General features: G+C 42.0%; 10 protein-coding genes and 1 long non-coding RNA gene across 18 annotated transcripts; 4 read left to right on the forward strand and 7 right to left on the reverse strand.

The window, feature by feature from the left end:
• Window positions 1–2,362: 2,362 nt before the first annotated feature.
• Window positions 2,363–26,492, reverse strand: fam49al (family with sequence similarity 49 member A, like). 5 transcript variants are annotated; one of them, XM_028395883.1, is made up of 12 exons: window positions 26,154–26,492; window positions 16,718–16,806; window positions 11,736–11,815; window positions 8,905–9,026; window positions 8,168–8,273; window positions 6,111–6,247; window positions 5,919–5,996; window positions 5,538–5,654; window positions 4,953–5,032; window positions 4,540–4,666; window positions 3,837–3,907; window positions 2,363–3,742 (listed from the first exon to the last, which is right to left on the reverse strand). In XM_028395883.1, exons 3-12 carry the CDS (start codon window positions 11,806–11,808, stop codon window positions 3,679–3,681), a joined length of 975 nt encoding a protein of 324 aa, XP_028251684.1. In that variant the 5' UTR covers window positions 11,809–11,815; window positions 16,718–16,806; window positions 26,154–26,492; the 3' UTR covers window positions 2,363–3,678. The 5 variants fall into 5 exon arrangements, with proteins under 5 accessions (XP_028251684.1, XP_028251701.1, XP_028251692.1 ...); XM_028395900.1 differs by lacking the exon at window positions 11,736–11,815 and adding an exon at window positions 13,022–13,101; XM_028395891.1 differs by lacking the exons at window positions 16,718–16,806; window positions 26,154–26,492 and adding exons at window positions 13,022–13,101; window positions 15,350–15,765.
• LOC114427713 (uncharacterized) lies at window positions 8,165–29,279 on the forward strand. Its single transcript, XR_003669476.1, has 4 exons — window positions 8,165–8,279; window positions 22,968–23,086; window positions 27,084–27,151; window positions 29,151–29,279. It is a non-coding gene; the product is annotated as an uncharacterized LOC114427713 (long non-coding RNA).
• A 6,096-nt stretch (window positions 29,280–35,375) lies between these two features.
• txnl4a (thioredoxin-like 4A) lies at window positions 35,376–36,897 on the reverse strand. Its single transcript, XM_028399315.1, has 4 exons — window positions 36,761–36,897; window positions 36,376–36,557; window positions 35,907–36,010; window positions 35,376–35,765 (listed from the first exon to the last, which is right to left on the reverse strand). Exons 2-4 carry the CDS (start codon window positions 36,526–36,528, stop codon window positions 35,594–35,596), a joined length of 429 nt encoding a protein of 142 aa, XP_028255116.1. The 5' UTR covers window positions 36,529–36,557; window positions 36,761–36,897; the 3' UTR covers window positions 35,376–35,593.
• Window positions 36,898–37,549: 652 nt separating this feature from the next.
• Window positions 37,550–41,603, reverse strand: LOC114432638 (E3 ubiquitin-protein ligase ZNRF2-like). The gene is made up of 4 exons (XM_028400783.1): window positions 40,842–41,603; window positions 39,571–39,666; window positions 38,589–38,694; window positions 37,550–38,411 (listed from the first exon to the last, which is right to left on the reverse strand). Exons 1-4 carry the CDS (start codon window positions 41,167–41,169, stop codon window positions 38,354–38,356), a joined length of 588 nt encoding a protein of 195 aa, XP_028256584.1. The 5' UTR covers window positions 41,170–41,603; the 3' UTR covers window positions 37,550–38,353.
• Window positions 41,604–42,275: 672 nt separating this feature from the next.
• mturn (maturin, neural progenitor differentiation regulator homolog (Xenopus)) lies at window positions 42,276–46,864 on the reverse strand. The gene is made up of 3 exons (XM_028398273.1): window positions 46,416–46,864; window positions 44,125–44,247; window positions 42,276–43,654 (listed from the first exon to the last, which is right to left on the reverse strand). Exons 1-3 carry the CDS (start codon window positions 46,572–46,574, stop codon window positions 43,547–43,549), a joined length of 390 nt encoding a protein of 129 aa, XP_028254074.1. The 5' UTR covers window positions 46,575–46,864; the 3' UTR covers window positions 42,276–43,546.
• Window positions 46,865–47,948: 1,084 nt separating this feature from the next.
• sh3bp5a (SH3-domain binding protein 5a (BTK-associated)) lies at window positions 47,949–57,311 on the forward strand. The gene is made up of 9 exons (XM_028397922.1): window positions 47,949–48,260; window positions 48,622–48,684; window positions 50,757–50,885; window positions 54,476–54,640; window positions 54,722–54,852; window positions 55,109–55,151; window positions 55,242–55,458; window positions 55,591–55,974; window positions 56,234–57,311. The coding sequence occupies exons 1-9, from the start codon at window positions 48,177–48,179 to the stop codon at window positions 56,401–56,403; spliced, it is 1,386 nt and encodes a 461-aa protein (XP_028253723.1). The 5' UTR covers window positions 47,949–48,176; the 3' UTR covers window positions 56,404–57,311.
• A 1,365-nt stretch (window positions 57,312–58,676) lies between these two features.
• Window positions 58,677–64,005, forward strand: LOC114451084 (digestive cysteine proteinase 1). The gene is made up of 11 exons (XM_028429626.1): window positions 58,677–58,861; window positions 59,314–59,373; window positions 59,463–59,555; window positions 59,945–60,117; window positions 60,267–60,528; window positions 60,623–60,818; window positions 60,930–61,123; window positions 61,204–61,295; window positions 62,761–62,922; window positions 63,219–63,408; window positions 63,487–64,005. Exons 1-11 carry the CDS (start codon window positions 58,816–58,818, stop codon window positions 63,672–63,674), a joined length of 1,656 nt encoding a protein of 551 aa, XP_028285427.1. The 5' UTR covers window positions 58,677–58,815; the 3' UTR covers window positions 63,675–64,005.
• Window positions 64,006–64,083: 78 nt separating this feature from the next.
• On the reverse strand, window positions 64,084–69,993 carry LOC114451090 (solute carrier family 22 member 13). Of its 2 annotated transcripts, XM_028429645.1 has the most exons (11): window positions 69,706–69,993; window positions 69,196–69,450; window positions 68,138–68,241; window positions 67,390–67,544; window positions 66,702–66,870; window positions 66,439–66,553; window positions 66,232–66,338; window positions 65,929–66,140; window positions 65,711–65,819; window positions 65,423–65,635; window positions 64,084–65,257 (listed from the first exon to the last, which is right to left on the reverse strand). In XM_028429645.1, exons 2-11 carry the CDS (start codon window positions 69,430–69,432, stop codon window positions 65,155–65,157), a joined length of 1,524 nt encoding a protein of 507 aa, XP_028285446.1. In that variant the 5' UTR covers window positions 69,433–69,450; window positions 69,706–69,993; the 3' UTR covers window positions 64,084–65,154. The 2 variants fall into 2 exon arrangements, with proteins under 2 accessions (XP_028285446.1, XP_028285439.1); XM_028429638.1 differs by having other exon boundaries at window positions 69,196–69,993.
• Window positions 69,994–72,508: 2,515 nt separating this feature from the next.
• On the forward strand, window positions 72,509–81,206 carry trak1b (trafficking protein, kinesin binding 1b). Of its 3 annotated transcripts, XM_028429617.1 has the most exons (18): window positions 72,509–72,667; window positions 72,794–72,988; window positions 75,031–75,107; window positions 75,236–75,352; window positions 75,447–75,547; window positions 75,640–75,745; window positions 75,813–75,891; window positions 75,979–76,109; window positions 76,201–76,275; window positions 76,361–76,498; window positions 76,577–76,653; window positions 76,736–76,984; window positions 77,078–77,355; window positions 78,522–78,640; window positions 78,763–78,970; window positions 79,055–79,160; window positions 79,358–79,483; window positions 79,574–81,206. In XM_028429617.1, the coding sequence occupies exons 3-18, from the start codon at window positions 75,057–75,059 to the stop codon at window positions 80,166–80,168; spliced, it is 2,556 nt and encodes an 851-aa protein (XP_028285418.1). In that variant the 5' UTR covers window positions 72,509–72,667; window positions 72,794–72,988; window positions 75,031–75,056; the 3' UTR covers window positions 80,169–81,206. The 3 variants fall into 3 exon arrangements, with proteins under 3 accessions (XP_028285418.1, XP_028285406.1, XP_028285413.1); XM_028429605.1 differs by lacking the exons at window positions 72,509–72,667; window positions 72,794–72,988 and having other exon boundaries at window positions 74,926–75,107; XM_028429612.1 differs by lacking the exons at window positions 72,509–72,667; window positions 72,794–72,988 and having other exon boundaries at window positions 74,926–75,107; window positions 75,646–75,745.
• A 3,903-nt stretch (window positions 81,207–85,109) lies between these two features.
• LOC114431593 (cholecystokinin) lies at window positions 85,110–88,230 on the reverse strand. The gene is made up of 4 exons (XM_028399150.1): window positions 88,168–88,230; window positions 87,524–87,644; window positions 87,280–87,435; window positions 85,110–85,554 (listed from the first exon to the last, which is right to left on the reverse strand). The coding sequence occupies exons 2-4, from the start codon at window positions 87,642–87,644 to the stop codon at window positions 85,418–85,420; spliced, it is 414 nt and encodes a 137-aa protein (XP_028254951.1). The 5' UTR covers window positions 88,168–88,230; the 3' UTR covers window positions 85,110–85,417.
• A 19,165-nt stretch (window positions 88,231–107,395) lies between these two features.
• On the reverse strand, window positions 107,396–130,637 carry trim71 (tripartite motif containing 71, E3 ubiquitin protein ligase). Its single transcript, XM_028399386.1, has 7 exons — window positions 128,900–130,637; window positions 118,892–119,059; window positions 115,626–115,760; window positions 114,147–114,389; window positions 113,570–114,067; window positions 113,135–113,275; window positions 107,396–112,904 (listed from the first exon to the last, which is right to left on the reverse strand). The coding sequence occupies exons 1-7, from the start codon at window positions 129,632–129,634 to the stop codon at window positions 112,332–112,334; spliced, it is 2,493 nt and encodes an 830-aa protein (XP_028255187.1). The 5' UTR covers window positions 129,635–130,637; the 3' UTR covers window positions 107,396–112,331.
• Window positions 130,638–141,541: the final 10,904 nt, after the last annotated feature.

Genomic DNA, 141,541 nt, shown 5'->3' on the forward strand with positions numbered 1-141,541 from the left:
TAAAATAATCCTTTGCTGCACCCTTGTGGTAGTAGAGGAAGATATCCTGCAGTTCTTCAGGATATATAATCAGGAATAGGACAATATCAACTCAATCCAACACTTTAATGTGCAAAGTGTGTTCATTAATGTGTCCTGTGGTTCCTTTTAGCCACATGTTCTTGCAGTGCACACTTTCTAGAGCTTTTTGAGTCTAGAAATGCAGTTTCAGTTGGTGTTTTCTGCCTGTAATGGATGTGGTGCAGTATTATTGATTAATCTATTGAAGAGCAAATCATCAGCCCACAAGTTATCTTAAGAGAACTCAAGCAGCAGGGAACCCTGAGCTTGTGCTTAGCTTGTTTAAATGGAAATGGAAATCTAAATACAACACAAAACAAATCTTGTCTTGTTTTTACTTTTAGATTACATTTTAAATGTTTTATGACTTGAGAATATCTTTGTGCAGAAGACTACAGACTGGTCCAAATCACCCATGATCAATACAAGATGTAGAAATTAATGCAACTCTTTAACAAAATAATTGTTATGACATTTTTACCTTGGGCAAGACATTTTACCCGCACTGCCTCCAGTGCACTCACTGGTGTGGCGCGACTTGCTGGTCATTGTATGACACTGCTTGGCAGCAGCCTTAAAAACAATTTCCCAATTAAATTCCAATTAAAGTATCTAAAATAAATGAATAAAAATAAATTGCAGAAGCTTGTAAAATGCTGTAATCGAGGGTAATTGAAATATTAGTTAACTTTTTCTCTCACTTCGTCTACCTCACAATCAGACATAGCGAGGAAGACCACACCTTGATCCTCGTCATTGAACATGTGAAAGTGGTCAATGAAGCAAGTAGCAAAACAGAAATACAGATCAGAATTCATACATCATCCAGCAAGAATATCAATGTTATCAATGTTCCTTTACAGACAAAATTCAGCTGGTACCAAAAATGTCTTAGAGGTGTCGAAGACAACAATGGTAATCAGAAATCTGAACATAAAAGCCTTACCAGGAATTCCAAAACAGACTAACAAAGGTTCAGACACTGTCTGCAGCAAGGACATCAACAAAAATGCAGCCCCTTTAGAGCAAGACAAAAGCAGTGGTTGCAAACACAGACAAGAAACCACAATTAGGCAGAACAAGTTCAAGAACAACAACTGCCCCAAGGACATCAACAAATTGCCCATCTACTTTGCAAATTCAACAAGTAGCAGAGCCCTCTCAGAGGAGGCAAACGCCAAAACATCATCAGAAATGCAGACGTGAAACCCTCAGCTCCAGTAACACAAAGGTACAAATGAGTAACACCTGTAACAGACACCTTCTGCCCCTTGGAAGTCAACAAAGTGCCCTCTTCGTCAAAATGTCACTTCCTTAAAGTGCTCTGGGTTTCTGTACAGCACCTAGAGACTCATGACTGTAAAAGACATTATACAAAGAATATTGCATTGAATGGGAGTCGGCAAAGTGCCCACTCCAGCGCAGTGTCCCGTCTTTGGAAATTCAACACATGGTAACATCCACTCAGTGGTATCAACACAAACATTTCTCAGGAATACAGATGGGAAGCCTTCTGCAATGATTACACAACAGCTGCAGCAACAGAAACACCTCAATGTAAATGAGCACCTGTTTGAGAAGTTTGACTTCATCTCTCAGACTCACTGTTATCTACTTTATACTGTCTGTCAGTGAATTCATAAAGAAACACTAGCAACGCTGATGGAAAAGAAAATCTTTTCAGTTTTTTATGGGCAAAAACACTCTTCTCTTCATAAATACAAAGCAATTATTTGCAAATTATTTAAATCGTTTGCTCGTTGATACGTTTCTTTGACTTCTGAAGCCACATTCATAATAAATGATAATAATATCATTGAATGTTTTTGCATCAATAATAATTGAGTCAAACACAGACACAGGAGGTCAGCAGTTGAATGTAATAAATGACAAGTTTATTGTTGCACAAAATATACAAAATAACAAGCAAATGGACAGCCCCTGCCCCTCCCTGTCCCCCCTCAGCGTTCCCTCCCCTCCCTCCTGTTTCATTCACCATAATGAAGCTGAATTTTCTGAAACCTATGACTACGGCAAGTCCGATGGTCCAAGCCAAATGCATGGTAATTCTTGAGAGACAACACATACCCAATTTCAGCGTCACTGAACAATTAAAAATGAATAAAAACACCTTATTTACACATTTCTGTCAGAACTTTTACAACATGCCATCTATGTATTTATACAGAATATGCTTGTGCACATACCCCTGTATAGAAAATATATTATAAGATCAAATTAAATTAGACTAAGGGCTATAGACATCCAAAGTACAGCACTTCTTTTGATCTCCTTTTTTTTTAACTGCTTTTATTTTTTCCCCACTTATCGAATGACTTTATCAACCTCATACTAAAAGAACTCTATGCAGGTGTTTCCTCCTTAAGGACCCAAGCTGACCATGTAAATGCCTGTTGAGAAAAGCCTAGCATATTTACACTTTAACTCTCCGATCTCTGTGTGTGTGTTGTCTTCTAATCTTCATAAAGGTGATCACAATGAGTCTCCCTACCCACAAACCCTTGCAGCCTGGCTTATTGATGATGTAAACCCATCAGCTTTGGCACTGGGTGAAGAAGTCAAAGTGTGCTGTGGTCTCCTGCAGTGTCTTTCTCTGAGCTCTTGTGTGACACTGAAATTCATCCTTGTTTTTTTTTTTTGCACTAATGTGAAAGAATTAACATATTAGCGCAAAAATGTAGAGTTTGGACCTTGTGTGTCACAGCTGTATGATATTTAACAAGCTAATACTGTGATATCTAAACCACATTAGCACCATGGAGAGGAAAAACAGACAGAGAAAGAGAGTGGAGTGGTGTTGTTCAAGTAGAGCCAGACGGCTAACAAAATGTTTTTTGTGCTGGAACATATACAGCATCAGGGCACACTACATGGGTAGATCTTTATTTTTTTATTGTGCCATGGGGGGATGGGGGGGGGGGTAAATACTCATCCAGTGGATGGATGGATAATGAGGAGAAAATTAGGTCTCATCTCATGCAGCTGCTCCGATGTAGAAAAGAAGTGAAACAGGTGGAGGCAAATCTCCGGAGTGTATCCATCACATTGCTTCATAAGTCACCTGTAGGTGGAGATCGGTGCAGCTGTAAGAGACGAGACGGGCTGCAACCTCAAGAGCTCACTTCTGTGTGTGTGTGTGTGTGTGCAGGGAACCGGTTTAGGATCGGATTTCAGGGGAAAGGAGATGTTTTGAAAGTGTGTGCAAAAATACTTGTCAGACTACTGCTGGAACATGAACCCCCTTTTTTCAGTTCTGACCTTAAATTTTTCCCAATATAGCTTTTAATCCTACCTACTCTTCATCTGCTGTTTGTGTTTCACTTCTTCTTTTAATATATATCTATATCTTCTTTTCTGGCTTTTTTTTCTTTTTGTTACTTTACAAAATGAGAGACAGAATGATGGACAGCTGACAATATATATAATTATTTTCCTCTTCATATTCTTATCATCAAGTTGTTCATAACCTGGAGATGAATTACTTTGTTCGTTGTAAACAAACAGCTTTATCAGCCACTGGCGTTTGTTTGCCTCCTCCTTCAAGTGCGCTCCTTCTTTCTCCCCTCTTCCTTCTCCCTGCTGCTCTCCTTCTCTCTTTCATTGCAGGAGGGCCCTGATTTGTTTGGAGGTGCTGTCATCGTTTAGATGTCGTGTTGTATACCTGGATAAGAAGAAGAAGGAGGAGGAGGAGGAGGTGTGTTAAAATCTGTCACTGAACCTTTTTGTGTCCTTTCTCTGAATGTGTTCATACACACCTCAGTGCATTCAGGAGTCCCTCCACACTGTTGGATGGTTGCTCTTTCAGCACCTTGATGCAGCCCTTCATCTGCAGCCACAAAGACACACACAGAGCGTTACAGAAAGGTCAGCAGCCTCAGATCAGTCTCATCCCCTGCTGCTGCTACTGCTACCGCAGCCAAGCACACACCCATATACACACTACATGTAATTTACTCCCATCTTAAATGTGGATCATGCATTAGCAGAAACCATTGTTTATACAAGTGAATGATACTGTGTGTTTGGTGAGCTGTTCTAATAAGAGCTATGGAAAAGCTCTTCAGGACTTCCTATATTATTTTCATTAGGGTTAGGGTTAGGTATCCTACAATCCCTTGACACATATGAATACACTTAAACTTTTATGCACAGTCTTAAAGTTTATTGAACTCCTTGCATGATTGGCTGAGCTCCAGATCCATAAATATAGATTTCTCTTCTTTCAAATCTGTCCATTTACTGTAAGATTAATCCTCAAGGACAAACATATCAATATCTGAGTTTATAAATCCATACCTTTTATCATTCTTTCCACTATTAATATGTATGTTAATTGGAAAAACATGTCTATATATAATCTGCACATGACTCTGTTGCCACCCATTTTGACTGTGAGGCAGAGTTATTGATCACAATACACTGTGACCAAATACAAATTATTTTGGCTTGTGTACTTACATCAATTTTGGATGTCTTGGCGAAGGCCCCAACAGGGTGAACGTGGTCATACAGGATGATGACACCCACCATCACCCTCATACAGAACAGCATGGTGTCTGTGTTGGTGAACCGACAGCGGTACTCCCTGCAGCCCAGAAATTAGACAATTAGATACTGACCAGAGCAGAGGATGATAGGAAAAGAACAACTTGCAGATGACTTCCTACACACATGGAAACCAATCTAATGAAAAGGATTTTCAGTTCAGCATGAACTGACTGAATCAATCAGTTAAATAAAAAAGTAAATTGGAGTTTTTTTGTGTTCAATTTGAAAGGGCCAGTTTATTAGAATTTAAACTTCTGACCTTCAGAAAAAATAAGAGGGAGAGAGAAAGATTGACGAGCAAAGAATATGTCAAAAGCACTCACGGGGTCTCGAGCATGACACGGCACACGCAGGCCATGGTGCTCAAACAGTCTGTGGTGTCCTCTATGGGCAGGGTCTTATTCTGAGGAGAGAGAGAAGTCAGACCAGAGTTACTCCCATGATCACCACATCCTCTGCAGTGTGGGTGCTGACTGGACAAAATGTTCTACCACTGGGGGGAGACAAAGTGCACCACGATCAGAGATAAAAGTCTGCTTTGCTTTAAAGCCAATCATCACCTATACATTTTATATGACTCAGGTTGCACTGAGGTGTGATGTTAGCAAAAGCACAAAACTAAAATTGTGCTTCGACAGCAAGGGGGTCTCTGAGTAAATAAAAATGCACAGTGATTTTTATTTGCTCAGTTTGTCTATATGTTTCAGTTCTGTACTCAGACTGTTGACTCTAGTCTTCATGTACCTTCTGGTAAGTTAGCACAAGATGTCTCAACACTGATGACAGCTTCAGAGTGGTGAAGGATCATCAGAGGGAAAGGCTGATGTTCCTCTACCACTGACTCATCATACACAAGGGAAACTGATTTATTTTTGTTAAATTCAACGTCAGAGCTGACAAAAATGTACCTCTGAAACAAACTTAGTGGTGGCGTTACTCAGAGTCTTCAGCATGGGTGTTGCCTCAGCGTAGAACAGAGACATCCGATTGGCCATCTCATTGTTCACCTCGTTCTCTGCTTCCAGCTGTGTGCCAAAACACAACACCACCAATTCAACAGTCAGGTCATGCAGCTGAGAGCATAATAATAAGCTAGTCCTGGTTCCAATTTGTAAAGCTCAAACGCTAAATGAAATATTGATTGTACATGTGTTTGTGTTGTTCAGAGGAAAGAAACGGCTCCACTTAAGTCATTAATGATTAAAGACAGAAAGTGATGCTGCTCCATTGGCTCCACATTTGATCATGTATGCAACATAAACAGCCTGATCACATATGTAAGGTCTCACCTGCTGGTTGTTCAGCCTGTTCCTACTGATGGTCCTCCTGTAGTAGCTGAAGTCATTTTGAATGGCTGGATTTGTCATCTGTGTGGTGAGAGAGGCGATGTATGCTTTTACAAGGCTGCTCAATGAACGTATTGATCTTTCAGTACAATAAAGGTCAGTGTCTGAGGGCTGTAATTAGAACATTCGTCTCACCTTTAGTTCATCAAAGCTGAGTGTAAAATGAAGGATCTCAGCAAATTGCTTGGCCAGGGCCTGCTCTCTCTCCAGATGCTGCATGGGAGCATAAGGCGGGCTTGTCAGCGCCTCCAGCAGGCTGCGCAAGGCATTCTCTGAAAGTAAACATACATATATCGATGTCAGAAATTCAGCTGCTGAAGCTAAAATCTTCCTGTCACACTGTTCAGGCTTTTATCTCTGTTTGGTCAGACTCTGTTATTCTCTCTTATCTAGTATGGATCTGAGGGCTCTTTCATGTCACCAGCTTAAAAACAAAATGCAGCACCAGGAGGATTCTAACTCATTTCATTCAAGGTTTGTCATCTCTTTGTAGGATATCATTGGACACAATTTTTGCACTGTGGCATGTGAGATCAAGCAGACCTTTGAATCCCTGCTGAGCACACAACATCTGGCTAAGATTAAAATGTGATTTAGAATTAAGAAGGATGTTTAATTGTTTCTGTATTTTTATATGGAAGGTATCTCTGCAGTTTAGCATCCTTACTCATACAAGAAACAATGGGCTGTTGCATGCAGACACTTGGAAGCAGCTATGTTGTTAAACCCAGGGGCTCCTTAGTTATGGATTTATTCAGTCATTCGCTTACTTCCAGCCAAACCAGTAACTTTAAATACAGTGGAATTTACCTTCATCTAAAAGATAGCAACCACGCTGCTTATTATGTCTGCTTAGCATTTATGGCTTTTAGTCTTGTTATTTTGACCTCTACTAAGGACATCCGGTCTGACATGACTACTGGCATTTACAATAAATTCCCCTCTACATACACACACACTCTTAAGTGGTGTTCCACAGAGATCACACTGCGGCTGATGGTACAGCCTGTGGCTGCTGTAGCAGTGACCATACCCCTGTGTGTCACTTTGGCTATTGAACTAAACCTTTTTGCTGCTTTGCTGTCTGTAACAAATCAGACACCAGAGCTGGACCTCGGAGGCTGCATGTACTAGTGATGCCTTAGAAGCAAAGTCCCCCTGAGGCCCCATTCCCTCCTCAGCATTAAAAATGCATAAGGGCCTTCTATAAATACAGCACTGAGTGTTTCATCTAAAGGGCCTGGGCAGATACCCCAGTCTCCCTCCTGCTGTTAGCAAAGAGCACATGTTCCCTTTGCTTTGCACTGACTCCTCATGGTTTATAGAGACAGATTGGATAGAGACATGCTGCAGCTGTTTGTTTACTGTCCATGGGACCTCTTAATTTCTTAATGCTCCCTTTGAACAAATAAAGATATCAAACAAAGGCTCAGATAATACTCTCATAATAACTCTCATCGCGGCAAAGCAGTCCGTTGTGTGTATCTTACAGATACATTAGTGCTGATACATTATCATCAATTATTAGTTAGCCCTCATTGTATGGTAAGCTGAGAACACAATATCCCTGAGATCGAAGTGTTATTGGAAGGAAGCGCAGAGGCGGCAGCGAGATCTCCATTTCTCTGCTCATACATCTCCCTCTCTTTTTCTCTCTGCCTCTTTCAGTGGATGAACATATACCTCTGTTTCCGTAGCAACGGCTGCCTGGCTGCTGGGTCAGGATGCTGCAGAGATGGCTGAGAGGACATCATAGTGCATGACTGAGTGAGTGAGTGTGTGTGAAGGAATGCTGTCAGACTGAAATGGCAGCAGCGCTTGTCTAATTTTTATCAACTTTACATTAATCTTCCTCTTGTTAATGAGGCGTATGAATGCATCCGCTGTGTTGTGATTATATTTATATGCACTACACGTCTTGTAACCTTTATACCAATAGTTACATCTGTAATCCGGCACACTTTTATGCACTGCAAATGCTAAAAAACTTCCTGTGCACCCTTCACCTCATTTTCTGCTGCATTCTTCTACACTTCCTGCCTTCCCTCTCACTGTCACAGTGTCACTCATGTTAAAAATATGTACTGAAACATTACTACAGCAGTCTGTTGTGTTATAGGTGCATTTTCTCCAAGATGAGCACAACAGCATTTTAAAACTTCATCAGAGGCTTTATATGTGACAATTCTCACCCAATCGGAGAGAGAACTCATAGAACCTCTTCAGCTTGGCCACCAGGGGGCAGACCGCATTCCAAGCCTTCTCCTGAAGAGCAAGGTCGCTTGGGTTCTGGATGGCCTGCAGGTGAGTAACACAGGCAGATGTTACTTTCTGAAAATGATTTTACTTCCAATCGCTCATAGCCTCTTTACAAATGTCTTAAGATTTCATTTCCTAAAACATCTGGGCCCTGTAGTTAAATATGAGCATTTTCAGTGGTGAAACAGTACATGTGATACTCCAGTGATGCTCAATCATCATCCTTTTAAACCACATTCTGTGTCCTTGGTGGGATAATAAAACATTAAACATCAGCAGCAGTAATGGACCCCTCCAACAGCTCAGCTTTGAAAACTGAAAACTGAAAGTTATTATGTGTGTAGGTTAAGTGTCTGTCCTTACAGCTATGGAGCAGGGAGAGGAAATGATTTGTTGTGCTATCAGCAGCAGTCATCCACACTGCAGAGGGGACTGTCTTGCAGTGATGTGTTGTTGTGGGAAAAGCTGAATCAGAACACAGTGTACTGATGTATGCAACATATTGCATGAAGGGTTTGTTTGAAAATTGCCTTCACACATTTCTTTTTCTGCACTCTTCATTGTGTCATTCATGGCACACTACATGTGAATCACCATGAGGGTGTTATTTTTTCCACACTGCACTGTGTTTACTGATATGCTCAGCACTTATCGACTGCTGTGCGCTTACTTCTCGTATCTCCTGGCCCGCGCCGTTGTAGGACTGCAGCTCAGCTAGGATCCCATGAGCCTCCTCCAGCACGGCACTGACCTGGTTCCACACGGCTGTCTCTGCCTCTGTGGGCTGGGCATCTGTGAGGGGGAGGAATGCAGGAATGAAAAGAGGAAGAGAGGGAATGGGAAGTGAAAGTGTGATGCAAGGTGCAGAGAAGGGAGGAGAACAATTTGAGGAGAAAAGGAGGTTATTAAGGAAGAGAGAGTTGATGATATCCTTGAAGACCAGATAACAATCCTGATTATTCACTACATGATTGCAATAAAGAGACTTTATAAGTGTAAGTGTATATTCATACTTTTCATCCAAATTAGTGGACTTGAATAATCACTGCTGTCTCTTAAGGTGAAAATCTGGCCAGCAAATAAATGATCCAATGTACCATTAGAATTGTAAGAGCACACTCTGTCACACAGCCAGGTTTGATTACAGTCAACCAATAAAGAGCTGAAGATGACGAGTCAGTTTCACTTCAGGGAACAATTTGAAATCTAACATTGTGATGGTTTTCAGGAGCTGGATTGCAGCACACAGCTAACATGTCTGACTCCTGGACTGTATAATAGTCTCCATTGTCCATTCAGCAGAGATTTATACTGGCCTGGATAGGTGTAATTGTCCCATCAGATTGATATAATAGTCTTATCTATCTTTTTCTCACTTTCTTTTCTCACATGCACTTCTATGAATGGGTAGCACCTTTTTTTCGCCCTTTAGGTTTAATTATGATAAATGTTAAAGCAAACTATCAGCAGCAGGGAGGACAACCTCTGGGCATGCTCAGTCTTTCTCACACGTACACACACACAAAGCAGTACTGTAAACTTAAGTGTTTTTGCTGCAGGGTGTCTCCCAGCCACAGTTCTGCTGAATGTTCTCATGCGATATGTTACTTGTATTCAAGTAAGGATTAAATGTTTGAGGGACACAATTTGTCCTCTTGAGTCATCATTGTGTTTGTTTTGTGTGACTCAGGTATGAAGTGAGAGTGAGTGCCCAGGCAGCTCTCTGCATGCGGTGGCACTGATGATTATTTTTGCACCCTGAGGCACTGCCTACCTGCAGAGAAATAGTAATCATGGAGTATCTATGTGCACACCGGCTGCTGCAACACACACAGCAAGATTTGCTATTTTAGCACGCTAATGCGCTTGACCATTCATCATGTGAACAGCATATTATGTTCACCAGGCATCAGATAGGGTACCATAGCATAATCCTTTAGTATTAAATAGGGAAATGGTTGCTTCGATGTAGCAAAACAGCAGGAAACTGTAGCAAGTAGCCCATTGTCCAGTCTTATCAGAGACATAACTGTTAGATGTAACTGTCAAATAAAATTGAGTGTTGCATTAAAAGAGCCAACAAGTAGCCCTTTGTCAGTGCAAACCCACACATTACCAATTTCCCTTTTTATTATCTGAAGATGTGAGATAAGATTTTTTTTTTGCACAGAGCCAGGCTTTCTTTTGGCTTTTAAACCATGCAATGATAACTAACTAATTTTTAGCTCCTGTCTTAATTTTACTCTAAATATGTGAATGGTATCAAGGTGTAAAACTAAGGGTTAAAAAAACAGCATTGCTTCAATTCAGTTTGAAGATCTCTTAAGAATGTGAACCAAACATGCAGCTGTGTGACTGAGGTGTGTGTGTGTGTCTCCGGGTGAAGAAGGAGAGCTCACAGATGGCACAGGAGGTGGGTGGGTGAGAAGGGGGGAGGGACCTCTCTAAAGCTGCCATGCCTGACTCTGAGTCATTCCACTTCCTTTTGAAGTAAAGTGAATCACAGGCATAATAAATGAAGGAGGAAATTCAGTCTATTTGACAGGCTGACGTATCTCGCCAGCAGTGAGCTCTCCCACTCGCTCTGTAACACACAGCCAGTAAAAGGAAGAGGAGGAGGAAGTCAGCTGTTGAAGGGGAGAAAGTAGTTGACGAAGGGGAAGATTGTGTCAGGATGCAGTGCAAAATATCAGCATCCTAACAACTCATTTAGTTAGTCTTAAAATCTTCAGGTAAAATCCAAATATCCCAAATTTAGAGCCTTTAAAGAGCTTCGCCAAACTTTTTACAGCATGACTTCTGTTTAATTGTGACTACCACATGTTAGCAAACATGTTAGCACACCAAATTAAAGTGTCTACAAGCCTGTAAAAAGATTTTAACACTGATTACTAATAAGACTTGTTAGGATGGATGCTTTCACACTGCCAAGTTAAGACTTCACTGACTGGGAGAAATGAGTCAAGAAGGGAAAGAGGTGATTTTATTTTCTGGTCTTTTCACAGTCATACACTCTTTTTAATCACACACACACAGGTCAGACACAGATAGGGAATGAATAGATGACGAGGTGGAGAGATGACGATAGACTTTTTGTTAGCCGTCATCATCCCCGAGCAACAGAAACCCACACAGGACTGGCATTCACCGTTTTTTTCTCCTCTATTTTTGTAGCTTAGGAAATCAAAGCATTGTTGTTGTGACTTTGTTGCAGTGTCACTATGCTATTGTGCATCTGTCTGAGTCTAATAAGATGTGGCGCATGTGAATAAGACCCTTTAGAAAGAAGCCAAATGACTTTCAAATACCAGTCCCTGGAGCAGAAATCAAAAGATAAAGAGAACGGGGTGAGACGGAGAAGAAGAGCTGAAGGAGGGGGAAAAGGTTAAATAAGGACATAAAGATGACACAATGGTCTGCTAAGATGGATGGAATGACAAAAAAGGAAAGGCAACAAAGAGAAAGGGATAACTTAAAAAAATAAGAAGCGGATGATCTCACGTTCAAAGTCAAGGAAAACTATTGGGCCATGCTCAAGTTCGGTGCAAGCCAGCACTTTCAGGAGGTTTCCCATGAGCCCCCTGGAACAGAGAGAGGGGAGAAGTCTGTGGGTGATGAGGGGATGGGTGTTCGGGGTTGTGCGCACGTAGGTGTATGTGTGAGAGCTGTGTGTGTGTATGTGGTGCGTGAGAGGTGAAGTGTGGAGGTGGGGGACTGGATGAGAGGACGTTGTTGGAATGGCATGGTGGGAGTATATCCTGGGTGAAGTATGGCAACATGGATGCAGAGCTTCTTTAATCCCACTCTCATGGCATTAGTAAGGCATTTCTTTAACTAAACGCTATTTGACCTATTACAAAGTGATGCTTATAGGATTTTTAACTAAACAAACAAGCAATAATCATATCATATCTCATCTGGCATACATCTTAAGCATACGTGAGGTGATATTTGTTTCAGTGGGAACTGAGCATCTCCCACAATAATTAAAACAAAGCTGATAAAGAGAAAGATAAGATATAATACATAAGATTTAATATGAAAAAAAGATGATGAAGATGCAATTGAAGCAAAAGATAAAGAACGCAAAGAAGTAGAGGAATAAGACAAAGATATACAATATGAAAATGAAACAAATAAAAAAGATAACAATAAAGAGAAATGTAAAAAACACAAAAAGTTGCCGAAGAAGAAGGAAAAGAGAAAAACATAAATAAATCATAAGATATATTCCCAGTTTTGGTGAAAAGAAAAACTCCAATCAAATACAAATACATGTAAAAATCAACTGAAAGAGATTAACAGTTATTTGAAGCCATGGCCTCAAAAACAAACCTGATAATAAAAGTACACAACAGTGTCCCCATTTAAATAAAGGGCCCCATTTGCAGGCAGGTGTTCGTGAGAGTGAAACTGAATAAAGAGGTGAGTTTCCATGACACGCACACGAACAATGCTGTTAACACTGTGGGAACTCTTGTGTATTTTTATTTGAGTTGTCACCTTCCTTTTCAGAAACTAAAAAAACTAATCTGACTCTGATCTACTGGCTTTAACTGATGCTTGTTGGCCTGTGAGAGTGGGACTAAAGAGTGTCTGATAATGACAAACCACACCCTCAACAACACTCCACCACTCCATCAACAACTCAGAGGCCCACATCCACACGTGCCTCCCCTGACCCCCACCCGCTGGCCTCCCACAGCACACCTCTGCATCTCCACACACTCACAGTTCAAACACACAAACACATGCACACACACACACACACCCCGGCGCTCACTTACTTTCAAAGTCCAGGAAAAAATGTGGACAGTTCTCTAAATCCTTGCCAAGGACCTTAATGAGGTTCCCCATGGCTGGCGACCTGGACGGGGAGGAAACAACAAAATGCATACAGTACGCAGAACCTGGCAACCCGCAAGAAAATACACAACAGGCACATGGAGTACACAGCATGCTGTGGCTGTTCTAGTTTTTTTACCCATCTGCACTCCTCTAATTAGCCCTTCTTCCTTTGCTCTGCCATCCTTCTGTCTAAGCAATGTGTCCAGACATCCAGGACTTAAATGACACTCATCACAGTTTGCATCCAATACGCAGTGTACCAGTATGCTATATTCAATTACAGGACGGCCTAAATCCAGTAGTGTATCATTTAGCCCACTCACTGGGAGGCACTAGACCTGAGCGGTGGCTTTAATCCATTTACATTACTATAGTAACTTAATAACAGCCTGCCATGTACAGACTGCTGTCCTCTAATGCTCCTTATGTACAGCAGTCTATAGATACTTTGTGACGAGCTCTATACCTCATAGCGAAGCTTTATGAAACCCAGCTTCATTAGATAATACTGTAGGCAGGATACACACACACACATATATATGGTACATGTTAGAGTTTAAAGAGAGGGCAGTGGCCCCTGTTTCAAAATGAACTAATGATATGAGTGCTATGCTTCACATGCAGTAAAGACTGCTGAGAAGATGGATCTACTTTTTGCCTTACAAACAGAAAACAGAACTTAGTAGTATCAGTACATAGTGTTTTAATAGATACAAGTGGTGAAGGATGAGACTGGTGAGTCAAACATTACTGCTGTATGTCTCACTTAGTCTCCAATCTTATCACCCAGGGAGGACACAAGGACATCATGACAACGCCAAGAAAGAGCGTTCCTTCTTACAGCATAGTGAAGAAGTCAGCTACTGAATTCCAACATGGCAGAAAGAGTCTGGAAGATGGCCGTTCTCCCTGGCACAGGGAACTATCAAAAATATCTAGGTATGATCCACTAACACAACAATACTCGTCTGTGACTGATCGAGATGTCAGCAGCTTGGTGACACTCTGAGCCTGATGAATGTATGATTCAGCACAACATGTCAAGGGACTTTCTGACATATCTGAGGTGAGATTTCTAACGCATTCTGCAGCCCTGGATGAAACATTCATAGTGTCCAGCTGCCAAAAAGTCCACCTCAGTCAAGTCTAAAGGTGAATGTGATTGTCCTCATAGTCTGGGGTTTCAAATGGACTGTTGCTGGTTGACTGGCTGGAATAGGGTCACACTGTTTGAGAAACCCACAGTGCTAATCTGTGAGACACCTATGGCACAATAACACACACCAAAATGGAATCCAATATTCTGAAATGACTGAGTGTGAGTATGAAATTCTTCCTTATTAATCATCTCCTCCCTTCTTGATCATAGAGATTTTGGTAGCAGAAGGTAAGCAGCTTCCAAGTTTCACTTCCCCTGCCTATCCTCTGTATTTATGTGCTATGTTAGCACACAGTGGAGGCCTATCAGTTTCCTCCCCCTGTGAGAAGGATTTATGGCCAGCATTAGCATGTTTACGAGATGCCACCATCCTGTGAAAAAGACAATGAAGCCTGGTGTTTTTGCTGTTACTCAGCAAGTATGGGTGTTGCAGTGCAGCAGCACAGACAGAGGAGGGATGGAGTTACACCGTTCAGCTGCTGAGACAGCTCTCTGACATTCTCCAAAGTTACAATGCACCTCCTATATTATATGTCTATCTACCGCTAAATCTGTTGTGAGGCAGCGCTGTGTGCTGAGTCATTGCTGTAACCTACGAGCATCAGTCCAAATGTGTAAAATGCACCCTGTCTCCGCCTGACTTTAAGACCACCTGCTCCAAGATGCACACTGAACCCACGCTATGAATATATGAATAACCGATTCTCATTCTTGGCCTGACAAGGTGATTGCAAAGGCGAAGTCAAGCAGAGCTCCTTGTGCACAGCAAATGAAAGCTTTCTGACACTGTGCTGGTGTGTGTTGGAGGTATCCTTGCACATATTAACGTGCATACACTGAGTCTGGAGCAGCATGCGGTCCATCCTGAGAGCAGAGCACGGCTGATGGTTGCCAGGATACAGTTGGCCTGGCAATGTTGTCTGCTCATCTCAGCTGAAGATGAAGGAGACTGGGGGGGGGGGCATCCAGCTTGCTCACACACACACTCCGGGTCAGTTGCTTATAACAGTGATGTGATGCATCATATCTGACCGCTTGTCTTCAAATTAATTGCACAACACAAATACACAATTTAACAAGCTTTAGATCAGGAAATGAACACACTTACGCCTCTTTCTTCTTTTTTGCCCCTGTTTCCTCTGTGCTCTTACTTAATCCTTCAGCTTCTTCTCTCTTTAACCTCTCTGCTTTTTGAAACCGTCGCTGTGTGTAAATCCCAGGTTAGCCTAGGTCGGAGAGTCCCACAGTGGCACAGGTTGCCACTCTGCTTTTCTTAAAGACTGGTGTAAACTTCTGCTCTCTCTCTCTCTCTCTCTCTCTCTCTCTCTCTGTATGTCTGTCCACTTCACACTTCTCTTTTTCAGCCATCTATTTAAAGGCATGTGGTTTTCTCTATTTGTGCTGCATTTCAGGCTGTTTATAGATGACGATACTGCTGGGTTAGGCTGTTGGTATACAGAAAGGAAGATGTGTTAGTGTTGTTTATATCTCTGTGTTTTCCCCCACTTAACTGTGTCGTCCTCATTTGCATTTGTATCATTTCAGTTAGTGTAACTACAGAGAAAACTCCTTCTCTCTTTTTTTTTCTGTATCTGACGTCAGAATGGGTTCCTCAAAAATATCCCCTTCAGCTCTCCTTTCTGCCTCACTTCTCTATTTCAGCACTCACAGCACTCTTCCCGGCTCCTCCGGCCTTGTCTTGTCACAGTACATCTCTTGTCACGGTGCCATTCAGTCTCACTGGTGGCCTTTAGGTGCAAACAAATCTAAGTGGTGGATCGGGGTAGTGCAAACACACGTTTCCTATTAAAACCTGTAGATGCCAAATTACCACTGGATGCAGCAGAGTCAGCCTGCAAAGGGAGGAAGTGTGTTTGGTGGCTGCTGGTTGCAGTTTCTCTCACACGCAAACACACATTATGTTCCAGCATGAAAGTGGAGCAAAGTGCCTCTCTTATGCAACTGCACATCGCACACAGCTCTCATCTGTAGTCCGGCAAGAGAAAGCAAACGGAGGGGCTCCTCAAGCCTTAATAAAGACACGGCTCTGCTCCCACATGGGCCTGAAAAGCAAACCTGGTCTAGACTGGAAGCCAAGCAGCAGGGCTGAGCCTCCCAGCCTGCCTTTCAGTCCTCACTGAAAGATTCCTCCTGTTACAGCCCGGCAGCTTCATCAATGTGGATTTACTAAGCACAGAAACAGTGGCGCTCATCTTTGCCAAGTCTAACCTCTATTAACTCACCAATAACACCATTCTCACTGCTTCTAACCACAATCTCTCTGTCACCGGCTGAGTATTCAGTGGCCTGTGAATCAAAACCATTCAGCAGCTGTACTGTATGCTCATCTTCCTTCTCTACCAGTCCTCACTCCCACCACTTCTCTCCTCTTGCTGACTACCATATGGCCTTCCCCTGCCATATCTTCCCTTTTTAGATGTGATTTTTTTTTCTACTCCTCATTTTTCATCCCTACCTTCGCTTGTGTTTATCCCACTGGAACACTTCACTGCATCAACCAGGGCTTGTCAGCTCCACACTGGTTACAGCATCAGCACCCACCACCTGACAAACAGACAGAAAGGGAGGAGAGATGTTAGTATACAATTTAACATTATAAACAGTGATGTAAAAACAAGAATGTAGAGCAGTTTTCATTTTAAATTGAAGATGAGAAGAGGCTGCTGGGGTAACTAGGATTTTCTTTAGAGTGTGTTGCAGCGAAGCATTTCATCTGTTTTAGTCTATTAAATAACTAAACTGAATAACCTAGGATAGCAGCCCTCTGGGAAGTGAGTAGGCACCAGGCAAGATGATAAAGCAAACATGAAGCATTCAGTCTCCAAATATTCATCTCTTAAGCTGCTAAATGCTATACTCAAAGCCACTGACTTGTGTTTGCCATTTAGTGCTGGTGAGGTAATTTAGCGTTGTTGTTTTCCAGCAGAACTGTCACAAAATAATGATATAAGAGGGAACAAAGCAGTAAAAACCAAACCAAAACAACAGTTTGGCCTTTTTGTTGACTAAAATCTGAAACCAGCTAAAAGGCTCTGCAGCAAGAAGTGAAAACATGGAACTGGGTAATAACCCTTTGTTTGATTTGCTTTAGAAATGGATTGTGTCCATCTATTCACATGTTAGATGCAGGGTTGGCATTGCATATGACAGCAAAGGTCACCAGTAGCACTTGTTCCTGTAACAGGACACCTTACCATTGTTTGTTTGTTGGTTACCTCACATTGATGACAACGTTTATAGATTAAGCTTTTAGGCTCTGGACAGTGACAGTTTCAGATTGTGTGAACTTAGTTGACAAAGGCTCATTTATATGCACAAAGAAATCCACAATGGAGATGCTTTAATGGAGATATATTATGGTACAGGACAGCAGAGGCACTGTGAAAGCTTCCATTCAAACTCATCAGTGTTAGAAACAATCAACAACCGTCCAACCTGGCAACCCAAATGGCTGTTTATTTCTTTCTTCCATTCCGATTTAAGCTTGTTAAATTCCTCTTATTCATTTGCTGTGCATCTCACGCAGCTCGAGCAGTGTCTTTCCCGCTGACTGGTGTAACTATTAACACTGCTGCTGCTGCCCTTGCATCATCGTATCTCATCAAGGGAGAGTGCAGACAGGAGGAAGGCAGGATATTTGCAGAATAGTTGCCAGGGAAACACAGCTTCTTATTCTCATGGTAACCCACAGCCCGGTATGGTTCGGTGTTATTACTCAGGTGGATTGGATGGACTGATTGATGGACTATACACTGCTCAATCTCTTTGGGACAGCATTTTCTTATGCGTGTGGGCCGTAAACTACCGTCCACTCTGGGAATTACCTGTCCCCTCGTTACGCAGGGAGTTTTTTTCTTTTGACTGGTTAATTGCCTAATGCTTATTGATCTCTCCTGTCAGTGAAAGGGCAGAGTTCAAGCCCTTTCATGGGTGTAGTGAGGTTAAGGGAGGTAAATGCTCCACCTGTTGACATTCAGTCATCAGTCATCTTTTGGACAAATCTTTTAGCACGGATACACATTTCACATGTTTCACTCCCTTTTGTCTCCAATTTAAACAATTCAAATTGAGAGCAGATATCTATTTTAGCCCCAGCTTCAGGGCCATACCACACATTTTGATAGATTACTATTTTCAATTCAGCTAATTAGTCCAGTGCTTTAGTAGGTTTGCTTCGTCAGCACAGACTTCCATCTCTGTCATCTTTACTGTTTGTAATTTTGATATTTTTCACTTTAATCTAATGAATAATGGATGATTGTAGTAGGAGGTTAAGAGTGGGCATCTGAGAGCATCGTCTGGTACCTTCGAACGTCATCATAAACCTTTCGATCTGCGTACTCATGCTTGAAGCATCTTTCTCTACAAATGTAATCAGCTTTTTTCTTTGAATTGGCAGTGTGAATGTCTTGAAGTAGTCAAAGCTAATCAATCAGATTGCAGGAAGACTTTGATATTAGCGCCGCCACTTGATGAGCCCCCTCATGAATCAGTGTCACGTTAATCAAATATTAGACTACTCTGCAGTCTCTAGAGAGCAGACACTGTCATAGGAGTCTGGCCAGCTGGATGGGGAGTTCAAGATGGGGAGACAAGGATAATAATAATACAAAGTCACTGCATGGAGACAGCTCCTCATATTACTCAGTTTTGCTCACTTTTAAAAAAAAAAAATCTGTGATAATTATTCCTTTCCTCACTTCATCTTCTCTCCAACCCCCCTGTTTTCACCCCGAGCTCCTCTTTTATGTTGCCGCACATTCACTCTTCTCACCATGCACCCTTTTGACCTGTTCCTCTTCTTGTGTGTCTTTTATATACTCCGTCTATCTTTTGCGTCTTTGTTCTCAGTGTATTCTCCATAAAGATAGAGATGAGTGCAGGTGGCTGGTTTAGGAAAGGACAGGGGAAAACAAGATGAACCAAAGTCAACTAGAAGGTTCTAGCCATCTTATGATTTTCAGAAGGTTTGAATACCTTTTTTAGCCTTATGCACCCTGATCATAGTGTTGGGTAAAGTAAGATGAGGGAAGGGAAGGAGAGAAGATGTGACTAAGAGCTGGTTTGAGGAGTAAAATGGGAGGTGGCAGTGTCAGACTAGACCATCGCTAAAGATTGACCGCTGATGGAATGTTACAGCCAATTTGCCTCAGGCACACACACACACACACACACTCACACGCACACACTCCTATGTTATAAAAGCTCATGTTGTCTCTCGTTGAGGTGAGGTGGGACAGAAAATAAAAGGAGAAAAATGCTGAGCATGAGAGCTAAAGATGGAGCAGCAAGGAGTGATGGAAATCGAAGGAGAAGGTTACGATTCTCCTCCATCACCCCTCCCCCCTTCTCACTCTCTCTCTCACACACACACACACAAACGTATATACCAGTCCAGACCAGAGCTGTGCATGGTGCCTCATGAAAGGGCGATTGCAAATGAGCATTGTGAGTCTGTGCGTCTGCGCTGTGAAGCTGACAAAGAAAAGACGAGGATAGAGAGACAGCAGAGGGAGAGAGAGAGAGAGAGAGATGGTGGTATGGTGAGCTGAATCCATTTCAATTGATGCTCAGTGTGATCATATTTCATGTGATATAAGGAAGTGGGGCAACAACGGGGGGGGGGGGGGGGGGGGGGGGGGGTTATGGCTTATAATAACCATGTCTTTGCATTAAGTGCCTAAATGTTACAGCATCTTATTTGTCAATGTGTCCATCAAAAGAGATTCTTGGTAACATAATTCACAATTCTCATCTTTCTCCACCACAGAGATTAATATATGCCTCGGCCATTAATATTTGAACACCACAGTTTGGCCTAGGGGCATTCTAAACCTTGGAAAAACAGAGTTTTATATCTCAGATTTAATAGCAGTTTTGTGTCTGAGCTTCAGTTATCAGGGGAGACATGGATGTACAGTAAGCTCTTGTTATCTTTATTTGTGATGCCAATTAGCTGCTATCAAAGAGAAGCCAAATGGTTTTTTAGTGGTCTACAGTAGAGTGGAGTCATGTTGTGTGTGTGTGGATATCAACTCACCCCAGCACCCTGTAAACAAAGACAGACGCAGTGTGTGTGTGTGCAGCTGCTCTTTGTCCTTTATGAACTGCTGACACGTTGGTTTATCTGGTTTGTCTGTTTAACTTGAGTTCATGAATTTGAACTGATGTGTTGGTTATATTGATTGTAATTGCATGTGTGCATGCACTGTGTGTGTGATTGTGTCTAAAAGACAGAGTGTAATGCAAAGTGAATGACATGAAGACAAGGACTAGTACTATAAAACAGTAACGGTACATAAAGAGGCAGTTTGAAGTCAAGTCCCAGTCGTTGTTGTCTGGTCATACTCCTCTCTCCGGGTGCCTGTCTGTTTGTCCATCCACTTCCCTGCTTTCTTGTTAGTACTTAATATTACTTATTAATACTTGTTATTACTTATTCACCTCCTGCTGCTGCTCTCTTGTTTTGCCCAAATTTGCTTGTATAGCAATTTCTCAGTGGTGCTAAACAGTTAAGTGTCTTTATACTTGAGTATTTTTGCATTGTGTGTTGTGTTGATGCACAGCCAACTACTCCTGTCCTTAGCCCTAACCCTGACCATTTACGGTTGTAATATTACACACAAAATGGTTCAAATGTATGGCCATGATATGCAAAATATGCAAAATGTTCATCCGTATTATACTGTTACATTAGTCTGTTGTTCACTGATTGTTTTAATGGCAATATGAGGCGATCTTCCTGTGCCAAAAGAGTGCTGCCACATTCGGCATAATGCATGAGAGAGCAGAAAAACAACAGCTAAACTGAAAAAAGCTTTGAAAAAAGCAAATGATGTAGTAAAAGGATATGTCTACACAACGTCTACATCGGCATGGAATCGGGACACATCCTGTGTTTCACAGAGAATAGGTGAATGAGGTGACCCCCCGACCCAAGTGTGACCTTTAATCTATATTGAGCTCTCTGAGTCGAAGTCTACCAGGAAGAACCAGCATGTCCTTGATGGAGGCGGTGCTCCATCACACTGTGCTGCAGTGTGTCTCATATGGCAGAGGATGCAGTGTTACACTATTCCACTATTCCCTGTCCCTCTGGGAGGGGCAGGAGAAGAGCAAACATAGGAAACGGGTGTTGATGTAAGATGTGTGCACGAGCTGACACAGAGAGGAAAAAAGTAATTGAAGGATCTAAAAAAGAGAGTGGATTTTGGGAAGTGATGGTGGATCCCTGATGGGAGAGTTTGAGACCTTGGCAGGTTTTACGGGTTATTTTTATCCGATTGTTTATTTTTGAGTCACATGCCTGTCCTTCCTTTGTTGTTGGATGCAAAAAGAATGATATACGGTAGATAAATCCTTACTGACTCAAGCTGAACCAATTAATGAGCATGTCTGTGTGTCTCACAAGCCTGATCAAACACAGAAAAAAAGCATAGTTGCCAGCATCCTAGTGAGCTCATGGCAGATCTGGCATGCACACACATGAGAAACAGAGAAACAGATAGAAACATACAAGGCAGAAAGGAGAGTTTACAACAGCCTCATCTGCCTTAGCTGCTGTTGCTACGCCTGTCAAACATAGAAACCAACGCGCAAGTGACAAAACTTGCAGTTTCTCAACTCCCCACTAGGGGCTGGCTCAGTCAATAGAGAAATAGACCTGTAACATTTCAGGATGGTGTTAATAAAATAGTTTTGTCTTTGGAATTCATTTTCTTTTTTATGTGATGCACGTGCTGCACACTCACCTCAAGCATCAATAATCAAACACTTGGTTAGATTATCCAGCAGAACTTATTACGAGCGCTGGTGCTAAGTAGATAATTTGTCTCTTCATTTATTACACGCTAATTGCAACACAGTGTGCCTTCCTCTGCTCTGCTGTCTTTGGACTGGCTTTACCTTCCCTCAGATTTGGAATATTGATCTTAAATACAACCAAAGGGGTGAACGTTTGGGATGTTTATCGATGACAGTGGAAAGACATTGATCTCATCGATGCACAACAGGCCAGAGTATTGTCGGAAGTCCTCAGAGAGTGGATCTGAGGTAATCTGATTACATGCAGAAATTCACCCTCTCCCCTTCTGTTGCCATAAAAAGACAGTGCTCGACAAGCCTAGTCGTGCCTGCTTAAAAGCAGGGGAGGATTGTCTGACTGCATGTAATATCACACATTTCACAGCAGGACACCCATGACAAGGATGATAACAGACTTTAATAAGACTTTTCAGTAGTTTCCATAAGTGCCATCCAACATTGGGAGTTAGGCGATATTATTTGAAGAGATATTAGATCCTGGCTCCCTTGTCACAGAGAATTAAATCTCACCGTCTCCTCGATCTACTTTCTCACTGATGCGTTGCTTCAAAGATAGGTGTATAATTAGAGAATTGATTTTGTGTTGAATCACATTTCTCTTTTAACTTGAGAAAATTTGGACTAAATCAACTTGTGCTGCTGATTGTGTTGTAACTTTTAAAGCGATATTAGGCTCCCTTACCAAGAAATATATAGTTGTAGTCCCTAAACTGAAAACCTGTCTATTATAATAGAATCTCTGTATTTCCACCTTTTTTTGGTATGTTTTGACAGACAAGCTAGTTATTTGACCAATGATTCTAGCCTTTATGCTAAGCTAAGATAATTAGCTGCTGATATCTCTGTAAAGTTTGAGAAAGATTTTCTCTTTTTGTCCACAGTGAATCCTCTGTCTGCAGACAAACCCTTTCAGCCTCGTATATCAGGACCCACTCTCACCCTGCACCCGCTGTCTCTCCACCCTGTCCCATTTTAACAGGATCATCTCTGCTCTAAAAAGGTAATCCCTCATTCCTGACAATACTGGATTATAAAGCATAAGATTACCAGGTGGAGATGGATCACATGTCAAATTCCTAAATTAATACTTCAGCTCATATTGTGAAGCCAACTACAGGAACCTCGACAGCAAGCAGGAAAGTTCAAGTGACAGATGTTTGAGTGACAGATATTGCTGTAGCACAGATGGATCAGTGAGTTAACAAGATTAGAAGTGTTTACATTAAACAAGGATTGTCTTGCGTTTTGTGGAAACCACTTGGACCACATGGACAAACATATGGATGATGTTGTATTTTAATAAAAGACTGAACACAGCACGGCTGTCCACTTCTTAATGTCACTTTTTAATGTGTGTATTCAAAACACACAGATGCAAAATATGCATATAGGGCAAATTCACAACATCTGAGGTGCCGAATGTTAACATAGCATGGGTCTCTGTTGTGCTATCTAATGACAAAAGGACAAATTAGGACTATAGATGTGAATTCACCCAAGATGCATTTTGATCTGATTGCTCAGATATACTTGGAGCTGTCCACTTGTGATCAGATCATCAGATGCACACTGATGTAAGCTGTAAATGTGTCGGAACTTACTGTACACCATGACTCTGCCTAGCTTTACATGTTCTTTTAGTCTGTCCTATTAACCTCCATTCTGTCAAAACATTTTGACAGTTTGGAGTGGCTGCACATATTTTCATGTCATTTTAAGAGTCACTCATCTGACTTTGAGGTGATGCTACGACCTCAGCCATGTCTCAGTTCAGCAAATGCTGGGGATCATTACACATCATTACACCCGATGGGCTGTGTGTGATTTCTGCAAAAGTGACACAAGCAGAAAGCAAAAGTCACCCATCGCTGCCTCCTTTCTCTCTTTTTCCCTTCTGCTAACCTTGCGTGTCCCCTTTTTTTTCCACATGCCACTCCCTTAGCATGTGTTAACCAATATGCAAGAGGTGTAAGGTTGCATACAACCATGGTGTAAATAAAATACATGTCTTTACAGGAAGAAATGTGTAGCTGTGAACTTCAGGTAATTACAGTTATAACATGAATGCATACCGCAAATAACTATCATCGAGGCAATTAGGCGATGTACATTAATAGAAAGAAGGCCTTCTTCGCAGGCAGTGACACTACAGCCCCCATTCCTGTCTTCCGCCCTGTCAAACCTGATAATCCTGACACATGGTAAGGCAGCCCTAATAAGATGCCTCACCTCACATGGACAGAGGAAATGGGACTTTATGAGACACACAGAGTAGCAACTAATCCTCGGCAAGACAGCAGGAGACACTGACTGTACAGCCCTGGAAAGACAACGCCACATGCTGTCAACACCATTTTGTGATGAGCATTTTTGACCAGATGAGGCAGAAGGATGTGACAGAGAGTGCAGCACTGATGAAGACTGAGGGGAGCAGAGAATTACTGAGAGCAAGGATTAATTAATGAAAAAAATGAGAGAGAGAGAGAGAGAGAGAATGGACAAGTGACAAAGAGAAAGATAAGGAAAGGCGTGTGTGATACGAAGAGTACCAGAGAAGGAGCGAGGAGAGTGGAGGAAATGCAGACGGGCATGTTTCTATGGGCGCTCAGGAAAGATTTGGGGTGAGGGAATCTTGCATCATCGCGGCAGGCCAATGAAATGGCTCAGTTAAAATGTTCAAAGGGAGTGTCCTAGCAACAGCGGAGTAAATACCGTAGCAGCCACCATCTCAGACCGGAAAAAATTCTATACACACACACGTACACATTCTGACACACTCATAGGCTGTACATACATGTAGGCATGTAGTGTGTGTTACATTCAGTATCATCTCATACATGTGTCTATGTACAATATTATTAGGGTGTTATATTCTGTGGGCATATGTGCTGAGAAGATTAGACTGCATATTAAGTGCGATATGTAATCTATGTTACATGTGTGTGTGAGTCAACATGGCAGTAAATCACCCGCTAATCTACTAACATGGATTATAACTGGTCAGTAGATTATAGAAGGCACAGACAGAGAGCTGAACTTTAAATTACACTGCTCTGCTGTCAATTCCTATCTCCACACACACACACACACTTTCCACCTTGCTTTTTATCCATCTCTCCATCCACTGCATTCCCCTCTTCCCTCTCTGCACACACAAAGAAAACCTGCAGTCACATGGTTGCACTGTAGGTAGCTTTACCCTTTCTCACAACCTTTCCTTCACACACATCTTTTTAAGGGAATGACTCCTGAAAAGCCTTAGCTTTCATTCATCCCTCCATTCAGTTTTTCCCTTGCTCTCTCCCTCCCTCCTTCCTTCCTTCCCTCCTCCCTGTTTTCCACTCTAGTCGCATGCACCCACCGCTTTCTGATCAGCATTGCAATCTGGGGCTATTGTTTTTAGCTGTTCAGCTCACACCAACAGCGCTGTATGAAACTGAGAGCCTTCTGTACTGACATATCCGGATAGTACATGTGCGATAATAGATGTGAAACAGCGAGGAAGCTCTGCTTGACATCTAATTCATCCACATTGTTCACACGCCATTCCGTTGCATCATTGTGATATATGATGCATGTGCTGTGATGGTTCTAGGTCACATATGTCCTGTGACCAGACAACCATTCATCACTGATAATATACACACGATAACACACATGAACTGCATGTTCTCTTGATTGAAATAATCCACACACATCTTTCCTGTGTTTCTGTGTGTCTGTGTGTGACTGTGGCAGTGACCATGCCGCTCCGGCTAAGCACTGCAGAGAAAGAGGACAAGCCCCAGCTGACCAGCCCCACAGGGTTTAATTCAACACTCCCTCCCTATTGCTAAGATCCTGATCCACAGTGGACCCACAGGCACATCATCCCTCAGCCAAACACCTTGCTAACACTAAGCCACCAGCCTCCGTCCAGTCTCTGACCCACATCCATCCTCCTGCCTCTCTCTGTTAGGTGCAGGGTGGGACTCTCCGGCCCCCTTCCTGCTATCAGTGCAGAGTGCGTGAAACGATGGTGAGAGATAAAAAAAAAAAAATAAAAGAGCATTGGTGGCTCAGCTTACCGACTGGGCGTGCAGGAGGAGAGGATGATGATGATGCCTCTGACTCTGTTCTTCCTTCCTTTCCTCTCTGAACTGAGGTGAAACAGAGATAGATGCAGGGAACAAAAGAGAAGGACAAAACAAGTAGCAAAATGCAGACACTGGCAGCTGGTGGCTTGTGTGTGAGAGAGACAAGGTGAAAGAGCTGAGAAAAAAAATCAGAAACAGTCCCTGTGTAGCTTTTCTATGTTTCTTCTACTTCTTCTGTAAGGATCCTTTATCCGTGTGAGCCAGAGGGCTGTAGATTCACCTAAACACTGAGCACACGCACTGCCTCACGCCACTCAGCCCTCCCTCTTCCTCTCTCTCTCTCTGCACTAAAGACAGCAGCTGTTGGTCTATGAGAAATAGAACGCTATGTCCCCCCCCCCCTACCCTTCTCCTCCTACCTCTCTCGCTCACAAAGACCCCCACCACACACACACACACATTTGCCATGTCCTCACAATACCCCCTCCCCCTTTGACTAACATCTCCCACTAGCCTGCTGGCAATAAGAGGAGGGGGCATCACTGTGTGTGTGTATGTGTGTGCACAGTTGTATTGTATTTGACATTGTTTCAACAACAGTGACTTTTTCTGTCCACACAGTGTGAAAATGAATCATGGTGAGTAGGGATGTGCATCAGGGTATTTTTGCAAACTGTGTGGGTGCTGAGCATCATTGTGCTACTGTGCTGCATAAGGGAAGGAAATTCACATTATTTGTGGTTATAGTAAGTGTGAGGCTGTTTATAATTACTGTTAACCCCAAACCGTACAGACCAACTCTGAGCACAAATGAGCTTACATTGATGACGTGTGAATCTGTCCATTATTTCCTAGTATAGTGGGTAACTATTGACTATTTGTGTGTGTGCTGCCTCTTAGCTGTCTGTTCTTGTCTTTCAGTAAGAATTTGAGCTGGTGAAAACTCCCACTGGGGACCCTTACTTCAGGGTCGCAGCCTGGACGAAAGGGTAAGGTTAAATGAGCCATGGCTAAACTGTCACTCTCTCTCTCTCTCTCTCTGTATGTGTGTATATGAGGGAACAGAATGCCTATTGTCTGGTGGTCTTGTACTCAAAACTATGCTGGTGGCTGCCCACAAAAGTACTAGAAGAGAGAGCAAATGCTGATGCCCAACCTCGGTTTATTTTGGTGCTACATGTAGGGCAGAAGGAGGTTAAAAAAGACCAGGTGCCCTTTTATAATCAGGTTGTGTGAGCATATTTGGGGACTAGGAAATAAGTCCAGTTGATGAACTCTCAAATAAGCACAAGAGGACACTTGCAGTCAATGCTATGATTTATATTAGGCTTTTTAGGCCTATTAATTCCCACTGAACATGATTTAAAGAATATCTGAAGGGAAACATCACCTATTTCAAGCTGTGGAGGTAAACCAGGGAAAGTAAATACTGATGTTGGTGGCATCTTTATCTTAAGAGGATTACAGACATAATTTTCTAATTATGTATTTTATTTTATTTTATTTTATTTTCATAATGTTGTGCAAAATAAACCACTAACAATAAAACAGACTCCGCTATCAGAGCAAATAGAACTTATTTTTCATTCAACACAAATATATTTTCAAAGCACTGCACTTGCAAAAGTGAGAGACGGCAGTCAGAAACACACCTACATAACAACAATAGTGTTAATGTAAGACAGAGAAAGAGGTCTTCCTGTTTTTGTGCTTGGTTGTATCTGAGAAGTGGATCTTCTGACTGCTACTTTCACATCACCAAATGCTGTCCAACATTACTAAACTGACCTCACAGGGGCTGTTTGTAATCACATGCAATCTTTAAGCATAGTTTCATTTTCACATCAGCTTCCCTGTGATAAAACACCATTGGCACACAGATATAAAAATGTTATACTACATACGAAAGTAGGCAGAAATACAAATATAGCCCGAAACATTTTGAGAAAATACCTAAACAAATGTGCATTGAAGTCTCCAGAGAGATATTCAAAGAAAGTAGAACACCATATGAGCCATTTCACTCACAGAGGAAGACATGCAGAGGCATTTTGAGACACACTTTGTGAGTGAGTCCTTTAGCTCAATTTAATCTGTTTACAGAGACATGCTGGGACGATAATTTGCCTCCTGACGGAGGTTGATGGTAGAGATGGAAGAGGAACGTCAGAGTTTCTTATGAGTCACTCAAGCTTATTGAGTGGGAAGTTTTTGTAAGCGCTGTGTGCTCCCCATTATAATGACGCATCTCAGGCTCCTATGATGTTTTATTTAGTTATCTGGCTCTTTGTAAAGTGAATGAGCTGTCCACCTTACACAGGTAAAAACATCCCCTCTGACCACTAATCAGTTACACTGTGTTTTCCTCTTTTACAGTGTTTTCAGTTCTTTCAGGTGACTATGGCTTTATTGTCCCATGCTTTTATAGGAGCATGCATTATCATTAGCCATCTTGCATGGTGCTATCCTTAGTCGCCGACTCAAAGACAGTCAAAAAGTAGGTTAAGTGTCACTGGAGCAGCGATGAGCAAGTGACTCCTGGACAGGCAGCCAGTATCCTGTCACGACTCCTACCTGTCACTTACAGCAGTATTTGAATGACAACATGAGTGTGTTGGCTGTAAGTTTGGAGATTGAATATCCATGGAGATGTTCTTTTTTTGCACATTTCCTGTCTTGCCAATCAGATCAGTTTAATTTCTTCTTATCTCAGAAAAGATCCTTAATTCAGGTATTATGTACGATGATGCCCCTCCTACTCACATGGAGGAAGTCCAGATGCTCTCTTTGAAACAAGCAAAGAAGGGGGAGAGTTTTCCCTGATGTCTGTTAAAAACCAGTCTTTGACTAACTGGTCTCTGGCTGACTGATAAATTGTTCACATCTCACCACACTGTGAAATTCAGTTCTGTATGCTGTTAAGTGTGGACTCACACCAGTGTAATTCTTGTCTCTGTGTGTATGTGTGTGTCTATTTGTGTTTGCCAGATTGAACAGCAGATACTGCAGACCCCGGCTGAGACACATGATCATCACCTGATCTGGGTGCATTGCTCTAAAAGACAGCGGCTCTGCAGTGAAGAAGCCCAAGATGAATAAAAAACATGTATCCAAGGATACTGAGGGAGGATGATGAGTAAGTCAATTTGCATATTGCTTCTAGGGAAAGTTTGCCTCTGAAGATACTTACTGTACACATCAAGTAATGGTTGTTAAGCTTGCTTAATTACACAGAGTTCTGCACTGCATCTGATCACACTGTTTAACTCACCATTAAAATCACATCGGCAGTGGAATTGAAAGCATTTGATGTTTGTTTTAGTCCATGAATTTTAAGACAAAAAAATGAACACGCTGCCTGTTCAAGCCTCCAATGTGTTGAAATACAAGAAGGATATGAAGGTCTATTTAAATAAAATATTAATATCTGAGCATTATTGCCGAGGTAGAGCACCTTGGATTATTTATACAGTGTCTATTACTTTTTGGGTCAATTGTCCCACCCTGCTTGCCATCAGCAGACACTGTCTGAACCTTTCCTCAGATCAGTTGAGTCTCTGTAAAGGCATGCTTTATGAATAATGAGCAGTGAAGTGCACTGCTGCCAGTGAGATGAAGCATTGAGAAAAAGAAAATTAAACCCGCTTTTTAATTCAGAAAAAATACGCTATACAGCCAGAAATACATGGCTGTAGTGTGAAAGATTTCTAAACCTTTTTTCCATTTTTTGGCTTGAGTGCAACACCATTCCAAGCTATTGGCATTGAATGTTTGATAGTCCTATTGATACAGTTATATAACTTCATACAATTTACTCAGGATGCTGCAGCCCATCCTCTTCAGGGAAATTTAGGGCAATGTTAGGATTTTTAAGTGAATTGACAAGTGACTTGCATCCTATATGTAGTGCATGTAAGAATATCAAATTGGAGCCGTCATAGCCAACAAAGTAGTTTGTTTCAGGCTTTAGGTATGCCAGACACAGCACTACTTCTTCCTTATTATTAGTCCCAAGTGGTGTAATATTTATTTACATAGGGGTAAATAAAAAATGTCCTGCTGACCTTTGACATGCATAGTCAAGATCCAAACGAAAGCTGCAGTAGTGTTTGGTGTATGATGTAAAATCTCAATGAGACTGAAAAAGCACTCAGTCAAAGGTTGACATTCATCAACCAAGGAAACATCTGAGGCTGGGTCTGGTCATGTTGAACCACAGACGTCTGTACTGAAGCCCACACTTTCCCTCCATAACTCTCCTCAGCTAAATGTTAGACTTCTATATTGATGAATATGTGGGCTGCTGGTGAGCTGGCATTATTCAGAGACCGCCTGGAGTGTCAGAATGGCAAAAAGTGACAGCTCTGTAAATGTATATAATCAGTAGGGACTGACTTTTGACATGAAAGGTAAACATATCTCTTTGTCTCTTTATACCTCATGCACCTGCACCGCCTCACACCTCGCCATCCTCTCTCTCTCTCTCTCTCTCTCTCTCCCTCTCTTCAGTCTTCAGGCCTATTCTCTCTCATCCCACCTCCTCCTCCGTTGTGTCTATTTTTGTCATCTTACTTGGAAGTCATTGACAGAAGTGTGTTAGCTCAACACCACCACCACCAACTACCCCCTCCTCATCACCCCCACTCACCCATTCTGCTCCATCCTCCTCCCATCTCACCCTGCCGTTACAGTCGCCATGGTCTCCCTGCCCCTGCAACACCCCCGCTGAGCTCACACGGTTAGTACAGTCTGCCTGTGCTCTTTCCTTATAAGGGCAAAATACATTGACAGAGCCAGAGAGAGGGGGCTGTACCAGCGCAGGAAAGCAGGTAGGGGGACAGTGGCTCAAAAAGGAGGAAAAGGGAGATGATGGAGAGGCAGAGAAGCTATAGTGAATAAGAAAAAAAGAGTGATGAAGATACGGAAGAGAGGATTATGATGAGAACTTTCTTCTTGTACAGGTCACACTAAAATAATTGGATCTTATTTTAAAAAATATGTATGAAAATACATGAAAAAATGTATAAAAAATATAGAATATTTCAGCAAATGCAGACTACTAACACACATCTATTGAATTCATTGACCACACACACACACACGTTTGCATCCGAACTTCTTTAAGCTACAGAATAAAATCCTCTTTATGAAAGCTATTTATTATCCCCATAGAGGATAAGCAAGTTATCAGCGTCATCATTAAATCATCAGCCTCCTCTTCCTCCCCATCATGATCATCACAGTGATTGTGTCTACACATTGTAGGCAGTAGAATAAAGTAAAACCCTTCACAGTCAATTCAGGTGGCCTAAAAAGAAAAAAAAATAGAAACCTCTAAAAGTGTCCAAGTGCATTTTAAATGTGTAAAATTGACTTTATTGGTTTAGACAGGTGGTGTGTGAATAAGCTGGAAGAGCCTGTGTTACCCACAATTCCATTCTTGAGTCAGGGAATAGATAAAACTGTGTGCTGTGAGTGCTCTGTTGATTCAGCTGGAGCATTTCTCAGCGTCACACCTCCCATGTAGCAGCAGGCCTGGCCTGCCTGTGAGGACTGGGCAGGTGCTAATTGGGCCTGAAGCTTCTGAATGGAGTTGCCTGCTGTGAACGGTGGTGAACGGCCTCATGTGATTTACGTATTTGTTCAGCACCTGTACCGTGCATCAGAGTGAGAGCCTGAATAAACACTTCTCCTGTCTGTGTACTGATATCTGTTTCAGCAAACAGACCCTTGCTTTTGTTGCAGATGGAGGGATGACACCCTTTTGAAAATGATGCAGGAAGAGAGATGCAAATCCAGTTAGTCACAGGTCCCCAAGTGGAGTAAAAGGGAGATGCAAAGGGGGAAAGAGAAGGGAGTTAAACCAAATAAAACCCGACTGCTAAGTGTGTCAGCATCTAGGAACCGAAACAGGCTGGGAGTTGTTTGATGGTGTAGGCTTTGTGTGTGTGTTTGTTTCAGCGTATTATCAGTATGAAACATCCCCGCTTGCTAATCTCTAGCTACCTGTAGGCATTTACTCTGAGTAATTCCCCATGGGGCCAAAACCTCAAACCCACCCTTAAGCCCACGCAACTGAGTAGATCTAGAAGAACAGATGAATTAATAGGATCCTGATTCAGATAGAGTTTGGAGATAAACCTGTGTGCGTTCACCGTCTCTCCACTCAGAATATGAAACATTGAACAATCTGCTCCCTATCTCTCACACCATGTCTCTGAATCAACATATCCCTTGAAGGAAGACACAGATGAGCCTTGATAACTCCCCTTGGTGTGTCAGTTATGTAAAGAGGCTATGATATAACCCATGAGGAGTTGTTGATATGAGCAAGTTGAAGGACATGGAAGAACGAGGCCACAGATTTACACTCATAGAGACAGAATACATATGAACACAGAATGGGCAGCAGTTTACAGGACAACATTTTATGCTCACCTCTTCCTTTGATTGGTTGTAGTCGTGAATGATTATTGGACATATGTGTATGCTAAATAAAAACAACAGGGCATATTGGTATGTTTACAAGTTGGAGATCTCTACATTTTGTAAAGCAACAGTATAATACCCAGAATGCAATACTTTTTTAACGTGATTAGCACTTCGGAGCATTTGAGTGCTACTCTTACATACCTAACATGAAATATATTATATCATATATAATTGGCTAATAATGTGTATGTCTGTCCTGATTTTTAGGATTCTTGGTTGAAAAAAGTGTTATGAACCATATGCATTCTGATGAGGGGTTTATCTGTAGGAACACAAGTGATGACTCCAGGCTGACTTTGTGATGCACATTTGTACATTTAGGACCAAACAGTTACTGGGTAAAGCAAAGGAGTTAACACATTATTTGTGTATGTGTGTGTGTCAACGCCAACAGAATAACTTGCAGCGGAGGGGGAGGGGGGGGGGTTGTCCCAGAAATTGGCTATTGCCCTTCACCCTTCCCCCACGTTGGGCATCCACATGGATAGTGACAGACAAGGAAAGAAAGAGGGAGGGAAGATGTGGAGGGATGCCAGCATGTCTCCCCCCCTCCTAACCACACCACTGACTCTCAGATGATCCTCGTGGTCTGCCTGCTGTACCCTCTTTGTGCCGATCCATTTAAACGCTATCAGTTGAAAACAGATCCTGGATTAATGCAGCTTGAGGGGCGAGTGTGCATATTCTCTATATAGTCTATAGGAAAAATAACTCCACCCCCTGCTGCCTCATTCAGAAACACACTCTGCACTGCACATCCTGCTATGTGTCTATAAACCACTAGACTGGAGTTTCCCAGTGACTTTTAGTTGTCCAGACTTCTCCTTTCCCCCCCAAGGCTGAGCTGATTAACACTAATAGGGAACAACAATGCATGATAATGTGAATTATAATGGGCCAATGGATGCGGCCTTTTGGCCCCGTGCTCCATATGAGTACAGTGGCACAGTAATGGTGTACATTGGCCCTGCGGGGACACGCCAGACAGACAAAGCCACGCCAGACTCTAGGTTAATATAAGTGGAAAGGACATGTGAGCCCTCGAGGGGGTGCGTATAGGTTTTCAACACGGTACATTCAACATTTAAATATGTAAATATGCTCATGCACAGAAAAACAAGAAAAAAAGAATGGCACGAGCTAAAGCGCAGCATTTTTCTGCTTTCTAAAAACATTTTTTTCTAGAGATTATGTGGTTTTTACTGTAGAACAGCCAAGTGTTCAGAGAGTGTTTGGTTTTTGCAGCAGCCACAGAAGTTATTTGCCTGTTCGGCCTTCACTCAGATTTTTTCAGTGGCCAGCTGTTGTTCAGCCACTCTGTGGGCAGTGTGGTGCTGGCAAATCCATCGTCAGAGATACACATCACAATGAATTGTCTGAGAAAAGACACATATACTGAGTTTGGAAGTCTTATCCCAAGTGACTCCCCACTTGTCTCACTCAGGAGAGGTGGTGAGGTCAGGCTATTTTCTCTGGAGGAGGATTCTCCATCTGTCTGTGGTCCAAACACACACACACACATATAAAGGCAGGCAGACAGTGAGGAACAGAATTTGTCTCCTTTCACCTCTGTCATCTATCATTCAGCAAATTGGGCTCTGTCTTCTGTGCAGTGTGTTGTCTGATTATGAGGAGCTGTAAGCGATGGGGCAGACAGTTAAAGATACTAATGAGGCTCATCGTCTTGCTCTTTCTAACTCTCCACCCTTATTTCCTTTATTTTTATTTTTGTTGGTATACGTCAGTATTCCTACCACTTTCTTAGTGACTAAAGGATGTGACTGATGATGAAGACAATAAGAAAGGAAAAATACTGGAAGATTCAGGGTCTGTGTTGTTTAGATGGATTGTAGGAAGTTGTCATAGTGTGCAAATGGATTAAAATCCAGTGATTCTAATTGCTATATTCAGGTAAATCTTAAATTTATGGGAATAACAAATGGAAATATTGGTTCTTATATGCAGTAGTTCTGTGTCTGGAAAAAAAAAAAGAGACCACCCCCACTCGATGTCCGCTGTTCATCACAGACACTTCGCACCCCGTCCAAAACTTATGCGTATTTCTCCCAACTGGCAGGCGTTAAAAAGCACTGGGCGCCAAAACAAACAGACACGAAAACTGTTTCTTCCCACAGGACATCACACTCATGTACAGTCAGCTCAGTTATGTGATTCTCTCCCTGCAGTCTTTGTACAATACATGGTAGCTATTGCCATGCAAGCACTATTGTTACAGCTCCATGCACAACAGGGCACTTTGGCACTTAACTTTCCCTTCAACAATGATACTATCACTCATAACACTCTTGTACAGCTGCATGTATCGTCATCTCTCTAATTAATCTACCACATAAAGTAGGTACTTCAATGTTCTTTATATCATTTTACCCTCTTTACATCTGATATTATTTGGTAAATAAGATGATCTGAATCTTTACATCATTGCAACCACAGCAGACAGGGGTGCTGAAACCACCAAATCTCTTTGGCTCCATCTAATGGAGATTGTTGGGAACTACAACCTTTTGGTTTCGGGTTTCCAAATAAATGAATAATTAAATACATTTTCAATAAAACTGCAATAACTGTGCAGTTATTCTGTTCACCAAACTCACACCAATATCCTTGCCTAGTGACAGTATATTCCCAAAATGAACTGGTATTGTTAATGCTTTTATATGCATCTTTAAATAGGTCTAACTGGAGGCAATCAACAAAATATTTCTGTGTAAAAATACATGTTTATTTTAACATTTAAATTTGAGGTATTGTACAATGTACAACACTTCACAGAAATAAATCTTAAAAACAAGACATGACAATGTTGAAGAAACTAAAACTGTGGTTTACAGACAAAAAGCACAAATGATCATGATGGCACGATGTAACAAACTCAAGACTCTCAATGCCAATATTGTCCTCTTGTACTGGAAAACAAATCAATATCTGTATTTTGTAGAATAATCCTTAGGAGAGACCACCAGACCTCTTCCTTTTCTTGCTCCTCGATACACGGTTTCAACAATGTCTATCATCTCCTGCTTGTCCTCCATTGTCCAGTTGATCTTGTTGTTGTTACCAGTGCCCAAATCAATCATGATGTGTTTGTTCCTGGAAACCACAGACAGAAATGAAATAAGTTTATGCTTGAAGAGCAGTATTTATATTAAAAGCCCCTCACTTTAATACCACTTAAACAACTATCATGCTAATGACACTGATAGTATACGGTGTAGACATTGAAAGTCTTACCTAAAAAAGAACATGACAGTGCAGGGGTCATACAACTCATACATCTTGTTGAAATCAGGAACTTCTGTGATGTCCACCAGGTAAATGACGGCAAAATTCTTTACCTGTCAAGATTAAGATGGGCACAGTCTTATTACTGTTATAATATCACCAAGAGCAATTTCCAAGAGCAGAGAGCACAGTGACAAATTTCCACATCCCATTAGCAAACTTTGTGTAGCAAGTACTAGAGAAAATAATTGATACTCAGTCTAGGTCTGTAGCAGGTTAAATTTCAGAAACAGTTACAAACACAACACAAGAGGGGCTCAATAAAGAGCTCTTTGAGACACATGTATAAGATTTGCGTGCATATGTGACAAAGACACACCAAATGGTAACCCTTATTCTAAAGACAGGATAACAGACCAGCAGGAAATGACACTAAGCAGGGTTAGGGGTTACAACAACGATCACAAACTACTCCAACCTTTTCAGCGATGCTGTATAGAACTTCGTCCATTTTCATACATGTGGGGTCCCAGTCATGTCCGAAGCGGATTACAATGACTCGGTCCTCCTCAGACAGAATGGCTTGGTCAACCTGCCAGCCATTATGGAGATGTGGTAGCATGTATGACATCTTGATCCAAAGCTGTCGAACCCCCTACGCTGTAAATGAAAAAGTTTGGTTTTAAGAGTGGGTGTATTAACATTTAGATAAAATAACATCCATTAAATCCAACATTTCGTTGCGTAAATGGGAACAAAACAATCCCGATGCTAGCTAGCGACCAGCTAACGTTAGACATGGAAACGTCTGGAATGGGAAATAGTGAAACATTACATAAAAGGAAGTGAGAAATGACACTTACCTCAAAATCAAAATATGTATTATAAGTCGAAATAAATGTTTTGAATGATCTCAAAACAAGGTAAAATTTGTTAAATGCTTTCGAGCAGTGTATCCTGTCGCAAATGCACCGTTTGGTTTACGTGCATACAACGTCATCATATCAGCGACAGCGTGGACGCAACTTTGTTACGTCACGCACCTACATAAACATTGGTATTGTTTGTGGTTTAAGAATGTTTAATAGGATTTAGTTTTGTGGTGTAGTCTCGAGAATAACTATTATTGCAACGACGGATTTTATGCTTTTTATGCTTTTTTATGCATTTCAGAAGAATCAGGTTGAAAAGCAATTTTCTTACTTACAGCTAAGTTGTAAACAACCATCACATGCAAGTTATATTTTACATTAGCACGTAGACAGCGTTGTGTTTGAACAGGTTTATGTAAAGTAGATGTTTTTATAGCCTATGTATAGTGATTGTATATGATTATATATGATTTTAACAATTATATGATTCATTACTTTAGTGATACTCACCATAAAAAAACTTCTTTAAAGACCTAAACACTTATTTTACCAAATGTAGTCAAAGGAACTACAGTGTTACATTTCCTCATAACGCTCATTTTGCAACACAACGCTTGACTCTCCTTGTCCCAGCATGCCCACTTCTAACACACATGTCTACTTCACTGCTATCACTCAGCTGATGGAACTTTAGGAATCTTCTTTCTTGTTTTTGTTTTGAGTAGCGTCCATTAATGGGCAAAATTCAATGGCAAAAGATGAAAAAGTACAGAAAGGTACTTATGCAGGAAAAACACACAAAGACAAAACATTTATTGTTGTGCAATTCATTACAGTACAAATAGAAAGACCAAAGGTTCAAAGGTTACAAGAAAAAGTTCCAGTCTAGGACATAGCAGCATATTATGGCACTCTTTACGGAGAGAATGAATTATCATTAGATATGTCTGAACCTATCTTTATGTTCACCACTAAACTACGCAATCACATTACTGTGGTTCTAAATGGCCAAGTGATTAACAGAGTTCCACTATTTCACATTAGACTATTTGGTCTATGACACATGATTGTTTTCACAAACAATATTGATAGCCAATTTTGCAATAAAATTAAGATCTAGTACTTACAAACAGCCATCTACACTGCAATCATCCCTTAAAGCTGATATAGGCATTTTTTATTCTGTATGGCTGTTTCATATTGCACAACATCAGCTCTTTAATCCAGTCTCTGAACAGTCTCCCAGCCAAAATCCCCTCTGAAAAGAGACACCAGTCATCCACTATGTTGGGCATACAGGTCTGCTATAAAACCACACCCAGTTCAGATTCCAGGTTTCACAAACCTCATTTAGGCCAACAGGTGGTATAAAGACCATTCACATTTTTTTTCTAATGACAAAGGACTCCACTAGTGGTTCTTTGAACATCCCACAACATCTACAAAAACATCCAAAGTTTGTCGCTGTTCCATGAGGCAATATGAAAAACTCAGCACATGATATTGTCTCACAATCCCTGAGGAGCCCTGATTCTTGGCTGGAACAGACAGTGTTGGGATGAGGTCAGGGTGTGCTTGCAGCTCCTAGTCAGCAGGGTGCTCCGGACATGAGCGATTCACCTGAAACCACTCGTCTATACACCTGAAACAGGAAGCAGTTAAGGGACACTGACGTGTGTGACTGAGCAGTAATGTAGAAATGTCATGCTGGTAAGGGCTCATTTCAGTTTGTTGAATAGTTTATTTAATTGTACATATTTGATATATTTTCAATTTACATATTTTATTCTGATGTAATGTGTTTGTGTCTTATAGTTACCCTTTATGGTAGATGCAGAGGCAGGGCAGCCTAGCAATGGTGTCTCCCTGCTCCAGCTCGTCTAAACAGATGGCACATTCCCCAGAGTCTTTGGACAGGATGTCCTCTGAGAAACACAATAAGGGCAGAGACAAACTGAGCAAAGTGCTGCCCTGCACACCAAAACTGGTATCAGATGTGCAGTTCACTGAATCCTGCACAACTCTCTGCTTTAACTTCTGATACCAGAATACCTGTCGTCATCTGTGCCCAGATAAGGACAGCGAACATGTGCAGTCTCAACTGGGAATGAGCTGTGAGTGTTGGATGTTTTGTTTTCCATACCCTCTGATGTGACAGACGTCTAGCGACAGTTTGTAGCTTTTCATGCAAAAGCCTCAGATTGAAAGCATCTGTAGGATTTCGTGAAGGATAATTTACACATCTGTAAGCAGATGATAAGCTAGGAGACTCTGCAGCAAATGAGCTGCATATCAGTATCATGCATGGTGCTGTGGGTGTGTGTCATCTCAAAACTGTGTATGCATGCATCCAACTGCAAAGATGCGGAAGAATCTACTGTTGTTGGAATACATACGATGCAAAGCAGTGAAAGTCTCTAGTACACAGTGTGCACAGTGTTTGCCTTTCCTGTGTGTGCACATGTTAATGTGTGTGTGCACTACACAGGTGTTCATGCACTCTGCATGCATAAGGGCGGTGCATGGGTGTCCTGCTGTAACACTCGTGTTTTTATATGTTATGTGTTTTTTATCTGTCTGTGATATTGTAAAGCCTTTATCACCATAGTGATTTTTACAAATATAATGCATTGTTAAGAAAGTTAAAAGATATGTAGAATTTAAGCCCTACATATACACTGTTATGTGATAACATGGTTCATTTAAGTCATTTGACTGTCATGTTATTTTAGGAGGGCATTTCAAATAGTCTGGCAGCAATAATGATATTAAAAAAATTCAGAATCTTTTCTCAGTCTTACTGTTATAAGAGAGGCGTGTTTTGCTGAAACACATGAGCAGGTGCTTCTCGATTTCATCTGACGCCATAAACTTGGAGCAAACAGGGCAGGGAAAGCCTGTAAGGGAAACACAAAGACACAAAGAGTATGATGTGGCAATGTTGGTCTCATAACATTTTATTGATATGTACACAGCAGAGAGCGTAGCTTGTGCAACACCTGCATGCACTTCCTCTGCTCACCTAATAAAGCCTAGTGCATACTAACTGCAACCATCGTGTGTTACCTATTGTGCTGCATCTACAAACATGTATATATGGATTAATAATTTGAGACATTAACAAAAGGCCCTCTGAACAATTTAAGGGCCAAGGGCTGTGTGACCTGAGTGGACCACCTATTCAACATTGCAACACCTCAGAAGGACAGAAGGACAATAAATGCATCATGTATTATGCATACAGCAATTATCAGCGGGTCTGCTGTGAGCCTCATGTTGTTTGTGTCATGTGTTTGTAAGGGAGGGGACGAAAGGTCTAGAGACACATGTAAGGCCTGAAGATTATGTGACTATTATGAGCAAAGGTGATGAGGCTATTAATGATTAGACTTCCGTATCTGGGAAATACTCAATGCCAGTAAAAAGATGAGGAAACTGAATGCCAGCTGGAAAAAATAAGAGGAAAAATGTTAATCCGTTTGTGTTTGCAGTCAAACGGGTGTTAAAGTGTTGTAACAGACCTGTTATGTCAGTTCGACTCCTGTTTTGTTGTGGTTTTGCCTGGAGACAACCCACCAGATCAGAAATGGCTAGACTTGCCGAATCAGGAAGTTTGTGCGTGTGTCTGTGTGTGCTTCAGTGAGGCAATGTGCAACCGGCAGGAAGCTCTTATCTGCTGACCTACATAATGCACTCTTCCCTCTCAGGCTGAGAGAAAAACAGGCCCGTTTAGCAAAACAGAAGAGAAGCAGAAGAAGAAGAAGAAAAAGTTGCCGTGTTGTACAGCAGAGCCACCTGTGGCCACTACAGTAAATGTGCACAAGTGCTAAACAAAGGGTGCAGTCATCAGACGGCTATTACACTATACCAGGTATCACATATCAAATGGAAAAATACAAAGCTGGACTGTAACTGTAAAGCTTGATGCCTCACATTGTCTTATAATACTAATTGTAAAGTAACATGTTGAATATAAACTGTAAAGCAAACAATTACAAATATATCTCAGTGACACAAAGTTGCAGTTTTGTGGGACTGGGTTTACAATTGTGCAGCAACCCAGTGCCCTTACCTCCAAGCAGACGTGGAGACAGATGAGCCGGTAGGGACCCAATAATCAACCTGTTGCCCTCAGGGGGCAGTGTCCCCTCATCCTCACCATCTGTGCCATCGAGACTCTGATTGAGTACGTGTGACCCTGACCTGCCGCCTGCAGGTATACTGAGCCCGGAGCTCGTCGGCCCTCCACCCGTATACCTGATCCGTGGGCCATCGGGTCCATTAGTATACCTGAACCCCGCAATCCTTTCCCCTCCGCCGGAGTTTCCAGATGGGAGATCAGAGCTTGAATAAGCCCGAGTTCTGCCATCAAACACAGGGCTGCTCGCTTTGGCCCCCATGCTGTCTCACGTCCTCACCTCCTCAGGTTTTCTGTGCGCTTCAAAGTTTTTTTAGCCACGACACATGATCACAGCGAGTGTAGAAGTGCTGATACCAACAAAGGAAACAAAGACTAACACATGTACAGCAGCACAGCCGAGCTGATCCAACATCTCAAAGTTTCATGGTGCACCACTGTGCGTAAAGTGCGCACTCACTGACGCATAACTTAATGTCCAAATGCTCCTGTTTTCTTGGCAGAGCCCTTCCCTTTTTTCAACAATGTAAAAATATAAAAGAGTAAATCTCTTTCGTTTGACGCCTTCACTTCTTCTGCTTCAGACGAGGATTAAAGCGCAAGGTTGACCCAAAGCTCGTCTGGTTCAAGTTTGTTTTTGTGCTCAACAGCAGCCGTCTGGAAAAGAAAAATAAAAGCAGGGATTGCCCTCCTCCTCCAGTGGGGCAGGTCTGTAAAACTAGCCAGTGTATACCAGGATAAGATCACTTCCCCTTCAAAATAAGAGTATTTAATTACAAAACTATGTAGTAAAACATGGCTTCCCATATTATTATTATTATTATTATTATTATTATTATTATTATTATTATTATTATTATTATTATTATTATTATTATTATGCCGTGTCTACTGAAGAAGCCTATATTTATCCATTACAGCAGCTTAATAGATGCAAAAGTTGTGAGCAAAACAAACTTCTTAAAGTACTATTAAAGTAAAAGTCGTCAGAGTTCTGGAAATTTGTCTCAGTGAGCATTTTTGGATTAATTTTACTGATGTATTATTCATTCCCGTGACCCTGTTATGCTTTTAGTTTGAAAGCCAAATCCTCGCTTCCTGTCGCAGACCCTTCCCTCTTCACGCTTCACGCAGCTCTGAGAGGGCGCGTCAGGTGGCACGTGACGTCAACCCCAGTAACACCAGCGGGCTGTTATTGGCACAGCAGCAGGTCACCAGTCCACTCTGTGTGATATGAAAAGCCCTCCATGTTTGGCGCTTTGTCTTCCATTAACTTCAAGCCATCGAGGAAGAAAAGAAAAATGACTTATGAAACTACTGGAACACTTTGTTCACACGGTTTATTGACCAATTTCACACACACTGGGGGGACAAACAGAAATATATACACTGCATGAGAAACATTCAAATAGGCAATAAAAAGACAAACATTTACAAGCCAAAGTAAAGGACCAAAGATTCTAAAAGAGTTTTTCATCTGGATCTTGGGGGAGGGGGGGGGGAGGGGGGGCTGAAGCATTGCAGTGCACCTGGATGTGACACAACAACACACGCAGGGGGGAAACAAACATTTTATTCCTCCCTGTGATATCACGCAGGGGTTTGGGTGTGCCTTTGTTAAATTTATGATAAATTTATGATAATAAATTCCAAACAACACATGTGAGAGAGAAAAAGAGAGGGAGGGAGGAAGGGAGAGAGAAAGAGTTTGGCAAGCTATAAGAAGGTGTCTCCTCAGATCGTGCTGAGAAAAGAGGGCAAACAACCAGGAAGACTACAGAATACAAGAATTAGGGTGTCATGTGACAATAAGACACCCAAACCAAGCGTCAGCATGGGCCTTTGTTGTGATAGTCATATGATAACACTTAAAACATCTTTGTAAAGTGACTTTTTGAGGTGTACTGCTTCGAAACATTGACAAAAAATACTTTGAGATAAACAATCCATGCTACTGTAACGCTGCACACTTTTAGGAGCAATTGGGTAAAATGTGATAATTTTGTGTGTGTAAAAATTGTTAGTTGCCCTATACCTGGCACAGATTATACACCCTCACTCCGTTCCCTCACTTTCCCTCCATTAAGTGGAAAATTATCCTCCTTACATCACTCAGGTTGCCTTACATAGCCACAAACTGTCAGTTTTCTGCTTTCATCATGCCCTGTGTCAACAGACAGTCAGAGAAAGTAGGCTATCTGCCACATGCATCTCCACGAAGGGGAAGTGTGTGTATTGCGGGTACAACTGACTGTATTTCTGCATAACAAAGACAGCTGAGGCCGATGTAATATTGCTGTGCCGTGGAACTTTAACTAACCAGATGGTGAATGATTATGACTTGCATTGTACATGGCTACTGCTCACGTAGCCCCAAAGTGTATGTATGTGTGTGTGTGTGTGTGTGTGTGTATGCGTGTTTATGTGTGTGTGTTTAATAGGAAGGAGGGGGTCAACAAAGTGCAACAAAGTGCACTCTTTGGGAAGCAAAGCCACTGAAACATTCAAGAATAAGGTGGTGCATTTTTTTTTTTTAGCAAGTTGACTGTAAATACCGTATGTATGATTGTGTGTTGTTAATGTGTCAGGAGGAGCTGTGGAGCTGCTCTGCCCCAGCTCAGGCCTCCTTTTGGGGATTATCACTGCTGGCTGACCCCCATCTGCTGGTGGTCTGGCCCAGGTTCCCCCTCCATATCAGCGTGGTAATGCTCAAAGCTGTCGTCATCTATATCTGGAAGACCCAGCAGCTAACAGGGGGAGAGAAGAAGTCTGTTAGAGCCATTAGTGTGTGTTTATCTTCATTATGAAGGCAGGTCAATGATGCTTTGTTTATCGGTAAACACTCAGTTTACTCAGTTTCAGATTTAGTACCAGATAAAACACAATGTGAGTAACTAAACACAATGTTCTCCTAAAATACTTGAAATGAATCCTTGATTTACTACTGCAAACACTAAGTATTTTGCCATTTGTCTGTACAAAAATAATCTACAAATTCACAAAAGACCTTGAATCAATCCATGCTTTTTATCATTTGTTATCTGATAAGCAACTCTGTCAGGTCTCTGACATGATGTTTTGTCCGCAACAGAGAGTACAGAACGCATCAGGGCTGCATAGACACAGCAGGCAGAGGTCACTAACGGCTGCTGCAGTGTGTTAACAAGCAAACTGTGTGAACCCTAAACACATGTTGTCTTTTTGTTTGTTTCCTTACAGGCCTGAAGGACGTGAAGACCTTCTCCAAGACCTCCAACAGGGTCTTCTTCCCACAGGAAGAGATGTAGTCCTGGGCCAACTGGAGGAAGGGAAGGCAGTCCTCGCTCTCGCTCCACACATGCTGCACACACACACAGATCAATGCCATATTTCTCATCAAAAAAACTATTCATAAATCTGCAATGCAGGAAATCAATAATTATTATGCTATTTAAACACAGATGATGTAGTGTCACACACCTTAATAATAGAGAAAGAGACAGAAGTAAATGATGACGCAGCCCAGAAAATGAGAAAGCTGATAAACAGAAGAAGCTGTCACATTCACACAGTGCATCACACCTACTCCATAAATAGAAATGATCCAGTTTATGATCAATAAAATGTCATTAAATCGGCATAAGTTCTATCCCTTCATATCAGATTAAAAATCAACTTCCTTATTAGCACAAGTCACATCTTTTACAGGAACTGATAAATATTACTGCTTGGATAGGCCAATGGAGCGTTAGTCTGAAGACTGTACTGTTAGGTTATGTATTAGGTAAAGCTATTACGAGTGTCTTGTCAAGTGTGCAGGATAACCTACAGAGAATACGCTGCAGGTGCAGGTTCATATTAAAAGTGTCTCTTGAAAATTAACCTGTAGTATCAGATCTAAAAACGATAGATTATAGATTATTATTATTATTCTACACCAAACAATGGTCTTAAGAAATGTTTTGTTTGTTTGTTTTTTAAGGGTGCCTTGTGAAACCCTTGACATTTTAATTTAAGCCCCTTTGATTTTATCCCTGAAAACTGTATGTATTTGATAGAAGGTGTGAAATAGCCTGGTGTAAATATGTTACTACATTTTTGCATAATGGCAGCCTTCCTTGCTCTGGCTCTTCTTCTGTGGATCCTTTTTCAAGCCTGTTGTTAAGGCCGCATAACAAATACAATTGTTCTAGTTTATTATTTAAATCCTACATCACGCAAGGAGTAACTGTTGTTATTGTAGAGTTGATATCGCAGTGCCCTCTAGTGGACAGGCTGATAAACCTGGGTGTTCTTAGGTTTAAAAACAACAAGATAAACTGACCGGTACTGTGAGTGCATGAGACTCCTTGCTGATCACAGTATTGATCGAGTGAGAGTAACTAAATCTTAAGCGTCCTGTAGAGACACGGTTACTCCATCTGATTTGATTTGAGAGTGCATAGCAGACAGAGAACTGACTCTGTGTTTGTGTGTGTGAGAGAGAGACAGATAGACTGAGTAATTAAACTCTGCAGCTATTCTCACTAAGCAGGTTTGATCATGCTCCAAGCTATAGTTTACTTTTTGCTGTGTTTCATCAGAGCTAAGCAAAACCCCTACTGTAGCAGTACTGCTCTGCTGATGTGGGACAGCCCAGACAGGACCTGCAAAAACAACACAGGGCACGGTCTTTGTGACATAATGTGTTATTGACTGAACAGATGCCCTGGCTCCTGGATCCATTTGCTCCATTGCCCCTGTCACTTAGGAGGAGGGTGGGTCTGGTGTGTGTTTTTAGGACTCAGAACACCACCGCTGCACCCTGCTGGTGTTGGATATAGCTTTAGTAAAGTGTTGGCTGATGATCAGAACAGGCCACTTGGCTCAGGGTTATCGCATACAGCAAGTCGAATGCTCTTTTGTGGTTTGTGGATGTCCAGTGATGCTGTTTGGGTCTTTCCATTTCCATTTCCATTTTTTTTGCAAGAAAATAATGTGATTTAAAGAGTAAATAATTATACTGCATGCAAGTCTTTAGGCTTTTATTGCAGCAAGCACTGGCCGTAGTTACTGTTCTGCTAAAAATTGTAATAAAATGGCATCCAGTGGCAACATATATTATATCTAAATATTCGCAAATATATCTAATTGTATTTGTATAATATATACATTTATTTTTATGATTATCTCATGTTTATGCTCTAATTTTAACCTGAGGGTCAGTGCAGGGCTTTTATTTTGAAAGGTACAGGCCTTGTGTTTCTAACCTGACTATCTTGGTGGTGTTGCGGTTCACAGGGTTATCGCAGTTGATTGTGTTGGAGGAAAAAAACACCATCGACACGTCGAGGGAGGGAGGGGAGACCCAAACTGAAATGACATCATCCCCTCCGCTCTGCACCCATAAACCCCCCTTCTTCCTCCCATGTCCATCAGCGAGAAAACGGGGACCAACCGGGACAACCCCACCTCCAGCCCACCCTCGACACACCTACAAGAACACACACACACATTCACTCAGCTAGAGGCCCTGCAGAGCTCACTTACAAAACTGTCGGTGCCACCGGGACACAGCACGTAGAAGGAGACACCGGGCTCTGCGTAAAAGTCCAGCCGCCTTTCGTCGTCCTCCTCGGCGAAGATGAGGTCGAACGGGTTACCGGAGCACCACTTCTCCGCCGCCTCCACCAGATGCTTGAACTCCATCCTCCGTTAGGCTATCCGGTCTGCGGTGTCCCTTGCTCGATCTCTATCTCTCTGGCCGTCACGGCGATGATGCTCAAGACACAAATAACAGCTGATCGGACAGCAGCATCAGCAGCCTCCTCTACCGCATCTCCTCTAGCGCACCTTCTGCATGGCCCGGGGATAAAGATAACGTTGTTGTGGAACCGAGCCTACCGGGGTCTGGCGTTCATCCGCTCTCAAAGCCCCATTCCTCTCTTCCTCCCCACGTTATGAAATCAGCCCGTCGGTCGCATACATGCATACGCAGGAGGACGCTGGAAAAAACGCGATGACGAACAGTGAAACCGGGCAGCCGTCCATATCTGAGGCTCTCTCTCACTGTCGGCTGAATTACTGTAATATTATAACCTGCTCGCGCCGGTGGCCGAACAACTGACATACACACTATAACTGTACAATAAGTTGTCATAAACCCTATAGGAAAGTCATCGAAGCATCTGTACACCAACCATTCAGGTGGACCTTATAAAAATGTGCTAAACACTGATAAAATTTCACAGATGTGACCAGGTTTATGAAAATGTACAGCATGTAAGCACATTAGACTTCTGTCTGTTAACAGAAATGGTGAATATCTTATCATTAGAATTTTATGTTTGTGAAATATCTTTATAATAGGCCAGGCACTTCCAAAAATAATTACAATCCAAACTAATTTTCAATATTTCCATAAATTGGAGAGTAATTCTGAACAACTGTCTGAGAGAAACTGTCTTTTAGTATCTCAGGAGTTTTTAGTGCCATCTATAATCCTGGGAACCTTTTTTATACATAAACACTGTCCACACTGTTTACAGGAATGCAGCCAGCTGCCAGGATCATGCCTTGAGCCTGACCCTCCCTGCTCCCTGGAGTCCTCACCACCAGAGGGCGAGTGAAACCAGAAAACCTCACATCCTGGAGCTCTGTCAAGTTGAATAAAATAACACGTCCGGAAACCTTTCAAAACTGAGGAGTAACCTGGGAAAATTCTTATTTGGCAACACAGTCAAACATGATCCAAATACAGGCTCAGCAAAGTCACTGGAAAACAGCACAGTACTGGCACATGCTGTCTGCTGCTAGTTAGTTTTAAAATGATGATTTAAACAGGCTATTAGGCCATCTATATATCGAAATTAGAATATCTAGAGGCATCCTTATTAACATGGCCATCAGGTTTTTCAATGGGAGCAACCTAATTGTTCACAACATCAGATTTTGTGTAAGTTCAGGTAAATATTTCACATTCAGCAGCCGGCCTTTATTTTGAAAGTAATTCCTGGATGTTGTGGTATTGCTCGCTATAGTAAATCTGATGCCTTTTTTCCTCCACAGTTGTTTTCACTTCGATCCCTGAGGTGGTGTCCACTCCACAGAGTGTGTTGGATCGGCAGTATACGCGCGTCTCCGCGCACACCTCACTCCTCTGCGTCTTTACGCACCGAGCGGTTTTAAAATCCAAAGCATGTGCACCCTGCGCAAAGGTTAGACAGAGGGCGGATCAGTGGTGGACAACCCTGCCGTTCAGCACCCCGGGGTCGCGCTTTGTTTGCAGTGCTCATTTCAGATAGACCGAAAATGGAACGAAATGGGGATAATAACTGTGAGGATGACCTGCAGTGTGCCGAGGAGGAGGAAGAAGAAGTGGACCCCAGAATCCAGGTGAGACAGGGTCAAAAAATGGTCTCAGTGAAGTGACACTGTATGGGTGAAACATTGTCATATCGGATTTATTGAATAAATTCAGTTAAGACAAGTACAATGTTTAAAATCTGTAATTACATTGCTGTTTTAAAGGACTGTGGATGTAAGTGTATAAGCTGAACGTTGTAAAATGTTATTATGAGAAAGACTGAAGAGTGTTTTACCTTTAACACTTTTTCAACCCACCCACCCACCCACACAGTAATTTGGTAAACAGAAGTCACACTAACTCTTGAAGATACACAATTTGATTTAATCACCCTCCCTCTTTCTGTGTGTCTCTCTGTCTTTCCATGCATGCCATGTTGTCTGTAAACAGGGAGAGCTGGAGAAGTTAAACCAGTCCACAGATGACATTAACCGGTGGGAGAGTGAGTTGGAGGTAAGACAAGAAACAAAAACCACTTACACTATTATCTTTAGTGCCTCTCTGCAGGGGTAAAAGCACAGTATTGTTTGAGCTGTGTTGCAATCATCTTGAGGAGACATGAAATTTCAATTTTAAGACTCAAAATGAAATGTTTTACTCTACACAAGTGATAAATCCTGTCAGCTCTGCAGGATAATTCCTCTTATTTCTCCAGTGTGGTTTTGATGTGTTTCGAGAATTCGCCTAGCAACAAGCTTGTGGCTTTCACATGGAATGTCTTGAAAGATGAAAATTTTCCTAAATGCATGAGCTGCATGATGAGGAAAAACTGAAGCATAACTACCGAATAACGACTCCACAGTATAAACACTAGCTGCGATGTGAATTTTAAATATAATATTTAAATGGCACATTTGGAGCAGTGGAAATCCCAAGTGCTTACATCGTTTGCACTGCATCTTCCTTTAAAAACACACATGTAAAGAGGATAAAGGCAGTAGAGGAGCTGCAGAAAGGTGGATGGTGCAGGGGAAGTGTTTTTTTATGTCACTTGTTCCCGTTTAGATGTGTGTTAGGTTACTGTTCAGCAAAACTAAAACATTCCAGAGTCTGGCCACAGTTTTTCTTTTCCTGAAAGTAGGCCTCTTCTGTTTCTCATTAGACCTACTCTCCACAAACATAACTACAGGCAGACAGACCACAGGACGAGGTTTGTTACATTTATTTTTAAGTCATGAGTTCAGGTTTAATACTGCAGAACTATTATAGATCCTGCTGCTGGGTGTTTCTTTGAAAATGCACCTTTGACAGAGATTTGGTGATGTTTTCAAGAGACAGCTGTGGAGACGGTAGAAGCTGTTATAAATAACCGCACAGACACATGCAAACACGAAAAGAAAGAAGGCAATTCATCAGGAGGCGAAATGTAAGTAAGGAGCTGAAGAATGTGAAGAGTTTCCCTGCAGGCTGTTTTCCTGTAGAGTCTGGAGTTGATTAAAAATGATGTACAGTGGATTCAGAGGACTCAGTCAGTGAGGTTAAATCCATGATGAGGCTCTGTTTTGGCTCAAAATCTTGTGTGTCCTGGCAGAGACATAAAGCCGAATGTGTTAGCAATGAATAAAGACAGGAACACCCAAGCCAGACGTGCGTGACATCATTAATGCAAAAATTTGTAGTAAGTCATGGATTCTGTGCCGACGTCACTATCTCCTTGCAGGAAGTCAGGAAACACGATGATGTCACAGGAAGTGCGTTTCCTGTTGCACCCTCTCCCTTCTCCCTTCTCCCTCTTTAATCTCTTCTTCTCCTGTCAGCTCTATGGACAGGATGCAGGTGCTGCTGCCTTTCACACCCCTGCTCTGCAAATTTTATAGACACATAGAGGCAGCTGTGCACACACACGCTCACTAACACACACACACACACACAAATAGATGGCCTCCTTCAGTAAACCTGCCTTAAAGATTGTAGTTGACATCTGTGAAAATCATGACACACACATTTGACATGGCCCTGCCTGGCCCAAAAGTTGCACTTTGAATAGCCAGCAAATGAGAATAATCTCTTTCATCCACAGATTTAACATGCTCAAACAGCCGAAAAGCTGCCAGCAGCAGCCCAGGATATTACCAGCATTCTATGGCAGACAGCGAAAACCAGAACTAAAAACACTCACAGACAACCATCAACCTCACAAACTCTATTCTCCTAATAACCATCCTAATTAAGTGACTCAAACAGGCTTTTGAAGTCCTCACTTTGATGGTCAAAAACCCAAACTGGTCCTGTTAAACATAGTCTTGCTATGATGCATTATCATTACTCAAATTCACCACTTCACCAACAAAATATGCACCAAGGATTGCTCAACAGCACTAAAGGCTAAGAGTAATACTTTCATGAAGACTTTAATGGGAGGAGCTGCGTTTGAGGCCTAAATTCAGCACAATGAGGACCAAATTAAAATACAGCTACACTAACAGCGGTGCTTTGAGCTAAAATAGTAACATGCTTACAACACCTTGCAGTTATCTGACATGATCAGTAAATATGTTTATTTCTGTTCATTTGTATGTGTGCAGGACTGCCGTCAGAGGTTCCGTGCTGTCCTGGTCGAAGCGACTGTGAAGCTAGATGAGCAGGTGAAGAAGATCGGACGGGCTGTGGATGACTCCAAACCATACTGGGAAGCCCGCAAAGTGGCAAGACAGGTATACACACACACAAAGAAAAGACTCTGAGGCAACCAGACAGTGTGTGAGGCCAGGCTTACTGAGGATTAGAAATGAGAAGTTTAAAGGGCTCTGCAGATATCTACTTAAAGGGAGCTCAGTCACGTGATGCCTATTTTTAAACCCACTCACACCTCTGTATCCTAAGCTGGTGTCACACACACATTCATACACATTGTATTGAGAAGAAACTGAGAGTCTTGCAACAATTTTCAGTTTTTGGAGATTTTGCCATCATTGTTTGGGGTACCATTGCAGATGTAAAGTAGGACAGCTTCCCTGATTGTTAGTGGGGTCGTGTACTTTACTTTTTAATTACTTTTTAGTTGAGGCCTTGTCTGATTGGACAGCACCAGAAGTTTAATGTCCGGCACACACCCCTTCCTTTCTGCCCAATGAAGAAGAAGCATATGAGTCATGCATCAGAAGGCTGACATTTGTGTGTCAGAGCTGAGCCGTCAAACTGAAATAGATTATATGTGTGTAAGTGTGTGTGTGTTTGTCCTTGCCTATATCTGTTGCAATATGACAAACTACCTGCCAGTGGCATCAGCAACACGTGAGCGCCGGGGATTACTGGGAGGTTTTGAATTTTGATGGGACCTGCATTCATGTGAAAAAACCTTCTATAGCCTTGTGTGTGTACAGCGCTGTAGGTGTGCGTGTATTTGTATGCACAGGGGGTTTAAATAGAGCTAAGCCGATAAAGGCCTCAGGTTAAACTGGCATGGTTGGTCTGGTCATTATTTATAGATGAATATTTAATATTTAATACATGACCCATTTTAACAGGATTCAAATACTTACCCTTGACGACCCCCCCCCCCCCCCCCCCCCCCCCACCAGCACAAACACACACATCCACATTATTTTACCTACCCCCACCCATAAGCCAGTCTCATCCCCCTGCCCCCAATGTTTTCCCCCTTACATTCCAACAGTGTATAGGAATTTGCCTGTACTGTCCTCTCTTTTGTCTTTCTTTTACCCAGCATTCTCTTCTGCACCACTGCCTGTCTGTGTCTGTCTCTCTCACACTCTGTCTACCCCTTTGCCCCTCCCTCTCTCACCTCTAGAAACTGTAAATACACCAATGACAAAGGCGACAGACAGGACGACAGTGTCAGACAGTGTTAGGAATAAGTCACGAGCATAGTGACACACAGGCACATCAAAAACATCCTTTAGTAGGATAATACAGAGGGTCATATCACGAGGTGACAGCGTGTCATGGTGAGTCAGACAAAAGCCATCGATGACAAAAGCCATTGTATTGTCGGCTCTGTGCATCGAGTTAATTAACTGATAACACAGCTCATCAGTGGTGTGCCGTCTGAAGCTCAGCAGGGTTTTGTGTCATAAAGATAAAGAAGCAAATTTTGTCCTGCGGCTTTGATACGTAAGTGTGAATTTAACAGGGGACCACAGATTTCTCTTCTGGTCAACTGTTTATTTTATCTGGAAAAAAAGGAAAGGCAGAAAGTTTATAACAATTTTATACTGAAATTAGTGCAATACTGCCACATATAATACAATAGGAAAAGATCATAGGGTTTAACCACATTAACATCCCTTGAATATGCATTGATCTCAGTGTAAAAAGGGTGTAGTCCTGCACTGCCCTGTGACTATCTTCAACTTAACGCTTCCACAAAACAAACAACAATGATGGATGTAGCTTTTCTGTTCCTGTTCTCGTCATCAAATATCCATCATCCTCCTTCTGTTTTGCCTGCCACCACTTTCATCTCTGAGCCTGGGAAATGGGTCACAATGGGGGACAAAGAGAATGGATTCATCTTTGCCAGTTTATCAAGCTAACTGATTGCATGCAATGAGCAACTGTTATCTTCCCACTGCTCTCCTCTATCTATTCATCTTCCCAAGAAGGCTTTGACAACCTTTGATGGCATATCTATGGTAAATCTCTGCAACACCTAGATTTCATAACAATACCGGCACAGAAGATTTATTTTCTACAACTTGTGAGAGACGATGCAGACCTCTTCTTGCGTCACTGTGGGAGGCTTTATCTTAAACATGGCTGACACTGACAGGGGTCACATTACAGGGGTTAAAATAACAGAGAGCAAGGAAGTCCTGAGAAAAATGTGAGGAAAAAAAACAGTTCAAAAGACTGACACTGACCTGTTGGTATAGTCAGTTTAATGTGGATACACTGAAAATCAATATTCAGTCTGCATTTTCTGTAAATTGAAGGTTTTAGTTTCTTTCTAAAACATAGGTGGTGGTGTTATGGCCCATAATTGTATAAACGTTTGAGCTAGACCTCCTATGACACATGTTACATGTCGGCTATAATACATCATTAAGACAACAATTAAGCTTTTTTTAAAAAAATAAAAAAAAAACATATGTGTTACATGTTAACCAGTTGATGTGGCCTTTCCATTTCACATTTAGTCTGACAAAACACCTCTTGAAATGATCAAAATATGATTGTATTTGTGCCAGTCAATTCATAGAGATTGGATTCTGTTATTGTACAGGAAACAGATTCAAAGAGTAGGCGTCTGAATCTGTTAAGTATTAACATGAATGGGCGGCTTTATTTCACAGCTTGCTCACAACAATAATCTATTGAAAACACTCATGGATAAAAACACAAACTGGACCAGCCAGTGTGTAACCATTGTAGTATACAGTCAATACACATGGGCGGTCCTGGTAAAACAGCACAGACAGCTGTATTGATAAAAACGTGAGAAGGTTTCAGACCTCATAAAAGAACTAACTTCCCTCCTCAGTGTTGGCAAATAAGTCCCATTATCCTGATGCCTTAAACGATACGTACTCAATAACAATTGGAAAACAGAGTTGTTAAAAGTTGATCATGTTTTGTGTAAATAATATGCCAGATTATTTGTCTACTGATGAAGTGTTTTATATTTGAACCTTTACCTTAAATCCATATTTACACTGCAAAAAAGTTAGATATAAATCTTAACATTTAAATTAGCACTGATCCCTTCAGATTTATCTTTTTTTCCGAGACAAAGGTCTTCATTATATTCAAAACAAAAACACAGCTAACCATGTTTTCCCGATGATTTTATCCTCTGGTTGGAGTTACTGTAATCTTGGTCTTCATCCAGTATTCTGACCTTTAAGTCAAGCCTGTCAGAGCAGAGAGTGGGGTCCAAATATGTCCAGCGCAATGAGAATAATCCTCCCATTGACTCTGACTGTGGGCAATCAGAGCCCACTGACAGTGTGTCAGATTTCCTTAGTGACAAAGCATCTGTTTGTCTATTGAATTAAGGCATGGTGTGTGTATGTGTGTGCAATGCCGGATCTCTTCAATCCCTCATTTGGCTGTCATAAGGAATCAACCATAGTTCCCTCAAAAGGCAAAGTAGGTCATAAAACACACAATGCAAGCAGCGCAAGAAGGACTGCTACATTCATATCATGTATGCACAGACACGAGTCCAACTTGCTGGTTTGAATTATTAACCAGAAAGGGGATTTTTAAGCTGCCATGATGCTGTGATATAAGCTTTTAGGTCATCAGGTTCAGACTGCTATCTTCTCTCCTTAATTCCCAGGCCCAGGTTGAGGCCCAGAAAGCCACTCAGGAATTCCAGCGTGCAGTGGAGATACTGCGGGCAGCCAAGGAGACCATCGCCCTGGCTGAGGAGAGACTGTTGGAGGAGGACAGTCGCCAATTTGACTCCGCCTGGCAGGAAATGCTTAACCATGCCACACAGAGAGTATGTACCCAATGCAAAAGGTGCAGACTGCTACTGTTATAGACACATATAGAGATTAACCTTTATCCTTGATTGTTCCAGGTGATGGAAGCGGAGCAGGCAAGGACACGTAGTGAAGCTGAACACAGAAAAACAGCAGCCAACTACAACGCCTGCATCAGCCATATGAGGCAGTTAGAGAAGAAACTTAAACGATCCATCAACAAATCAAGGTTTGTTAAAGCTCTGCTTGTTATCTCTCCCCCTTGCACGGGCCTCTTTATATGAGAGTATATGAGAAGTAGGTTTACGTCATCTGATGCAGTCCAGATGTTTCTTGTGTTGGTTGCACTGTCATGGGGTGTGCTCCCTTTGTAAGAGCCAAGGAATGTGAGTGCTCACAGAGGAGTGTTATTCTTCTAGCAGTTTCTCCAGGGGTAAAAGTTCCTCCCTCCCCCTCTCTCGGTAATTCTTTTTCTCCCCCTGCAGACCGTATTTTGAACTGAAAGCAAAGTATTATCTACAGCTGGAGGTATGTATATCATCGGATTACTAAAGTTTATACATTTTTAGCCTCACACGTTGGTATGTAACAATTTTTATTTTAACTGATTTCCTATAGCAACTGAAGCGCCAAGTGGACGAGCGTCAGGGCAAACTTGTGGTTGCTAAGGCTGAGTATCGCACAGCGCTTCGCAACCTGGAGAGCATCTCAGAGGAGATCCATGCCCAGCGACGATCCATCGCCATGGGGGCCAGGGGCCAAGGTGTTGGCGCAGAAGGAGACATGGGAAACGAGGACATCACCAACTTCAAAATGGAGTCAGACGGTCTGTCAAGTAAGTACGACCAAAGTCTGGACATCAATAATCATCCCCCTCATCAATCCATTTTTACTATGTTTTTCTTTTTGGTGCATGTATGTCTGCATGTTCAAAGTTCACATCTGTGCGTCTGAATGTGTGTTTCAGTGGTGTCAGTGTCAATTGACGAAGAGGGCAGTCACAGTAGCAGCTCAGAGGAAGACACCGACACTCACTCCACCCCCTCACCCCAAGCAGCGCCCTCCACACCTTCCTCTTCCTGCTCCCATCCTTCCACCGTCACGTCTGTTCCCCTGGAAATGCCCTGCCCTTTCCCCTCCTCCTCCTCGCTCCACACTTCCTGCTCCTACCTCTCCTCCTCTTCCTCTTCCTCCATCCTCTCCTCCTCTTGCCCCAGTGGCCTGGAGTTGGTGAGTCCCTGTAGCTCACATGGCACAGACTCAGTGTGTGGTTCTGGGCATGCCTCACCTCTTCTCGGCCCACGGAGCCAGTGCAGTGGAGCTTCATCTCCAGACTGCGAGCAGGAGAGAGGTGTGTGTCAGACTGCCTTCTAATGTGTATGATCAGTTAATTATCAGGATTCCATTACTACTCAATAATAATTGATATTTATGTTTATTCAGTGGTCAGAAATAACAGGAAAATGCAGATATCTACCAAATAAGGCAAAACAGACTTATTTGTTCATCTTGCTTAGTGTCATACAAGGTCACTCAGCAAAGGCCATTCTTAGTGCAAACCTGCACATATTTTAACAAGTGTGTGTCCTTTCCTCCTTCGTGTCTTTCAGGTGACAGAGCAGAGGGAGCAGAGGCGACATTAGAAGCCGGTTTGAACAAACTAACTTTAACCGTAACACACAAACAAGAAGGGGACTCTGGAGATGAAGAAGACCACCATTACATTAACTCTGACATCTCATCTCCCAGCACTGCCATTCTGCTATTCAACAGTGTCTAACGAATGTCTGTCTCGCTTTAAGCCTCAAATTGGACTCACTGGCAGAGATGAGTGCTGAAAGACCATTGAAGGTGCTACACATAGTGTATTTAACATTAGTTTAGCATCAAATTGTGAAACTGGATATTATTGTAAGCCAATGAAGCCAGAGATGACTGGTGGTCTCCATTTCACACCTGTGGTAATCGTTTCAAAGCACTGCATTTCTCCTAAATCTCCTATCTTAAAGAAGCGTTTGCCACTCGCTCTATATATGCGAGAAGACATCATTCTTCTCCTTTTGTGCCATAAAACCTCCTTGTGTTGTGTTCAGCGGCGTGACAAATATCTTGTCATAATTGTAGAAGCTGACAATCATTTAAACAGCTTGTGTGCAGCTATGCAGTGTCCTAGTTAATGTAGTAACCTTTACTTGATGTTACTCCACTAAGAGACATTTTGTATTAATGTGAAGAGTGAGCCTCCTTACTGACTCTGTAAGAGGATCAAAACAGGACAAATAGTCTCATTTAGGATTATGTCTTCTTCTGCCTTTATTTTTGAAATAATTCCTTTATATTCCTGTCAGATTGAGGGCTATGAAGGAAAAACTGGAGTACAATCTGCACTCCGAGCACTAAGCTAAAGAGACTTCAAAGAGGACTTTTGTGACATATATGGTCTTCCATTTTGGATTTATGAATGAGTTAATGTATTGTTGAGTGCAATGTGCAGACCCCATTTTGAGTTGGTGGTTTGTGTCTGTGTGTGTGTGTGTGTGTGTCGTGTTTTTGACAAATGTTCAAATACTTCCCTGTAGTACAGATATTCTATATTTATACTCTTGTATTCTTGTATATGAACAGTGTTTTGTTGTAAATGTTGTAACTGTTAACACAAAATAAGCAATAAACACATGCTTGATGTAATGTGCTGTTATTTATTATAAGAAGATCTGTCTGTAGTTATGAGGTAATGTGTCCATGTTTGTCTTTGGGTTTGGCATGTTGGGGGAACTCTTGCATAATAGCCTGAAACTTGAGTCATCTGACATACCAACAGCTGCACACTTTTTGCACTAAAAAGTAGCTAAAGTCACAGATTTGCACGACCACCTCTTAAGCAATGGTAATAGGATGGCAGTCAGTTTTGCAAAATATGATTTTCCTCCTATTTCTCTTTAACTTTTTTTCCCCCCACAAAGTGGCCATTAAATCAAAATGGCCTTCTTCACTTTTCTTGCTGACTACTCCTGTTTTTCATTCAGCTGTTCTTTTGCCCTGAACACTGTTTCTGTGTCCTGCTGGCAGCTGTCACAGCATTATCTTATGACTTCAGTTAGTGGTCCCACCTGACAACACTCAGAACATGTCTTCCAGTCCCGTATGTTTTTTTCTGTCTGTCTGCACATGCTCCCGAGGAAACCTTACCATTCAATTATGTTGCATCCTGTGATTTCAACATGTGTGCCACATTAGCTCTAGTCTCACTTTAGACAGAACAAATTTGCAATGCAGGGCAATAGTAGGACTAGTTTTTGTTGCATATTACTGACATCTAGTGTTAACTTTAGGTTTTGTTTTAATTTTCCAGGCTTTTAGTTTACAAGTTCCAAACACGTTTTACAGTGTCTTTTTCATGTTTTTCATGCATGCATATTTATTTTCAGTGAAGAAATAATTATCATAGACATATAGCAGACTAGGGTCTTTCTCCCCTTTTTTCATCTGAGGTGAGGTTCACTCCCTTGTTGTCATCTGTTCTCTGTTACTAAGAACTGAAGCCCAGTTTTTGGACTTTGTGACTGTTTTTTATAGGGTTTGCTACCTTTACAGATTAAGTTTAGGCTGTAGCCTTCATGTTTTGGACAGCACATGATCACTTTGATGTAATTCCTTTTCACCATGTCACATGTTGTGTGTAGTTTGTTGCATGCATAGCAGCAGTTTACACAAAAACATATGGTTTGTTCTGTTGTCAGAAATCTGTCTTAACTAATAAAAATACTTATCTGAACAGTCAAACTCCAATTTCAGTCCAATCATACAACAGACTTTTGTGTTATGCACTGTCAGCTGGGGGCTTTATTACTGAATTCTTTCTCTAAAACAAATAAATTCCCCATTTAATCTTATCAATTTAGCCACAAACAGCTAACGCTTTCTTGCTAGATATATGCATTTCCCTTTAATCATTGGTTACTTCAGTCATATGACACAAATCACATGATAGTTGTACAATATAGACCCGCCTCTTGTCTCTGATTGGACTAAATTCGTCCTTACACCGATGTGATTGGTTTAAGAAGGGGTCGGTAATTTTGTAATAGCTGCTTTTTATTTATTCAGTGCTTTGGGGGTTACGCAGCAGATAACATGTGTCTTAATGTAGTAAGTTTTTAGTCTGACTGGTTTTATTTCTGTTTAATAAACGATGAGGCGTTGGTGCATTGCAGCTGTTCTTCTGTGGGCGATCATTGGTAAGGAAAAAGCTGGCTAATTTACCACATCACGTTTCCTGTTAGCTACATGCTATGTAAACAGCTAGCATTTTGTGCTGTTGTTACAAAGTTTTTTTAATGGTTGTGCTACTGGTTGAGTATTTTCGATACAAGGACATGTGCCTTAAAATATGGCGTTTAATCCTATTGGAACTATATAGGTCTACCTTTATTGTAGCACTTCTTAAATGTACCTTGAACCTCTTTATATGTCTGTTTTTCTTTCTTTCTTTCCTTTTTACGGAAGACATTTTGACTAGTCACCATGGGGGGAGCACAGGTGGTGACTGCATTCCACCTATAACAAACCTATAACATTGTAAATAAAACAACATTATTTGTTCAGCTCTTCTTGTAAGCAATAGTAAAAAGTGTTTAACCAGATGAAAGATTAACTCAACGCTTAACATCTTGTTTTTCCTGATCTTCAGCTACAGAAGGAAAAGCAGTTCCGTCCCTTCCTGATTTTGGGAAAGCATACCATGTCAAAGGTAAGCAGTAAAACACCAGCAGCTTACAGTGTATTTTGGTGCCTCTGATTTGGACTGTACTAAAAGAATGTTTCCTGTTTGCATTTCAGGAGTGATCTCACTGCCCTATGCGGAGATTGAGGAGCCGTTTGAGGCCTGGTTTGACTCGGCAGCAAAGTCCAGCCGAATTGACTACTACCATGGTAATACACCTCCTGGCTTATAGATGTTTCTCTTAAACCTGAGTCAGTATTTATTAGATTAATGATTTGAAACATATCCTGTTATGTTTTAGAGAAGACCAGATCATAAGATCCTCACATAGAAAGGAAGTGGAAAAAGAAAGACTAAGCACTTTTGGAGAGTTCAGCCTGGTTCCTCGTGACACATTTATGACTTTCATTATTTTGTTATACAGGATTTTATATAAACTAAACTTTAATCTCTGTCATAATAAAGTCTTTATGATTATAACTGACAAAAGAAGACAACGTTATTTTGTTGTGACAGAATAGGTGTTCTTAAATCTAAGCAAGAAAAACCCAGCTGACAGGAGAAGTATGTCTGTTTCTAATATTGTAATTGTCAACAGGCCAGGTTTTGACGTACCAGTTGGGGTCAGAGCATGAGTTTGGCATAGCCTATAAAATCACTCCAGAGACTACAGAGGAGGAGCAAAATGTGATGAAGTGCTTCCAAGTTAACGGAACCAAGGATGAAGCAGTCACACCGCAGGCATCACTGCCCGATGTTGCAGGCTTCCAGGTGGGTGAACTTTAGCCTTGATCCCATAAATTTAGTTTTTCAATTGTTGAAAAACTTGCCCCAAGTTATGTTCATGGAATGATTACGTGTACCACTATCCACCTTTAAAAGATACACTTTTAAACTGCTGCATTCATGTCTTCTCCTAGTTCCTGAGAATGGAGTACTATGGAGGTTCCCTGTGTGAAGTCTGGCAGAATGTGACCTCTGTGGGTTTCAAGAAGAACACATACACACTGTGGGTGACACATTCAGAGGGAGGTGCAGATGGCAAAGAAGCGTCTGCCACTCCCCGTCATTATGAGATGATGGGGTACAACACACTGCTGGGGTCACATTATGACAAGTACTTAGTAGATTATAAAGAGTTCAGCAGTCATGTGGACCCAAATGTCTTCTCGCTGCCTGAAGGTTTGTGTATGTTCTGTAAAGTAAGGACTACTACATCTATGGCAAGACTGAAAAGAGAAGAGCTTATTATGTTCTGTTGTTGTCATTTTCATAGAGATGAGCTGTGGGGAATTTCCTGGTCCAGGAGTGGAGCACCATATGTTGGCCAATCCAATGAAAGATCTCATCCACACCACAGCATCAGGCCACTCACAGAAAATGTTCACACATTTCAAGGAGAAGTTTCAGCGTCAGTACAGTGATGAACGAGAGCATGAAATGAGGGAGCATACGTTTGTTCATAATATCCGGTGAGAGGATCATCTAATATTCAATTAGGACTCAGCATTCTGTTCTTTTCCATTATTATTTAATAGAAGTCTCCCTTGTGACCTGCTGACTGTTTTGATTTGTTACTGAAGGTATATCCACTCTAAGAACAGAGCTGGGCTCTCCTACAGCCTAGCACTAAACTCCCTGTCGGATCGCACCATGTCAGAGCTGGCAACCATGAGGGGCAGGAAGCAAGGAAAAACCCCAAACAGAGGGCTCGCCTTCCCCATCAAAATGTATGAAGGGGTGAAGGTACCAGACTCACTTGACTGGAGACTTTATGGTGTGTATGAACCTAAAATATGTACGAAAGTTTCATCAGTTTGGCAGGACCTCAAGTTTTTATCCTAACCGCCTTTCCAGGTGCTGTGACTCCAGTGAAGGACCAGGCCATCTGTGGCTCCTGCTGGAGCTTTGCCACCACCGGAGCAGTAGAGGGCGCTCTCTTCTTAAAGGTAAAAACAAAATACTACTTGCTGTAAAGTCACTGGTCACTGGGTTCTGCTTCCATATGCTCTTTGAAGGCACAGATGTCAGCATGGTGCCTAATGTGTTTATAGTTTTGTTATGTTGTTAGTTTTTGTATGAATGTATCATTGGCACGGGCTATTAAACAAGTAAGCATTCACTATATATTAACAAAGACAAGTCCACCCCCTCAGAGCAGGGGCAGGTCCATCACAGCGGCTCTCACTCATGTTAAACAGCCCTGCAAGTGAATATCAGCTCTGCCCTGCCTCCAACTTGTAGTAAGGGCTCAAAGGCATTCCTTCTTCTGTGTTGCTTTGCAACATGAGCCAGACATAGGCCTGGTTTATTATGGGATTTGAAGGCACCCCATTGATGTGACTAAATTCTTTGACCCTCCCTCTCTCACACACCAGTCTTGACTGTGTGTCTTGCCCTTGGTCAGAGCCTTTGTTATTAATGGTGTGAGATTAAGTGGTGAAGTTCTCAGATGTTTTTCTTAAATAAAGAAAACAATACTATAGGGTAATGAAAACATTTCAATATTTTAGTAAAGATCATTTACTTATATCCATTTGCAACTTAATTATTATAATAATGGGTTGTAATGAATGGTGTGTACATCATTATAAAGTTGCAGCTGGTAAAGTTTAATAATAACTGTAAGGATCTATCTCTACCTTAATAATACATAATTTACTGATATTTTAATTTGTTAAATATGATGTATTTGAAAAGTAACGAGCTCAAAACTATACTCTAATTAATTACTCGTCCCATAACAGGTAATTAAAACAATTATATTTTAGTTCATTGCTGTCATCATTTAAAGCTTTAGAGTTTTTTCCTCCCAAAAAAACAAAAGAAAAGGATTAAAATGTTCAAATCCTATAGTGATTTGTCAGTCATCAAAATAATGAGACCACAGCAGTAGACCTGAGTCTTTTCAGCAGGCGAGCACTCCTAATTACTTTGCAGTGATTACAACAATGGTTTGATTTGGCTTGAAGAGAGCACTGTTGTGAGGCCTCAGCAGTTCTTCTCTGTACCTTTGCCAGTGCACAGTGCAGCAGCAGGAAGTGATGCAGTAACCCTGTCCCCACAGGCAGGTTCACAAACAGAACCACTCTCCAGGGGCCACTTTAAAATGAACCTTTTCCAGATCTCACAGCATCTGCCTAGCAACATGTAGATAACAGCTGGTGTCAAATGTTTTTTTGTAAACTTCAATGTTTTCCCATTATCTCACATGTTTAGCAGTCTGTGACCTTTAGCCTAATTTTATCCTGCTAAACCCTCAAGAATTGTCTGTATGTTCTGTTTGAGGGATTAATTGGGCCCTTAGATTGAGTTTTGTGCAATTCTGTATATAAATCAAGTGAAACCTATATTTCAGCGTTTGATTCAGGACAGGTTTCTGATTGTGATCATGTTTTTGCTCTGGTCTTTCAGACAGGCTTCCTGCAGGTTCTGTCCCAGCAGATGTTGGTGGACTGTTCCTGGGGTTTTGGCAACAACGGCTGTGATGGAGGGGAGGAGTGGCGAGCCTATGAGTGGATCATGAAACATGGAGGCATCTCCACGACAGAAACCTATGGCTCCTACATGGGAATGGTGAGATTGTGTTATGGTGATGGAGCAAAACATAAACCATATTTTAAAACAGCAAATCACAATATGATCAAGTTACATTGAGGGGATTGTGAAAGTTTAGTGGGAAGACTCAGCTGGACATGTTTAAACAACTACAGCTAGGGTTACAGGTTCTCATGGAATCTGATTCCACATGTCTGTTTTTTAGGTATTTTTGGAAAGACCTTGATGCAGAAAAAGGCATTTTATTGTTGTGATAGTAGCTCTGTAAGCCTCTATGATTTCCGCTTGTAAATGACCTGTTTTCTCCCTAACAGAATGGATTTTGCCATCTGAACTCATCCCAGCTTACTGCCCGCATCCAGAGCTACACTAATGTCACGTCAGGGGATGCAGAGGCCCTGAAGCTGGCCCTTTTCAAAAATGGGCCAGCGGCTGTCAGTATTGATGCCTCCCATCGATCATTTGTTTTCTATAGCCATGGTGTCTACTATGAACCTGCTTGTGGTACGTTAACATTTCATTGCTAATTTATAAACACACTGCCTGTATCTCTCGAACGTCACACATTTGTTGTGTTTTCAGGTAACACCACACAAGATTTGGACCATGCTGTGCTTGCAGTGGGATACGGCACCCTGAAAGGCGAACCGTACTGGTTAATAAAGAACTCCTGGTCCACCTATTGGGGCAATGATGGCTACATCCTCATGTCTATGTTGGATAACAACTGTGGTGTCACCACTGATGCTACATACGTCACACTGGCATAGAGGGTGTGCTTTCTGTGTTATGATGGATGTAAATGCTATTGAGTTCCTATGGATGCCACTTTCTGAGTGCCTGAGGCTAAGCAACACTTGATTATGAATGTGCCATGATGGTGTTAATAATGTGTTACATCTTGTTGTTTAAATGTGGTTGAGCTAACAGAACAAGTCCACTTCTTCAAACCAGTTTATTGCTGGAGGCACATAGGCACACTGCCTTTAGTTGGACAAAGTGACATGTTACCACTTGCTTTATACAATTGTTGCATTCAAATTGACTAGACAAAGAATCATTTGATTAAATGATTAAAATGTTTTTCATTTGCTGGTTTAAGTGACATCTCTGGTTAATTTTAACATGCTGCAACCAGCAATAAGGCATGCTTTCTCAGTTCATGCAGATAACAGGTTACCCCTCCACATTTATACTACAGGAACAATAGCTTTCAGACAATCTAAATCACTTCGTCTGAGTAAAATGGCATAAGCTTAAAGTTGCATATCACGACCTGTGCTTCAGCTACGTATATGCTTGCAGGTTTTTTTTTTTATACCACTACTTATATACTACTTATATATGCAAAAACAGCCCTTAAGAACAATATAAACTCTACTAGAGGATCTAATCATCACAGTCAAAAACAAACTTTTATAATCAAAGCTAAAATCAAATCTTCACATGCTGTCATCAGTCACATCCCATGATGTCCATACAAATCTATAAATCTACAAATCTATTCTACAGAAGGCTACATTAGGAAGAAGGTAACTGCTGCATGCAATCACACTCCTCGCCTAGTTCTATTTATCTTGGCATGAGACCACAAATCAAAGATGAGGCAGTCACTTGTAATGCAGCATTAAGACACAACAGTTCAGAGACAAACAAATATACAACTTTTATACAAAAATATTAAATTGTTTTGTTGAAATGGACAAAATGGTATAAATGCTTCAATCCTGAAAAAGTTCCAAAAATAGCTGCTCCATTAGACTTCATCAGAGAGGGGAAGTGGCTGCTGGTCTTTTTGTCCAGTCTTATTCAAATCTGCACATAGTTAGAAAGTTGTGTGGTGAAATACAGAAGTATAAATATAGACAAATATGCAGTGTGCGTTTAGAAAGTCCTATAGAGAACTATTATTTCTGTCTTCCAACATTTATAAAATATAACAAACCACTTTTCAAAATTGGTGGAATTTCTGAGTAGTCACACAACATAACTACTCCTGTCTGCTGGCTTTTACCTGCTGAAACAGTGGGCTGTGAACTGGCCCTGGCAGGAGAATGGAATGCTTGCGTTGTGTGTGTCTGCACTCACACACACGTTGATGTGTGAAACACATTTGGCTTACTTTGCATAGAGCTTGTAATCAGATCCAGACATAGTTGCATAGAGGACATTATGGTGAGTAGTGTGTCTGATATTTGAGCTGAGACTGTATAATATGATAATAATCATGTTTCCTTCTTTAACACACTGTTAGGTCTGGCTTGTTAGATGTCGTAGCTCCTGCCTCTCTTCATTGCCTGCTGATTGGGTAACATCTTCGTGCATCTCAGGGTTCTCCTTGATGGGAGGTGACCTGCAAGAGACAAAACACAATGTAGACAAAGCTATTTGTAGAGAGTGTTAACATGGGAACAAGCAAGACCATGACATTGTGGGTTCTGTTTAAAAAATACATAAAACAAACGCTTTTCCTGCTTCACTTTGTTTTCACGTTTTATTTTGATGGTGAATTTGTCACCTAATGTCCCAGTTCTCTACATCCTCCACTGTGTCTGGAAGAGGTCTGTCTGCAGTTTCTGGCAGTGCCAGGGCCAGGACGGCACCGAGTAACGGGGAGGTGCCGAAGATGACAAGAGGTGTGGTAGGGCTGTGATTGTGCAGCATGTTGATGATGGGTGCTAACACACCACCCATTCTTGCAAACATGCATGATACACCTATTCCTGTTTGCCTGTAGGAGCACAGAAATATCTTGTAGAAACATGTATTTGAGAGAAATGTTTAATTAATTAAGAAATCGCCTTACCTCAGCACAGTGGGGAATATCTCAGCAGTGTAAACATAGATTACAGCAAAGGAAGCTGTTATACCAAACTTCCCTACCATGGCAAGAGCAGTCAGGACACCGGGCTGATCTAAGCAAAAGAGGAAGAGGAAGGAACATCTTTAAGCCATACAATACATTTTGTGTATTATGTATATGTTCATGTTTTTTCCAAATGAACCCAAACTGTCCCTCTTAACCTGCAGGAACAGCAAGCATGAGGAGACAGGCGAGCCCTCCAACAGCCAGGAAGCCACTCTGGGAGAGTCGGCGGCTGTAGGGCAGCACGAGCAGGACCAGAGAACGAGCTGGGATCTCAATCAACCCGAACACAAACTGGGTCAAGTAAAGATCTGTCCCTAACCTCGACACGCCCAACGAAAGGCCATAGTACACCAGAACATTCACAAACCTGAGGTTGCAAAAAAAAGGGGGAAGAGACAGAAATAGGTCAGTGAAAGGAGGATCCAACTGATCTGAAACTATAAACACACCAGACCTACCAGATGTAGAACAAGATGACCGCTCTCTTTCTCATCTGAGGTGTCCGCACAAGATCCAGTGCTGAATGATTTCGCTTTGGTCCACCAAAAATCTCACACTTCTCAACCTAAGGAACACAAGGAGAAAACAAATGTGCTTGAGGAAGATAAAAAAGATATATAAACTAATGTGTTTTGTTCTTGTTATAGGTTTTGGTAAAGACACACCTGAACAGTGGGAGGTAATACCCGGCCATTGACAAGGGCTGCTTTGCGGAGGAGTGCGATGGCCTCCTCTTTCCTGTCGTTGGCCAGCAACCATCTGGCAGACTGGGGGAGTACCCTGACAGAAAGATAGAGGGAGTATACAGGAGAAAGAAGGACAGAAAAAAAGGAGACAGAGGCAATGGAGGAAATGGGCATCACAAAGAGGGTATTCATGTATAACTGCTCAGAGGATTTAAAGTTCAGATGCCAGTTAAATTTCCCACCATATATAGAAGATAAGTAGGAAGCCCGGTGCTGATATAGCTAGTTGCAGTTTTCTCCAGTCTCGTATCAGATAGGCCACCCCTGCCAGCAGCATATAACCCAGGCCAAAGGCATAATCTGTGGTTATGCCAGCCAGCATACGTCTCTTGGTGCACGTCCACTCAGTACCTTGGAGAGGAGAGGAGAGGGGAGGAATGGAGGAGAGGAGAGGAGTAGTAGTCATGCGTACCAAGTTTTACTGGGGAGTTGATTTGGAACTTTAAGGTAAAGGAGAAGGTGGCAGGAATTTGCAAACAAATACATAAACAAAGAAAGAAAACAAAATGAAATGAGAGGACTGCAGCTGTGCCTGCTACTAACATATTTTCCTTATCCAGTATATACATGACTGACTCACAGATTGATACCACTCTGATGTGCCCTGCTATACAGGAAGCTACAGGTAGCCCATTAGCTTGGGTTTTCAAGACTGGAAACTTAAGGAAACAGCAAGCTAAGTTCTGTCTACTCCAGATAATATAATACACTCACGCCTATATTAAACAATGTGCCATTTATTTAATGTGAATAAAAAGTGTATACTAGGAAATCGGGGAAAAATAGGTGTGTTAGGTGCCAGTAGGCAGATGTTTCTAAAAGAGCTGTAGTGTTTATATATGTGTGTAGGTGGGTGTGTGTGGTTAGTACCAAGCACAAAAGCATTGATGATGACTCCAGATATTGTGGTGCCAACTACAAAGCGAAGGGTCACATAGACTGGGAAGTTGGGCGCAAAAGCTACAGCGACTCCAAAGACAGTCTGGAGAGCGATGGACAGCAGCAGGACAAAACGCCGGCCGTACCTTACAACACAGGGGAAGAAGATGGACATAAGTCGACCCTCTGCTGGAAAACGGGATAGCACCAGTGATACATCTCAATGAGGCAGAAGTACAATGGAAGTGTTATTAACAGTTAAAGAACAAAGATAATGTAGCCTGATACAGCAAACTCTGACACCACAAGGACAACAACAGCTAGTCTCTGGTGACAAAAAAAGAATTTAGGAAGTGCCATGCTTGAAAGTTAAAGTGAGAACCTGCCAACAGAGGAAACGGTGTGAGGGTTTTCCACCTCTGCCCATGAGAAATGTGGAGACATTTTTATACAATTAAACCAGTAAGGCATAAACACTATCACCTAAGAAAGGTCAGTCCAATTAAGGCAAGGCAGATTCAGTCAAACCTTCTGCCCTTGAACTAAATCAGCATGGTGTGTCAACTGCCCTACTTACACACACACACACACACACACACACACACACACGTGCGCCAAGGACTCCAGCTGTGTGCGCCCCTGCAGGCATGCTTTGATGCTGAAGGATCTGGCTATGTGTTGTATCAGTGTAAAGTCAGAGATTCAGGGCCGCAGGATGAAAGGGACCTGAAAAGCCTACCTGTCAGCCATGGCCCCAAACACCACAGATCCCACCAACAGGCCAGACATGTAGATAGACGAACCAAGGCTGTTCAGAGTGGCTCTGTCACACACCAGGTCCCACTAGAAGACCGTGAAAACAAGTTAGTACATACAATACCATAGAAATCTGTTTTTGTAATCTGGATTACTTTGTGTTTATCACCCATCAGAATAGGTGGCCAGAAAAGGGGCTCTACAGACATAATGATGGTGATGATAACAACTGAATACAGAATGAGTTGTGGTTAGTCTCTTCAGCTTTGCATTTTAAGGTGTTGTTTAAGCTAAGTTGTCATGGTGATGACCATCCAGCACCTACCCCTTTCCTGGTTATTTGATAGGCAAAGTCATGGCAGAGCCAGGGATTCAGGTCAGAAGCACTGAGTCACAAAACTTTCCCAATTTCTGTTCCCAATGTCAATAAATATCACAATGATAAAGATTTTTTTAAACCCTAATTGTGTAGTGACAAGATGATGTAGGGACTGACAGCCAATTTCACCATGTGGACATATGGGAGATTATTATGGCCATGTATGGAACATAGGATTATTTGTTTATCTCATTATTGTAGAGACTATGCGTTCAGACCTATTTTCAAATCTGGCTAGCACACAGTTGTGTCCGCACTCAATCCGGCTTCATCCAGCGTGTTTGCTGTTCTCCAAACCACTAGGTGGCGCCTCGTAATATGGCTAATAATGTGGCTAGCCGGATTCACTAGCCACATTTGAGCTTGAAATCAAACTGGATTCAGCCGGATTGGAGGTGTTCACACTCGGAAAAAAAACACATCTGGATTGATCTGGATGCGGCCAAATCCTGCTTAAGCCACATTTTTTCCCCAGTGTGAACGGGGCCTTAGCGCCCTGCAGTAATGGTAATTTTGTATACTGTAGTATTTTGCTTTAGTTTGGTGCTCCCAGGCTTGGATGGAACACCTGTTTCCATGCAGAACAATATTATTTATTGTCTGCCAAACTTCTTAATTATAGTGTTAGTGTATAGTGTATCCTGTTATATTGTGAGGTATACCTCGGTGACTGTGGTGCTCTGAAAAGTCTCCCTACTATAGACCCATCCGTGGCCACACGGGACGCGCTCAGTCCGGTTGCTTTGCATCAGAACACCCGAGGAGGAGAAGCAGGAGTCGGACAGGCTGAAGTTCGCGGCGCCCCTGCCGGGGAGGAAAGACTGATTTCCCATCACAGAGCTCGACCTCTCCCGGCACTGATGGGGTGGCGTGGCTCCGGTAAAGATGCTCACCATCATGTGAAAGGCGAGGAGAATCTGAGGTAAACAAATCCATATGTACAGAATTTTCTGGTACTTTCCAAAGCCTCCGATAGCAGCGAGGATCTGGTCGAAATTCATTTTGTGGAGAGATTAGTTCTCTTAAACAGTGGGAAGGAGACGGAAGGATGGCAGTAAAACAACAAAAACAAAACTGCAGACAATAAGTCAGTGCGGGGGTGGGGGAGCTGTGGTGTGATGTTAAAGAGGTAAACAAGGTAAATCAACCCCCATGGGGCACCGTGAGCCTACCAACAACCCGTAGTCCTGAAATGACCCGGAGAAATCGGCCAAACTGAAACAATCCTCCCGAGTGCACTGAAAACATCTCACAGAGGTCGGTTAAATCTTCCAAAATCAAAGATTTTCTGTCCAAAGAGTCCCCGCATCATATTGTAAACAAACCAGTAAACACGCTCGTGCTGACAACTGAATTCAAAAACGTGCCCAATAATCCACAAGTCTGGATATTAAAAGTGAAGAGATTCATGCATCCAACACAGCAGCAAATTCCTACACGGTGCCAGGTTTGGAGAAACGCACAATGACAGCTGAGTGCGCGTATACCGTGATACCCGTTACTTATAGGGCAGGGCCATAGCATCAGTGCAAATAAGTCCCATGGAAGTCCAATGTGAGGATCATACATCAGCACTGACGCGCGCTGATCCAATAGGCCGCTGGATTTAATTCATCAGGGTTATTTTTTAAACATCTGTTGAGCGTGCTGCCATTTAGCACACTGCTGCAGGTACAAGCCAATTGTTACAAGACGACCACTCCTGATCATTTTGAAACAAACACAGCGCCTGTGTTTGACTGAGGCCCTATGCTACCCTCTAGTGGTTGAGCAGCGCAACTGACATATGCTTATGAAAGAAATCAGTTTCCGGACTGATAATGTACAGAAGCTTATTGCATTCAGAAAGGACAGAAAATCAATCAACGACTATATTCCGATAAAACCTATGATGTGATGTTAGTTAGGCGGTCCAGTCAGAAAAAAACATTTTTTTTCATTTATCTAAGAAAATAGGCTAATATATCGATTAACAAAAAAATTTTAATACATATATTATAAGAGTCATGATCGTTGCTTTTCTCCTTCCTGTTACGGGTGCGTGTGACGTCACTGATGCCTGGTCCAGATCCGATTGGGCTGGGTCCTGGTGTGGGTGTCTGGATGGCAGCAGGGAGAAAAATAAGACTGTCAAGTCCTCGGTAATTACCGAGGAAGCAGTGGTCCCATAAAAATAAAAGCATAAAACCGCACAGGTTATTAGCAACAAGCAATAAATATACATATTAATTAACCTTATGGAATCATGAGATTGTGCGGACTGTGAAGAATAGGGAAAATATTGTTTGTCTTAAAAAAGTTTGCCGAATCCACGTTCGCTTAATTTTGAGGCTTTTATTTTGAAGGTGGTGACCAGAAGTCTTGTTATTCTCCTCCTGGCTGGTTTGACACTGGTGAGGGAGGCTCCATCAGGGAAAGTGAGAGACGAGAAAGGAGAGACGGAGGGAGATGGCTGAAGGGAAGCAGGAGTGGACCGGGTCAGGAGTGAGTTTGGAAACCAGTCTAAGGTGACCATCCCGAGCTGTCAGCGTTGTACAGAGTCCACGCCGCACAGACATCACAGCGCTCCGCCCGGCCTGCTCATAGAGCCGCTGCCTGTCCTGCTCATCCTGGGAGCATTTCACCTATTTCCTTCCTTCCTTCCTGCCGGACTGTACATCTGCACCTGAGCCCTTTATTTGGAATATTGACAGACGAGGATCATTGACTGTGACTGTGAGTAGAGCTCAGATGCTACATGATGTTCATGGCGATGTCATTCATCATAAGGTCGGCTGATCATATTCTACCATTTACTGTGTCACAGTAAGGACACGATTTATAAAAAAACAAAAAAACATGCGTGACGCGATCTGGTGAGGCAGACGAAGCCCCGCCCTCGGGCAGCATTCAAATAACATTGTTTATGCCACATGCATGAATGAACCCTGACCCATTTATTGTCTGCAGCATCAGTGATCAGTGCAACTGTCATATTTGATATCTCTGATTTTTACTTAATCTCTCCACAGTGTGACTTTATGAAGGTAATATAAATGACTGTAATGTGCTAGGATGCATGACCTGCACATGCACAGTGGAGTTTCAATGATCTGATTGTGTTGTGGATGGAGAGTCTGTGTTCAGCACTCATTGGTGCAATGGGAAAGACATCCCAAGGTTGTAGTGCTGCTCTACCAAACCTGCATCTGTGCACATTCATACATCAGTCTGGTCATGCAGGTGCTTTTCTGATCTGTCTTTTCTGATACAACTAAAAAGGAGGCCACTTATTCATGCCCACACAAACACTCATGCATATACAAAGAGCCGCCTTTTCTCTGCCTCTGTTTGTATTCAGCTCACCAAAGTGCAGCCTCAGCTGTTTGATCTGTCAGCTTGCGACGTGTGTTAATGCTATTTTTTTTTTGCTGTGTGTCTGCAGTGACACACTAATCCCTGCAGAATACAGACAGAGCTGCTCGCCATGCATGAGTACCGCTGTTTTTACTGTACCTCTTACATCACAGGTAAAGGAGGTCTCCCTGGGTGACTGAGAGGTCAGGTGATGTAGGTGCAGTTTAATTCTTTGTCCTTGTAATTTCCTGTACCTGGATCAATTAACTAGAACCCTCTATAGTGCTGTTATCAAGAGTTGCTCTTAACCTCCATCTGCCTACACACTTCCCGACTGATGTAAAGTGGTGTCTGCAGTGGATAGGCAGTGATTTATGTGGCGTGCTGGCAGGCAGCACACTGCAGAGTCAGCAGCAGCACTTGAAATTAAAGACTCTGTAGGGAAAGCAAGAGACGCATTGATCAGTGTGGACTTTGGGTTACAGCAACACAAGTAAGCACAGTTCTTTAAATGTTCCTCTTTCTTTCCCTCCAGGTGTCTGTCTGCTGTCGTGCTAACCCAGTGGAGCAGCAGCTCCAGTGGCTCATGGCCCCTGTCTCTCTCCATCATTGAGAGGTGAGCCAAGCTGGCCTCCCCGGCCCCCTCCTCGCCCCCGGCCCCAGACTTAGACCCAGACCCAGACCCTGGGCCTGATCAGCAACACCTCAACGAGGAGCAGTATGTGAGCGAGGGCGAGCCCAGCCAACTCGAAGCACAGCAGGTGCTGCCCGACTGCAGGGACGCTGAGACCATCACAGGTAAACATGTGTGTGCATTTTTGTTTGTAGAAATTAAGAGAATAAAGAGTTTTAACTAAACAATTCAAAGAAGAGTTCTGGTACCACTAATTCCACTCCTTCTCCTCCCTTTTTTGTGATGTTCAGATGTGTGCAACAGTACAGACCTGCCAGAGTTTGAGATCATCAGCCTCCTCGAGGAGCAGTTGCCAGTTTACCGGCTGCGGGCTGACACCGTCTACGGCTATGACCATGATGACTGGCTCCACACTCCCCTTGTCGCACCGGAAGCCAGCCTCGATCTGACCACTGAGCAGATTGAAGAGACTCTTAAATACTTCTGTAAGTCAGGCTAAACACAGGCTGCGTTTTTTATTTAAATTCAGTGAGCGTGGAGGAAAAATGTGGGGTACAGGACAGGACTTTTCCACAGGGGATTTAAATACCTGCAGAGGGCACATATTAGGTTTAACCCTACAAAAGACTCTCAGAAAGCTAATCTGCTGGCATAAGTGTATGAAAGAGCAATATTATATGAACACTTGTGAATTTATTCACATCTGACAAAGACATTTACTTGGTTTTAGAGATAAACTGATTATATTTTGGTGGTTAAAGGTCATATATTCAAAGGGTCAAAGTTCACCCTCACTATAATGTAATAGTTTTTGCAAAGGTCAGATCTCAGGAAAACAAAACATCCCACATATTACCAAGGCCCCGCCAAATACATCTGAAAAAAAGAAAAAAGCTTTACTGCATTTGCATAGTTTGATAGCTATGATTTATCTGTTTCTATAAGTTTATCTATTTTCTGCTGCGATAACATGAATTCTAGCCTTCTTCCACAAGGAGGCGCCATTTCTCTTGTTGTTAGTATGTTGTTGGTGCTGTTGTATCTGAATGTTTTGCAGGACTTTGGTGTGGTTGCTAAATATAACCTACTTCTTCTCTATTAGGTAGTTTAAGAGGATTTAAGTGCTGTGCATGTTTTGGTTAATGATTGCGGTAAGTAGTTCTCCTTATAGTAGTCAAGCTTGTTATTTTGGGATTTCTAAAAATCTTCAGCACGTTGGCTAAGCGTGTGTTTCATTTGGTGATTTCCACTTATAAAATTAAACAGTATTTTTTCAGGGTGTGTTGTTAAATAACTCAGGAAGTCACTGTGTGAAGCCAGGAGGAAGTTGGATTATTGGTTCCTACTCTAAGTGTCTAACAGCATTTATCATAGTAAAGAGGGAGTGTGTATGTGTCAGGGGTTTGTTTGTGGATGGTGGTGTTCATGGCTACAGTTGCTAGGTGCCGATCTATGTTCAGCAGCCTTTTACAGAGCAGAAAAGTGCATTAATGAAAGAAAGGTGAAAGGGAGAGAGATGTGGGAGTTTTACTGTTACTTATAAACTAAAGAGTCCTCCTCTGGTGATTGGTTCCATCTTCCACCCTGCTTCCTCCTTCTGTCCAATCATAGTATGACTTCTTCTCACCTCAGCAGCTGTAGAGCGCTTCCAAAAATGCTCTCTGTCATCTCTCCGCCTCCCTCGCACTCACTCAGTGGGGCGTCCATGTGGGCGGAGGGTTATTCAGTCTGAGGCTGTTATACAGTAGTTGTGCAGCAGAAAGTGAATTGACCAGTGTTTGGACTCTGCTCGTCGATCACTGTGAAGGCAAATGAGGATATGGACAGCAAGGATAGAAGATTAGTGAGGGATAATTATGACATGGAGGACTGGTACTGTAAAGAAGACATCACAGGTAAACAGAAAAGATGAATGATCAGTTTGACTGCAGCATTGTTTTAATGTAATCTGACTGGTTTGAGTCTAAAGTAGACGCTGGCTTGTAAATCTTTTCTAAATGTGCAGTGGAGCTTGTCTCTGATTGTGGTCTCCTCACTGTGAGTGAATGTCCTGAAACTTACTGACCATGAATTTGCTGTGACCTCCCCATGCTTCACTGATGTGCCTGTGTAAACTATAGTGGATCACACTGCTACCTGTCTTTAGTGAAACCAAAATGTGGTCCTCCCAATGTGGTTTAATGAAATAATGGCTGTAATACTTACAGGATTACAGAAGCTTACCATAATGCATTCAATAACTTTGTACAGCATGTTATCGATTAGAGTCTGCCAAGTCAATAAGAGCTGCACCTCAGGGCAGTCAGGCCAACTGCTGTGCGCCATGGAAAACAACACTTTCACCTTTAACTCCTCCCTACTCTCCCATACACGAACAATGGTGATGTATCCGCAACACGACTGCATCTGAGCGGATGACGTTTAAAACATGTACATTACATAATGTGTGCGTGCCACCATGCATGGTTGTATACCACTGAGGTTTCTTTCCCAGTGTGCACCTCCTCAGAGTTTGATGTTTCCACAGTGCTATGTGCAGACAGAGTGGGCCAGATGACCAAGACCTACAATGATATTGATGCTGTCACACGTTTGTTGGAGGAGGTGAGCTGTTCTATTTTTGGCCGTCCTGTCAGTGTATTTCCAAGCTGCGCTGTAAGGCTTTTTAAAATCAAATTAAACCAGAGAGGATGCTTAATAACCAATCTCTTCTTCTGCATTCCAACCAATAGAAAGAAAGAGACCTGGAGCTGGCTGCAAAAATCGGCCAGTCGCTTCTTAAAAAGAACCGAATCCTGACAGAACAGAATGACTATTTGGAGGAACAAGTGGGACAAATCACAGAGGAGGTCCGCACACACACACACACACACAGCCACATCATTGACTTAAGTGGTTTGACTCCACATGAACAGGTATTGAACAGTATCTGTCCTCTCCCAGGTGGCCCAGCTGCACCATGAGCTGAACCTGAAGGATGAGCTGCTGCAGTTTTACACCAATGCAGCTGAGGAGAGTGAGGGAGAGTCCAGCAGCTCCCCAACGTGAGCCTCCTTTCTATCTTACTTACTATTTTAGATTTATTACTTGTACAGTGAGATGACCCTCTGGCTCATTGTGTTTGTATCTCTCTAAGAGGCAGGAAGAATAAGCTAGAGGCAGCTTCGGGAAGCTTTGTGAGTGACACACTACAGAGGAAACTCAAAGAGCTGGAAGAGGAGAACCTGTCACTCCGCTCCGAGGTATCACACACTCACAGCAGCACATGAAGTTAGACTATTTTGTGTAACCATGGTTTTATATGTGCAGGCTAACCATCTAAAGTCAGAGACTGAAACATACGAAGAAAAGGAGCAACAACTTGTCAATGATTGTGTGAATGAACTCAGTAAGTTTTTTTCTTGTTGTGCACTTCCATCTTTGTGTGTTTACACATCTCATATAATTGAAATACTCACTCCACCTGCACTTTCAGGGCTGTCCAGTCTGCAGATCTCTGCCATTGCAGAGGAACTGGCTCGTAAGACTGAGGATGCCTCCCGACAGCAAGAGGAGATCACACACCTTCTCTCTCAGATAGTAGATCTGCAAAAGAAAGCCAAATCTGTGAGTACATGTGTTAGCACACATTCTAACTTTGTGATATCCTATTCCTGATAAGCAGTTTGTTACGATGTTGCTTGCTGTGTGTGCTTAGTACGCAGTGGAGAATGAGGAGCTGTCTCAGCACCTGATAGCAGCTAAAGATGCCCAAAGGCAGCTTACAGCAGAGGTAACATCCCATCTTGGCCAATCACTGCTCGCTCACAGTGTGTAGCTGCTTAAAAAAACTAACTACAGTGTCCACAATCCAACAGCTCCAGGAGTTGCAGGAGAAGTACTCAGAGTGCATTGAGATGCTGCATGAAGCTCAGGAGGAGCTAAAGAACCTAAGGAACAGAAACTACCCTGCAGGAACTCCCCGCCGCTACCACCCACTGGGACTGTACCCAATGGTGAGACAGTGTGTATGCATGGCCCTTACTGTGTGTACTTTATAATCTTCCTCTCCTTTAAGAGTGTTTGTGTTGCAGGATTCTCTGGCAGCTGAGATTGAGGGAACAATGAGGAAGGAGTTAAGTCTGGACAACCCAGAGTGTGAAGAACAGAAGTATGTATTGTTTAAATGCTTACTGTCACTCTATGCTGCAGACAGTGAAGGCTAATATGCTAGTTTTGTTGCTTGTGGGCAGGATCCACCGGAAGCGCGTGTTTGAGACGGTGAAGAACGTTAACCAGACCGTCCGCCAGCGTTCTCTTACCCCGACCAGTGCAAACATCCCAGGCTCCAACCAGTCTCTGTCAGCTCGAACATCGCCCCAGTCCAGCGGCCTTTCCACACCACAATCCAGTATGTATGGGGGAGATCTCAGCGGAGACAACATTGCCCTTGACAACCGAACACAGAGCATCCTGATGGAAACAGCATCCAATCAGGAGAGGTGAGGAGGAGCAATTGGATAATTACAATTAGAGAAGAAGTGAGATTTTTCTCAAGAATTATTTTTTAAAAAATGTTTTTTTTCTGGCAACAGCTCAGAGGGTCGAGAGAAGAAGGCGAGCGGGGCTGAGGATCTCCGGCTGGCCTTGCGCCGCCTATCTTTGCGTCGACAAAACAACTTAAGTGAAAGACGCTTTTTTGAAGAGGAGAGAGAGCGTAGGCGGGGAGGACACACTGGACTGCATGACACACTGGGCCAGGAGAGTTTGTTGACTCCATCAGAAAGCATCATGTCCCTTGGGAACCTCCACCTGTGGGCCTCACGGGGGCCCTACCTCCCTGACAAACTCCAGATCGTCAAACCACTTGAAGGTGAGGAAGAAGGGGAGCGCGGGAGGAGCTGCAAGGCGGGGAGGAGTCGAGAAGGCGAGAGGCACAAGGGGGTTGGGACAAAGAAAGGGAGCAAACGGGCACGGGGGACCGAAGTTGAGAGGAGGCGGGAGAGCCGGCATGGGCGGCCATTCGACGGAGAAAGGGAGAGAGGATGGGAATGGGTGAAGAAGACTGTAGCTGGGATAGAGAGGGAGAGAGGAAGGAGGTGGGCCAGAGAAAGAGTTGGGAGCAAGACGATAAGGAGAGAGAGGAAAGAGAGGCCTCTGACGCTGATGCTTTTTAACTCTTTCTGGTCTCTGATGCATCATCACAAGTCAGGCAGCCCACTAAGCTGTTACAAAGACACACAGCCCAGAGGGTGGCTCTAGACAGACACACACACAGCTAAACATCCATTGTCATTATAAATGTAGGAGCTACATAAAGCTATAGTTTCCAGTAAATGTGTATCTTAACATAGGCCAGTAGCGTCCCCCATCATTCCATCGTGTTTGTTAAACTTTTTAGCCTGTAGCTTTTGGCCTGTGCTGCCCTCTGTTGGTGATAATTCATACTACATTTTTAAACCCAGTTACCCTTGCTCACCCATTTCCCACAAAATTCCTGCTCTTACTTCTGTACATACATATATTTGCTTATGTGCATTCGTCATATATATGCATTGCTCCCCCTTGAATTGATTCATTATTATTATCATTATTATTATTATTTTCATGTATATCTTCCTCATTTTTTATGTTTTTGTTTTGTCATGTTTCGGCCGCTCTGTCACTTCATGCTTTCTCTGTTCATTATCTGTTATTAATACATGTGTCTGACTAATAAAACATTTTCTCATTCTACTTTGCTCTTCCATTTCGTTTCCTTTTCTTGTTATTTTTCTGCGCTCCATCATTTCCTAATTACTGACTCTTATGCTATTATCCTCTTCTTAACTTGTTTTGTTTTAGGAATGCACTCTGTTACAGTGCTATTATGTCACATACCCTACAGTCTACTATATTACATATATAGAAGGATGAGTAGGGCTTTTTTATATATCTGAAACCTTGGGACACTGCAACATTTTGTCTCAAAATATTGTTTGTTGTTGTTTGTTTGTGTGTGAAGGTCAACATTGCAGTGATTCATCTCTCTCCCCGCAGGTTCTGCCACCCTGCAGCACTGGCAGCAGTTAGCTCAGCCTCACCTCGGTGTGATTCTGGACGCCAGGCCAGGAGTTGTGCCAAAGGGATACAGACCCCTCGAACTAGAGCTGGAGCAGGTCTGTTTGTGTGAGATCTTCTAGTTCAACTTTTATTTAGACTGAAAATACAATCAATCACAAAGTACGCCTCCTGACAGCTGTTGTGATCTGGGTTTGGATTCTCCTTTGTGTATCTGCAGGTGTACCCATGGGGCGGTTTTGAAGAGGATGAACCAGGAGAGCAATACTTCCAAAATCTTCCCACCTCCTCGTCCTCTGCCTCACCTGCTGTGCCTGTCACCACCAGCACAGGTGACACCAACTTCGGGCAGCCTCCAACCAGCCTCGCTGCACCCTCTCCGCCTTCTCCATCCCCCTCACCACATCTTAGTAACACTGACGCTCTGGGTGAGAACATACAGCACTTGTGTCACATTGTTGATGCTATTTGAAACACCTGTAATGCTTACAAATGTTTGTGTGATTTTTTAGCTGCATACTACCCAGGTAAATGCATGGCGCACACCAGCTCCACCTACACCTTCACAACCTGTAGGATCCTCCACCCCACTGATGAGCTGACACGGGTCACACCAAGGTAATGCTGCAGTCTCTGTTGCTGCTCAAGTCAGCTTTTGTTGCATTGTAACATTGGTGTTTTCTCCTAAAGATGCTCTTGATTGGTGCATGCTTTTATAAAGCTGCTAATATGGTGACATTTATAAAAACATAAAAAATTAGGAAACAAACATACCTACAGTTTACCAGCAGTTTTCATTTTGATCTTCTTTCCAGTCTGAATCCAGTCCCTGCGTCCTCCTCCTGTGTGATGACCAGCTCTCTGTTGGGTACTCCTGCTGCTACTCCTTGCACTCCCCGCAGGCTCAGCCTCAGACCCTCTGAGTCTTCAACTAACCTCAGGCAAGTCGCCGCAGATATTCATGTCTTGTGGCAGTGTTTTGACTCACATTGTCTGATTACAGTAAATGTTTTTGACTCACGTCTGTGCAGAGATGCAACACGCACCACCAGCACCTCCCTTGGGTTAGTGCGCCTTCTCCAGGAGAGAGGTATCTCAGCAGCCATGTATCACCAGAGCCAGGGTTTGGAGAACAGCCAGGGGAGCGGAGGAGTCCTATTCAGCACCTCCATTGCCCCTAACCGAGTATCCAATCGTGACCCTCTGCGCCCAACCACCCCTCCAAATTCCCCCACAAGGCAGGGAGCTTCAGCTGTGCCAACACCTGTGGGCTTTGACTTCAAGAGTCCTTCTTATGATAATTTCTTGGCCTCTAAACCAGCCCGTTCCATTCTGAAGGAGGTGACAGGTGGGATGAGAGGCAGACAAAAAGGGAGGGACTGTGAAAGCCAAACGGACGTTAGCGTGACTGTCCACAACCTGAACCTGCTGGATAAAGTGAAGCGCCTGGGTGTGTCTGGAGCTCCAGGGGGCAGATCAGTGAGTCCCGCTCCCATCCTGGGGCCTTTGGGTGGGCTGCGCAGATCCGGCTCCCCTTTTGGGCCCGATGGAATAAGGCGGAACCGGAGTTATCCAGCCATGGTTGGAGCCAGCATGGCCATGAAAGCCCCAGGGCCCCAGGAGTAGTCTGGACTGCTGCTGGCAGGTCATGGTAGCCAAGTAGGATCCCGGCAGGGTCAGGAACTGACTGCTGAGCGGTCACCTGGAGCCCAAACACAAACTGACAATGTTTATACTGTATGACAACAATGGGGTGGCATTACTGACTTGTTTCTGATCACTACTGCTGTTCTACAGAAAAGCTAAACAACTTGAAGGATTAGTCCACCAAAAATACAAAAAGACATGTTTTCTGTCCTGGTTTGTAACAATATACTGTATCTCTGTATATCTCTGAAAGGCTTCACAGAGTTACATTTTACCACAGCTGGCTTGATTTGGCACAGATATAATGCATTTAAATAATGTTGCTTTTGTCTAATGATCTTCTGCCCAACCTCACTTGTGCTGTGGTTATAGTGACAATTAGCAAATTTTATTATTCTACTACCTAATTTAAGATGGTTTGTCAGGAAATTCAGTTCCCTGTGTCTGAGCATGTTAGCACACTGGCTTAATATTCAGCTCAAAGCACTGCTTACAGACTTTGGGACTTTGACATAATTCATTCAAAACAGAATATCTTGAAACTACTGAGATATCTACTCAGATCCCTGCTTTGGAGACTGACTCTGCTGGCTAGATGTAGTACTCCCACTCTCGCCTTTTCTTAAAACGCACAGATCCCACACACAATCCCACACATGTCCAGGCACAGACAGAGGTGTTCAATCCTCATCACACTTCTGGCTGTTAGTAGTCGCTGTAGCACTAAATCATTTCTTCTTCAGTACTAAGGGATTAAATTTTTATAATTGCTGAAAGTTTTACACCAAATATATCAAATATGTAACCCTCACTCTCTCTGCTGTCTATCTACATTTATCTTGAAGTGATTAGGTGTGAGTCTGAAAAGTCACTTTCCACCAGTCATTGAATAGATTTTGTGTCAGTATTAAAGATGCTTCAGTTTAGTTTCCTAATTGACCATTAGACATGAAGGTTGATGGTGCTTCCTCTGAAGTGGACAGATCAATACGCTGTAGCCGCAGTTCACAATGAGGACATGGGAAGTGATTGTGGCTAATCAGCTGAGGCGGTTGGAAGCTTTCTGACATTTTTCCTGAAGGTTTCGTCTGAGAATTGAAGCAATACAGTGCCTCAGCCTGTTGTGTTTAATGATTTATGTTCCTCATGCAGGTGTGACGTTGCTCACACAGCCGTAGTTGCACTTGTGTTTATTTATTTTAATTTAGAATTTAAAGTATTTTTTCATGGAAATCCTGTTGTCTCACGCCTTGTATATATTCGTCTATCATCGCAGAAATGTCAGTAATGTGTAGTGCATTACCAAGAACCACACATCACTGTAAGTATTGGGGTGAGCATGTAATCAGGGCTTTTCCAAATAAAAAGTCATCAAACTAAAAATAATAATACCTACAAAAAATGATTGATTATTTCACTTCTTCCAGCAGGTGGTGCTCAAAAATAATTCAACACAGTGTGGAGCACATTGTGTCAATCCCTCTGTCTGCATTGGTGCATGCCAGTCATGATCATGAACCATCTGTATCTTCTGTGAAAGAGGGATATGACCAAGAGCCACTTATTAAACCTCCTCTGGCTGCAGGGTGAACCAGAGGTGAGCAATAACTAAAAAATGTCAACATGACAAGCGATGAGTCTAATCAGAAGAAATGAAACTTTCAAATGTCGCTTACGTCTGTCAATGGATATTTTTTCATTTTAGATAAACATTTTGATAATCTCAAACACCCCTGAGAACTGAAAGGGGAAAGAGATCTTACTATCCAACCCCCCTTTTAATCCTCATCTGTCTTTACATTTTAATTGCCCATCATAAAACAACTAATGTATATTACAGTTTATATGAAAAATTCCGTTTTTCAATACAGTGACATTTTTTTCTATCCTCTTTTTCCACAGTAGGTGGCAGTAATGCTTCCTAATGCTGGTAGCAACTGCCATAAAACAAATCAAAGAAGATGCAGCAGGTAGCTGATAGCACAGGGTGTGTGGCCCCAACTGCATAACAAAATCAGGAACAAGACACCTTCACCTGGGCTAAGTGTGGGAGTGTTTTGGATTAAACAGACAGCATGTTCACCCATCAACGTGTTCACCCACCTCCACCATCCTGCACATTTCACCACAGCTGAAGTAAGTTACAGTTCCAGATTTTTACACAAGTTAGAAAAAGAAAACCTGATCCAACAATACATGGACCTGTAAGATTAGCACATTAGCATCATTAAGTGCCCTGTTTTAATTAAACAACAGTGAACTGCTGTCTTCTTGATTGTGGAAGCATGAACAAAAGAGATTTTTGGGGACTTCAGAAAGTAATTCCTATGCAGCCAAGGGCCTCATACATTGTCTAATATTCAAGATAGTGAATCCAACACTGAACAACCATAGTTCATTCCAATCAGAGAAATGTATTATTGGATCATTTTACTGAATAAATGATAAAAGTATTTAATTTGTTTGATTGGCTGTCATGTAATGTTTAGGGTCATATTGTGCAGAAGATGTAGACAGCTTCACAAACGTTTGAGCATTTATGTAGTCAGTCTTATGTGTGAGCCCTAAAGCATGAAATGTTACATAGTTGTGTTGTTTCAAGTTACCATAGTGTTAGAAGTGAGTTGACAGGCTGCAGTTATGTGTTGGAAAAATGAAATGACAACATCCCTGACACAAACAGCCTCTTCTGAATGTTTGTTATATGCTTAGATTGGTAATATTTACCTGCGACTTATCTGCATCACATCAGTTTTGTGTTCATCTGTTTCCAGTCACTGTGGCAGGCCGCTCACAGTCCAGCTAAGAGGCTGCTGCCGTACACATGTGTGAATGGTGTATTCAGCAATAAATCTAACAAATGGTCTTTTAAAGTTTAAATTGGGTAGCTTGCTTCCCTGTTGTGCAGTGTTGTTTTGATTAAATCTATGTTCTGTTAACTTGGCATCATTAAGTTCCAAACATCTAAATGATTCCTGCCCCTCTGTGTTAGGTGCCAGTGAGTTTGAATTGACTCATGTGAAGTCTAGGAAAGAGGACATTTTTGGAGACAGACAGCATAGAATGAAGGACGGCGTGTTCAGCCAGTTTCAGGAACCATCTGCTTGTCACCGTTGCTGGATCTTCATTACAGCCACACGCTTGGAGCTCATGTTCCTTTCATGAGTGTGTGGTTGTTGCCCATTAGCACACAAAACCAGAGCTCTTAGGCATGTATGAGTGCTTGAGTTACTCCATGTAAGAAGTAGTAGGCTGTTCACATGTTTGCCTATTGACTTTTTTTTTGCAGTTCCACACTGTCTCACAAACACACACAGTGGACACATTTACCAGCCTTTAAACAACCTTGAGCCTTTTACTCTGAAATCTTTCGACCTCAGCACTTTAATCTTAAAGGTTGAGTCAATTCCCATTGATCACTAAGTCTCTTTAAATTTTGGATCCAAGTGGGACCTCAGACCAAGCCAGTGGCTGTAATGCCCAGTGCATATACACACACACACAAACATATAAACACATGGCAAACCCTCTCTTTCCCCCCGAGGGCATCCAAAACCACTTGTTTGAATAATTCACCGAGCCAGCTTTGTTCATCGATCCCTCTCTCCACCTCTCACTCACACAGACACATCTTTCACTTAACACACGGGGCCAGGAGCAGCATAATGGGCATCATTCATTACAATTCACCACCGCAGTGGATTTTTCCTCCTCCTCTTACTAATACCTTCTGGAGGCTGAACTTTGTAGCATTTTGTAATCGCTGGTTTTGCTCTGTGGTGTCTGTTTACAGGACAATTGTGACAAATAGAAGCAGGATGTCAAGTAAAGTGTCAATCATGTCATCAAGCCTGTTCTTCCTTTGCTTTGCTTTCAATTAGGCTGTACTGTAGCCAAAAAAAGAAGTATTAGGTCCAGCTTTAATAATTCAAACAATATAAGTTTCTCTTGCCGTTTCAATATTTAGCACAGGCGTTGTAGCTCATAATGATCTTGCCATTCTTTTGAAGATATTTTTGAACATTCCCTCGGTGAGGCATTCGCTGACTTTCATCTCCTTTGTGCGGCTGCATGCTGACCCTTTTTCTCAGCATCAGACATTTCTCTCTTTATATTCATCAACCAGCATCATTACCCATAATCCACCAGTCATCTCTTTTTTTTTCTTTTATCATTGCAACCTTTGACACAGAAAGAGGGGTCTCTCTAGAAATCATTTTGCCATTACCTGTTTGTGTGAACATGGGATTGCGCAGTGTTGGTAATCCACCTCTCTTCATTTCCATTTAAATTGCAGTGGGTTCATGTTTATTTCAATACATTTTATTTATTACCTGCAACCAAACAGAGGATAAGTGAATGGCAGCGTCGCTGGGAGGCTCTGAGAACATAGAAATATGTTGAGACACTAGATTTTCCAAACACAACAACAACAGAACAACAACAGAACAACAGAATCAGACCATCTACCTTCTGTAATGCAGCAGCTGTAACTAATGCATCTTGCTAATCTTATGTGAACACACACACAGCAATAAAACAATGCATTTCTCAGCATTTCTGCACAGGTCAGGATATTTAAGTTTTATAGGTGATCGCGGTTGGCTTGTTTTTTTGTCTTATTCTGGTCCACCATAAGGGGAGCAAATTTATGCCACATCTGTCTTTATCAGACTTTATCAAGATATTATCTACAATTGGTTATTATAAAGTAATCACAACCTAACATGTTGTGGAGGAAGACTATAGCAAACATTTAAGTGTCTATATCAGACAAGTTAGAGGACTCTGATTGTGTTTGTGACATCCTCATGTTGTCGTATTTGTTTTATATGTGAATGCTCGTCAGTACTATGGCCCTGATAATCTGTATGGACGCACATGGTTGTGTGACTCCATTGTAAGAATTGATCTGCAGAGTGATATTTTTCATCTTTATTCAGTCCTGTAAGTCTCAACAGACCCTCGACATCCATCCACATCCTTTCCACCCAAAATGATAAAGAAACCAGAGAAAACAACCAAAAAAAGGACAGTGAGAGCTTCTCTGCAAAATTTGGCATACAGTATGTATATTGCGTTATTACAGTTTTACAAACAAATGTACAACAAATACATCATAAATAGACTCTTATTGTGAGACAGTGATGAGCCAGCTTGCGTGGGTTGTTTTTTTTTTTCTTCTTCTTCTTCTTCTTCTTCTTTAACTCATGTGCCTGTACTCTTTCTTACGAAGAGTACTCGTACTCCTCTGCGCTGCGACGGCCAAAATCCATCCAGCCCATGTAATCCCTGTCTGCTATCCGGTGGTTGGCGCTCAGTCCGCCACCTCTGCTGTTTGCCGTGGAGTTTCTGCGCACAGAACCTGAGAGGAGGAGGGGAGGGGAGGCAGGGGGAGGTGTTTAAATTAGTATTCCTCTTTAGTAGAACAAGAGTGAGGCTGAGAACTGGGTTGTGGTCTTTACTGTTTCTTCTTGCTGTGATTTAGGATGTGAGGGAGAGTATAAAGTCAGAGTTTAAATTCTGTGAACAGTTTTTTAGTAAGAAAACATATTAAAATGTGTCATTTTCTGAATGAGGCAGAACGATTATTAAACTTTGTGCACAGCAGTGTATTTTCAAAGATTGATGCTTTTAATACCAAAAAACTGCATCACTTTGGTCAAATTTTCAGTTCATTACCAAAAAACAGCCTTTGTAATTCAATGTTTATTGCTTTCTGTTGAAATACTGCTTAAATTATTTACAACTTGAGTCTCTACAGCTTATGTTTGGTTTCTGAGACAGTTTACGCTTTTAAATTTCTCCTAAATCTGATTTTGTGATTGCTCTGTTATGAAGCCGGTTAGCTTTCAGGCATTTTCTAATTGCCCAGCGGTGTTCTTTGCTTGCTTTCTCATTATTTCTATCTCTCTCTCTCTCTCTCTCTCTCTCACACACACCACACTCACCATATGAGGCCAAAAGAAAAGGGATGTACCACAAACAGCTGGACATTAGCCTGACAACGTACTATTAGCCTTTCTTCCTTTACAGCAGTGTGTGTGTGTGCGCATCACTGTATTTGTGTGTCCATCCCCCAGAAATGATCACAGCACACACACACACACACACACACACCAAACACATCTCTGCTTCTGGTCTGTGAATCTCCATATTTTTTTCTATCTTATTCCAAGTAAAGCAAAGCAGGACGGCTGCTATCTGTTTGGTAATCAACTGCATGCTCACAGAGGCAGTTTTCACCCCGCCCACGTCCTCCTACACAACACACACACACACACACACACACACTAGCATGCACATACACCCAAACACAGCGTTTCACATTCTCGGTGTGCCGAGAAAGATTGGCCACAGAAGGCTTGACAATGACACCTCCTACACCGAAACATGCAAGTGAACAACGTGCACATGGGCACAGACACCCACCAACACACACACACACTCCAACAGAAACATTCACAAAGGTATTACAAGTTATTTTCACTGCACCCTTTGACATTTTATTGATTCTACTGTCTGATTTCTTCTTCTACTTTACCATTTTGTTGTGAGGGTGTGAAAACAGACACTGGACACTGTGTGGAGTCTGTTTCAATATCTGGCAGCCGAGTGGAAAATTCAGATGCTGACACTTTGTGTGTGTTTGTGTGTGTGCGGTGTTGCGTACTGTGGAAGCCCAGTTATTGTCCATCCTGTCACACTGTCAGAGAGATCAGAGTTCTTCCATAAGAAGCTATGATAGGGTTTGAAGGTTTGTTTACTTATTAAAATAAATTGAAAAAAAAAATCAAGACATTAGACATCAGATGGGGGGGAAAAGTGAACAAAGATGTTTGGAGCGAATGTCCGGAAGGAACACTAATACACGCTCTTCCAAACCACAAAAGCTTTTCAGAGCCACTAATTCATTTTACAAAGCTGGCTGTGCACTAATTCTAGTAATTAGTAAGGCTGAGGGGAGGAGAATGTCAGGAAAAAACCTCTTCTCTCTGAAAATGAACCTATGTTACAAATATTGGTTTTCTTTTCCTTATGTTCACATCTACCGCTACATCCTTTAAATGATCTTTCGATGCACACACACCTTTCCTAGAGGAGATGAGTCTTGCAAGCAGCTCGCTGAGGTTGGCCCGGGAGTCTGCATCCTCCTCAGGCAGAGGAAGAGCTTTCAGCTGAGGGGCAGAGCGGCTGTGTCGAAGGTGGGGTTCTCCCAAGGTGTGGGTGTCAGCCTCAAGGCGAGCTACTCAGCACAGACAAACAAGAGCAGATGTTAGAATATCAAACTTATTGTTGCTTCGTTCTGGGGGTTCTGCATAGCTGACCTGTACCTTCAGAAGGGGTGGCAATGGAGCGCTGGCCCTCATCTAAGGGCTGGGAGGACAAGGGGAGCCCCAAACAGCTCGTACACAGCACTGCCAGCACGACACACACACACAGCCCTGCAGTCATCTGAAACACACAGAGGGAAGGTTAACAAAAGGGATTTTCAATCAGCAATCTTCCACTCTGAGAAACTACAACTGCCATCTGCCAGAGTACTGCGCTTTCACAGTTAATGATCACTCTGAGTCCACAGAAAGGTGTGTGAATCACAGCAGCATATTCACACTGTCATCCAGGGGCACGGCGTGACAGCTGTGGTCAGCTGGGGCTCGATATCCTGAGCGCAGCTTCAGCAGGTCAGACTGACTCGACCGTCAATGCAGAAGGATTTTTTTTTAATTTCCTATCTGCATTCAGAAATCTCCAGAAATATTTTTTTGGAAATTAGATGAATATGTTTAGTTACTGCAGAAACCCTATTGTAATTTTCTTTTGACTGTATAAAAAGAAGAAAAGGAGTGTAGCATTTCCATTTTTTTACACTGGCACAGTATAAAAATAATTAATTTTGCAACCAAGAAATGAAAAAAAATAATTTAAATATAAACAAAATAAAATAAACAGTATCTCAGTAAAATCTGTTCCTTACCTTCAAAAAAGAGGTTGAGCGTGCTAGAGGAGTGTGTGAGAGTGAGGACAGCACTTCTCTGTTGAGTGGGAAGGATGCCCCTTTTATACTCCCCGCGCAGCATCTGATTGCGTCTGTGTGTGTGTGTGTGTGTGTGTGTGTTTCTCGGTGTGTATTTGTAGTGTGAGTGCTACATTTGTTACAGCCTCAACAACACAACAGTGTGCTTGAGTTTTATTGTGTTTGCTTATGGTAAATTTGATGTGCATTACCAATGTTACGATTGTGTGTGTGTTTATGTGTCTGAGTGCACAGTGAGAATACAACACTGATCATCTTGATCAAAACTGCTGATGAAATATTGATAAGTTCTTTGTTTCTCCGATGGAATAGAGTATTTTTATTCAGGATCTTTGTATGAAAATGGATGAGTGTGTGTGTGTGTGTGATGAGCAGGGTGGGGGTGGCTGCGTGGGTGTGAGTTTCTGTACACACCCACATATGTATTAGATGTCAGTGGATGCTTAAAAAGTGGGCGGATGCACAAATGAGATTCTTCAGTTTTGTACATTTAACAGGTGACTGAGCTCAAAGTGAGACATCTTCACCATCCACCTACCGTCTCTCACTCCCCTCTCTTCTCCACCTCCTCCTCTAACCACGCAGGATTAACCCAGGCTCATCGATCATGCAGGTGTAGCACATCGGCCAGCCTGACTCAATAGCTATTGATCGGCCGTTGTTAGTTAAAGTTGTTATTAATGAGGTTGGCAGTCTGCTGATGCGTGACAGCAGTCTTACCTGCTGAGATAACAAGGCGAAGAAAATGTACTGTAGTGAGTCAGTGAGACTGTTAAGTAAGATTAAAGTGCAACAAGGGGGTTGTGCAAGAAATGCTTTTATAGGCATAGCCTTATTAGGAGAGATATATGAGTGACAGATGTGATATGGAGAAGAGTTCACACATACTTAAAATAATCTATATTATTCTGTGTGAAATATGAAAAGCACATCTGAACGCAAAGGGAGAGTGGCTGTTCTGTCCAGACATGTTTGGAGCCCCTGTATTATCCCCATTATAACCAAGTGATGTTATTTACTGACATAATATCAAATTTATTGGAAACACACAAACACAAACTCAAAATTCCCTATACCTCCAGCTGCTAGTTGCAATGCCAGACTCCAAGCTGTCACTGTGGATGTTCGAGTCTCTCCCCATGCGCTCTGGTGCATCACTCCCCATTCACTTCACTCTGACATTTTTCACTTTCACATTCATGCTTTTTACAGGAGTCTGCTCGTCTTTCTCGCTCAGTGTAACATTTTCTCCAGGCACCGTCAAAAGGCATGAGTGTAGGAGGTGAGGCCATGGCCGTTCAAATTAGAATTAATTAACCATGTGGTGTGGGAGGCATGCATGTATGTGAAATCTGTGTTGTTGTTTTTGTTTGTTTTTGTTTGTTTTTGTTTTTGTGTGTCTGAGATACAGAGTTTTAGGTATCCCTTCTTACTGTATATGTATCCAAGTTTGAGATGTGGATTGGCTGCAGCCTTCAGGAAACCTGTTGATCATTCTCTCACCTTTCAGAGTGGGCGGACACTCATGACTCCTGTGAGCTGAGTGTGTGTTTGTGCAACACATCTGGCCCCTAGCTAAGTGGAGACAATTGATTTGATTTTGCAAGTACAAACTAAAGGATGCATAGAGGGCGACAGCATGAGACCCCTTGCTGAGGGCTTTTGCTACAGCTTTGGTATACAGTTAGTAAACACACTAAATAATGCATAGATCTATTAATGCATCTGTCTCTGTGGCAATGTTTTGTGCTGGAACATGTGTCTTAGACCAGTTTCAGAGGAACGTTTTACCCACACTGTAGAATTTGGAGCTCTCCGCCTCTGATTTTCTGCTTCTGTGTACATTGCTGTTCCATTTTCAAGCTCAACTGGAGTCTTATATCATTCTCAACACCCATCTGTTAGCTATAAGAATATCAGAGTGCGCAGATAACGAGTGCGAGCACTTTTAGAACATGCATCAGATATTTGTGAAAAATCCTTAAAAATGTTGCACCTTGTTCACGATTTGGCTTGTGTCGTGATTTTTTTTTTCCATTCCTTTAATGTGATTCCTACAGTTTCACAGCCCTCTCAGGCACTTAGTTTAGCATTAAAAGTGGAAACAAGGGAGGAAACAGCCTGAAGAGAAAGCTTTCAGGTGCTGGCTGGATCATCTTCATGTTTGACACTAATTTTAAAATGTGTGTATTTTTCCAAAATGAAATCCAGCTTTTAACATAAAACAAGCCTTGATCTTGTATGCCGAGCAGCTGCCCTGCTTGAAGAAGAAGGACATGATGTCACATATATTTCCATAACGTCACTAATCCTCTGGGTGCATCCTCACCTTCAAGTGCTGAGCTGCTTCAGCTGTGCATCGCACACTTGTGTATGGACGTGCCTCTAGGTTTACAATTGGACAGTTCAAGCAAACACTTGTGGATTATGGATGAATGGCAGCATGCTTGGTGGTGTGAAGATACAGAGGTGGTCCAGCAGCACTTGAGACTGAATGAATTCAGTTTGGAGTGTGATGTGAAAAAGACACCTGCTGCATTCAGACGAGGATGGAGCCCCTTTTTGCACACTCTCATGCAGTCGGACACACAGACCTTAAAAGGAAACGATGGATGAGTAAAGCATAATCCCATTACACGTGATCTTCATTCAGATTTGTTTCCGCTGTCTCATACCCATAAATAAGACTGCTTTCATATATAAAAATCAACTTATTCTTGCTCAAATCTTCTTTTAAAAAACTTGAAACACAAAGAAAAAGTTCTTAAAGCAGAGATTTTATTCACCTCTCTGCTGGATTGTGGGATTCGTTTCCACACATGAAGCTTTTCCATTTTCCTTGCTGGGCTGCAGGCGACATCTCAGTGTCGTGTGAATGAATCTCCCAAGAGATCAAGCACCAGTGTGGACAGGACAGGAAGACCTATTACACTGTGTGCCTCCCATCAATTGTTCTGACACACAGGTTGATGAGACCGAACTTGTCTCACCGCTGCAATGGACCCATTATGATGGAGATGATCACACGTATTATCATGTGCAAATTGCCCAAATCTTCTTGTTCTCGAGGTCGTTACTCCTCCCATCTCTTGTGACAGATGCACAAAGTGGCAGCTATAAATGTTAATGTCACAGAGTAACTATTTCATTTATAGTTGGTGTGATAGCGCCCTGAAATTGGAGGGCAGTGCTGAGAGTGACTGTGTGGCTGATCTTTGTAATCACTTAGTAATTAACAACAAGTTCAGCTGCTATTCAAAGGGTCTCCTGATGGTCAATAATATTGATTAGTGTTAATGAAAACATTGTTTCAGCCACATTTGCAGAGTCATTCTGCAGGCAGAGATCCACACTGCTCATGTCGGCCTTTTTGCCATTCATTTTGGATTTTTCAGATGTTTCTATAATCTGATCTCTTGTGATATTGTTCTGATTGTTGTTGGTCGTCCATGTGTTGTACTAATAATGGAGCCATTTGCTTTCATTTTACAGTGAAACAGTCTTCAGTCTAATGAGGGAAGCTCAGTATCAGTGATAAATGTCTTGTTGTGATTCCTGAGTTATTGCCTTTGGATTGCATGAATATTTTGGCTGTCAAAAGTGAGCTTTTGATCAGTTTCATCAAGATCTAAATGCACTCATCAATACAAAATGTGCCAGTGGATATATTGGAAACTGTTAAAGATTTCTCTCTCTCTTACACAGTCTTAAGCAGATGGGACAAATTTATGAGTATCATAGTTTCTGCCTATTAAAAACAGTTTCTCCTTGCCACCATTGCCACCAGTGCCTGCTCTGATGGTAATGTGTTTAAACATGATTTTAAACACTCCCATGTAACAGAGTCCAAATAAACATGTTTAACTCTTATACAAGAAACCATTATAGCTACAGTATATTTGCTTTCTCAAGAAGTTAGGTGGTTTGTCCATTTTTATTTACACAAATGGGTGACGTGACACTGTGTGGGTCATCTTTTTACTCTGTCTTCCAATGTGGCCAAACAGAACAGTAATTACATTAGAGTGTGGTTGGACAACACATTGTGTTATTTTGCACCTTTTTTTTCTTTTTGAGTATATCCCACTGTTTTCTGTTGAGTCACCATTTCTATTGAAAAACTAGTCAGTCTCACCATCTGTGCCCAGCTCATGAATCTGCTGTCTAAGTTTCTACAGAAGATTCTTTTCCCTGCTAATGCCACAGCTCAGGTTCCCCTGCTGTTGAAGGACGGTGAGAGAAAAAATGGCTTATCTTGTAAATTAGTTGGATTTTTGTGAGATTACAAGATCACTAATGAATCAGTTTTGACTGGAGGCAATGCACCTGTGAACTGATCAATATGTGAACTGTGAAAAACTGGCAGTTGTGGTGGGACAGATTCCATGGACTTCTCAGAGGGTTCTGTGTAACAAACCACAGGGTGTGTCAGGTTTTTATGTGCACTGTTTTGCAGAAACCTTTTAGAAAATACACCTTGTGTCTTGGTGATTAATCTGTAGATTAAGGCACGTTTTTGTAATAATTGACAGCTTTAACCACATAGAATAAAGATAATCGCTTAATCAGCTTCACCAACACGTTTCAGATCTTGACATGTTTCAGGCAGAACCTGTGATTTGATTCATGTTAAAGGTTAGTTTTAAAAGACCCTGGCACCCTGACAGTGAGGTCATGGCTTTTGACTTCCCTGCACACATAATTAGTGTGTCTCTCTGTGATTTGTGTTGTGTCAGTCAGATGATGTCACACAGGTATAAGTGGGAAAACAAGCCTGTGGCAGAAATGTCATCTATATAAGTGACTGACAAGAATAACATTTTGCTAGAAGCCCACTGAGCAACAACAATCTGTTTAAAATCTATTGTCTTTCAGTGTGGTTTCTCTTCTCTGAAAAATGTAACATTATGTGAATTTTTATGCATGCACTGAGAAGCAAGCAGGTTTTTGCCCAGGGATACATTCTTACCAACTGCTCCTTCGTGGTGTGATCTTCAGCATGTTCTCTTCAGGACTTGTTGTGTAACACCATCGCTTTAAATTTAGCAAAGAGTTGGTATCTGGAGTCGGAGGAAGGAAATATTGTCTGTGGATTTGTCCAAATAAACACTGTATGAGCATTGCTTTTTATATATATAAACAAGTACCTGCATGAGTATGGATCATTCTCAGCAGTTTAATCAGTGAAACTTGCCGATCAATGTGGACGTTATGGCTGCTGTTCATCATCATCAGTTATTGATCTAGCATGTGTACGTATGGTTTGTAATATGCATGCGTGCATTTATTTGTATGTGTGCCGTCGGCTGCGACATTGAGTGTGTGTGAATATTTGGCATCCAATTAATTTGATGAGCCTTCATTAAATGATGCCACATTTCTTAGCTCACAGCAATTAAAAAGCTCTTGAAGAAAAAGGCAGACAAGGACTTAGCATTCGGGGGGGGGGGGGTGTGAAACATTAATTCTGTGACACACCAGTCAGAAAGTGCATACAAACCATTTATAAAGCTGCTGGAAATGGTGGAAATTATCATCATCTGTATGTTTTTTTTATTTATTTATTTTTCTCTATACAGGCGTACAGAGAAAGAGACAGGAATCATTAGAGGCTGGTTGTTGTTGCTGTGCTCTCTTGTCTGCAGGAAAGCTATCTGTGTTCCTCCTCTAGCTCTGCTTGGTCTCTGCACTGAATTATAAATGATTCTATGGTGTGTGACTGCTGACTGCTGAGAGTGGATATAGGTTACCGCTACTGAGCAAACACAGGCATCACACAGTGAAAAGATATCCATGATGACTTTATTGCCTTATTTTTACTTAGATACCAGCACAATTGCACCAGCTGTGAAACAGTATTTTATTTTATTATTCAACAAAGAGGCACTGGAAATCCTCTTTTCTCAAATGAGCCTTTTTATCAAAAGCCTATTCTGTAATCTGATGCACTCTGGCAACAACTGAGAGGAGTTAACAGAATGACACTTGGACTGGAAAAACTGAAATAGAGGGTCATTTTTAAGAGGAGCTGCGTGATGATGTCTATTGCTCCTCCATATTTATAATTTTCTCTATAATCATTCTTTTCTTTTGTGCTTTTATTTAAAGGTGCAGGGTTGGGTGTAAAGTGACACTCCTGAAAAGATGAAGCTTCTATGTAAGGTGAAAATAGATTTATTTATTTATATATTTGAAATTTTATTACTACAAGACCAGAGAAGTGCCAAAAAAAGTTATTTTTTTCTTCAGCACTCCCTTCTCCTCCGGTAAGGTTGCAGATACTTGTGTAAATTCATCCAGGAGATAGAGAGTTGTAAATTGAACCCCTCAGACACAGGCCTTAACTATTTAGTACAGGTCAAAATATCTCTTATATGATCAGCATCCCATTAGATTTTTGGGTTGATCATGGGAATACTTTTCCCGTTTTACCCACTTTGTGACGTTCCTGTTAGCCTCCACATTAATGCAGCTCCATAACTCACATCACGGCAGTTGAGCACAAATGCATTAGATAAAACAAATCATTAAATATTAAACAGGAGCTAATCGTCATTAAGACGGATGAGCTCACACAACATGCGTACGAGGCGCATGCTCCTGTTGTGTATGTGTGTGTTTGGTGACACAGGAAGGAATTGGCCAATAAAAGGAGATTAACAGCAGACATTATCTGTCATCAAGGGAAACGATTGCCCACAACTGGCTCCCAGAATCCCTATTGATCTCTGTAATTGTTACGATCAAGCGCTGTCTTGACAAATTAACCGCATATTGATCAGGCATGATGGTTATTTAATACATTTCCTGTGTTTTTTTATCTGTCATATTATACACCACAGTGTGCACATTAAAGAAAGGAATGCATGGGATGTGTATGTTTGTTATTTGTTTTGACCTCCAGGGTCATTAGCATGAGTGTAAAAAAAAGAACAAAGTATCTGCACCACAGACAACACACTGAAGGTGTCAGCCAGTGTCTGCTGTTATATCACTGCAGGTCTGCATCACAGTGTTTTCCTGTGAGCGTGCACATCTTAGAGAAGGAATTAGTGTCAGTTAACTGAAGGCCTCATAAATGTTAGTTATCTCTCTTTATATTAGCTTCGCACATATTTCTAAACACTTGTTGAATGCTGAAGACAGTGAGGAATTTAATGATTTTCATACACTCACACACATTGTCTTCTGCCTCGCTGTCACACTCCCACAGGATGTATAATTCATTAGGTGTTAGTGGTGTTTGGCAGCCGTTGGCTCTGTGAGAGTTCGGAGCAGTAATGTGACACGAATTTGGCAATTACCAGAAGAAAAGTGTCCAAGCAGACACCAAGGACTGTCCAGGAAAGAAGGAAAGAGAAGGGGGGGGCTGTTGTTGTGAGGTGGTGAGGTAGATCATAGGTCCATCCATTAGATTTTAGTGAGCTTTTTGAACCGCCATGACATTCAGGGTTTGTGTGTAGTGTCACCTTGGCTCCGTTTGAAGACAGAAACAAAGTATGTTTACCTCTGTTAATGTGCAGAGGAGAAAGGACTATTTGGCCTGAGGGGGAGTCTCACAGTGTGACAGCAGGAGCTGAAGGAAGCGGTTTAGAGATAGTTCTGAAGGTCAAGCTGAGGTGGAAGCAGGTGACGGCACTTTAATAAAAAAAGACACTTTAGCCCATTTAGTGAACAATATTTTTAGCTTATGATATACAATGGTCATGTCTGAGCACTTTCAGGACTTAATTATTCATTTTTCATCATGATATAAGCTATAGATCACTGGCTGCAACACCTCTTTCTCCAGAACAATCTGCTTTTATTGCAGCTTTGGAAGGAATAAATAGAAAGAGTGGGTGAGCAGCGATCATCTCCCAACAGGAAACAGTATTTGATTGACACATTATCTCTGGGAGGTGAAGAACTGCTACTCTAAAGGGCTATCAGTGCCAAGGATGGAGGCAAAAATGATTAGGGCTGTTATTACTAGGACATGTATTTTTTCTGGCCTAGTTCAGTGATTCACTGTGTCTTCAGTGTCCACTCAGAGGACACGGATCTGTCTAACACGCTGACCTTCAATCTCTCTGACCAGATGTGGACCCCTTGTGTCTCATTCATTCCAGCTTTCTCATGTCTGAGTGAAAATCTGAACCAGGGACATTGCCACATTGTATTCAAACCTGGCCAATGATTAGACAAATATCCTTTACAATATCCAGGAATATTCAATGTGTAGCAACTCACATCTAAGTAATAACAACAATCTAAGTAATAATAGCATTGCAGGCCAGGTGAACTGTCCCTTTAAGAGAGTATTTTGAAATTGACTTGTAAACATCAACCTGGACAATTCAAAGAGACAACAATTCGTGTTTTACACTTGTCACAGACTGATGGGACATTTCTTCAACACAATCATATTGTATCATATTGTGTGTCTGTCAGTGAGACACTAGACCATCCTAACCAGATCTGACATAAAGGAATTACTCACACAGACACGACAACAGCCACACTGAAATCCAGATCATTTACATAGGCACACACACTGACAGGTACATTCAGCTCACAGCTTATTGCGTATGAATACAAGCAGCCTCAGGCCCTGCTGAAATACAGTATGCATGGTATGCTTGTGTGGTTCTATAATTCATAATGAATATTTCATATTTGGCATTCCTGGTCTGGATAAGCAGATGGTACCTCTTCTGCCTGTCTCCCGTACACCTGGACCCTGTTCACGTATTAGCATTTAAGAATGTCTGGTTTCCCTCTTTCTGAATGTCTCTCTGTTCGTTGCATGACATGTACTTGTAATCGTAATCATCTGATTAGTCGGGCTTAACATCATGAGATCAGCTGTTCAATTGCTTCATGATTTCCACCACATTTTGTTTACATTTTGGTTGGTCTAAAATTGGGAATCCATTTTTAAACGTCAGTTTTACGCAGCACATTGCATCTTTGTGGAAGACGATAAAATTCCTAAGAGACGATTCCTGCTGTAAAAGCAAAGAACGTCCATTTTAAACTTTTAAACAGGTGTATTGTTTACATCTTTGATCAAAGGTAGGTCAATGATTACAAAGCTTCTAATTGTGTATTTTTGCACAGCAGACATATGGAGACGTATTCTAGTGCAGAGTCACCATTATCCTTTGAGCGGGTCACCCATTAGTCAGCCATGTGGCCCACGGGATGCCAAGTAAAAAACAAGAAGAAGAAGAAGGACAAGAAAAAAAACAACCTGAATCCACAGAGATTCCCACAGAGATGAAGCCAAATATGAGAGGCAGCACTAAAGCTTGACAGACGATCTCAGAGGAGCCAAGCCGCCCATCTCCCAGATGGCTTCATCTACAAGCAGTTAGGGGGGTGTACGCTTCAAAATTCCTTGAAGAACTAATGAAGCGTCTGTTGCTGCAAGAAAGACTCTTTAAAAGTGGCGGTGCTCAGGTCTGAGAGAGAGCTGTTAAGCTGTTAAATACTGTTAAATTGAGCATAAAAAGTTGTTGTAACCTTAGTAATTAAATTCAGTCCACCTAGCAAGGCCTTAGCAGCATTTCCAAATGAAAATATTTGTTAGTGGCCGAATGACGTGCTTTACTTAAAATGTATTCTCCTTTTGACACCTCATACATCAACGATTCGAAGTAGACCTTTTGAAATTACATTCAATTTTAAACACATTTTATTCTTCTCACTCTTAATGATCACCATCTTTGTATAACAGAAGTGTGAGTGCATTTCTCCAGCCTCATCTCAGTGTTTTCAAGTGCAGGTCTCATTGTGATGGCTGCTAAAAATGGGGACAGTGTGATGGACTGATGGGAATGGTTGTCCTTGTTATGATGCTGGTACACTGTTAGCGTCACTCCGTCCAAAACTGAGGCTGATTAACATTTAAGTATGAACGTGTCGCTTGCAGTCAGCTGGTTTTATACATGGGTCTGTTTGATGTACATATTCAAACATTGTTTCTGTGTGTAAAATGACTTTTGGTTGCATTGTATAAAAATATATTATTCTGTCATCATTAAGTTTTTTTCTGTTTCTCTAAATAGAAGAACATTGATGTGAATGCAGTCAGCTGGAACAATCTGGACACTTTTTATTGAAGGTTTTACAGCATCCTCTGTAGTAAGCAGGGGCTGATCGCTGCAGTCAATCACTTAAAATGCAATTCAATGTGTAAGTAATCCAAGTATTTAGAATACGTTACGTTTTAGTTCATGTAATCTGTATTCAGTAACTGAATACTTTTTAAAAGTGTCCATCCTAACACTGGTCCCTGTAAAATGTGTTTTATCACTTCTTGTGTTTTAGGATGATCTTTATCTAACCACTTACCCTATTTTTTAAGTCTGGTTTTTATGCCAAGCCCAACATGCTGTTTAAAACTAACCTTACCTGTGGGTGAAAACAAAACAGCTCATGGTGTCAGGGGGACTCGAACCTTAGACTCCTCAGTGAACGTCCGCCATATTGCATTTATCCTCACCATCCCTGACCTACCTCCCTACTCAGAGTTGTGTGGCTGTATTGATCTAATTATATGTTCCGTTAGCATAAATGTAACCATGTGTTTTATCTGGTGGATGTATTATCGACCAAATACGATACATGTGAAAACAACAGTATGCTATCTTCAAGGACAGTTTTCACAGCAAGATCTGTATTTATTACAATAATAGACTCAGAACAACATGACTGAAAGGACTCAGACAGACAGTGACTTGTATCACTCAACTATGCAGTTGTTAGATATAAATTCATCTTTAAAATGTGTGAATTTCATTTTGCACAAATCTTAAATGTTTCAGGAAGCAGGATGTCCCCAGATGTCCTGTTTTGGGCTGGTATTGGCACTATTCTAAAATTAAATGTACCGGTATGCATCAGTGTTGACTCTAGCTTCAAAATGTGTTGGTATCTGCAATCAAGGCACCCCCTTCATTAATTCACAAATTAAATGGAAATTTCCATGTATACCTCCTTTAATATCGTGACATAACATGGGCAGAATTTCCCTCTTGACTGAATTCTTGTTATTCGAGTTGGGTGCTCTGTGCTGCAATGTTAATAGAGCTGGTTATCAGTAGGTGGTGGAAACTGACAATGGAGCTCTTAAGACCAAACTCAATCTGCACTGATGTCTGTCTGAGGAACCGTTAATTAGAAAGAGAGGCTGATAACATCTCTGACACAACATCTGCCCCTCTAATCCTAACCTGTTTTTGTTTGTCTTCTTTACTGTTCACTGTTTGTCAGATGGAGAGGACAGTAACGGTTAACACACCTTCGAAGCACTGGTTTGATATTTGGCCAGGCAAAACCTTAAGATGGAAGCCCTATTTTAAATATAGATCACTTGAATAGTTTCGTCAAAAAAAGCTGCTCTAGTCCTTTAACAGTCTTGTTTGATTCAGAGCTGCATCGTGCTTTGAGTTCAACACAAGCTCAATCTCAGCTTTCCATTAAGAATAACTTAAGTGTCAACATTTTAAATTTTTAACTTTTACCCTGGAGCTTTTCCGTGCTGCTAATGTTACCGTTGTGCCACTGATCATTAGTTTTTACTGTCAAAGTGATCTCCCTCAGAGCGAGCTAGATTTAACGTTTGCCTGAGAATGCAAATAACGCACATATCCATCTATAAAATGTAAAAATATTTCTTTCATCTGTACTGACAGTGGAGACAGCAATAAAGCCTCTAATCTCTTCATCCCCATCTTGTCCTCAGCTTGATGGATCTGTCCACCATCACCACATGTCAAAATACAGCAGCCTTCAGACGAATCACAACAACACGTCAGAGTTTCTGCTGTATAATCGAGGGGTCTGCACATGGTGAAAGGTTATCCCTCTGCTGCAGTTGCATTGTGGGATTCTGCAGCCAGTCCTCTTAGTTATTTTATATCAAATAACATCAAATGCATTTTTAACTTTGGAAAAGGCCTCTTATGTGGAATAATCACCATGATAATGAAGTTTATTCTTAGTTGAAGATCTTTCCCCGTCACTCTGTCTTTATTTATGTATGCCTGCGGACCTTTATGGTGACGTGTGATTATGAAGTCTCTCTGGTCTTCATTAGGGGTTTGCACTCACAACTTTTGTTGCAAAGAGAGAGAGAGGAAGAGAAAAGAGAATAAAGGGGAAGGAAATGGACTTGGAACTAAGAAAGACAGGGACGGGGAAGACGGCTTAGATGAGAGAGACATTAGAAATGTGAGTACATTTGCACTTCAAATGCATTACTGTCATTCTTGTCTGCTGTTACATACAGTAAAGATAGAAGTGACAGCTTTAAACTCTGGCCACATTTAACACGGGGAAACTGGAGCTTTTGGGTAAACGTAATGAAGTGTAATGTCTAATATGCATAAAAGCAGTGGTATGTAATTATATCTGCTGCTTGAGCTGATAATCACAGTGGATGGTCAGAGTCAGGTTTTTAAAGATGCAAAGGAAAGTGGAAGAAGTTTCTCTTAACATATTCCTCCAATATTATTCTCTCCATAATAAAACCTCATAAACCCCACTGTTTTCCATTTGCTGTGTAATTTCCTGGAGAAATAGTCTGATAGAATGCATGAAGAAGCATTGGGAACCATATGGATGTTGATGGATATCTGTCTGTAAAAAGGGCTCACTGTGAGTGGCTGCTTGTCTGGGCCCTCTAAAGATGATCAGTAGGAAAAGGATCAGAAAAACAACACAGCATTGTTAACCTCCTGCATTTTTAATGCATATCGCGTCAATATTTGATGGGCCTGGAGACTTCACAGATACTGTGGCATCAGCTGAAAGTTGTTGACAAATCTTGGTACAATATCTAAGCTTAACAGGTTAGATCTTAATTTTAGAAGTATTTTGTGTGTTGTATCTCCCCTCCTTGAACCATCACCTTATCGTAGTGAAAGAGTTTGAGTGCCCAGATGATCCTATAAGAGTTATGTTGTCTGGGGCGTAATGCCCCTAGAAGGGTCTCCCAAGGCAAACAGATCCTAGGTGATGGACCAGACCAAGAGCGCTTCAAGCCTGATCTGAACCTGAGTGGTGTTTTGTTATTGGACTTCTGTGCTAGTCACAGTTTGCCTCCTCTGCAGCAAACCCCAGACCCGGTGGTGGACACAGGAAGTCAAGGATAAAGAAGGAGTCCTATTGAACCTGTTTGGCTTTTGGGACTCCTGAAGCAGCTGATAGGTATCAGCAGGCCAACCGTGCTGCATCTAGGGCAGTTGTGGAGGCAAAAACTCGGGCCTGGGATTAGTTAGGAGAGGTCAAAGAGGAGGACTCAAAAGGATTCTGGCAAATCGTTTGGCGCCTAAGAAAATCGAAACAGTACCTCATCAACAATGAGTGGCAATCAGGGGCAGTGCCGCTGGACTGGTAGACTGGGGTACTAGAGGGTTCATGGGAGTTCACCCAACCAGTCCACACATGTTTTGTGGATTTGGAGAAGGCCTTCGACCATATCCCTCGTGTGAGGTGATCTGGGAGTATGGGGTCTGAGGCCCTCTGCTAAGGGCTGTCCGGTCCATGACCAGAACAGGAGTTTGGTCAGACCTCCCGGTGCTGTTTCAGATGCCTCCTGGACGTCTCCCTGCGGAGGTGTCCCAGGCATGTCTCACTGGGAGGAGACCCCAGGGAAAACCCAGGACACGGTGGAGAGACTATGTCTCTCGACTGGCCTGGGAACACCTTCCTTTACCCGGATAAGCTGGAAGATGTATCCGGTGAGAGGGAAGTCTGGGTGTCTCTGCTTAAACTCCTGCCCCTGCAACCCGGCCCCAGATAAACTGTTTGAAGATTTATGCTTGTTTTCTCTGGACTTCAATGAAGACATAATACTTATAAACTGTACAGCCATGGAACACTGTTAGCTTTCATTTAAAATTGTCTTATATTCACTCTGCTTTAGCTGTTTCCTACTATATGTTCACCAGCTACTCAGTCATTTAAATATCTACCTAAATTGCTTGTTTTTCCTTAAATTATTCAGTCCTACTGAGTCCAAACAAGATGGTACTACAAGAGGGCACACACACAGCATCAGACCTGTTAGCCTTTGATTCAGATTAGTCACTGGTGGAGACTACTTAATCGATCAGTGATCTGTTATAGCACTGTTTGCTGTACTCAATTGATATCGACTCATTGTTCCAGCCTCTTATCTCACTATCAGATGACTTTTATATGTTGAGCACATATCATTTAGCTCAAGGTGCTGTTTGTCTGCGTATGAATGAATCTTTCCCTGTAGATAATTAACACTGTTGCTCTGTGTGAGCACAGATGGATCAATAGGGATTTGCTGAAAAGAGAGAAACTTGAAGCCGATTGAGTTTAATATAATAGGACACTCTGTGTAACACCTTTATACTTTTCAATTCAAGGCTTTTGAAAGATGAAAAGTAATTCTGGCTGTTTATATTTTTTAGTTGTGTGATGTACCCTTTCCCTCTTAAAGCAAGGAAATGGTGGAAAAGCCTGTTTGCCTTGTGTGTCTTGTCTTCCTCAGCAATGTGAAAGGGTCAGTTCTAAGCTGAACTATGATCTTTTCCTACAGCTAACAAGATGGGCCAGATGGTTTGTTATGATCTTTGGAATATATCAGTCAAGTTCTTGCTCATAAGCTCCTCTCTGTAAGTTATTCCTACTTCTTATTTGCCTCAGTCATTTAACTTCTGTTTCTTAAGCTTGGATGGAGGGATCTGTCTGAGTACTGATGACTAATGTCTGAGTTCCCATTACTTAAAAAGCCATTTATCTAAAAAAAAAATGGGCTTCAAAACACCCAGTGCATTCCTCTAAAGGTGGCCCAGGCTTCAGAAATAAAGAGCCAGACATTTGCATCCCAACATGAAACAAACTTTGATGCATGCATGTCACCACTTTTTTTATGCTGTCGAGATGATGAACTCTTTTTTGTTCAAACAGAAAGTAGAGATAGAGAGATAGAACAAAGATGGGACATAGATGCAGAGAAAATCAAGGTGTTGAAGGAAGAAAAGATCATGGGTGATGTAGGCTGTTTCCATTTGTGTAACACTTGTGGGGAAACAATAGCAACAGAGAAAGACATGCTGAATGAATAAATAATGAGATTAGCGTATCGACGGCAGCGCACCTGGTTACGCACGGCTTACTTCTAAGTGGTTGATGTAACAAACAACAGGAGTTGAGGAAGGACAAATTGGCTGGGTGATCAATAAAAAAACACACACATTGTGAAATAAAACCATTCTCCAGAGATTTCAAGCTTTTTCTAATAGAAGTAAAAAACAAAACAAATATAGATGGCTATATTTTGGCAAGAAAGCTGGTGGGTTTTTCCTTTTCTAGATTTTGACATTTTTAAATTTACAAAATGAGCCATATGATCCATATACTGTATGTGCTTGGTCAGTGTAACAGTATCTTTTAAAGAAAAACTCCAAAGACATGTCCCCAGTTTACTATTATTATTTATTAGATTCAGTGCTATCCTCTCTCCCTCACTTCCTCTGTGGTTATTTCTCTCTCACACACAAAGGAAATAGGTCAAAGTTCTGGACAGGAGCACGCTATATCTGTGCAGGAGAGGCGGTGATCCTCTGTCAGTCTCATTTTGCTGTGGGGATGCATGGGGATGGATGGACGGGTAATTTGCGCTGGCGAACACGGAGCCCAGAACAGAGCAGAGGTCAATGAGCTCTTACGTGGCTCCATACTGCATCTGTCAGTTTGTATGGTTATCAGTCCACTGCCTGCTATAATGGCTTGCTCAGGTGTGTGTATGTGCACACATGAGTGTGTGTGTGTGATAAATGCATGATGACAAAGTAGAGTAGTGGCCAGCCCTAGACAAAACTTGAGGTTACAAGGCCTCAGTGAGTCTATAATCCTATCAGTGGTTTATGTGTGTCCCCCCCACATTATTCACATTCAATTACATTCTGTCTGACGATGCAGCTATGGTGGGGTTGCCATGACTCCCTGAAGGAAAGGGAGGAAGATGAAGATGTCATGATCCACTTCATCCGTGGAAGAAATTAATCAGAGGCCATCATACTATTATAAGTAAGCGCATGTCCCACAGCTGCTACGTCAACACAGTGTCATCTATGCTCTGTCTGTCCCATCATCTTCAGAGGGCTCACCAAAAACTCTCCTGAGTAGCTCCTGTCTGCTGGAGGAAAATGAGCTGAAGTATGACTCAACATGTCACCTCGATCTGCCTCAACAGAAAAGTGAGCATCATCTTTTGAGTTTAGACTTCATTGAGTATCATTGTCGCTGGTGGAGGAAAAGTGTGTGCATGCATTATGTAAAAGCTTTGTGGATGTTTGCCAAAGAGCTTCCCTTCTAATGTGAGATGTTTCGTGAGTAGTATAAAGAAAAATTATCATTTCTTGGCTTGCAAGAAAAGGGCTCAGCAGCAGCATTAGAAAGTAAACAACAGTCACTGCAAAGGCATAAGGACGGTTTTAACACCTTATTTTTAGCTCCCTGCTGAGCTGAATCTGTCTGTACATGTCCGTCCACAGCTCTGTTCTTGGTGTGACAATGGGCATGAAAAAGACAACAGTGACACACTCACTTGACATATAACAGGATGAGCTCCAGCAGAAGTTAGAATGTTATGTCAGTGAAATGACAAAACATATTGACATCAGTTATTTTCCTCAAATTACAACTTCCAGTCACAAAATGTTTTCCACCAAATCTTCACTTTGTCTTATCTTTCTGAGCGAACAGCCTCATTATCTCATGAGCAGGGTTGTTTACTGGTTGTCTCTGTGATGAGGCGGAGCGTAAACATTTCTTGGCTGTGAGTTGGAGTCAATATGCTGCTCTTCAAAGTCTTTGAGCAATGTGAAATACAAGACAAAATCAATGTCTGTCTCTCCTTCTGCTTCCCTTCCCACATCTGGCCCCTCCTCTTTACCTCCCGCCCGACAACTCGACTCTGAGGAACGACTTCCCTCAGCACCGGTGACCACGTCACACATATCGTCACCTTGATGTTAAAACTACGTCGGTAGCCAGCTGTGTTCGGTATGAGCAGGGGTGAGTTCAATTCACTCATGCTGTCAGATCTCAAGTTAGAGTTAGTGAGGTCTCACAGTTAAAAAATGTAGAAAATGATGATTAAATATATATGTGAAGATAAATCAGGGAGAATTATGTGAAAAAACTGAAAAGACACGTAAGGGGGGACCCTTGGTTTTTGTGTCAAATTAAAACATGTGTTAAAATGTAATATTTAATGTCATATTTCAGTATGACCTTAAAATAATTAAAAATAAAAAGGCTGCAGCTTTACCAGCCAAACTTAATTTTGCAGCTTGTTTATTGGCTCAGTCAGTGAGACCTGATGAAATAAAAAGTCATACATACTGAATGACTTTTTATTTCATCATTGTTTTTTTAAGTCAAAGCACTGTATGTGTTCATCTACAGCGCAACAATTGGAGTAAAACTTAAATAACTAGAGGAATCCAGCGCTTTGGTGACTAAAGGTGACTGATTCTGTCAGCTGATTCTGGCACAACAGTTCACCAAAGCGAAACAGTCTGAATCTCATTTCTCTGTGGTGCCTTCTCAGTCTGCTACAGCTAATTGGCTCCTCTGAGAGCCGGGCACAACCACTCATACACATGCAGTTCATACAGACATCCATGCAAAAAAAACACACACACACCAACTGACAAGGACCTCCCAGCCATCTGCTGGGGGCTCGCACATACAGGTGCTCCTCTGCTCCTGCTTTTCCAGCTCTGTGCTCAGGATGTCTGAGGTCCCACCAGCCTGCTGTTGTGTTTGATCAGCGATGACGTCCGTGTCTTGTCATTGTAATTTTCCAAACCTGCACACTAATCATCTCACTTCAAACCTATTTTGTTGCCGCCAGCCTCCTCTTCACTTCTGATGCTGGACATGTCACAGTTTCACACCACATCACCATCTTACATAAATATATTGTAGCACAAATCTGCTGTAACATAAATAGTCCTCAGAGTTGCTCTGAGAGTGAAATTTGAAATGTAGCACTGCTGACATCAAGCTGTGAGGGCAGGGAACTACATCTGACTCAGTATGATGCACTTTATTATCAGCATTATTCTTTATTATCATCATTATTCTTTATTATTGTTATTATTTGGGAGTGTTTGTCAGTAAGACTGTAGCTCACTGGGGCAATAAATCTTTAGTCAGGACACACAAGACACATAAAATGAATTTTGATGTGTCGCAGCATTAAAACATAAGTGTAATGATGACACTGAGGCACCACTGTGTGGTCAGTATTATGCACACAGGCTAACTGTCATGAGACAACCAAAAGCTCACATAATTCTTCTAGGAAAATGACTGAAGAGATATATACAGTTAATGTTCCATAGGTGTTCTTTTGACATAAAAGTTAAGAATGAAGCTGAACACCCTCAGGTTCCTGGCTGATCTCTGACCTCTTTCATGGCAGCCAAGAGAATTTATCGATTTATTTTTTTAAAGAAAGTTTTTTTTGTTTTTTTTTTCCACTAGGGGGGGATAGCAGTCTATGCTGCACTAGACTCCATATGCAGAGCAAAATGTTGAAGGAATTTTTTCTATCTTGAAAAAATGAGCATTTTTACACCACTTATGGTTTAGAATTTAGGTTCTTCTCTTAAGAGGTTATTTAGAGGTTAACTGGGTATTTTTCTTAGACTTTAGCAGGTTTACCTGTCTAAAGTGTCGGCAATGTAATCTGCTTTACTTGAGAACTATCTTGTACAGCACTAAGATAGATCTAAAGAAAAACATACAGGCTGTAACTGAGATTTAAGCCTACAGAACTGTTCAGAACAGATTTCATTTCACAAATTCTTAGGACAAAGTAACGCAAGGTAATTATAATAATTGGCATCATTGCTGTCAATTGATCAGGATGTAAATTGATTTTTTTTCCTATTTTATATAATCCTAATAGAGCATGTAATTAAAAAAAATTCATGAAGATCAAAAAAATGTCATACTTGGAAAAACCCTTACATAGTACAGAATGTCCAGAAAATGGCCTTCGGAGCTCCTTCTCAAATATTTTGTGGCATACATGCCACCCTCTTAGTGTGGAAGTTCTATTAGAACTACATGCTGTACCTAGTGTCTTATTGTAGGAGTCAAGAAAGAGTCGCACAATTTGAGGTCAAAGAAATACAACTTTATTTTTAAGTGTAAACAAAAAACAACAAAAAAACTGCATAAGAAATGTTTAAAGTCCACAGAGCACAGAGAGAGCAGCAGGTGGCCAATATATTATAGTCTCCTTTGCCTTATTTAGACTGAAGACCTGACATCTGCACTTCCATTCAGCACAATGCGCGAGTGTGTGTTAAGAGGGCGGGAAGGTGTGCTGGCAAACACACACACACGAACAAGGTTTGAGCAATATACACAAACACACACACACACTCACACAATGGCCTGGAGGAGGAAGCACCAGCAGCACCCATCTAAACTCAGCTGGCCACACCGGCTCACCCTGCCTCTTGGACTGCAAGGAGGATACATTCAGTGGATTTTTGCTTTAGACAACACAGATGCAGCGCACAAACACAGCACTCACGCTGCACACAGCCAGCTGCTGGGAGAACACAAGATGATGTTAAAGCTGGTTTATACACAAACACAACTCTGTATGTCCCACTATACACACTCCACCTAATACTCTCAGTATTGCTGGTGTGGAACATCACACAGCTGTCCTGTACCAGCAGCTGGCTGCAGAGAGAGAGAGAGAGAGCGTCAACAAGAGCCCACTCAGCCCTTTTCTTCACAAAATACATTCTAAAAGGGCTGATGAGCATCAAGTGGTGTGAAGTGTTTGTACTTTTTGTTAAAGAAAAACAAAATTGGTAAGAAAGAAAGAAAAAAAGAAGGGGAAACAAATCGAAAACATATATTTTTGTCAGATTGAGAAATAATTTGTTTTATATGTAAACTGACACACAAAAAAAATCAGACTAGTACTGAGAGGTCATAACAGGGGAAAAGAAAAGTCACTACGTCATCACTACAGGACACATTTCAATGAGATAACTGCAGCATAGAGCCGCTGAGAACTACCTGAGTTTTGTTTTTGTTTTTTTTTTTTTTCCTTTATATATTTTCCAACCTTTTTTTACCTCTGTCTTTCTTTAGAGTATACAATCATTTAAAGGAGGTCTATGACCTTGCACATGTCACCTGGTGCAGCTTTGCTTTTTTCTCGCTCTTAAAGTTGTGAGAGGCCAGAAATAAAATGGTGGACAAAAATCACAGGGGCCCAATAAAACAAAAAAAAAAAAAAAAAAAAAAAAGGCCTGCCAAGCAGGAGTGCATGATCACATGCTCAGTAGCCATCATCACTGCACTTCCTGGAATTGAGGTGATGGATGATTGCTAGTCTGTGCTGGAGATGCTGTGAGACATCCTGTAACAAAGTCCAACACAAAATGGCCGCCTTGTGGCTTCATCGTTGCTGTAAAACCATGCTCGGCAGCAAGCTTTTTACAGCCTCCTAAAGTTACAGGGCTTCAGTGTGAAAGCACACTGGGTAATATAATGCATATTAGAGGGACTTGAGGAAAAATTAAGCACTAATTGTCGAGGGCCAGCCTTACACTATGCCTCTGCTGTTTCTCAGACATCAAGGCTTGGCTGGCTGAACAGGTTGTGCTCTACGGAGCCTCTCGAAAACAGGAAATACAATCGCAAAGGTCAATTTTCATCTAACGCATCCCTAACACACACACAAATACACATCTTTGGGTATACAGTTTGGTAAAAAAAAAAACAGCCAAATAATCATCTACCCACCCCATCTGCGTATTTCAACACCTATCTGGGAGACATCAGTATAATACATAGACTTTTTAAAGCATGCAACAAAATGAAAAACAAATAAAGGTTTAAAATACATTTTCCTCTTTAAGAGTGAAGACCTAAGGATCTTAAAGATAGAATTCTGCCATCTTAATTAAAAAAAAACTCTGATGCAACATGAATGAACATTTCATCAAGTAATACTGAAAAGCACAAAACGATTCTATTGGTTGAAACTAGGTATTGTGGTAAAAAAGCAGCAGGGTCTGTGGATTTAAACTGGCTCAACATCAATGGGCCAACAGCTCCTCCTTTGTAATAAACCAGCGTGTTGTTGCGTAATCCCCCCTGATATGGTCAGGTCAAATCAACGACACTTAAGCATCCTAAAGTCCACACTGAAATATTGCTTAATTGTGCTGAAATCAGAGGTAATTCATCTGCATTCAAAGGCGGACACGTGAAGCTCTTAAATCTTTAAAAGAGGTTTTTTTCTCCTCCCCCTCGCCCCTTGTGCACAGTAACAAGTGGAATCAACATGTTCATCATCAAACAAAGGGGCCCAGCCCTTTTAAGTGCATCCAAAAATCAGAGGAAGAGGATTTTTCCTCAGCTGCTCCGATTTTTTTTTTTTTGATATTGCATTTTTGATATAATGGTCCAGTGACACTTGTCGTCTACAACAGCACGGTCCAAATGCCAACCCTGTTTGGCAAAGAACTCTCACAGATCATTTTGGCACAATCCTTTCATCTGACATATTTGGTTTCTTGGTGATAAAAGGCATAATTTACCAGGCAAATTATTACAGTAGATTCAACAAACCAAAAGCTGTTCAGGCTTGCAGACATGATGAGTGATGACCATTATATTAAAAATAATAATAATAAAAAAAAAAAACGGAGAAGAAAGGGTCCAACTCAAACAGTACCACGATCTTTGGTCCTAGAACTGTGGGACATGTACTGTGACTCAAGCAGAGTCAAAAGAATGAGGTACATTTGTATAAATATCCTATGAGGTATGCTTAAATAAAAAGAGTAAAAATGAGGTATTCAGAGTGAACAACAAGTTGAGGTATTTGAATGTTCAAATGCACAGTAGCTACGATTGACACACATTGAGGTAATCAGGAGTTGAGGTATACAAGAAAAGGAGGCAGAACGACCATCGGGGTATATTTGAGATATGAAGTTGTAAATCCTGAGCATGAGCAGACCGCTCTCACATCAGACGTAAGAGCCGGCCAGTGAATATTTTCTCAAGATTCTCTGCCAGGAGGTGGCGAGCTGAACCTTAATTGTCTAGTGCTTCCAGTGGGACACAGATTGAATGAAGGGCAAGGGGATTTAAACCCCCACAAAACTTTCACCACGAGGAATTTGTATCTTTTTACCTAATGGGAATAACTTTTGGATACATGCAAGGATAAGTTTAGATGCTACTCTGAGCCGACGGGCCATCTAATTTTGATGAGATCTGTGGACGAGCTGAGGCGATAAATGCGAGGGGGAGAAAAGAGTTTCTCTTTGGTGTAGGTATTGTGTCTTGTATACAAACATTTCTACGTAAAGGATGTACTTTCTAAATTCACTCACACAGCCAGGGCCTTGGTCTTAGCAGAACATGGAGGTGAGGTACTCATGCACACTGACAAAGACAGTGCCATGAACTTAGTTTGATGCAGTTTAGACTTCAACAATGATTAGTTAAGAAAATGTTTTTAAAGGTTTTTTTTTCTTTATTTGCCAAATCTATAGTTGGCCATTGTGCAGAAATTCTAACTTTGGTTGACTCTAGTTGGTCTATAGACCTCCATCTTTAGAGGAATTGGTCTACTAACGCTCAATCTGGAGGTGTCTCTTCAACTCCAAACATCAATAAATAGGGCAGGGTTTTGTGATGGTGCCCTCTCATTTGACAGGACTAAACCCTCGGCCCCAGGAGCCAAAGGGAGTGGCTTTCAACCACCATCTAAATCCAAAGGATTGTTATGTTAGGCCTTTAATTTGATGTCATTTATGTCCTCTGGACGGCCAAATCAGGCATCTACTTCAGAGGCTTTTGTCACACAGCATGCCTCGTCAACAAGGTGTCATTCGATTACAATGATTAAATCTCTACATTAAGATCACTAGAAGATCCAGATCTTGGAAGATTCGACTGCTGCTTTGGTGTGTCCTCCTTTTTCTAGAACACATGACTCTGCTTGCATATTGTTCTTGCTGGATAGTAAGGACAAATTTTCTTTGATGAACATGAATTTATCCAGTCTTCGTGAGGTACGATTAGGGGCTGGGATGTACTGCTGGACAATTTCATTACAAGGCTTATTCTTGGGGATCATTTCAGGGATCATTCCACAGCTGATTTCCTGAAGATATATATTAGTACTTCTCAATAACTCATCAAATCAGCATTAGCTGATTAGCTAAGGGGAGAGCCTGAAAAGTAATTTAAATTATTTCTATGTTGACCTGAGCTAATTTTTTGATTCTATCAAGTTTGGCATCACTTCACAGAGTCTTCTTAGGCTATACTAAGACACCAGGCTCGATGCATAATCGAAAAAAAAAAAATAACTAACTAGCCTACGAACATGAAAGGACAGTACTGTACCCTAGTTCCCTCTCTGAGCGAAGCCTTCCAATAAGGGTAAATCATGCAGCCTCTACAGCGGTCTGAGTATTGTCTCAGCAACAACATTCAGGAGGTTCACTTTAACTCATATTCCAAAAATGCACAGCAAGAATCCCATTAATCCTGTGCAAATATTAACTGAGGAGTCTATTCTTTTTTGTCTCTCTTAAATAACAAAGTATAGAGGTAGACTTTTCTTCTTTGTAAAACTTCACGGACTAAAACCTCTGCTCAGTGACTATGAGTACATTCATAAAGAGCTAAATGAGGTAGGTATGGAGCAGAGGGTAAAAGATTTCAACACGTGAGAAATTCCCTGAGATGTAAGGAGAGCTGCCAGAGAGAATTCAGAGCAGCTGAGACAAAGGAAGGGAAATATGGCTCTTTTTCTACTGATTATCAATTTGTAGAGGTCCCCTATGTTGTGTTTACCACAGATATCTGATTTGGAGAAAAGTAATGAAAATGCAAACAAAAAAAGTCTATAGTTTTAATTTCCCTTCATTTCAGCATGATCCCAATTATCTCTGAGCTCTCCTCCTTTCTCTGCTGATTCATTCTCTCTCCTCCATTTCCTTCATTAAAAACTGCAAAAAGGGCAAACGGAGGGAGAGAACGCAAAAATAGACTTTTTTCTTCTAGAACTTGAGGATGCGATTATTTCCAAAGTCAACAACCACAATGACTCCGTCTGGCGTCACAGCCACACCAGAAGGGCGATCCATCTGTCCAAAGCCACTCCCCTGTGTGGCAAATTTGCATAAGAAGTTTCCGTTGGGCTCAAATACTTGGATTCTGTGGTTGCGGGAGTCGGCCACAATGATGCGGTTCTCTTGGTCCACAGCGACGCCCTGGGGTCGCAGGAACTGCCCGTTCCCTGTGCCCTCGGAGCCCAGAAAGCGAGCTGACTGGCAGTCTGGTCGGATGACCAGGAGCCGGTGGTTGTTGAAGTCAGTCACCACCAGGTGGTCTTCGTGGTTAAAAGCTACTCCTCTAGGCGAATCAAAGTGTTTCCACAGGGCCCCTTCAAAGCCGTACTTGTTGAGGAAAGAGCCGTCCGGGCCGAAGAGCTGGACACGATGGTTCCTGGTGTCTGAGACCAGGATCTTACCCTCAGAGTTGACGGCTACATCCCAGGGATAGTTGAACTGCCCATTCTTGGCACCCTTTTCCCCAAACTTCAGCAGGAACTGGCCCTCAAAAGTAAACACCTGTCAGACAAAGCAAATGTCTCAGAGCCTGGCATGTTTACATGTGGAGCAGAGGGCGAGTACGCATGGAAAACTGTGTGTTTACACATGTAGTTTTAGTGAGTTTTCAGAAGCCAACGTTTTTTTCTAATGCAATCTTGCCGAGGCTTTTAGACCTTTTAATGCACTTAGAGAAAGCCCAGCTGCTACTTAAAACTACTAGCTGTGTAAAATATGTCAAAGGTTCATACCTGCACACGGTGATTGTCCTTATCAGCCACAACGATCCTTCTCTGACTGTCACATGCAACCCCAGCTGGACGATCAAACTGACCCGGCCGAGAACCCAGAGAGCCAAACTTATGGTGGAAGGCACCGCAAGGCTTGAATATCTGGAAACAAACTTTATTTATTAATACTCCTTTTATGTTGTGCAGTCTTTACAGAATGTTCCACACTAATGTAAACACAGGCTAATGTAAGGAAAATATTACACATGTTGAGTGCCACTCACATAAATACGGGCCTCTCTAATGTAAGGTAAACAATTTTTGTACAGATTGTTCCATTAAATAAGGTGCTATTTTTAATTTCCATTTACTTTATACCACCATCAACATTCTTAACGCTTACTTTTATCCCAGAGACCACTTTGTTGCCAGAGTGTACATTAAATTGTTCTCTACCTGAATGCGGTTGTTGCTGCGATCAGCCACCACAACATATCCCTCCTTGTCGACACTGATGCCCCACGGACGACACAGCTGACCATCTCCCTCCCCCTCACAGCCAAAGGATGACACCTGGGTGCCCAGGGAGCCGTAGCTCCGCCCCGACTTCACCATCACCTTAAAGGGGCTTCCTTGGATGTGCTGGTTACACACCAGCACAGACACAAGATGCTCTCCCTCACATTTGGGCAGGTAGCTGACGGTGTATGAGCCGTTCTGGTGGTCCACTATGTCCGCTGCGGACAGGTTGCCATCTGTGACTGACATGACTATTGCAGACACGGCGTCCCCACCCGAAAGGCGTGGCTCACCATCGTGATCATATCCGATCACAGTGAAGGAGGCAGGCTTGCCACGGAGCGCACTTTTCAGACCTTCGCCGTGGGCTTTGGTGACCGGGGCAAAGGCTCCACTGCTGATCAGGCCCATGGACTGGATGGCTATGTACAGGGCCTGTGGAAGATGGAAGACGTTTAGTTGCGTCATCTTATAATTTAGGGAAGCAGAAATCTTTCTAGCATCCTATGCTGACCTGGTCTGGAGGAGTGAACATGAAACGGTCATCCTCTTGCGGCTGCAGAAGGCCCCTGAGGACCTTGAGTTCATGGATCTGAGTGAGCATTCGCTCCCTGGCCAGCAGTACGTCCAGGTGGTGGCCCTCATCCAGTACCTGGCTAACAGCAGCAATGGTGCTGTCCAGCCTGGTCAGACTCTGGTGAAGTTTCTCCACCTGTAGGTACAGAGACTTGGCTTTCACCTGACGGATCTTCTCCACCTGAAAGAGACAGACAAAGAAAGTGTTCAGTCAGGACCACTTTGGACAAAGAAGGTTACTAAAATGTCAAATAGGTTGAATTAATCAGCTGGTCCTTTAGGGAAAAAAACCCACTCCACCATCACTTAAGCACAACACATTTCTGTTACGGTGAGAAGCCAGATCTAGTTACAGTACAGTCAGTGAGTATAAAGCATTAAAGAGGGTGGCAGAACCTGAGAAGCAGAGATTGGGCTGTTATTTACAGTCACCTAACAAAAAGAGTAGAACACAATAGCCTGACTGCCTCTATGTTAGAAGGACTTCTGACGAAGGGAGGGACTCTGCAAGAAACAAAGAGTCCAAAAGAGAAGGATCCTTTGTTACTCTTTGGCATAAGTGAAACTGCAATTTGCATCTGTGAGACTAGAGTTACACTAGAGTTATTCAGCACCACAAAGACTCAATTTAGGTTCTCTGATGACAAGTTATAGTTCTCTTGCTGGAGAGAAAAATGGTCGTGTTGGTGTGTATTTCAAAGAGACTGCCATGTAGCGACAACTTTACTTAGCAATACAACTCCTGCCTTACATATTGACACAAAAGCAAATACAAGACACACCCAAACTCACAAATGTGTCATGTATTACCCACGGGTCACATTATCGCACCCTGGCTTTGTCACAGCAATCAATCTTTCTCTAGTTGAGGATGCGATGCTGAGTCACTGTCAGTGTCCTCAGTATCCTGTGTTTCCTGGCACCACAGGTGACCATCACACAGGATTGCACTGCAGGAAATGCTAGTCATTTCAGCATCTACTATGACTCAGGCTTTGTTCAGCAAGCTTTCTGGAGCTGAGGACAGCAGAGGCTTGTGTAACAGTTAATTAGTCAGTGGGCAAGAAAAGAAAAAAGAAAGGTATGTTGACCTTAATGACTTCATCAGGTCAGGGATGAAGGGTTAGTAGTGGTGTAAGCAGGATTAAAGTGGGGAAATTTAAACCTTCTTTAGACATTTAAAGCAGTAAGATCTTAGGGAGTAAGACACAGGTCAGTTTTTACAATGTCAGTGAGCCTGCTGTGATGGAAAGTGTAGCAATAAAAGGGGTGTGTTAGGCTAAATGTATAGTCATACTCTGGCAGGCTAAGGTATCAAAATGCTAAAGTTTCAGCCATACGTTTTGTGCATGTAATACTGGTAAACCTAACACCAGACATGGACTGGACATTGATGAATATAAATGCAGTGGCTAACCTTCCACAGAAGTTCAGACTCCCGCTCCTCCAGCGCTTTCTTGTGCCTCAGGACGAGGGCCTTCACTTCAGTCTGCACCACCTTAGCTTTGATCTCCACCTGCTCTGCCATGGCCTGGACCTTCTCCATACTTAGCTGTAGGACACAGAAGAAAATGATGCAATCTTAATGATATCACAAAACGATCAGTATCAATCAGTGTAACAGGAGAGAAAATGTTTTATTGCTAGGGGTAGCTCTCAATCTGCAGCAAGACAAAGGACCACACAAGAGCATCTGAATCCTCATACACACCACTGTCTGCTACCATTTTATTGCCCAGATGGGACAGAGATGACTTAAAGAAACAGGATGCAGAGCATCAGGAAGCATTCAAAAGAATACACACTGCATGTGACATCTTCCTTTTCCTCAGTCCTTAACACCTGCTCACTTTTTGTCATCTATTCCTTTGTCACACTTGGTGGCTCATTTTATGAGGGGAAAAGGAAACATAGGTCAGGAATAGGAAGTCACTTCACACAGCACAAATGATGCAACTTCCTGCTGGGCCAGACTACTTTACACATGATCCTTTATTATTTTGAATTATGTCTCGTTTGTGCTATTTACATGTATGATTTTTGCAAAACTGAGAAAATAGGACATTCGGGATTGACAAAAAGGAAATTTGTTGCTGGAATTCTGGCTAAAAACACATTTCCCCCCATGAGTTTTATCTGATTTTTCCTCTAGCATTTTCTGGGAGGTCACGGGGTGAACTGGACCTCACAGGGACGAAGAGGAGGTGGGATAAGGCCTCCTTTGTGATATCGGCAACAAGGATCAAAGGTCACCCAAACCTCTGCAGGTCGCGATCTGTAACCTCTGTCTTAAGACACATACCGCCCACCCCCACTGCATCCCTGCAAGAACAAAGCCTGGCAGCAGGGGCCTTTTCTCTTTCGCCTGGCCATTTGAGATTGCCAGCTAAAGGGTCAACTAAATCAGGCCTCCAGAGAGGAAACAGCAGGAGAGAAATCCAAGAGAGAACGGGGGAGGTAAAACAGGAAAAAGATACTGCAGAGTATTTTGAAAGACACAAGCCTTCTCTCTGTTATTTCTATTAACTTAAAAATGATAAAATGATAAAAAATAAAAATAAATTCAGAACGTGTTTCTTCTGGTCCATTTCTTCCTCTCGATTTTTTTTTTTTAGGTCAAACTCTCTTTTTCATATTCTACTATGTCTCCTGATCCACCCAGTTTCTGCTTCTCCATCATCTTCCGCATTTCTCTCTACATTCCCAGAGGAACACAGCTTGGAACACAAAGAGAGTCAAACTAACCAATCAAACTGTAGAGGCAGAGAGGCCTAGCCAACCAGGAGGTCACAAGTCCAGGGACAGGGGTCAGGAAAGATAATGGGTGTAGTGTGGGTGGAAATTTCCTACCTCAGGGGACAGGAGCGTGTGTATGTGTGTGTGTGAGTGTGTGTGTGTTTACATATTGTCTGGCGTCAGCATTTACTCTGGTGGTGACCTGCACAAAACTGAACAAACACACACCAAACAGCACGAGGTACTGCCAGATGGTAGGCGGTGCATCTCATGACTCAGCTCTGTGCATTCTGGTCCTTTTCATTCAATAAAACGTAGGCTTATGGATCCCCAGTGAGTGCCACCCTGACTTTAATTTTACCCCTGGATACACGTGGCCTGGGGTTTGGCAGATCTGTGTTGTGATACCTTTAATTTTAAAAACACCCAGAGTGACATAAGTACCCATCCATTAAGGTACAAGGTATGCCCCAGTCAGACAAAGGTCAAACTGAGTAATGGATAGGAGAGGCCCATTGGCTGAGGAGATAGTCCATGCTAGCTATGTCATATGACCTCAGTGGAATAGCTAGTGTTTCATGTTTTGGGTGAGTATTTACTAAGGTCACAACACTGGCCCACTTTCCAGGCAACTTAGACAACACTGGTGTGTCTGACCTATTGCTGGTGGCTGTTGTTACATTTGATCCTATTTTTATTTTCTGCTTTATAATATTGTGAAAGGTGGAACAAGCCCCGAATGATAACATTTTTATCTTGCAAGGCAGCTGAACTCTTGCAAGATTTGTGTGGTCACAAAAAATCCATCTTGTCAGGATTTAAGACATGTACTTGCAGCCAAACCATGGGTGGTGCAGACCAGTCAGCATTATGTGGGGAAGCTCTTCTCATTTGTAAACACTATAGTGGATAAATCAGAAATACTTTATTGATCCCAGGGGAGGAAATTGCTTAAATCTTTATTAGTTTAATTTTTAGCTGTGAAGGGAGAGTCCTACTTGTGATCAAACTGCTGTTTGGTATTCCATCTTAATATCATCTTAAATGACCACATCAATGAATTTAATCACTTCCCAGATGGTGCCAATTACTTTTCTGTCAATTGACAAATCGCTTACGTAATTGTCTCTGCTACAATTATGAAAAAGCATTACTTTTAGATCAGTGGCAAAACACCTGTCTGTTTAGACAAATATGAAACTGTTACTGAATCCCTTTTACACTCCAAGGGGGTCTAGGAAGCTGCCACCCAATCTATAATTATGTAAATGAAGAAAGGCATGTATGTGTGAGAGTAAGAGAAGGTGGCAGTGAGTGAATGAGTGATTGAATAGGGGGAGGGCAAAGTGTTTCACTTATTTAAAAGAGGTGGGGAGTTTTCCTTTCTCTGAAATCCTTTAAATACTTCATCTACCCTCCCCCATCCTCCTCTCCACTCCTCCTCCTCCCCTTTGACCTTCAGCCCTGCCCCCGACAGAACTCATCCCATGTGACCCACCCCTTTTTATGGCCAGCTGGACACCTCTGACCCCAGGATACACAGCAGCCAAGGACTGGTCACTCTCAAACATTGTTAGGCTGATCATCTCTAATAGCTGTTCGCTGTGTGCTGAGGGACCATGGTGGGGGACACATCTGCTCTTCTCTGCTTTTCTGGGGGATGGATAAGGATGGTTTGGATGCTTTGATCTTCATAAGGACTGTCTTTTTGTCAGAACTTTGGCAAAGAGTTCTTGGCTTTGATAAGTTAAGACTCAATTAGTTTGGCCTATTCAAGTCCTGTAGAATGATACAAGACTGGTTTTCTATTGAATTATCCAACACTGCAACTCTGAACAAAAATGAGGAAAGATTTTAACTTGGCAAAACAACAAAAACAGTTATAAAAAATATAAGAATATTCTCCTTTTAACCCTGTGAATGTTCCTGTTCAGGTTCCTGTCTCACCTGTACAGCCTGTCGTCCCTGCTGTGCGTCTGCCAGCAGCTGGATGGTGATGGCCCTGCAGTCCTGCACAGCGTCCTGAAGGTAAACAAAAGTGTGTCCCATGTGACGTCCCACGCTGCACTCCCTGCATATAGGCACCGAGCAGGTTTCACAGAAGAACAGAAATACCTGAAAAGACAGAGACTTACATCAGTCCTGTGCTCAGAGGAGTACTGAATTTAAACCCCAAGGATTGCTCTAGATTGACAGTTTAGAGTGAATGAAATGGCTCCAGACCAAACAGCACCCAAAAAAAGCAGTAATTAAGGACTGGTACATTTTACACTCTCTATTACACTCTGGTCACAACAATGACCATTAGCATATCAACCTGTAGCGATGTTGCAAAACCAATAACAAATCCATCATCATCCCACACGCAGCTCATGCCTTCAACCGTTTCAAGAAAGACAACAGAAGGAAACTTGATGAGTTAATTACCAAGTTTATAACCTAATTATAAGGAAAAGACCATGAAACATGCCAACCATTTACATGTGTATGCATTCACAGGGAAGGTCACACCCTGGAGAGTATTTCTCTTTCAAAACACTGAGCAAGAAGCAACAAAAAGGACCTAAAGGCCACCTAAATGATCTCAATACTCATCCTGGTAATTCTGAAGATAAAGGTCATAAAGTGATTTTACTTCAGTCTCATTTTTCCACATCTCATTACTGTAACCAATTTGGAAAAAGTCTTTGTTTTTCCTGAATTGGTACCAAATAAAGTGTATCTTTTCACATATATACGCCATGACACGCTGTATTTATGGGGGGGAATGAAGAAAAAGTAGCAATGATCATTGTGACAAATGTCCCTGTCCCTTAGGATATAAAGTTAAAATGTCATTTAACCGTTGCTGCTAAAAATGAAGCTTTGCTGTAAACCCCTTGTCTGAATTCTGGTTGGTGGTAATGAAAGGTTAATTAAATATGCAATGGGCATCATATCCCAAAGAGACACCAGATCAATGGTCTCCAATAGCAGGAGACCTTAGAGGATGGGGAGGGGCCTGCAATCAATCCATCAATATTGGCTGTTCCCCTGGGGAGCGACATAATCTAATGAGTCACTCACAAACACACACGCACACGCACACCTCCCCCTTTATCTGACTTCCTCCTCCTTCCTGCCTCCGGCTTAACCTCCTCTTCTTGGATCTTTTTCTTGCCACCTCTCCTTCTGCTGAGCTCTGTCCCTTTGCTACATTCTCTGCTCCACTCTGTCCCATCAATCCCCCCACCCCCCCCTCATCTTCTGAATTCCAGGGGGACAGGAGACACAAAAGCGAAGAATGCCGCTGGGTTGGAGCAAAGGAGGAAGGTGATGGAGAAGGATGATGATGGATAAGAGGGTGAGGGCCATGCAGATTGATGTTGGAAGAACAAGGTGGTTTCTGATGAAGGATGAATGAGATCAGCAGCAGTCACTTTATGGCTGCCATACACGAGGACTAATTTATTCCACTGATCATTTTGAGGACAATCAGTATGTTTGTTGTGGGGTTGGAGGTAGAAAAAAAAACATCCATGTTACTGCTGAGATTCCAAAAATCAATCATATCAATCATATCACGATTGTGTTACCTAAATGTTAAAGTACCTTTTACCCAAATAAAACTTGTTATGCCCAGAAGGCTGTTTACACTGGAATCCTGTCTCAGGGAACTACATCCTATGATAAATAGCGGCAAGACAACTTAAATATTTTAAGTTTTTTTGTACACTGCTTGTGTGTCATCAATGGCTCAACAGTCCTCCAGGTGAAACAGAATCACTCATACACACAAGGCTGTAGATTATAACAAACCAGCCTCTTGGAAAACTGGTCAATATTATTGAGTCACACAGGATACAGGCTCTTCCCAGAGGTCTCGATGGAAGTGTCCTGTTCCTTCTCTGCCTGCCCCTGTCTCCATTACTTACAAGATTTAAGAAAATGACAACAATTTATTACACAACCACAGAAAAACAAAAATACATAATAAATTAAACAACTAGAAACCATTCTGCGGTGTGATAACAGCAGCCACTGTGGTCGCAGGTTCACAGGAATATTTGGACCACAACCATCCCCAGCATTTATTTTGATCTCATTTATTTACACATTTGGGTTTCTTGTGTTGATCTCCAGACGGTTTAAAAAAAAAGTGAAAAAGTTGTGGTGTCATGGTTACAAAGTTGTAAATTCCACACTAAACACTCTGCAGCCAGAGGAGACTTACCTACACAAGCATTCCAACATGGCCTGTGTTGGCTGAAATCAACACAGCATCATAAAGCTCTGAGCAGCAGGGCTCAGCGACACTGGGGGAAGTGAGTTATTGTATTTCATTAGGTGCACCGGATGTTTCTCGTTCTCCCTCCTGTACCATTCCAGGCCCTCCATTACACATGGATGACCAACATAACAAACCTGAAACAGGTGCTTGATCAATCAATTACAAGGTTACACATGATGATTTCCACTATTTTAGAGTATTTCTTAAAAGTACTTCCACTATAGGCTATGGCACAAGCAAGTAAATAAGACTTTAGTACTTGCTGGGCTTGGTAGTAGCCGTGTTTATAAGCCAGATAAATACTAAATCTGCCACTTAGATGATATGTAAATATATCTTGGCAAAAATAATACTGAGTGAAATAACGTTTAAAGCAGCAGGCTGCAGCAGGATCGGCCCTCTTTTCCTCCCCTCCCCTCGGAGGTACTGGGAACTGGGGGAGAGGGCACCATCTCAGCTAGCCAGTAAAATCACTCCATGCAGCACTCGCTGCCTGCATGCACAGCCAAGTGGGGGGAAGGGACGAGGGCCGTGCAATGTCACACCGTGGTGCCAGAAAAACCAGGCTGCTCTGGGAACTGTGAAAGCATTTTCTCTAAAAAAAAAAGACACAATTTTGACATCACTTTGACATCTGCAGCGTTTCCATCCAAAATCCATTTCCTAAGAGTGCCTTAAACAATGCGAAGCATGTGCACATTTGTAAACACGCCTTTCCCCCTAGCTTCAGAAATAGTATTTACTGCCAACCAGAACAGACGCACGTTGGACTTTTATTTTTTTCATGCACCAAAACTTAAAACTGAAAATATAAAATGCTGTTTAAGGCAGCAGGGAAACAAACTTGTATCATTTACAGTCCAAATAGTAGCCTACAATTAAAAATACATATTTTAAGTTAAAGTTAAATTATATCTTTTTAAATTGTGTGTGTACATATATATATATATATGGTGATTTTTTTATGTATTTGTGTCAGAGCCTCAGGCCAGTGGGCTCTTTCTGTCAACAGACAGAAACAAGAAAGGTCAAAAAGGTAAAGGAGCAAACAAACATACTACAGAGACATTCCAAGAGGCTGATGTCAGTGTTTTTTGGTAGTTCAAGACCAACACTCTTACTAAACAAAAAAATGGTTCCTGTTCACCGTAGATTTTTTTATATCTCGATTGATTTATCAATCAAATGTACATGTCTTTTTTATTTGCATAATTATTTAAATACACATATAAAACTACTGAACACCATTCCTTCTTTTTTTTAGGCCAGAGCTGATGCTATGTTGAAATTTTGGAGATATTTTACATTACTACTAAAAGCCTTGGCATGTAAGACTGTCAAGCATTTGATGACAAATGCACAACACACCTCATTTCAACACTTCAGGCTGAAGCAGGTGTCAGGAGGTTTTAGTTAAGCACTCGCTCACAAATGGGTAAAAATGTTAAAGAGAGAACATAACGTGTGAAAAAATGACCAACCAATTTTCCTGAATTCTTTCACTTCAGCATGTTTTACAGCTCAACCAGGGCCAGGAGGGAAGACCAGCAAACTCACTGCACTTATGAAAGACTGAACAGACAGCAGCAGCCCTAAGCCAGTCTGGTATGTTCAGGCTGGATAATCTGTGGAATACCTGATCCCGACATTCCCAGCAATCCCGGGAAAACCATCTGCTAGACAAAGCTCCTTTTATGGAAATTGCAGACACTTACTCTCATATTTTCAAGCACTTTTGTTAATATTTTATTTAGTTTCCCTCTTTGTCACATTGCCGTTTCTCACTTCTTTTTTTTTCTTCCTTCCTCAGCCACTGCCTCGCCCTCTTGTGGCAACCCCTGTTGGTTTGTTGCCACAGACACAACACACACACACGGACACTCCTGATGATGTTTTGAAACTCTGCCAGATACGACACAGGGGAGGGGGAGGCGGTGGCTATGAGCCAGCGATCTGATTGGACGGCGCTACAGCGGAGAAGGAAAACAAACCACAGTCAGCTGGCCTCCTTACCCAGCGAGCATGTGACTGAACGTCGTGTGCTTAATACTAGAGCACAGGAGGGGGGAAAAAAGAAGCACAGGAACTGATGGGATATATTTAGTTGGAAAAGAAGGTGGGAAAACAAGAAAAATACACTTAAAAAGCAGGGTGTATAAAATATAGAGGAGATGAACTATGCACATCTGAAGACACATAAACAAGCAATTGTTAGTTCTTGTAACATGAGAGAGCAGAACAAACAACCCATGTCCCTAATAATCCTCAGGCTGTAACAAGGGCACACTATGTTGTCTTAAAAGCTCATTGGCTGGAGATTTAGCAGACAACAATAATTTTATCCACTATCAGTGATCACAAGGTTTTCAAAAGCGATGTGATATTCAGAAAACAAAGTAACCTGCAAGCAATGTGTACTTTCATATGGCATGAATGACAGTGTATCATACTGCAACAAGGACACACACTGCACATAGGCTTTGTGTTACCTGATAAAGGATTCAACACACTGGATATTTATGACTTTAGGAGCTTTCATCTAATCAAACAGCTGGTTAACAGTTCTGTTCATTGAAAGATTATTAAGACCTAATGTGAAAAAGCAACAAGAGCAGACTGAAGTCCTGATTGCTGATGATGCACTTCATGATTTTGGCACAACTTACCATAATCAAACTTGAGTACAGCACAGAGCAGCAAGTTCAAAGCACAGTGTCTGATAATTATTTTCATTATTAGTCTTTTCGGGTGTAGCTTATAGGGCTGATCTAAACCCTCATTGTATTAATGTTACAGCTGAATTAAAATCAAATTAAGTTGAAGCAGCTGTAAAACAACACCTCCCCAGGACAGACACTCTGAAGCATACAGAGTAACTGTGCCAGCTAGCACAGCCTAAAACTGACAATAGGTAAATTGTGACTGGAAGCTGTCCCCCAAACAAGACTGAAAGCTTTAAAGTTGAATGTGTTAACAGCACAATCCCGTTGAGTGAGGTCAAATAATGGCCAATTAAAACCCCATTTGGGCCCAACCACTGAGTAGGAAGTGGCAGGGTCCAGCTTTTGAATGGGTTTTAAATCCTGTTGTCAAAGAGAATGTGATAAATGCCTTCCTTTCTATCCATTAAATTTATATGGGCCAAAGTCCACAAATGGACATCAAAGCACGGACGCACACACATGTACACTTCCCTTTAGCCGACATGAAACGCATTCACAACACACAGGAAACAGCGAATGCACTCTAATTACTGGGCACATGTTGTGCATTAAAACCCTGGAAGTCCAACTTCATATAATCCAACTCTGCTGGCCGTGTGGAAACACACACACACACTAAAATCCTCTTCAGAGGATAACTACCTACAGATGGGAGATGCTCTTGGAAAAGAAAATGCTGCAGACGCACACACACACACACACGGATACTTCCAGGAGTGATGAAATGTAATCACTTGCCCCTCAACTGCAACAGCTGCTAAATCATGTTGAGGAGACTTTCTTCATCTATAATGTCCATTGTCTCTGACACAGAACAGACAGGGTGCTGATGAGAAAGGCAGGACTCAACAGAGGAAATACCCAATGTATGTGAGAGAGAGGGAGAGAAGGGAAAAGAGAGCCCAGGAGGTATAAACTCAAGTTACAGGAATTCCTCTGGCCTTGTATCAGCGTCAGTGTTGGGTTAGGTTTCCTTACAAACATTCTCTACTAGTGAGTGCCAGAGAGGGGCGGTGGGTTGGGGTGGGGGGGTGAAAGCGGGGGTCACAGACCCAACAGAGCCTATCTTTTAAGTGATCTCTACAGAACTAAAGAATAGTGCAGTAAAAGTTTACAACTAAAAGATGAATTGTTAAAAAACTACAATAGCATTCCTCCTAGTACAATTGAGCATCTCACTGTCTTCCTCAAACAAAACTGGTCCCAGAACATTGGTGGGCTGTCAAACTGATTAGTTCAACTTCACCTCATCCTTATAGAACGACGCATTTTAGGCCCTCATTGCCCAGCAACCGCTTTCTGTCCACTCTCAGGCGCCTCCAGGAACCTCCACCCCTACCCCTATAGAGACTGTGTGTGTTACTGGGAAGCCATGCACGTGTACAGCCACACACACACGCAGACATGGTGACAACAATTTAATCTAAAGCACCAAGTGACATTTTGTAGGATTATCATATCATTAGCTGCCTGTCAGATGGGGCTCCATATGTATTTGTATGTTAGAGTGTGACATCACAGCGAGCAGAGGGCGCTTCTTTGATGTAATCCAATTTTCCATTTCCACTTCACACACAGCATGGGACAGCATTCTCTGACTGCTCACACACTCCACATGAGTAACAACTGACATTTATGCGGCTTAAGTAGGCCAGCAGCACTCATGAGCGCACATACCCTACATATTCTTATCAGTATGCAGCCGACTCCCTTTTCTGCCCGGTGAGTCTTATCGGGGGTTTTTGTTTCCTTCAGTTGGGAATCAATGAGGTTCTACAATTTCATCCCTTTCAATTAAATTAACAATATCCAAAATTACTCACTCAGCAATGGGAGAAAACTTAAGCCAAAGTAAATACAGGTGATATTCAATCTAGAGCCACCAGAAAGAATTAAAAAAACACAACCTCCATCTCTGTTACAGTTGATAAAGTTAAACATGAAGTGCATGTCTCTCGTATTGCCGTATAACTATATAAAAATTTGAATTGGGTTTTTTTTTTTACTTTAGTGCAAAAACTGCACATTTCATCAGCTGTAGTCACTTAACACTTGTACTTCACATTGGTCACAGATGTGCACTTATTTAAAGACTCTTATTTCCACTTCCTATGCATGTATAATGTCTCTGCATAACACTAGATCTTGTGTCTAAAGACAGACTCAGTGTCTCACTATAGAGACAGTAAAGAAAACCCTTTGAGGCAAGTTTGTATGTTTGCTTTTAAGCTGACATAGCTTCTGGTTCATAAATAATCCACAGGCCCTAACAGCTAAAGAATACACAAATATGGAATGTGAATAGAGAGGACAGACCGCAGTTCTTGGAAAATGTTTGCTCTCTAACACACAAAACATTGTGAGGAGCTCGCCCAAATAAAAGTGGACAAGGAGCCTCACTGCGCTTGAATATGCAGAAAAATGCTGCAGCTGATGGCCAGCTGACTGCCAGACCTGGATGCATGTGCTGGGCTTGCGTGAGAGGAAATAAGCGGGCGGCAGTCTGTAATCATAAAACAGTCAACATTACATAAAGAAAAGATAAACAAACCAGCAAACCGCTACTGCAAATCTGGAGAGTGGCTATTGAAGATCGGCCTCCTGGGAACACACCTACTGAATTTATTACAGTCCATCCACCATAAACCTGACTGCTGTGGACACTCCCTGTTTAAAAAACGTCTCAATAAAGCCTCGTTCATTGAAGTGAACTGGTTTTTGAATAACATAAACACCACTCATTTCTGAGATGTTCTGGCTTTACTTGTGGGGAGCTGTCATACTGTCCATTTTAACATACAGCTGATGTTTGAGGTAAGGTTGAGCTCATAGAGAATGTACCTGACAATATAGAAGGCAAATTGAAATGCATATACCAAATATGATAATCCTGCGACGTTCAAACAAGCCAAACAGGCCTTTCCAACAGAAGAGCAGGCAAATGAATGTGATTGACATAGTGCTGAGTGACAGACAATGGCTCTGCTCTCTCAGTGCTCATAGGTAAAGAAAGACTAGCCTTCTCCTGTGTCGTGCCCTCCCCCAGGGCCAATGCACAGTGAGTGAGTGGGAAATGAAGCCTTTACGGGAAAACTGAACCCACCTATTTACTGGCATTGGACAGGGGGTGTGTATGGGGGGTGGAGGTCATGGAAAAAAAATTATTGGAAATCTGAACTGGGCTTTAACAATTAGTTTTTTTAATTAAGGATTTACACCACAAAATGAAGAATACAGAGCAGCAGTGCCACATGTATTTAAAATGGGGATGTTTTCCCACTACTGCAAGGAATTCATCTTTCTATTATAAACCCAGTACTTTGCCTCTAGTTTCTGCTGTGCATAGGCACTCAAAAACACACATTCTTTAAGGGTGATTAGTAATATATACCAAAGTCAACCCATATACTAATAATATATACAATATACATAATACTAATACATTTTAATAACCTGTAGAAGGAACTATATCCTTTATTTGAGGATGTTGTTGACATATGTGCACTGAAAACAACATCCTGGTGTTGTGTTTACATTGCTGATGTGTGAAAGAGGCAACAGTGAGGTGGATCATTATCTTTCAACACATTTGAAAGGAATGCATCTGTGTGACAAACACCAAAATGTAAACAAAGAAACCCAAACTGGGCCTGCAGTTCTTTGAGAGTCTGAATCCAAAAAGTCATACAAGAAATATTTCAGTTCATGTTTTGGCAAATATAAAATATTTGTCTGTGAAGGCTCTTATCCACCCAGGTCATGTTATATCCACCAGTTCTAAAAGTTTCTAAAATTGTTTTAGCTATCCCCTGAGTTGCTTCATTGTAAGTAATGTTCAAAACAATTCAGAACTGATGAAGTCACCCGGTGAAGGGGCAAAACATCTTTAAACTTAGGGACCCAACATATTTTGATTCCATTTGTGAGCCATGAGTCTTTATGTTGTTTTCAATAATTAGTTCTGTTAAGCAGAACACACCTGTTTGCTTAACTCTCACAAAAACATGCAGGACAAATGGACCAAACCTTTCCCAGCATACATCTGGGCACACGGTGAGTCTTTAAGTCATGGTGGTACGTTTTTGCGAGGTTCTGTTAACAGTGAATGGCATCCTGCAGGGTCTGCAGAGTTTAACTGCAGGGACAGGCAGTAAGGCTACATATGCTACTGTAACTGTAAAGACTTGTGTCTGTCAGGTCTGTTATTGGTTATGGGAAAAAAAAGTCAAAAACCTGCTCAATCTTTTTGATGAACTATACTTAGACACAATGATTGTTTATTTCATGCTTTTGTGTGTTCTCCAGCAACCTCTCCAAAAGAAACCAGAAGTGGTTCAAAAACGACATTCCAAGACCTCCTCCTAACACTATTTGTTATTTTTCCTAACCATATGACTAAACCAAGAAAAAGCTGGTTTCCTGTTTCACAGGCCTTTGTAGTGTACTTTGCTCAGATCACATGGTGCACAGAAAAAAAAGTTTAAAATTCCAACTTGTCTTTCCCATTAGCAGAGAAAAAGTAGATCTCCACAATATGTCCATGCATAAGACTTCTAACAGTCATAGAAACATGTGTGCAGTTACTACAGGGGCCTCTCTCTCTGCCCTGAATGGATGGTGTGGTACAGATTAACCAGACTCTGCATGTGTCTATGCCTATAAGTGTGTGCGTGAAAATCCAGCTCAACACACGTGCCTGGTCGTCTCCAGGGAACTAGGTGAAGAGCCACACAGCTCCCTTTGAACCTAAGGCCATATGGCCCCCAGTATGGTTCTATACTACACACATAATGCTATTACACTATAAAGAGCATGTGTGAATGCATGTGGGGGGGGACTAATGTCATAGGTTTATATCCCATGGCACACAGGATTTGTATCACATAATGATATCTGTGGGTCCAAGCGTGCACCCTTTATTCCTGTGCAGAGTTGGGTAAAATGTGTCTTCATGTTACTCACCTCACTGTCATGGTGTTGGCAGAAGCTCATGCGATCCTGGAATAGGGACAGCAAGGCGAAGTTGTTCTGCAGGGACTGTGCAAGGGACACAGACACCCCTGGCTGGCCAGAGTTGCTGTTAGCGTTGACCCGGCTGAGGTGAAGGTTCTCTCCCAGGCGCTCAATGAAGTGGTCCTTGGTCAGCCGCACTCGTTGGTGGGCCCGCACACAATTGTCACAGAGGTACTCCTGGCAGTCAAGGCAGTGGGATGAGGCTGGGTTCTCCTCATCACAGGAGCTGCACTGAGGCTCTCCCAGGTGGTGAGGGTGCAGCAGGCCTCCATGAGAGTGATGGAAGCCAGTGGAGCCTCCTCCTAAGCCGCGGTGATGGTGGTGGCCATTCTTGTTCTGGATCTGCTCCTCTGAGCTCACCACTACATCCAGCAGGTTGCTGAAGAGGAAGTTTGAGCAAGGCAAAGAGTCCACCCCAGCCTCAGAGATGGAAACCTTCTGGTCACAGGTGGGACACCGTAGCTTCAACGGGTCTCCAGGACTGCGCTGTCCCTCCAGGCATTGCCTGCAGAAGGTATGCAGGCAGGGGAGGACGTGGAGCCTCTTGGTGGTCTGGCTGGAGGAAGACGAGGTATGCGATGAAGATGATGAGGTAGAAGAGCTGGAGGAAATGGGAGCAGAGGAGCCGCACAACTCTTTGCAGAGCGGGCACGTCTGCAGGTCCGAGTCTGGAAACGAAGCCATCTCAGTTTACAACACGCACAGCAACGAGGTTGAGGTATTCATCAGGGGACACATTGGCCCGCTGTCTAATATAGAAAATGAGGTATTTGAGGTAGATTCATGAGCTGTGTTTAGTTAGTTTAACAGTGAAACGGTGCTAATGGACTTTTTCTCTGTATTATATAATTCCAGTCTGATGCAGAATGAGGTAGCCAGTCATTCAAAGATAGTTTCTGAGAGAAAGACGCCTGAGGAAGGTCATGCACGCACTTCTTTCACATAACACCATCAAGGTGACAGTGGACGATTTTGGTGCGTCTGTGAAGAAAAGTGTCCGATGGTGTTTTTGTTGAAGCTCATAAACTAAACGCGAAACTGAAATAACACTGGATCGGCGTCGAAGTACTAGAAGCTCCGTCTCTCCTCCCCCACAGACTCTGCAACATGACTACAAAAGCAGGCAACTACCACAGAATTTGTTTCCTTATAGTGTTTTCCTATTCAGGCCCGTGTGGTTGTTGTGGTTTTTCCTCTAGTCCACCATCGGGGTCCGCTCAGGTGGCGTCGGCGCAGCCAGCGGTCGTTTGGTAGTCGCAGCGCGAGCCTTGGACCGAGAGACCGTAAATTATTCATCAAAGCAGGGATCTCATGGTGTGCCCCGTGTCGCTGAGGTTTCAAAACACAGTGAGTCCCCAATAAAGCCAAAACATCAGACGGGACGTGTATCCGGAGCCTCACCGGTCCACCTTGCGAAGAGGCCGCTTCCAGCTCTCCGTCCCCGTTCAGTCTGTCGGTTGGTCTCCCTCTGTGCGTGGAGGAATGCGCAGGGTTTTCCTCCACCGACAGGGCAGAAACACGTATCCTACAACCAGGAAAAACTCGGTCAAGCGACCGTGTGGACCTTAATTACGTCCCTTTCTTGGTTGTTTTAACCGGTGCGTACTCTCGGGCGAATTAACTATCACATAAACATCAGATGTGCGCTCTCATGGGCGCGTGTTGCTCAGGCTGCAGCTCCTCGAGCCGCTCTTGACCGACTGAGAAAAAAATGGACCCACTTCCGCCAGAGGGGAGGAGAGAGGGGTGTGTGCCAAACGCTCGCTCCCGACAGTCCGCGGTGTATGGCCATGTGCGCGTGACAGGGGTCAGTCAGCTAGACAAGACACGTCACTAATAACATACAGCATCCTCTGAATTGTTTGATATCAATATTTTTTTAAATCAAAACCCTCCATACGCTAAAATGCAAAACAAGCGTTGCGCGCATTTACGCACACATGGCACAAAAGTAACCGTGTAAATACTTAACATGGAGGCACGACTGACCATATGATAAATACACCAACAAAAGGTGTGTAAACCTCTGTTCATTTCAGACACAGATTCTCAGTTTTACTAACGGTTAAAAATAAACAATACTGTCTTTAAATTGAATCCTGACCTTCACCGCAGCCGCCTTATGTTACTGTACAGTATAAGTTTAAGGTGTGACTCCTTTTTAATAGTGTTTAACTACTGTCTCTACCTGCAGATAGCAGATGGACCAACTGAAAGACATGCAGTGGATCCAAAATAGGAGAGACATAGTGCGTATTTACGCACATGGCATAACAGCGGTAACTTCATTATTTATAATGAATAAAAAGACAGGATCTCAGGATCTAATGACGAATACGCTTTACATAAGACAGGTGAGATCACAGGTCACAGCACTCGTTTCTTTGCTGTCTACACGGAGGTCATCTTTATGTTGGGATAATTTTATTTTTAGCAAGTCTGATTTCTATTTTATTTTCACACAGAGAACTATCATTTTAAAACTATCCTTCAAATAAATGCCACTAATTTAATAATAACATGGGAGGAGTTAAAGGAAATGAAATTATAAAACTAAGACTCGTTTATATTCTTAAATTTGCTGTCCCCCCAGGTTACAGGGTAAATTATGATTGACGTCCATATGGTAGGGCTAAGAGAAACATGGCCCTTGGGCAGGTGGAGTTTGGACTAACTTGGCTTCTGAAGCTACTGGACAAGTGAGAAACCATTGGGCCTTATATATTTAATTTATTTGGAATTATTCGTTTTGGGACATAGAATAAACATGTACCATGATGATACCATAAGTGCTGCCCCTGGCATCCTTTTTATGCACTGATGGTGACAGGAGGAAGTGGAACTCTTGATTACATACAGCACAGGGTTAAAATACAAGAATAGCATAAAGAGTGCTGCTGGAAACGCAATAGACATATATAACTTGCACTTCACAAATCTGCTGTGGGTCTTTCTTCTTAGAAAGGGTGTTTGAGACAGCTTGCGGTGATTCATGATGTGAGGAAGATACAGATGTTGCAAACTTTCCTACTTCAGCCAAAACACTTTCTTCATTTGCCTAGTAGTTGTGTTAGTACTTAAACATGCTTACATGACTCATCATCTCACCACAGTTCAGTACTTTCACCTGGTGGTAAATGTAGGTTTTATTATTGTCAAAAGAATACCAATAGAAAATCTGCACAATCATGGTGTCAATGTCAAATAAAAAAGGGGGGCAGACAAAGAGTTTTAATTACTTTAATGAAAACAGTTACATGTTCTCCCTCCATTCTTCCGAGACAAAATGTATAGCCTGAACAGGCCATGGACCACTAGAAACTCAAACTTAATAATAATGACAATGTGTTAGTAGCTGTTCTGTTTTCTGACAAAAGAATGCCCTCTACAGGAGATTGTGTATGTTTACACCACTTTTTAAGCCTCAACACTATATCCAGATTAGGGATAATTGTGGGAAAACACCATAACAAAAAAGACAAGATGTCCTTTGAAATCTGGAGGGTTTTTTGTTTTAGGTCCCTGCATCCTATACCAATCACACTTTGAAAATGCTTTAATCATACATCGTCAGGCTTTTGATCAGTCGATCATACTTTAATACCAACACACTGCACCTTGATTGATGTGACGGTAGTCAAGCCTTTCAAACCTGTTCTAAATAACAGATTTCTACGTGAAGACAATTTGGAAACTACAACAAGAACAATTCGGTACAACGAGTGGAGATGAAGGAGAGAAAAGCTATCTTTAATAAGTAAAGCTTTCTGGAGCTGAAATTATTTGTACGGTTTACTGCATGGTGAGGTGTCTGAGCAATGTCCTGCAATGTCCAAGTAAGAGCAGTAACTGTGGTGACTTAAAAATATTATGGCATTATGTGCATACCCTCAATATACACAGATAGTAGCAATGGCTTGTCATTCTGCCACGTTTGTTTCCAAAACTACTTTCTTCCTGTGAAGTAATAAAACGGTCAGAGAAGAGCCAATCTTCTTGATTTTGTTGAGGAACCCTTTTTTTATAAAAGGAAATAAACCCAATCTCTGTTCCCAAACAAACAGCAAACACATAAAAGAACAAACAACAAGAAATTGATGAATAAAACTTCCACAAGAATTTTAACATAAACATGAACAAAATAAACGTCCTGGCAGCAGTCTTTGGTTTAGATTTTTTTGTTTCAGAGTCAAAAGGACAAACTGGGAAAATGACCATTTACATACAGCAACGTACATGAAACACAGTACATTTTCCTGCTCTAATCCTTCCAGGAGTCAACTGAAGATGTTGATCATAACCAGAATGACAGAAAAGGTAAGTAGTTGCAGCGGCAGCAGGGAAAGACCTTCTTTCAGTGTGCCCACACCTCATTGGCCCACAAATGATTGTGGCGAAGCCAGCGCCGTGCAGAGGAGACGTCAACTGTGAACACCTGCTCTTGTGAGGAGTTAACTGTGGTGTAGTGGACAACAATTTTGGGCTGAAGGATACAAGCTGCAGAGAGGACACGGCTACCAGCTGAGAGGTAGTCACTCTCACAGGTTTGAGTCCTGGAAGAGGAGGAAGCTCATGCTCATCATGTCTATGCACACTACATAATGCATGTAGTGCTTACAGACACAAAAACAACACTTACCTTTTAAGGGTGATGCTGAGAGATGCAGATGTGCTGTCTGAGGGGTGGAGAATGGCTGGTGCATTGACAGTGATGAACATCTCAAAGGTGAGAGCCAGCTCCACCTCACCAAGCCGACAGGGGACGATCAGTGACATGAAACCAGGAGGAGCCAACACTCCAGGATAGTAACCCACACTGACGGACTCTGATGATCATACACAACAATGCAGTCATAAAGTTTGATTTTTCTGATGTAGTCTTAATAAGTCATTTACATCCTTATCTATGCCGTATCTATGAGAATGATACTTACGCCTGAAGACCTCTCGTGCCCGCAGCCAGAGGTTTTGCTTTCCCAGTTTGTGTAGAAGTACCTGAAGCGCTGCATGTTCCACTGCCAGGTTTTTAGAGAACATGAAATCCACTGTTTCTGCAGCCACAGGAAGTATATGTCTGTCCACACACACTTGCAGGTGAGAGTTAAACAGAGGAGTGTACCTGGAGTTATCTATCGAAGCTAAACAGAGCAGGGGGACAAACACAAAAAACAGATCGCAATAAGGCTCATTTCTCAGAAACAATCATAACTGCAGGTGGAAAGGAAAACAATTTGTCCTAAATTTTGCCTATTTATACCAACAAGTTATGCAGCATTCAGTGTATGTGTTAGTCAACATTATCACTGGTCGAATAAGCAATAATAGCAATGAAGAACAGAAAATTCTTAGTATTACTGAGAACAAAATGGTTGTTGTGCTCACCATTTGGCTCTTTAATCCCAGGGAGATTACAGAGCACCTCCAGTGTGTCTCGGTGAGATGTTTTCTCAGTCAGACGTATCAAAACACGAATCCTGCCCTCCAGATCAGCAGGCTCACATGGCCACAAGCAAGAGCTTACAAACCACTCATTATCTGAATTAACAGATGCATCAACAAAAGTAGAACACAAAATTTCCAGCCCGAACCATTTGAAAACAATGAAGGGCTGTAAAATGTATGCTGTTAAATTAAAAAAAGCTACAATGTATTACAGTGAGTATGAACACATACTACATTAGATTCATAAGGAGTCAAAGACGTTACCTCGAAGAGTTTGAAGTGCTCCCTCCACACTGCCACACCAGAGAAATAGCTCTGTTGCCACAGTGACCAGGTTGCACCGCGACGCTCCATCTTCATTCCCAAACAAACCCTTTAGTGTGGAGTACTTGACTTTTGAGATGGACAGCATCTCCACCACCCTTCGACCCTATATATGCAGATACACACAATATGTGTAAACATTACTGCAGTACAAGCAGGTGATAGGCAGATGAATCTGGCAGCGTTCTTACCTTAAACCATTGATGTGTTTTGTGGTATCTTAACATCAGTGAGACTCCAATTCTGCCTACAAAACCAATGACAGGGCTGTCCTCTCCCTCATTCTGACACACTAAAAACATAAGAATTATATTATCAGAAATCATCATGTAGTGTTATAGCACATTTATATGTCATCTCTCGAAACAGATCTCACCGGTCTCTGTAAAAGTAGCAAAGGGCAGGGACAGCTTGTCTTTGCTCTCAGACAGAAGTGCAATGGCAACACGACCACTGATGCGCTCCACTTGCTGAGGGTGTTGGCTGAACTTGCAAATGGACTTAAAAACCTCTCCCAGCCGCTTCCAGTTCTCCTGCTTGGAACACAACTGACAAACAAAAATATTATTACACAAAAGAACACAAAAACTCTACAATAACTAAGGAGGACTAACCTCAACTTCCACAATGGCAAGGGCTAAATCCAGGTACTCTGGAAAGGGAGCAATGGTGGATACCCTTTTGGAATAAAGACAAAAGTCACACTGCATCACATACATAAAGAGGGAATGGACAGTGTTTTTTCAATAACACCTGGGCAGCAGCTTTTTACTTTTGGGTGGCTGACACTGAAACTGGTGAGTTCAGATGAGCAGACTGCTGGGACACAGGAGTATTTTTTACACCATCAAGGCAATCCAAACCCAGCTCAAGACCAGCACTGACCATCTGCCAACACACATGTACAATGAATTGTGTTATTTACACACAGAAATACAGATCCTGCTTATTTCAGTCAGGCATGTAAGATTACCTTAAACGTGAGCTGGATGAGTTCAGGTACAAGGCCCATGAGACCCTTTTCTCTCACAAAGTTATACAGGGCAAGCAGATACTCGTGGTCAGGCTAAAACAAGAGAATTAAGATACAAGATCTATATAAGTATATTTCAAGAAGGTATATCTGTTTCAAAAATACCTTACAGACAGAAAGTTAGAGCATGAGCAATCAGCTGCCACACTTACCACTATGTTGTGAGCCAAGCTGACACTGAGGACTGCAAAAACATCCGACACCAAGCCAGCTTTCAGCAGAGCCCAAAGGAGAGACAGAAGAGCCGGCATGGAAAAATACATTCCCGGTGGGTTTTTCTGGTAGTATCCTGTAAATACAGCTCCTAGATGTGAAAGCAAATAGGCACATTAGCCAAACTGACAGAGGATAAAGATTATTTTAGACTTTTAGCAAGTCTAAAATGTAAAGGAGAACGATGTGTTAAGGGGTAAAAGGTCATGCTTGCTTTGAAGTAACTTACCTGCTTTCTGGAGGCACATTGGAGTTTTGATGAACTTTATCACAGTTTCAACACAGAACTGGCAGAGACAAAAGTTAAAAGCAAAGATTCAGACACCTTTTGTCCACAAGAGGGCGATACTACATCTGTGATCAACAACCCTCTAAAAGATAGTTGTAACTCAACTCAATGCTAAAAGTCAAAATGTATTCCACTGTTCTTGGTGAATAAATAGAAACAAAGGCCCAACAGTGTTTTCACATGCTTGCAAGCTAAGAATGAATCACCAGGTCTACCTTCTCATCCCCCTCCACAGGCAGATGCTGGAAGCGACACTTCTTGAACCCACAGGATAGTGATTCACTGAAGTAGTGTCTGCAGTACTGAGGAGTTTAGGGAACATTTGTAGCATTACACAAGTACTACACTCACATCATTACAAACATGATTGTGATCCAAACAGCAAAAAACAATGCTAGAGGCTACATTAACTTTTGTATCCTGCGAGAAGATTCAATCTTCTATCAATGAATACTTACAATATCAGATGTCTGACGTTCCAAATTTATCACGCTGGCTGACTTTGTGATCCATGACCCTAAAAGCAAGGGCACCAACATCAGTCTTTAGGTAGACATTTGTTCTCATGATAAGTAAGAGCTTGTGTGGATTTATTCTTTGAAACAAACAATAAAAAATAAACACTGGTATGCGCTGTATTTTATTTCTCTCACCATTTCCTAGGGACATAAGCGGGACAATGTTATGAGGGGAGCTGGCTGGCTGTCTCCTGTTGCAGAACATAAACAACATGATTATCACATGTCACATATAACACAAAGATTTTACTCAGCAGAAAATCCATTCCATCAAGTAAAATGCACAAAGTACCAGTTTTCCACCAAGCCACCATCTGCATCATTGTTGTTGACATCAAATTCAAGAACCTGCTCAATAACACAAACACAATGTTATACTATCATATGGCAATACACATTGTATTTCTTATAACACTCTAAATGAACCTGTTGAACAAGGATGGTGTATTTAACACTGCATTGTGAACATGTACCAGGTTTCTGTAGTGGTAAGTAAGCTATGAATGAGCCTTCACAGATTTCAGTAAAATACAGTTGGATTAATTGTACTTTCATATAGAAACCTGCAATTTATTACATCATCATTTATCTCATCTGTATTGCTGTAATATATGTGGTACTCTTCTGTGTTTTAGTGTGAACCTGGACAGAGAGCTACCGGCTATGCTGTTAAGGTATCTCATGCCTTATAATGAGGCACTGAAAAAACTATTGGGTAGCAAGTTCTCAGTTCGAATTACATGCAAGATGAGTTACATAGACCTGTTACATTACCGCATTTTGAGTTTGTTTGTCTTTGTAAGGGCATGTGTTGTTTTGCATTTCTGTAGTTGTGCTGCTCATCTGAGGTCTCCATGGCCTGCTGGTACTCTCTGTAAAATACACACAATAGTATCACAGGACAATCTGGATAAAATACTTCACATTTATGCACTGGTCTTACCTGTGATATCAGAGCTATCACAATTAAATTCTCCAGTAAATGGTGTCAATCTGAAACACAGGAAACACATTGATTTAAACCATAGCATTAGTCTGACTGTAAGATGAGGCTATCGAATCTGAGACCTTACCTTTGTGCCAACTTCACTGATGCTCCATCTGTCCCTGACAACAGCTTCTTTGCCACAGCAGGTGGTTTGCATTTAGACGTCTCAGTAACTCTGGTGGGCCCTAGTTTCACCAAACTTTGCTTATGCAAGTTATTAAACAGTTCTGGGTCATCCTGGATCACATCGACAAGCAAGATATCTTGTTGATAAGCTGAAAACTCATCCAAAATATGGGACTGAGAATCATCGGCTGGCTCTTTGGTTATTTCAGCGCTTCCACTGCCTGCTATATTAGATGGGTTTGATCCCCCATTGGTAAAAGCTCCTCCATCATCTTCGGCACTGCTGGGAGATAAGCGGGGTTCTGTCAGAACACTTGAGGTAAGGGATCTCATTATTTGAGGATATAAGGGTTCTTGGGCAGTACTTTTGTTACCATGTTCCACATTATCTTCACAATCAGATTCATCTTGGCTTTCCTCTTTATTACCACCGAGGACATCATCATTATCCCTGGGAGGTGATGGTTCCCTTGGAGTACTGTCAATAGAACTTTTTGAACTTGATGAGACTCTGCCTAATTCTTCCTCACTGTGTTCAACATAATCCATATGACATGCAGGTAGTAGTTTGCTTTTGGTCTTGTTTTTTTCCTCTTCCTCATCTGAACTGCTTTGGCATGAGAAGCTTCTCCGACACAAGTGGCTTGTTGGTGAAGTGACAGGAGAGAGCACTGGTGGAAGCACACACTCATCTGAGTACGTCTCATCACATTGTTTCTTAGAAAAGGTGCACAACAATGAGCTCTCAAGGCAAGCAAGGTTGTGACTGAAGGGGCTTGTTCTATACCATGGCTTCAGCTTTGGTGGGCTCTGGCTTCTGGGAATTTCTTCATCACTCTTGTATTGACTTTGAGGGAGGAGAGAGGATTCACAAGAGTCAGATGTGTACAGAGATGCAGAGAATGAAGAACTACATGAACTCATTTGTGTTTCTTCAGAGAGGAATTCTGCTTTCAACTCTGCACCTTTGCTTTTCTTAGGACACGATGAAGGTGAGCAAGAGGAAGGAACGTCTGAGAAGTTGCTCGAATCACAGTTTGTGAATGACCAGTCATTCAGGCCCAAGGCTGAGGGGGAAGGGGTAGACCTGGAGCTGTTGCTCACAGCATTATCAAGCAAAGATGAGGCTAAAGGTGAATCGGTGCTAAGTCCCCTCTGACCACTGGTGGAAAATGAACGCAGTGCATTTTTCATTTCTTTTATGTTCAACTCTGACAACATATTACAACTTGAGTTCCCATTTGTTTTTTCTAAAATGCCTTTTCCACCCTGCTTCTCTGTAGGTGCACTTTGCACAGTTTCCTTGATTTGGCTGTTGGAAGAAACAGGCTGATTTGGATTCACTGTTGCACAGTCACTGTTGTCCCTTGCTGTTGAATCAAGAGATCCTGCTGCTTTAAGATTAAGGCCTCTATTTAGGAAGGGCCAAGGCATGTATGTGCGAGCACATGAAATGTTTATTTTTCCTAAATAAGCCTGCACTCTTTGGCAAGAAAATGACTCTGGGTCATCTAAGTCCAATTCATTATTCTGACAGAGAAGTTCTGATGAGTAAGTTTTTGTGGGACCATCTGTCTGAATACTTGGTTTCTTGGTGGTAGATTTTTTTTTCACAGCTGAGTCAAAGGGCATGCTGCATCCAACACCATCCTCAAGCTTTGGTCTTTTGTTTTTGCACATTTCTGTGCCCATCACGTCAGATCCTGGCCCGGGGCCCTCTTCAGCATCTCTGTCCCACATGCCTGCCTGGCACTTCACCTTGTTTGTGTATTGTGTTTGTAGTGAGAAACAAGTAGAACAAGAGTCTTCACTTGTCCTACTCTTGCTGTAACAACATGTGGTTTTACGGGACAGCATCTGCAAATCTGTGCCTTCTTTCACATATCTCTGGTGAGCAGACAGACTTTTAGACTGACAGATTCTCTTCTCATTAGGAACACTGAGACAAAATACACTTTTTTCAACCCAAGCACTTTCTTGACATGGGCGTTTCTTATGTTCTATACAACGAGGCCCAAACCTAAATCCATCACTCAGGTCCTGTGTGAAGCAATGCACAACCTTATTCTTGAGAACATCTGGTAACACATAGCCGCAATTGTGACTGCATGTGTCACATTTTCTGGCTAGGTCACAAAGTATCACTTCTGGGTTCTTGTCTATCCACACAAAAATCTTCTTAGAGGTCTCAGTGACAATGTGTCTTTCCTTCTTGATCTGAAACTGATCTATGGCAGGCTGTGACTTTGGGCTAAGGCTTTTTGGCCTTTGCTTATCCAGTGACTTTTGCCGAGAGAAAACGCGTTGACATTTCCCACTGAGACCATGGTCGGATGTTCCAACAGCTTTCCTTAAACACTTCTTTGTACCAGCAAGTCCGGTGAGATTTGGTTGTGTATTTCTATCAGTGTCTGAAAGTGGAAACAAAAAGTTGTCAAACTGATTGCGTGCCATTATAGAATTAAGAAGACAGCATTTTTTTGGCATTGTCAGCAATCATAGAAGGATCATCCAAAAGCTAATGGCCACGTCCATTTATGTTATAAATGGAGGGTATATAGACTACCATCTGCAGCTGCAGTCCAACAAGAGGGAACTGGCCTGCTTGCAGGTAAGGAAACACAAAATGAGAGATGCACAGTTGCAAGCTAAAAGATAAATGAATATTCCAAATGAACACAAAGTCAAAGTGCTTTGCATCAACAACTGTATGCACAAATATGAATATTTCTTACACACACATTCAACAACCAAGAGCCGTTAAGGCAGTTGCAAAGGAGAACCAAAGAATGCTAGAGGCATGTGCAAAAACTACGCAGAAGCTGTGTATTTGCTCTCATATTCAAACTTGGCATGTTCGCTTTGAGCAGTTGTGATTGTGATTCTCTAGCTAGCGCATGTATATTCGGTGCATTTGCAGATACAGAAACCTAGTGTACGTGTATCTGCACACTTTCGCAGTAACTCGGACCCGGCCTAGTTTAAAAAAATAGTGTAATTTTCCCTCTTGTGCATTTCCTTAAGTTGAATAATTGGGGGAAAAGCAACACAAATAGCAAAGGTGCGCAGACGATGTTAGCTAGCTAGAAGTTCCCCTAACGTTTCCTCCGAGTTGCATTATCAGACGTAAAGCGACATAAATCTGACACCACACAACAAAACATCTACCTAACACATATTTTTTCTCTCTCTCAATTAATCCCAAAACAGACATAACTGTCTTGCAGGGGATCTGCACAGCATATCTCATATCAATCGATCTCATTACCTCAAATACAGTCAAACCCATCAGTGTCTAACGTGTGACTGCATCATGTAATTCGTACATAACGTGGTCCTTGACATACAATTTAAATATCTACGAAAAGCAAATCATTTTGGGCAGGCTAGTCAGTAAACACACTATTTAGCCGCGCAATTAGCTTAGCATCTAACACGCTCAACACACGATTAGCAAAACATGCATGTTAGCCGAGAGTTTAGTTACTAAATACATTTGCTCATTTGTGATTCAATGCTTTCATTACACTAAAAAACATCTCCACTTACTTCATAATCGGGTGTGTAGTGACAGTTTTGTCGTTAGCACTTGTTCGGTCTTAGCAGCAACAGGCTGGTGATGGACGCTTCCCTAAGGACATGACTTTCATTGAGTTCT

Source organism: Parambassis ranga, chromosome 2 (assembly GCF_900634625.1).
Source record: "Parambassis ranga chromosome 2, fParRan2.1, whole genome shotgun sequence".
Taxonomy (NCBI): Eukaryota; Metazoa; Chordata; class Actinopteri; family Ambassidae; genus Parambassis; species Parambassis ranga.

Excerpts from the sequence above, each read along its gene's own strand:
- trim71 (XM_028399386.1), bottom strand. The coding sequence starts at position 129,634 with ATGGCTTCGTTTCCAGACTCGGACCTGCAGACGTGCCCGCTCTGCAAA. Across the intron at positions 119,060-128,899 it reads GCCAACACCATGACAGTGAG|GTATTTCTGTTCTTCTGTGA; the intron begins GTGAGTAACATG and ends CTGTCTTTTCAG. Across the intron at positions 115,761-118,891 it reads AGGGACGACAGGCTGTACAG|CTAAGTATGGAGAAGGTCCA; the intron begins GTGAGACAGGAA and ends TGTGTCCTACAG.
- LOC114451084 (XM_028429626.1), top strand. The coding sequence starts at position 58,816 with ATGAGGCGTTGGTGCATTGCAGCTGTTCTTCTGTGGGCGATCATTG. Across the intron at positions 60,819-60,929 it reads ACGTTTGTTCATAATATCCG|GTATATCCACTCTAAGAACA; the intron begins GTGAGAGGATCA and ends TTGTTACTGAAG. Across the intron at positions 61,124-61,203 it reads ACTTGACTGGAGACTTTATG|GTGCTGTGACTCCAGTGAAG; the intron begins GTGTGTATGAAC and ends CCGCCTTTCCAG.
- txnl4a (XM_028399315.1), bottom strand. The coding sequence starts at position 36,528 with ATGTCATACATGCTACCACATCTCCATAATGGCTGGCAGGTTGACCAA. Across the intron at positions 36,011-36,375 it reads TATACAGCATCGCTGAAAAG|GTAAAGAATTTTGCCGTCAT; the intron begins GTTGGAGTAGTT and ends TAATCTTGACAG. Across the intron at positions 35,766-35,906 it reads ACTGTCATGTTCTTTTTTAG|GAACAAACACATCATGATTG; the intron begins GTAAGACTTTCA and ends TGTGGTTTCCAG.
- fam49al (XM_028395883.1), bottom strand. The coding sequence starts at position 11,808 with ATGGGAAACCTCCTGAAAGTGCTGGCTTGCACCGAACTTGAGCATGGC. Across the intron at positions 5,997-6,110 it reads TCAGCTTTGATGAACTAAAG|ATGACAAATCCAGCCATTCA; the intron begins GTGAGACGAATG and ends CTCACCACACAG. Across the intron at positions 3,743-3,836 it reads GGACTCCTGAATGCACTGAG|GTATACAACACGACATCTAA; the intron begins GTGTGTATGAAC and ends CTTCTTATCCAG.
- mturn (XM_028398273.1), bottom strand. The coding sequence starts at position 46,574 with ATGGAGTTCAAGCATCTGGTGGAGGCGGCGGAGAAGTGGTGCTCCGGT. Across the intron at positions 44,248-46,415 it reads CCGGTGGCACCGACAGTTTT|CATGTGTGGAGCGAGAGCGA; the intron begins GTAAGTGAGCTC and ends GTGTGTGTGCAG. Across the intron at positions 43,655-44,124 it reads TCTTCACGTCCTTCAGGCCT|CTGCTGGGTCTTCCAGATAT; the intron begins GTAAGGAAACAA and ends TCCCCCTGTTAG.
- sh3bp5a (XM_028397922.1), top strand. The coding sequence starts at position 48,177 with ATGGAACGAAATGGGGATAATAACTGTGAGGATGACCTGCAGTGTGCC. Across the intron at positions 48,261-48,621 it reads AAGTGGACCCCAGAATCCAG|GGAGAGCTGGAGAAGTTAAA; the intron begins GTGAGACAGGGT and ends GTCTGTAAACAG. Across the intron at positions 55,152-55,241 it reads AGTATTATCTACAGCTGGAG|CAACTGAAGCGCCAAGTGGA; the intron begins GTATGTATATCA and ends GATTTCCTATAG.
- LOC114451090 (XM_028429638.1), bottom strand. The coding sequence starts at position 69,534 with ATGAATTTCGACCAGATCCTCGCTGCTATCGGAGGCTTTGGAAAGTAC. Across the intron at positions 67,545-68,137 it reads TTTGGGGCCATGGCTGACAG|GTACGGCCGGCGTTTTGTCC; the intron begins GTAGGCTTTTCA and ends CTGTGTTGTAAG. Across the intron at positions 66,141-66,231 it reads GTCATCTTGTTCTACATCTG|GTTTGTGAATGTTCTGGTGT; the intron begins GTAGGTCTGGTG and ends TTGCAACCTCAG.
- LOC114431593 (XM_028399150.1), bottom strand. The coding sequence starts at position 87,644 with ATGACTGCAGGGCTGTGTGTGTGTGTCGTGCTGGCAGTGCTGTGTACG. Across the intron at positions 87,436-87,523 it reads CATTGCCACCCCTTCTGAAG|CTCGCCTTGAGGCTGACACC; the intron begins GTACAGGTCAGC and ends TGTGCTGAGTAG. Across the intron at positions 85,555-87,279 it reads ACTCATCTCCTCTAGGAAAG|GTTCTGTGCGCAGAAACTCC; the intron begins GTGTGTGTGCAT and ends TCCTCCTCTCAG.
- trak1b (XM_028429605.1), top strand. The coding sequence starts at position 74,946 with ATGTGTGCGTGCCACCATGCATGGTTGTATACCACTGAGGTTTCTTTC. Across the intron at positions 76,985-77,077 it reads ACAGCATCCAATCAGGAGAG|CTCAGAGGGTCGAGAGAAGA; the intron begins GTGAGGAGGAGC and ends TTCTGGCAACAG. Across the intron at positions 79,161-79,357 it reads CTGACACGGGTCACACCAAG|TCTGAATCCAGTCCCTGCGT; the intron begins GTAATGCTGCAG and ends TCTTCTTTCCAG.
- LOC114432638 (XM_028400783.1), bottom strand. The coding sequence starts at position 41,169 with ATGGGGGCCAAAGCGAGCAGCCCTGTGTTTGATGGCAGAACTCGGGCT. Across the intron at positions 38,695-39,570 it reads AACACGCCTCTCTTATAACA|AGGACATCCTGTCCAAAGAC; the intron begins GTAAGACTGAGA and ends TGTGTTTCTCAG. Across the intron at positions 38,412-38,588 it reads CTCTGCATCTACCATAAAGG|GTGTATAGACGAGTGGTTTC; the intron begins GTAACTATAAGA and ends TTCCTGTTTCAG.